The sequence below is a fragment of the Euprymna scolopes genome, chromosome 24 (genome assembly GCF_053919585.1).
Source record: "Euprymna scolopes isolate OS-2025 chromosome 24, ASM5391958v1, whole genome shotgun sequence".
Taxonomy (NCBI): domain Eukaryota; kingdom Metazoa; phylum Mollusca; class Cephalopoda; order Sepiida; family Sepiolidae; genus Euprymna; species Euprymna scolopes.
Genome location: NC_136505.1, coordinates 14669523 through 14813701, shown reverse-complemented (window position 1 = coordinate 14813701; position 144179 = coordinate 14669523). Strand labels below are relative to the sequence as shown.

Here is a 144179-nt window from a genome sequence, read left to right as displayed (position 1 = left end):
AAATATATAACAAATAAATGTTATCAAAGGCAAGATAAGTTATTTTTCTACCTAACTGGATATATTTTTCGGGTTTTTATTCAATGTAACATGTTTATTCAGCTCGAAAAGCATACAGTGTTTACCAATGTATTGGAAAATTCAAAATGGCGCCCGACACTCTTTTTAACACGGTAAGTTCAGGAAAAGATCTTATAAATAATAAACTATACAAAATACTGCTAGAAACTCGCTCAATATATGTTACCGTGACATATTTTGACATATATTCGGTGTTTTTTTAATAGTATTTTGTCTAGTTTATTATTTATAACACCTTTTCCCGAACTTACCATGTTAAAGAGAGTGTCGGGCGCCATTTTGAATTTTCCAATACATCGGTAAACACTGCATGTTTTTCGAGCTGAATAAACATGTTACATTGAATAAAAACAAAATAAATTACCCAGTTTGGTAGAAAAGTAACTTATCTTGCCTTTGATAATATTTGTTTGTTATATATTTGTTTTTTGACAACTTTTTCGAATCTGTGTACAGGAATACAAACCCGAAAATGCATATTTGCATTTCATTTTGTAAACTTTTATACGTTGGTTTCAAAAATTAAATTCTATAAGTTTTTTTTGTTAACTACTGGTTGGTACAATTTACTGCCCCGTCCCTTTATATTTTTTTCTTTTTGTCTTTTTTAGCGGATTATTTTCAATTAATTATCCAAATAAGTGACTAGCTTTAAAACAAAATTTAATAGTAAATTATTTGTTTACAGATAAACTGAATTTTCTAATATGGCCCAAAGTCCAAAAAAAAGTCTTTTTGAAGATGATGAGTTGAAAGCCATTTGCAAAGTCTGTCAAATTAAAATATCGCGAGGAATAAAACCATCTAACATGACCACAACCAACATGTTAAAACATTTAACTATGAAGCATCCAAATAAATTGGAGGAGCAAAATAAAAAAGAAAAGGAACAAAAAATTACCAACTAGTCACTCAGAGCAGTTTTATTAGTGAGGGTCGAAATCGCAGTGTCTTTTTTTTTTTTTTTTTTTTTGCCTACGTCACCATCTAGGTGTCACCATATTTTTTTAACCCTCCTTAACTTCAAAGAGTAAATACAATATATACAACTAAAAAATAATTTAAAAAAATGCTGATTCCATTCATGAAAAATTCTTTTAACTAGAAATTAAAACTTAGGTAAAGATAGCTGACTGACAGCAACAGGAGCACTGGTTAACTGCTGAACCACGTGGAAAGGTGTGGGGGGGAGGAAAAAAAAGGAAATTAAATGATAATAAATTATGATAACCGTCTTTGAAAGGCACTAAACTCCTAAAATTTACTTCTTTAAAATTTTAGGCGGCACTCCCCGGCGATTTTAAAGCACTCTCTCTCTGTCTAAAAAAAAAAAAAGATTTAATTTTTAAGTTTGGGAAAGATATATTTATTATAACCAAATTCCTGTATGAAGACTGGATCTACTTTATTGGACGTTAATTTGTGAGATAAGTAATTTTTCAATGTTTAATATGTTTTTAAAGTTTCAATTATCAATTAAATTTTTTTAATTGCATTTATTTTTCAATTTATTTTAAAAAAAACAGGGTTTTAAATGTATTTTTCAAGGTAACAAGCTTCGAAAGAAGTCTAATAAAAAAAAAAATCACTTAATTTTTAATTTCGACAACCCTGAGAATTTAATTATTAAAAAAATATTGAAATGTGACATTTTTTTATTTAACATTTCTATTAGTTCAATTAATTTTCTTTCAACAATTCATTTCACTCAACAAACTTTACCATTTTTTTTTTTTTTTTTTTTTTTTTTTAGTCTTTTTCTGTAATTTTGGTAATTATGTTTGCTCAATTTTATCTAGTATTTCATTTGTTTTTTATAGTGGTATAATTTTTATGTGTTCCTTTGATTTACCCCATTTCAAAATTAGTTTGGCTAAACTTATTCTTCACGTTGGAAACAACGTGTAAAAGCAATGAAAAAGTAAGAAAAAATAATAGGTGTTAACTACTCCTTGTGAATTATGGAGGTCTGAAGAACTGCCGTCACAAATACAACTATCAATAGCTAAACAAAAAATCGTTTTTGAAATTCCTTTAATTGTAACTTTTCGCTATACCTACATTTTGGTATAAAACACAAAAACTTTCGATTAATGGTATTTCTCATATATGGTCGTTAACTTTGGAAAGGTTATTTTGTATCTACGGCGCCATGTCATGTGGTATATTGTTTTTTTTTTTCATTACGCACGTTCATTTATAAATTATTAAATCAAATATTTATCTTTTTTATATTTAATTAGTATATATTTTCTTTCTCTTCCGCTATATTTTTTTTATTTAATTCATTAAATCTGTTAATTATGAGGACCAAAATAATGAATCGTGTGTATTTATTCTGTAATTTTCTTGTTTTTGTTCTGTTATATAAATTCTATTTTATTTGTTTTTTCTCTGAAGGATAAATTCTATTTTCTTTGAGTTTTTTTTTTCTGTATTCCAATTAAGTAAAATAAATTTTCTCTGAAATAAATTTTGCTAATTTTTCCGTTTAGTTTACTATATAATAATTTTATTTAAACCAAAACACGACGGTGTAGACATAAAATATCTCTTCCAAAGTTAGGGAACATATTTGGGAACTACCGACCATAAGTATAAAACTACCTGGTATATTTCAAAACAATAAATTCCCTAGGAATCGGAATCGTACTTGGTATCGGAATCGTTAATCAATATTTTCCTGGAATCGGAATCGTATAAAAATTAGGAATCGTCCCAACACTAATATATATATATATATATATATATATATATATATATATATATATATATATATGTATGTATACACACACAACACAGGGTGTCCAAAAAGTCACTAAAAGGTTTTGAACTTAAATAGATTCTTTATTTTTGATGATATCTTCCTGTAATTTATACACAATCTGATTAAGACATTGGGAAGTTTTAAAAAAAAAAAAAAAAAATGTCTTTTAAATGTTGCTCATTTTCAGCTTTGCATATTTGTGCTGTTTCCAAAACATTCATGACAGATTGCAGAATCTCTGGATGTTGTTTTAACTCCCTTATTTCATTCCTAGTGTTTTCTTTCAATTCTTGCAGGGTTTAGAGTTTAACATAGACTTTTTCTTTCTTTTAAGATATCCCCACAAAAAAGTCAGGGCCAGTTAAGTTTGGAGAATGTGGTGGCCATTTGACATTACCATAGCTAGAGATAATGTTGTCGCTCTTTGAGTCAAAACAATTGATCCCTGATTTTGGTAAAACAATTTCACAACTTGCGTACATTGTTCCATGCTATAATTATTAATTAATTTCACAAAATATCTGTAAAATATATGAAATAGAGAAAAAATTAATCATTAATTGTAAAATGACAAAGATTTTCAACCGTTCGGTGAGTTTTGGGACAGTGTGTGTGTGTGTGTGTGACTGACTGACTGTGACTGACTTTTTTATAGTAGAGGTAGGGGGTCAGTAAATTATGTCAGTATCTAAGCTGGGTTATTTTTAAAATCAGCTCTGGAATCTGGCATTGGATTCTTTTTCAGTTAAAGATTGCAAAATTTTGCAGGAGTCAGCTTCTTACCCCACTCTAACCCCCAACTGCTGTTTCGAATTGGGTCTAAGTAGAGTGCGTATTAGAATTCGTTCTTGTCACTGAATAAACAATTTATCCTAACATTGCTCACAGTGGCTGAAAGCAAATGTTAATTTCCTCACCGAGTGAATTTTGCGATAACTTACGTTTGTATTAAAACTCAAGTTTTCCTTAATAATTTTAGAAACAAATGCAAAAATTATCATAAAAGATTCTTTGTATTTCATACTTTTATGCTTTGGGACATTTGATTACGATCTTTGTCTTGATGTACAAAACAATATTGACATATTTTTTCTGTTTCGATGCACCTGTTCTAAGATGTTATAGATCTGCTTTCCATTGATTTCTTATTTTTTTTTTGTATTTCAGCAGCTGTTTTGATTTTGTTTGTTTTTTTATATCTGAAATCTAGGTTACAAACTTTTTTATATTGATAAATTGTTTGTTTTTTATTTTTAGTAAAATCTCTAGAGCTTAATGGTTACCATATTTGCTTCATTTAAAATTTTAAAATATGTCGATTTATATAAACTTAGGAGTATATGTTTATAGATTTATATTCAGATGATTCGCTTCTAAATTAACTGATCACTATGAATTTTAGAACACAGCTGCTACATGTAATGGTGGATATTGTAGCCTATGTTTAGTTTAATAGGTTTAAATAATGTGGCCTGTATTCAGGTAGTACAGCATAATCATGTTGACACACCGGTTCTCATTAGATCACCAAAGTTAAGAAACATTGAGCCTGGTCAATCCAAGATGGGTGACCAATTTGGGAATTCCAGACACTGTATGTAGGAGGATGTCAACACCTCCCTGCAAGAATTGCAAAAACCTAACTTCGTCATCTCCTCTAATGGGGATATACATGCGACTGGGGACCGTTTGTGAATTTCATACTACCATGGAAACTTCCTCTTTTGGAGGAAACAGGTTAAACCTGCATAGGATTAATGTCGTTTCTAGATTTTTTTTTTTTTTTTTTTTTTTTTTTTTTTACCCAATATATTTAGTTATATTGGTTTAGGTAAAAAGGTGGTAGAAACCCTTTATAAAAACTTAGTTCATCATTTTTTAAATTTTAAGACTGGGTATTATATATATATATACACACACGGCACAATCACGTTGACACACCGGTGTTTACCAGATCACCAAAGTTAAGTAACGTTGAGCCTGGCCAATACTAGATGGGTGACCGTTTGGAAAGTTGAGGCGATGTATGTACTGCAAGGTAAAATACCAGGTTGAGAAACTGGTGCATTCTATCCTTCTCTCGAGGGTAGATGGGACTCTTAAGATGTGGTAGGCACCCCATCTTGTGATGGCATCACGATAAAAAATACCCTTGATAGCCCTGCCGAAGCGTCAAGTATTCAGCTACCGACAAGATTTGAATTACACTACAAACTCATGTAGTGAGTTCAATTTCAGCTGCGGCCACGTGGGATGGATTAGACATTAATAAATTTCTCCCAAATTTCTGTTTCTCTAAAATATATTAAGGATATTTTAGGGGATTAAAGTCAATATAAGTATTTCACACGTTAGTCTTTATTTTTTTTCTTTCTTTTTCTTCTATTTTGGAAAAATCAAAGTATCCAATTGTAATCTTAAATCGAACCAGCTTTCAAAAAGATTATTAACAATCACAGGTTTTCTGAGAAAGGTGGGGGGGGGATAATTGAACTTTTTTTTACATAATTTATTCCAAGCAAATGTGATTCTCATGAGAAAATAAAGAATTGAAAATAATACAAATAGTAAAAAAAAAATTTACTTTTCTCCCTTTCCCCATTTGCAACGCTTTGTAGCTCCTCTTTGTAATCTTTTATTTATTTATTTATATATATATATATATATATACACACTCGCATACTATATTCAATCTTTGTTTTTTTGTTTTTTTTTTTCTTTCTAGACTGATGGTATTAGTGTTTTGGAAAAAGAACATGACTACAAAGAAGAACATTTTGATTTTATCCAGCAACATTTGAGGAAGTTTTGTCTAAACTGTATCCTTTTTGTTTGATGAAAATAATTTTTCAATTATGTACATCTCCAATCAGATTTAAGATATACTGGAGGGGAGGGGCGCTTTGTTTGGTCGTAAAATATGCTTAAATATAGTATTTTAATTTGTCCAGATTTTGTATATATTATTAGTCATGATGTCAAAAGTAAAAAAAGAATTTGGGTGCCATCAGCTAGAATCGAAACCGAAAACAAAACTGTAGCATTCAAAGCTGGTGATGTACCACTGTACCAATGTGACATGCATATAAACTGATTAAAAATAAACAAAGATGAATGTACAAAATGTATAACTATTTTTAAAATTTTGACCCCTTAAAAACTATTTTAACCGGCTAAAGACCCATAAAAGAACGAACAATAAAAAATCCAGTGATTTGAGGCCCCTAGCGCCACTCTGCGACTTTTAGTTTCAGAAGAGAAAGTTTGAAAATATGGAGACAGTTTTACCAATTAGATTAACAAAATTATCATGGAAGAATTGTCTCAGAATAGGTGCGTACTTTTGAGACGTTTGTCAACAATCAGGTGCAAATGTCAGCAGTCCCAGACTCTGGCATGAATGTCGAGATTGCTGAAAAAAGCTTCAACGTTGGATATCAAAATATTTAACTTCTCTTTTCTCAATACCTTGTAAATTTAATTTGTTTTTGTTTTTTTTACATTAATGGGCCCCATTATAAATCGCTCGATGACCAGACTTTTACTGGTCTAGACTAGAAACAACAATTCCTTCTTTTCAATATCTGAATTTACACATTTAGCAAGTATTAAGCTCTCAGTTTCCTACATCTGAGTACAGAGGAAATAGTCGATAAAATTGTGTTATAGGCAAACCTTTCAACTGGAAAGTCAATTAGCTCAAAGCAATCATCTAATGGTATCATTTATGGACAAAAGAAAAAAAACAAAAAATGCACTATCTTCCGGTATTTTTCACAACATGTACACAAGTGCTCATAATTGTGTTTATGTCCATGGTCACTACAGCAATTAGTTTGGAGTTAGCATTGGGGGTCCATTAGCCCTGTACTCTGCCCACTTCTCTTCATCATTGTTTTGAAGGCATTGTCAAATGAATTTTGCATTGGTGTCTCTTTGGGAGCTTCTGCGTTGGTGTCTCTTTGGGAGCTTCTGCGTTGGTGTCTCTTTGGAGCTATTGTATGCAGACAATCTTCTGGTTATCGTAATTTTCTTGGAGTGCAACATAGAAGACAGGCATTGAGAGCAAAAGACTGAGAGTACATGAAGACACCATTTCTTATTCTCGGTGTTGGTCTCAACTAACAGCAGAATGCTCGTATATTCTCTTGAAAATGTCTGTAGCAAAGGTATAGATGTAAACTTGATTGAATGCTCCCAGTGCAGACTATCGGTCGCAAAATTGTGAGCATGATATATGGCTTGATTTTTTTTTTTTTTTTTTTTTTTTTTTAAATTCCTTCAAGTATTAAACTCTTCATTTATAGAATATCTCTTAATCTCATGGATAAAGTGTTTTTGTTTGGTTGTATTTTTTATTTACTAATTACAATTTATCAAGGTTAAAAAAAATCGCTCAAAAATTAGATTGACGCTTGAGTGATGACAAAAAATTGAATAAGGATAAAAAAATCTCCACATACCACCTTTTAAAACGGCCAATCTAGAAAACGGAAGTTCTTCCTCCTTTGTCAGAAACTTTGTTTATGGAATATGAGGAATAAAATGAAAAAAAATAAGGGTGAAGCATGAGTTACGTAGCTGCCAAAAGTAAGACTATGGTCCACTTTCTGCTCTCAAAATGACTTAGTCAAGGGATATTAGTGAAGTTTATGTAGGGGTTGCGAGATCAATTCTATTTGAATTTTTAAAAAAAAATGGATTGATATGGGAGACACTTGAAAGACACTGGACATGAAATGAGAACAGTGTATTAAATAAAGGATTTAATTAAAAATTTCTACTTAAAAATGGAGAGTAGAGTGGACAAATCGTTCACAATCAAGATGAAGATACCAGTCCAAAACTTGTAATTAAGAATGCATGATCTTGGGAATATTGTCAAATACTCAATATTTTGTGTGGATTATTCTGGAATGTGATTAGTTATGGTCCAAGAGAAATAGTCATTTCAGTTTTACGTATGACATTAGCTTGCTTCATGATTTAATGCAACATAGTAGCCTTCAAATCCAATGTAAACAAGTTCTTGTTGAGCCGTTCCCATAAATAATCAAATTCTACCCAATTTACATCATTATCGATTACTAAACTACTACCTTACATTCATTAATCCTTATCCTCTGGTGGCCTTTGAGCCCTGATAAGTGGTCACTCTCAAGTAAAAAAAAAGGATAAAATAAAATTTAAGATTTCTGACATCATCTTCGGAGAAGCGGGGAGTAATTATCCTAATGGATACCATCACTGCCGTAGAATCAGCTCTGCTGAGTTCAAAACCTGTTCGACCTATCATGGTTCTTTTCCGCACTTATACGGTTCGCAAAAGATATGTATCTGCAAATCCCTTTCTCGGCTGTGTTTAAAATAATCGTATATAATGAATGATTTACAATAGGTTATGCTTCAAGTTAATTTTGTATTTCCTTTGGTCATGCATCAATTTATGGTGAAATATTTACAAAGTTTACGCACCATGATGTTCACTCAATCACGAGAGACCAGTGTACTTCTCCAGAAACTTCTTGATTGTAATATAAGGCTTGTCGCTTCGTAGCAAAACTGTTGATACATAATATAACATCTCACACATATGCAAATAACCAAGCCAGTGCTCGAATTTACATCACAATGATAAGGACAAGAAAAGCTGAGAAAAAAGACACATGGAAAGCAAACGATGGTGAACACACCTGGTGGAATTGATAGAAAAGCACATGTTCAACACTGAAGAGATTTGTCAAACACTTAGCAAACTAAGAGACTTCTAAAACAATATGCAATGTGTTGTGAAAAATACCAGATTTGTTAAAACTTAAAAAATAGTTGAATTACTTCGTTTTGTTTCTTGTCTTGTGACTGTCTCAAACACTTGTTGGATTTGAGTATTTAAATTTTAAAGATTAATGACCATGTTGCAGCTTGACCACTGCAGACCACACAAGTATTTTATTCAGCAGGTACGCGTCAAAATGCAAGCTCAAACAGTGTCAAAAATCAGCATTGAACAACTTCAGATATGCATGGAAGGCTTCAGCATTAAATACCCCCCCTCCCTCAAAAGAGTTAATATTCAATTAAAACGGATGAAAATTGTTTCTGAATTCTTTGAATGAGCGTTGATTATTTGTATCATTTGGATTCTTCAGACTCCTGTTCTGATCTTGAGACCCGTGGCATAGTGGATAAAGTACTTGGTAAAATTCAGTTGTAAAGTTACTCTTCTGGAGGTTAAAGGTTCAATCCCCAGTGCAGGTGATACTCAAAAATACAATTGCAAATTACTTACGATTTCTACTTGGTCATGTTTGGCAGAACAAGAACATGCTACTCCCCTCCCCTCCCCTCCCCGATTAAATAAGGGGTACCATTTGAAAATCTGTGCATATTCCAGAGTTCAACAGAAAGATTTCCAAGTTCAAGATACAAGAAGATCAGCAGCTACATTAACTGAAACATAAAAATAACACTCAGGATGAGAACAGTAGCGTGAAAAGTCCAAATAAGTAGAAAATTAGTCGATTGTTATGTTTCAACAAAATTCAATATATTGATTATAGAATGACATAAGTCAATAACCCCACCCATGTAGTTGGGCACAACTTTGTATTTATTGTAACTTGTTTTCTAAAGTAAGACGAGTATAATTGTTTCTAGGTTTTACTTGGTATGAAATACAAATTACAAGTAATTGTTGAAGAATCTTGGATGCAAACTTTTAACCAGAGTTCTTTTGAAGAGGAGACTTCATTAGTTCATGCACGCTGCAACAGAGTTCATCCACAAAGTAATAACTCCAAAATCACTCGAAGATCGGTGCAGATGCCTAGGAGGCCATTTGACGATGTAAGTACACTCTATCAAAGAAGATATTGAACCTATCTCTAGTCTACAGATTTACACTGTTCACTGCTTGTCCAGGAATTGGCTGCCTGTCTCCATTTTGGCTGCTGCAGACTGTTGTGTGTGTGCTCTGCCTTCATTTAGGACACTGTGTTCTATGAGAGAAATCTCAACTCTTTTAAATTGAATATTGCCAAAGTCAAGATAGAATCTAGCAATGGTTGATGCTTGTATGATCCACACTGTGGGATATTTTCTACTTGCACCTTACAAGAATTGAGCTCACAATCAACAAGTAATGTATATCTTTGGCATGCCTGAAACATCAGGGATTTTTCACTTTCCATCAGATAAACTGAACGTTTTGTTTTCGTCCAATGCTATAAACTTTTATTAGATCATCAATTTATAGTTTGAAGTTGGATTTAGGAGTTGACAATTTTGCTACATTTGGATTTTTGTTTTCAGCAAACTTCCTTCCTCTGAGATAAAAAGTTAGTATTTACTTACCTCTAAGGCATTTATGCACAAGGTCAGTCTTTAATGTAAGGAGAAATCCAGCTTCTCAAAAAGGGGTACTCTGGATTGGGATAAAACTTTAAATTATCTCTGTCTAAAAGGATTTCTGCTTTACTGATTGAGGACAGAAAGGTAGTGTAGTATTCTAGTCAAAAGACTGCATAATCATTTTACAGGAGTTGAGTTGGGTTTTTTTTTTCAAAATCGATTCTGGAGTTGACTATTTTTCATCCTATTCTTTAACCTCTGCTAAGAGTTAGAATTGAACTGTTTAAACCTTTTTTTTTTTTTTTTTTTTTTTTTTGATAGCGTGTATGGATTCATACTTTCTAGTATGTATTAATACAGAAGTAACTTTCACACCAATTTTGCTGTGGATGTAATTTACCTTTTCTGCTATGGATTTGAATTATCTCGATTATCAAATATTTCTCATCTTTTTGTTATTTCATTTACATGTGTATTTTGGAGAAAATTTTACAAAGCGAGAAAAAAGTATTTCATTTGTTTTCTTTGACCACGCAACCTCAGACGGTGCTGCCCTAATATATTCATCCGTGAAAGAGGAAAAGAACTGTGATCTTCTGTTTAAATATTTAGTACACAGGATATATGGATTTTCATTCTCAATGCCGGCATATGTAGTTGAAAAGGATTCTGTGTTTGTGTAAGTATAAAACTTATTCAATTGAATCGGGCGCCTTGTATGGTAGCTTGTTTTGATCAATAATCTATTGACAACTTTAACGTTAATAAATATGTAGTACTTAAGCAGTATAAGAACCGTGCAGTTTACAGAAAATGTTAAAAAGTGCCAAAGTTTTGATTTTTTTTTTTCAATGAAAAATATTTCTGTCTATATGAAGTTAATTCAACAAAATATTAATTGAAAAATGAAAACAATATTCTTGAATAATTATTGGACAATTTTTACGAAACTTTTAGAAAAATAGAATTCAAATCAAAACAAAATACATTCATTGTAAGGTAAGTCTCTAGAATATTATTTTTAATAACAAATAACTGATAGGTAACAAAATTTTTAGAAAAAATGATTTTTTTTTTTTTTTCCAATCAAGATAAATATTTAATTATATATTATAAACCAATGATATAAAATGAATGTCTTTGTACCTAATATAAACTGTTTTAGAGATATGCTTGTATTCTTACTTTTAGTACTGTTTAATATGATTATACACCGTCACATATATATATACACACACACACAGATATATACATACTAGCAGCGAGACCCAACCTTGTCTGAGATTCAATGATGATCAACAAATATTTCACCCTCCCATACTTATATTATCATCGAAATTGGTGAATTCGCCCATTTTTTAATCAAATCAATTGATTGATATAGTTAGGGAACGTTCCCTGCAGTGTACCAGAAGGAAGCTTCACATGCCTCCCCCGCAGTGACTTACTCCACAATACGTTGTAATCTACATTGCACTGTCGAGAATATACTTGTTCTAGATTAATTTGGCTAACCTATTTGTTATTAAAAAAAATGTTTGTTCTTATTTAGAATTGTACTGATTTTAAAAAACAAAAATACAGAAAATCTTTGTACTTGTCACAAATGAAGATGTCATATATCAAAAATTATATAAATTGCTCAAGTAGTTTTTTTTTTGTTTTTTGTTTTGTTTTTTTTTTAACAAATTTATGAGGAAATGAGTAGAGGTGAGTGTTGTTTAAGACTTCAAAGGCAATTATTATTAATCACTAAAAATCATAAAATTTTATTTTCTTAATTGAAAAAATAAAACTTGATCAATTTGTGATTTTTGGAATAGGGCATCTTCGTTTTGTGACAACTATGTTTATTATAAATATTTTTCTGTAGTTTTTTTTTTGTTTTTTTAATAAGTGCAATTCTAAATATGCACCAAAATGTTTTCCTTACTTGTGTCATTAATCCTTTCCTACAAAAAAAGTATGTTATTTGCAAAGCTGCTGTATTTTAGGGTTTATATTATCACCCCTGCTTTTTGGTTACTAATATTTTTTATATATTTACATTAATTATTTATTTATATATCTTTATATTTATTATAGTTTATTTAAAAATATATAAAAGGCCCCATGGAAGTCCTTCTGTGTGAGCGTGCCAATGGCCCTTGTCAGAGCCTCTTTCATCCCCTCAATCGTCTCATCATGACAACATCTAAGGTTTTTCTTGAGCTTCAGAAATAACCAAAAGTCACAGGGAGCAAGATCTGGACTATAGGGAGGGTGAGGAACTGTGTTGATGCCCATCTTAGTCAAATAGTCTGTGACAAGGATGGGATTGTGGACTGGTGTGACCAGACGTGCGCGGCCCCAAAAGATCTCCGACTCCCAACGTCGTGTATCATGGATTTTTCGTTTGACTATTCCTCTGATGGCCGGATCGTCATTTTCTCGCTGGCAACTGTCGATAGGAACACGCACAGTTTCACAAAAGTAGAAATATAATAAATCGTGGAACAAAGAAAGGAAAAACACAAACGCCAATGTTTCACATATAATTGACTGTTGGATTGTGAGTGTGTGTGTGTGTCTTCCCCCTGTTCTTTCGGTGTTACGTTCGTCTCTATTTCTGTTTCACAGTCAGCTCTAAAACTGTCCAACTTCCATCTGCCGCGACAGGCATCTAGTTGTCAACTCTAAAAAGCTCGATCTAAAAATACCTAGAGATTCATTGTTTGCTACTTCCTATCTACTGTTTCCTATTCCTTTGTCTATTGCCCCCCCCCCCAGCACTTAGTGAGTCAAGTCCACCTCAGTCCACTTTATAATATCACACTGGTGCATTCACACAAATCTTCTGCGTCTTCAGTTCTTTGTGAATAATTCTGTGTACAGTTCCCACACTGACATCAAACTCTGCACTTATTGTCTCGATAAACACACAACTGTCCCTATCCATAAAATTCTTTATTTGGCCAATTAACTCTGTTCTGACTTCCTTACTCCTCTAAAACCTCATTATCTCTCACAGACTTCCTGCCTTCCTTAAATCTCTTATGCCACTCAAAATGATGCTCTATTTATACAAGATGGTCCAAAAGCAGTCTGAAACATTCCATGCATTTCTATGGCATTTTTTTCAAATTTAAAACAGAATTTTACTGCATATCGTCCGGATTGCATTTTTGAAATTCACCAGCTGTGACAATCAGGCTTTTGTAGGGTGTATTCTAATTCCTGATGTAGCTGTTCATTTGAGCCTGAAATCATAAAAATTAATCAGTCATGTATAGCAATAACATAGTGAATTTTCAAGAGTCTCCAATAATTTTAAATGCCTGTACAAAAAAGTCTGGAAACTTATTGAAGGCACCTCATATTAAATTTAAAGGTATCCATTTCACGATGGGCTTCCATCCTCTCCTTACTCTATTTGCATATAATCCACATTACCCACCTTTATGCCTAGCAGCTCTGTTAAAAAATTTATAATCAGTTAATTAGTTTAGAAGTCAATCATGTACAAATGTTATAAATATATGTACACATAGTTAACTTTATATAGAGCTATAATCTGCCTTATTTGCTTGCATCTTTTTAGTCCTGCTGGTTGGGATACAGAGAAGAAAATATCGATTCTAAATGAAAACCTGGCAAATGTGAAACCTGAGGACCTTTACGATGACGTTTTGAGTAAACCAGTTGTAAGGAAGGTAAGACAGTTATCGATGTTTCAGTGTGTACCAGTATCTCTTGAAAAGCTCGCTGCTTCTGTCGTGCTCAATTTCCAAAATGTATTTTCATTTCAATTGTAAGAATAGAAGTGATGGCTATCTTTCAGTTTGGTCGTTTAAGGATTGTTCAAGTCGACATGGTCTTTCCAAAAAAAAGCCAAAGATAAAAAATTTGAGTTTAGTCCAGTGGATATAGTGATTATTCTGGAACATGGCATCTGCTGGTCAATCTGCAAAATGATAATCCAACCATTCCATAGTGATCTTAGTTGATTGGGCTATTGTTCCATCTTATTAAAACCATTGCTCATTTTGCCACATGCCACAACAGTACCACGTGTATTTCAGAATCACAGCATCACAGTGTAATGCTCTTATTGACAGTCATTCTCTTCAACATCATTGTCAAATCAAAAATGCTTGGATTATGGTGCCTTTCAAGGTGTAATGACCTCTTGAAATTCCAAGAATACAGTTTAGTGGTAGTATCACTACATCATGTAATACATCTTCTTCATTGTTTGCTCCCTCGTATTGAGAGAGGGCAGGGAGAATTCCAGTTCCTGAAAATGGAGTTACTCTTTTAGGGAGCCGGCTTAGTTTTCATTACAGTAGCAATACACACGGATGATAAAAACGCTTTGGATAATCAGATTTTAAGGGGGTTCTGCTCAAATCGTCATATTTTAAAAAACAAAACGAATTTAAGTCCTCAAAATACCATCGTTTTGTTTGGAAATGAATGTACTTTCAAATGAATTAATAAATAATAATTTACATTATATATTTGAAGAGTTTTAAGCAAATAAAGTGATAAAAATGTTAACATTATAAAACAGCGTTTTCGGTAAGATTTTGTAAAGACCCCCCTCCCCCCCAACTCTCCAATTTGTAAATGGTCGTACTGATTATATTAAGATCTTTGTCTTGAAATTTGGAAACTAACCAGAATAGATGTCACATTAGAAACATAAAATAACAAAATATTTCATTGAATTTTTTTTTATTAATTTTAGGTAAATTTGGTGTGGTAGACCAACACACAACCTAACATTTAAAAAAAATTGTTTTCATGAGGAGTTGGGGGGTGTCTTTTCCGAAAGCCATTTATAACATTTGGGGGTTGGGAGCAGCAGCAGCAACAACAATGGTACTATAATTTTTATCGAGAGGGAACACTTTCACAGGTACTGCAAGTCTACAATAATACTAAAGAAATATTGCAATATATTCGTTTTTAAATAGTCCTCGATTTAGATTTAAGTTTCTTGTATATAAAATGCATTACTTCAACTTTGAGTTCTAACTTTTCTTTTTTATGGATATAAGCTTCTTGTAATTTTTAAGGTATTGTAGCATATTTATGTGAATTTACTGCAGATTATTTGGTAATCATTAATTTCTGGAGATTTTCAAGAGCATATTCTAATTCCTTGCACAAAAATACATTTCTATTGCAAATTTCATTGCTTAATCTTGTGTTTTAACAAAGATATAGCATTTTTACTGAAAAGGTAGTGTAAAAAATGTGACAAAACGCATGTAGTTTTAAAGAGAGAAAAATATCCAAATGTGCAAAGCACAAAAATAGTCATAACTTCCTTAATTTTAATCGGATTTAAAAAGTTTAAAAAGATTCTTAGCTCATCAAGCTGTTTCTATGTATGCCATTATTGAGATATTTTAAGCCATTTAAATTTTTTCATGTGTATTAGTAGTTACACAGATTATCATCACATTGGGTGATACCATCCCTTTTGCATTCACATCTGGCCGAAGGAGCTCTGGCTTTGTCAAGATGGTAGCTTTTATTTTTTCCTCTTTCCATTTCTCCAGTCAGTGAGAAAAGGAAAAATCAGTTTCAACAGGCATTGGAAATTTTTTTTGTACCAAAGAAACCTGCCAAAACCAGAGGGAGATATAAAGAAAACTAAGAATTCAAAAAGTTTTGTCACCCTTTCCCTTATCAAAAATTATAAAAATACTAAAAGACAAATAGATATGACTGCATTTTTAGCAAGGATGGGAAATCAATACAAAAGGCACAGCTTTCCTGCTAGTGTCAGAGAATCGATACTACACTTTGATCCTAGCCTGAAGAGAATGAATATATAATACAGTTTGGATAGTTTTATGCTTACAGGAATTCTTTTGCTGAATTCTTGGATTTGAAAATATTTTAGGTTTTTTTTTTTCATTTATGGAATTTAAACGTTTTCTCAGAAATTAATATTCCGTGCTTTAATTCTGTTGTGTAATATTTGTTTTTCCATATAAAATTTGTAACAAAAAAATTTTTTGATTACAAAAAAAAATATGGCATTTCCTTTTTCAAATATCATCACAGAAATATTGTTACGTTTCGAATTTTTGAGATGAAGATTCATATTATTTGGATTCTTCAATTGCGTGTATACAACACTGGGAATCTGTATGAAATTTTGAATGGAACCGTTTATTTAATTCGTGGGGGTAGCATGTTCTCATTCAATCAACCTTGACTGGGTAGAAATTCAAAGTAATTTGCAATTGTATTTTTGAGTGTCACCCACATTGAGGATTGAACTTTCAACCTCCACAAAGTGTAACTTACAACTGAATTTTACCAAGTATTTTATCCACTATGCCATGAATCCTTGCAATAAAATTCAACTGTAAATACAACTGCAAATTACTTGGAACTTCTACTCTGCAATGGTTGATGAGATGAGAGCATGTTACTCCTGTGGGTTAAACGTTCGATTCAAAATTGGATGCCAATTCCAGAGTTTAAAAAGTCTGAATAAGGTCAGAGGTTACATCGACTGAATCGTTGTGAAAATAACAACTAAAATGAGAACGGTAATCCAAAGAATCAAAATAAAAATGCGCCGTTTAACATATATTCGCCATTTAAGAATCATAAGTTTGGAACAAAATGGTGAATAGTTGTTCAAGAGTAAAAGTCAAAGCTTCTTGAAATTTGTCCATTTTGTTAAGGAATCCTCTAGAAAATAATGAATATTGATCTTAAAAATTTGTTTCTCTTTTTTAAGCCTATTCAAAAAGATGCGGAGGTTATTGCTGAAGATGAACAAGTTTTCTTGATGCGACTTCAAAGTCAGCTTGCAAAACAACCAGCACCAGGCTGCGCATCAGTACGTATATTGCCATCTTTTGTTTTTTTAAATTTTACAGTGCCATTCATTTTGTTTGTTTGTTTTATTTACTTTTGTATACTTTCCATTTTATCTGCTTCCATACCCCATCCTCCTACCTGCGTTAACTAAAAGGAATGGAGTTCAGTTGATTTTCTTTTTTTAATACTGACGGCATGTAACATCTTTTGTTTGAGTCTAACTTGCCAGTCATTGGCTGAAATTGGAATCATTATAAATTGTCCTTAAAATTCAGTTGTGACCTTTTTCTAGCGTTAAAGATTCAATCGTCAATGTGGGTGATACTAAGAATATAATTGCAAATTATTTAGAACTTTTACCAGGTCATAGTTGACAGAACAAAACCCTGCTACCCCTGTGTATTAAATAAAAAGTTCCATTAGCAATTTTGTGCAGATTCCTGAGAGTAATAAAGGTCATATGTTACCAGCCAAAATGTTGCAAAAATAACATTCACAATGAGAACAATAGTCATATTAATCTAAATAATATAATTTGTCTATTGCTATTTTCAATAATTCAATTTTTCTTTTGTTTTTTTAAAGAAAATAATATCTACAAATATATTTTTCCTAGTTAATGGTAGAATTGTTGAAGATGGTTTTATTATTTAATTAATTTGACTTGCTGGATCTCCAACCTTCGGCATTGTCCAAAAAGTAATTAAAAACACTGTACACATCCTCCCAACCCTGAACTAGATATTATCTTACTATATTTTAGAAATTGAAAAATATCATCATTGCTGTTGATGAGTGTTTTATGCAAGCACAGACAATCCTAACTCTTACTCCATCTCCTTCCTCGTATTGTCAGTCATCAATGCAAAATCAATTCCATCATTGTATACTTTGTAAAATTTTATTCATATAATCCTTTTTGATCTTGGCATATGCCTTTGTTTTCAATTGCATCCCTGGTAAAAATCAATAATTGGACCTGAGTGGTCCTCAGATTGAATTAGAGAAAAACTTGAATCACGTTATGAGATTCCTTGCAAAATTTCACTCTTATTGATTTGAATTTTTGGTGTTTGTGTAGATTCCTAATCTTTTAAAGCAACACATTTCAGATGAAAACCTAACGTACTTGCATGTCCTGTAATTATACCAACATACAGAAATTTAAATGCAATGTGAGCAAATATCTCACTGCACAACTCCCCACCCAGGATGCCCCCTATAAATCTGGCCCTTAATTCATAGCCATCTCTTGTCTCAACAGCAATAAGCCTTGTTTTGAGGTGAATCAAAAAAAAAAAAACATTTCCGTTTCTTGTCCAGGATTCCTCCAATATTAAAAAATAAAACTAAAAAAGTCTGTATGATGTACTCGTGACTGAACAAAAATGTCATATTCCAAAAATTACGTGAATTGATTAAGTATTATTTTTTACTAAGAAAGTTAAATTTTATGAGTAAACAAGAAGGGACTGTCTTGCATTACCATTTTGAAAAAGACCTGGGAAGATAACTCAGAAATAATTCAAACTTGCGATATCAGCCTTCTAATGCCTATGATTTCCCATTAACCGCTTAAAATTGTTTAAAATTACTTTCTTTATAAAAATAAAACTATTTGATCAATTTACATAATTTTTGGAATATGATCATTATAGGTACGTACATCAAAGTTTTTCTGTATTTTTGTTTTTTAATATAGGAGGAATTTTGGATAAGCACCACTTATTTTTTATTGGACAAACTACTGTTCTTATTTTAGTCATAAATAAAATAAATAGTGTTATGTCATAAAGCATGAGTAACATTTTTTGAATGACCTGTTGACTGAGGTTAAGGCCGAGTCCTGTGTAGTTCTGAGGTTAAGGCCGAGTCCTGTGTAGCCCCAGCTTTCAGAGATAAGTTTATTGCTTACTGGCTGAGGCGTTCCTACCGGGGAATGCTGATAGGTCTGCCGAAGCAATTTTTGAATGGCCAGATTGTGCCTCCTTTAGGGGCACTGGCTTCACTTTTCCCACCTGTCTGACCTTTTATCACATCTTCCTGTGATGAGAAGGAACAAGTAACATCTTTTTTCTTCATACTTTTCGTTCTAAAGCAGTAGGAGCTAAGTAATGCTGGAAATACTTGGCTGCTGTACCAACACTGTTCAAAGAATGGGTATGAACAAGTTTTGTATTAATTCAAACAATAATGTTAAACTCTATCACCAGCATAATAGTGTTTGCTAATGGACCAGGAGGCCAAGGTTCAATATTCGGTCAAATTCAAAACTCAAAAAAACAATATTTGATGTCTCCCCCTCTCTTGCTAAACGTTGAGTATCATAAGGTGGGGATAGAGAATAAGTGGAGTAATCCATAAAAAGGGAGTTGCACCTGTTTAATGAAGCCTTAAAGTTACCCTTAGTTACAGTCAATTACACCTTTTGTTGTCTACCTTCAAAAATCCTCCTTTTTTACTTTTCGTGGATATTTGAACTCTAGCAAATCTCTTATTGGGTTGCATAATTTTAAAGCTTAATAACTATATCAAATGCACTATTTATCAATTTGTTGCGATTTCTATAATCTAAAATAATTTTCTTGTTAGTACTTACGTTATCACCTCCACCTTTTTTTTTTTTTTTTTTTTTAAGATGGAATCACTTGATTGCCAAAAACTGTCTTTTTTTTTTTTTTTTTCATTTCATTTCATCTGATGTCACTGTTGCTAAGCATCAATCATTCTGATTTCGTATGAATCAGATGATTATTGTTGGCATTCGTTTCCCTGATATCTTTCTAGTTAGAATTCTTTCTAGAGTATGCATACTTACGGGAGGGACCATGTGAAGGTTACCAACATTCCTAAGTGAAAGTGATTTTTGTGACACAAACTGCATTTGAATTTGGCACACCTAGGTCATCAGTCTGTATCATTAACCACTGAGCCACCATCACCTTCCTTCTGTTGCTGCTACCTTCCATTAATCTGGTCACCTCCCCTAGTTGCTGTCGCTATTTTGAACATGAAACTCAAATTAAAATACAGTTTTTTGGCATTCAGGCTAGATTCAAAGTATAGTATCTGTTCTGTCCAAAGATGGGGCATCGATATTGTGGAGTCTGCATTTGTGCCAGAGGTTCATAGAATGGAAATGTCACTAACTCTTACACGTATTACCCCACTCAATAACAAACGCTGATTTAATTCCACCAAAAGCAGACCAGAGAATTTATAACCAAAATGTGGTGAGACAACAACAATTAATATGGAAGGCAGTAATTACTGGGGATACATTTACAAGATTCAGCATTCCTATCCTCTGAGGGACCATTATGAGTCCAAAATATTGCAACAAAAAATTAATCATTTGTATACACTCATGAGCAAAAAAAATGGGCAAAGCGCAAAAGAAGGAAGAAATCGATTTTTCAATATTTTTCCATGAATTTTTGTTAATTTTAACTGAAAATTTCTATTTTGTACATCATTATTATTATAGCATATAATAATAAGTGGAAAAATTAATCCTAAAAATGGTAAGACCGCATCTTGGCTAAGATAGAAAAAAATGAATTGCAGCATTAAGGCAGTCCAAAATGACTTACAAGCTATTTTTTTATATTTTAAGAAAAGAAAATGTGAAAACATCTTTTTCTGTAGTGAAGCGAATTGGTCAAAGGTTTGAAGTCGAATGCTTGGTAAAAGGGAAATCCGGATCTGGTCACCCTAGAGCATCCATTTTCAAGGACGACCACAATCTTAAATTAACTGTTTTGAAGGGGCTGGAAACTCTTTCTAGATATACAATATCTAGACGAATGTATGCAAAGAAGCCATTTTTATCGAAGAACATCAATGAAAGAAAGATTTTTCTCGTGTTATGGCAAGAAAGATACGGACGGGTTCAGGAATGTTTTCCGGATAGATAGAATCAAGATTTTGTCTTAGTGATGCTCCTGAACGGTGCAATCAAAGAACTGAAGCATGATTTTCACCAAGTTGCATAAAAATGACGGTTAAACACATGATAATACCCCTGCACACACTGCTAAAGTCACCAAAAAAATGGTTTTCTGATAATTCAATTGATGTGATATTTTGGTCAGGTCAAAGCTCCGATTTAAACCTAATCGAGAATATTTGGTCCATAATATCTCCTGCATTGGCCAGAAGAACTTTTGAGAACAATGACAAACTGTAGGAAGCTGTGCAAAGCGAACGGAATAGCATCTCCTCTTTACAGTGTTCCACTTGGTTGAGAGCATGTCTAAAAGGATTGATCCTGTAAAGAAATCAAAAGGGAATGTGATTCCATACTAAGCATTTATTAAAGTAAATGTCTTCTGTGTTATTAGTCTCCTTTAAGTTTCCTTGTTCAATTATTCTTTGTTCAATATAGCTTTTAGTGCAATAAAATGTATAAAATTTATTTGGCTTATTATTATGGTTGATTGTTGAAGATTTTTCTTGTACCCATTAAATACTTCAAAGAATATTAAAATTCAATTTTTGTTTGGTAATTTTTGTTTTAATCTTATGAACATTTTTTTTTTTTACTAGTTTGCTTTTTCTCTAACAAAACGTTTTTATATTTCATTAGGAAACTCCACTGCGCTCATCTCCTGGCGTATCCAAGGGAACTCCTTCCCCTCGGGCATCACCTGGAGCCTCTGGCTCCCCTACTCCGGGATCAACTCGAAAAGTACCCGTGAATATACCAATTTTATCTTTTTCGCTATTGCCTTGCAAATTTTTTATTAATTTTTTTTTTATATATATATATCACCCACCAACTAAATGTGTATTGTCCTAACACTGACATCTTGATGTCCTGCTTGGAAATAACGTTTTCTTTATGGCATGCAAGACATGGTTACTGAGTTCATTTTACCTTTTTGAACACGTCACTGAATATCTTATCTATACCAAGGTTTAGCAACCTTTTTGAGGGTGAGGACCCAGAAGCTATGCTAATTATAGTTGGGGCCAAACAACTTTTGTTACATTATCATGAGGACAACAATGTTATTAAATGTGGGGTACTTGTACAGTTTAATCAAGACATTAAAAAATGAAAATATTGAAAAAAAAGTTTAAATTGTACGTATCTGTTATGGAATGAAGTTCTCAGAGAAAAAAAAATTTCACTTAATTTCATCAATTAGTTTTTTTACAGCAAAAGAACAATTTGTTATGATACCGAGCAAAAGGTTCGATTTTTAGGAAGAAAAGCTAGTATTAAAGATGGGGAGGGAATGTCGGCGCTTTACATGGAGTTATCTCCCTGTGGTGTGTTCAGTCCAAAACTGATACATACGATATAACCTTTTTCGATATTTTCATTTTTTAATGTCTTGATTAAACTGTACAAGTGGCAAATATGGAAATAAATTTTCTGTGCATTTGAAGAAAACCAGTATTTGATTAGATTTAAATTATATTGCTTATTTTACTGCAAAAATATTTTTTTTACAATTACAAACATATTCTATAAACAATTCTTTATTTTACTTCAGGAATAAAACATCAACGACAAAAAGTGAACCACAATTAGAAACGGCACGTTTTTTTATATTTGTTGTTTGGTAATGAATATATTTCTTGTAGAAGTCAGACTTGAATTCAATATGAAATTTTGATTTTTAAAAAGTCCTCTTACTGTAAATCTATTCTTGGGTTAGTAGATGTAGTAGAAGAGTTCGAGTAATAGGGTCATTTGGCAAGGTAAGGCAAAGGAAAACAAGAGAAAGTGATAAAAATGGAGGGATAAATAAAGACCTGGGAAGAGATAGGTTAGCTTGGAAGCCAATTTCTAGAAGTTGTCTAACATATAAAACAATATTGAACTATTGATGATTTTTGATTTGTCTGTTTCGTGGCATATCAATCACTTTTTGCGAATATTTAATACTGACACATAACTTATGAAAATGGTGATAGTATACCATCATTTGAACACAAGTTGTTATTTTTCTATAGGCTAAGATGAGTATTCATAATTTTTCTCCATGATATTGCAATATAAGTGAGTCTCCCCACAAGAGCACGGTACAATACAATGTTTATCGTGGGGAAGGGTGCAATGCTTTGACCACGGCTATTCTTGCAGTTGGTTCTCTGAATACCCTGGTTATTCTCTTTCAAAAGTGAAAGTCCCTTTGGACAATGGTCAATAAATCTGTACGTCTTCCTCATTTCGGAAGAAACTGCCTCAAAAGAAAATCTTTGTCAAACGGATAAAAACTCACATCTGTTTTTGTTCTGTTTATATTTATATATTTTATGGTTTTGTTTACTTCTGTTTATTTTGTGTTTCAGTTTTTTAAAAAGTGTGTGTGTGAAAAAACTCCCTGATGAAATATTATAAACTAACAATTTCAGAATTAGTGTTTTACCCTAGAAAGAGACTGAATAAAAATCAAATTTTATCTAAAAGTTGTTTCTATTAGTTAGGCCCAGAACTTATTTAATGTGTTGATATCTGTACGACGCCATTATAAAACAACTCTCATTAGTTCACAGTACATTTTAGTGCCAATAAAAGAATAACCTAATGCAACAATTATCCGTCTTAATTTTTATAGGTTTTATATTGCCCAGGTGTTTGGAAGTGTGTTGAACAAAAAAAAAAATTTTTTTAATGGTAATAGGCAGGTAGGCTGGAACCTGTACAGCAAAGGAGGAAAAGAATGTGAAAAAAAAAAAGTGACGTCTTTGTTGTTGCGCCCATCGCCAAAGCAGAAGTGACGAATGCTTAAATTAAGGCTAAGTCAATCGAAAAGAAGCGATGACTTTCAAAAACATTGACGAAAAATGCGACCCCTCTTTGTAGAAAAGTGCCCAGTTGAAGGTGAAGGAATAAAATGATACCAATCTCGTGAAAATCCGTCGCCTCTGTTGAAAGTTTTAGGCATACATACATACATTTAAACAGGTGAAATTTATATTAAAGATTATGCTTAACAAATCAGTTAAGTGAAGCTACGGTTGCAAATTTTTAAAACAATGGAAAAATCTAGATTTTTTTTATGTTGATAAAGCATTGCTTTCTGATGTAGAAAAATAACATTCAAGCAAAACAATGACTTGATTAGTATTATGCAAACTACTTCATCAAAATCAGTGATGACTTTAAATGTGGCCATACAGACACAAATGATACTGAACATTCAGGACAAAGTTTACAGTTACCCTAGAAAACATGTTTGCATACCTCAAAAGAGAAATGTTTGGCTCTAATGACGAAATCGTATTGGAAACTGAGGTGTATTTTAGAGCTAAAGGCAAATTGTTTTGCAAAACATCAAATTGTTTTGCAATCAGTATATCACCATAGAATGAGGACTATGCTGATGAATAAAGTCAAATTTTGTTTAAAAGTTGTTTCTATTAGTTAGGCCTGGAACTTATTTAATATGTTATGTCTGTACGACGACATTGAAAAACAACTTTCATTAGTTCACAATACAATTTTATTGCCAGTAAAAAATTAACCTGGTGCAGCAATTATCCGTCTTAATTTTTACATTTTTTATATTTCATGATGCTCATTGATTATTGTTTATTTTTACATTAGTTTATTATTTTTGCAGGAATTAAAACTCCCTGCTGAAGTATTAGAAATAAACAGTACAAATTTTTTTTGGTGTTACCGAAAAAACAGGATATCCGTTCTTAGCTATGTTTTTAAGCTTTTTAATATTCATTTAATACTAGCAGGTTCTGTGGAAATTCCACAGCAAACTCTTTCATCTGTAATTTATTGATGTTGGCATTCTGTGGATGTTCAGCATAAATGGAAATGCCCTGATATTATTGTAGCTCTTTTGTTAAAACTGCAAAAGTATTTATCTAAGCTACCCCGGTCACAAATTACACTTAAATATATTTTAATTTATGCAGATTTCGTATATATTATAATCCATTTTCTTTCGATTCTTATATATTATAAAATTGTAATTTCAAAAATAAAAAAAATATATCCATATGACTTGGGTGTATCAGCTTGAATGGAAAACGAAACTTGTAAAGAAAAAAGTGTGTGTGTGTGTGTGTGTGTATATATATATATATATATATATATATATATATATATATATATATATATATATATATATACACACTCGAGTTCCTTCAGCTATAATTGAAACCAAAACTTATGAAGAATTCTTGGTAAAATTATTTATTACAAGAAATTGAAGGTCATAACAATTAAACGACAGTCACTCGGAAGAAAAAAGATGTAAGTGTGACACAAAATAACACGCAATCATATTAATATATAGATTATATTTAATTTCTTTTTATTTTACATCTTAATTTAAATTAAATAGTAATACTACTAGTATCAATAGTAGTAGCTAACTAACAACTAAGTGTAACTGAAAAAATAAACTAAGACACTGGAGTTTCCTTTAATCCTAAGATTCCACAAAATTTTTCTAAGGATAACCTCAGGAACAAGTGTAATATAATTTTCACAGAAATTATATTATTACTAACATTTATTCAGTGATTTAGCGATCTTCCTTTACTGCAGTTACCTCTCCTGATTTCATGCAGTTACCTCCCCTGCTATCATCAGAACTATGGTTTACTATTTAAGTGAAACTTGCAATTAATTTCGAAAGCAGTTTTTATTAATAAATAATACTGTTATTTTAGTGGCAAGTGCTTGACTGAATTTCAATCTATGGTCCCCCCTTGCCAAACTTTCAAAAAAAAAAAAAGGCCGACTAGTTACAACCACTATATATGATTTCCCCTACTATCTGCTTAAATCTAAACGCAAATTCCATAAACAAAGTTTCTTTTATAGTGCTGCTCGTCTGTGGAACTTTATTCTGCTGGCCTATTTCCCAGTTGAATACCACCTAGTAGCCTTCAAATCCAATGTAAACAAGTTCTTGTTGAGCCATCCTAATAAATAATCAAATTCTAGCCAATTTACACCATTAAATATTAGTAACTTACATTACTTACATTCATTAACCCTTATCCTCAAGGGGCCTTTGAGCCTTGATAAGTCGTGACTCCCAAGTAAAAAAAAAAAAAAAAAAAAATCATTTTTCATAATTTTTTAATATGACAAGTAGGTAACATTGGTTTTAGTTAAAATAATACCTTAATACATTGTTGCAGTTTTCAAATTCTTGCATATGCGAATTGTGAGACTTTTCTCTTTTTTTATAAGAGCAAAAACGAAAGTTGTCTCCTCTCTATTGCAAATGCAATCCATGTGTGTTCATATAAAGTTCCACCTTAAATTAAATAACAGACAAGCACCACAAACTTCATATTGTTTCACTTCATGAAATGCTTGTGAACGTAACATTTTTTTATAGTTCATTTATTCGTTGTCATTTGGTTTTTATTTACTTGATGTCTTTTCAATGTTGTCAATAAAGAAACCAATCGATAATCTTATTTTAGCAATTATGTTTTTGTTCTGTGTACATTTATATTGTACGATTTATTTGATATTTATTATATTTTATGTTTGAGTTTAAATTTTTTTTTCTGAGTGAATAAAGCAAGATGCACTTCAATAAAACAAATAATTTTATTTTATCAATTTTTCAACTTTACAAAATGTGTGATTACAGATATCACCACATTTGTGTCGCAATAAAATTATGACAAAACATTCACTGCATTTGATGTTTAGGTTCAAAAACTATCAAAACAAATGTCTGTTCAATATAGGAATTATCCAATTTACGAAACGGATGCCTTTTCCATGACTGCATGATTAAAAAGGACTTGCATTTAATTTCCATCCCATCATCCTAGCCATCTTTTTACTACCTATTTTCTGAGGAATAGTATGGAACTGGCTTTTTTTGTAAGTCGCTTTGTAGCGCTTATTAATGCTTAATATTTTACATCGTTTTCTTTTTGTTTTTTTTTCATCGTGGCTTCCTTTCTTGCATGAAAGCAACTGCGGTTTCCAAACATTTCCTTCATATTATTATTATGAAGAATTTTCTTTTCTAATTGATTTCTTTTTTTTATGTTACTTCTAGCTCGATTCCTGCAAAACGGCCAGCAGTGAAGGAATGTTGGCCAACTTCTTCAACAGTCTCCTCAGCAAGAAAACTGGGACAGGCAATAAAGCAGGTAAAACACATATATAATAGTAACACTAGCAATAGTAGTACCGGTAGTATCAATAACAACTGATAGCAGTAGTAACAATAACGATAGTAACATTAATAATGACAGCAGTAAGAATGATAGTATAATAATAATATTGATAATAATGACAGTGGTAATAGCGACAGTAGTAGCAGTATAGCAATAATGATAGTAATAATAATAGTGGTAGTAGTAGTTGTTGTTGTAGTAGTACAATAATAATATAGCTATGTACATACACTAGCGAGGGGTACCCGGCATTGCCCGGGTGTTTGTAGGTGTGTGTGGTGTTAAATAAAAAAGAAACCGAGGTTAGGATCGAAGCCGAAGCCCTGAGGCGAAGTTTGAAAATAAAATCGGCCAGCCAGAATGAAGCATTGTTATAAGCGAATAAGTGAAAGATGTTTGAAAGTCGTCGAGCGTTACGACGACGATGACGATGTAAGCATTGTTATAAGCGAAGTAAGAAAAGAAAGCAACGTTTTAATTAAGCAGGTGGGGGTAATCAAAACATCGAAAAAAAACACAAAAACTAACGTACGGCAAACGAACGATGAAAACAGAAAAACGAACACATGAAAAATGGCTTAAATAAGCCTGTTTCGATATTAAAATTTAAAAAATCGGTGGGTAGCCGGGTGTTTTGGGGTGTCGCTAAGAATAAGCGAAGTAAAGTAAAAAAAAAAAACAGGAAAACGAACGTTATGTGAAAAATGGCTTAAATAATACAGGGTTCAATATTTAAATTTTAAAAATCGAAAAAAAAAAAAGCATCTCACACCACAATTTGAACCCAAAACGTTTAGATAATGAATCAAGGCCTTAACTACCTGAGCTAAAGCGATGTATATGAAATTTGTTTGGTTTTTCAACTATTTAAAGTAAATCAGGTCATGACGTCATCTGATGCATGCGGTGTTGACCCCCCCCCCCCCCCCCCATCGAAAATTGTCGATATCGGTGTGAAAAAGTTAACGTTTTTCTCTCTCTCTCTGTTTACGTCTCTCTCTCCCTCTCTCTCTCTCTCTCTCTCTCTCACACACTTCATCTTCCTTACTCTAAAGAGTGTTACTAAAAAAGAAAATGGCGTCTGGGTTTGTTTTTTTGTAAGCATTTTTTTTTTTTTTTTTTTTTTACTTCACATTTTTGGCTTGTTATTTTTCATTTAACTATCATATCTAACTATTTTTAACGTGCTAATAACTTTGGTAACGTTGTCATAGCGTAGAAGTTCATAATTTAGCTTGTGTGAGGGTTATTTTTTTTTTTTTTTTACCGATAACAACAATGTTTTTTAAATTCAGACTGCCATTACAGCTTGCTGACGTCAAGATCACGTGACATGACTCAGCGGGTTTTAAATACAAGTTGACCCAAAATAAACGGCCCCGTGTATACTTCATGTTTATGTAGAAGAGTTGGCGCCCGTATTTTTTGGGGCAGTTATTAATCGATTTAAAAATATGTAATGTTTAACATTAAAATGTCACTTTTTTTTTTTTTTTTTTTTGCACCTAAGAAAGATGAGGATAATAGTCCACAATAAATAAATTAATAAATAATACTCATCTCAATAATGAATTCCAATTGAATAATGTATAGGTGCTTTTGATATTGTTAATTGATAATCTGTTTTTTTTTTTTTTTTTTCAAATTTGGTCTGCTTGGGAAGGCAGTATGGCTATTGTCTGAAGTTTTGGGAATGTTTCTATTATTACTAGTAGGGCTACCCAGCATTGCTTGAGACAAAAGTGTAACATCTTTATATCAAAACCTCTTACTGCCTTTCTCTATCTTTATCATTAATGGTGTAAATTAGGTAGAATTTCAATTAAGTGAACGGCTCAATAAGAACTTGTTTACATTGGACTTGAATGTTACCATGTTGTAATCAGCCGGGAAGCAGGTCAATGGAACAGTGTTCCACATGTGGGCAGTTCTAGGAAAGAAACTTTGTTCATGGAATCTGCATTTAGATTTAGGCATAGATTGAGAGTGAGGGAAAATTTGATGATTGTAGCTAGTCGAGTGTTTTTTTTTTTTGTTTTTTTTTTTTGTTTTTTTTGTGATTACTAGGTCCCATTGGTATCTCGAACTGAACTTTTTGGAAATGGCTTCAAGAACAATGATGAATAGGAGTCTGAGAACCAAGTTCTGATGGACGCCAGCTTTTACACTGCATGAATGATCATCTCCCTCACGTTGTTAAAAGCATTTAAAAGAATTTAATGGATTTAAAAGCAAGTTCAAAAATCAGTCAGTACTTTCATTGTGAAAATGACAAAAAAAAAACAGTTGTTGTAGATTAACACATTTGCTCTCCCCCTCTCTAAAAATAATTATGTGGGAACATTGGCAAACTTGGAAGATAAAAAGAAAATTATTGTTGAGTTCGGGATCACATTTGAATTCCATATAAAATTATCTCCTCCTCCTCCTCCCCCCATTCTAGCATTTTAGAGCAAGTTGGGAAATTTGAATATTTTACTTCAGATACCAAATCTCCATTATTGTTGTTTTCAAATGGTGGCTATTTGAAAATAATTCTGACCTGGAAAAACATTTTCTCTCAGGAAGTCAATCTAACAAGTTTATTCTTAACTTACTGCAACGATCTACAAGAAAAACTGGCTAACCTGAATCAAATATCAATTTTGTTAGACGAAAGTTATCATTGACAGAGAAAAGATAACAAGGCTGACTTTACTTAGATTAGACTAGCAGTCACCTGGCATTTCTCAGGGCCATTAAAAAAAAATAAATAGAAAATGTTTGATTGTGTTAATTTTCTCAACCTACTCCTCCCTCTTCTAGAAGAGACATTTCTTTCTTTTATTATTTTATTTTTTAATTTTATTTTCTATATTTATCTATTTTTTTAAGTGAACAATGAAATAAAAAAAACTCTGGATGCCTCTCCAGAGATTTATTTTAAAATGCAAAATAAAATTAAGAATGCCTCCTAAGCACTACTAAAACTAAATTTCTCCTAATAGTTAAAAAAATAATAAATTAAATTTGGAGTTAGCATCTTTCAAATTGAAAGAATGCTGATTCATAACCAGAGCTGTATTATATAACATTAAAAATCGTTTGTATTGCTCGTTTTGATTGGACTATTGTTCCCATTTCGAGTGTTATTTGTGCAATATTTTGGTTGATGTAGCTTTTGACCTTCGTCAGGCACTTGAAAAAGAAAGTTACTGGCTCTGGAGATGGTTTTGTATTCTGGGAGTTATTTGGGGTTTTTTTTTTTTTGTTTTTGTTTTTTGCATATGTAAAAAAAATTTGGTTGATAAAGGGAGGTAACTCTAATAAAGTTTGACAGGGGATTATCTCAAATTATGGTTGAAATTTTAAAGAGGCATTGTACAAATTTTGTTTTTCTTTATACGTAAGTAGTGGTTCCCATATACTGTTGATCTCTATGCTCGGTCAGACATATAAAACCACAGCGGAAAAAAAAAAAAACCCAACTCCAAGAATATGGAACCAATAACTTTTCTCCTTTCTTTTCCAAGACAATAACTAACATGCCTGACGATGGTCAAAGGCTACACTGACCAAAACGTTGCACAAATAACACTCAAAATGAGAACAATAGTCCGATCCAAACAAGTAATACAAACAATCAGCCCTCATCTCAAAAATTCAGATCTGTAATTAAAAATCGTGTTTAGTTCTTGATAAATATTAAATGATATAAATGGCCATTTGACCAAAAAAAAAAAAAAAAATTAATCTTTTTTCAGAAATTTTAGATATTATTTTTCTGGGGTTACATTTGGTTTTTAAAATAAAAAACAATTTTGTAAGTTTTTGTTATGTATTTTGAAATTTTAGTAGGTCATATAAATGTACAAATACAGACAACTGTCCTTCATATAATAGAAGAATAGAAGATTGCAATTCCGAATTCTAGTTTATTATGATTGTTTTATGAATTTGTTTTTTTCCCGCAAAGCTGTAACGTGTTTCTCCATTTTCTTCCAGTTGACAAAGCTGCTGTCACTCGCGATGCTGCTGCAGAGCTTGAGCGATTGAATCGTACAAAGAAAACTGTGAATGCCGACGGTTCCACAGGAGGGTCGAATGAGCCCAGCACACCAACTTAGGAAGTTTTTATTGTTAGTCAGCGTCGTGGCTTTGCCTGGCAGCCTGAAGTTTGCATGACTGAATGAATGTACGAACCAAGAGGACTTGTCTGCTACCGTCAGACTCATTTTTTTTTGTGTCTGTTGCCATCTTTACAGTTGCTAACCACAATCTGTTGACGCATCTGTGCGCTGACCTCCCTCCCCCAATCCCCCTTGTCGGGGAGGGGGGGCACATTTGCTCTTTCTTACATGTTCAAACATGCTCACACACTCACTCATACACAATCCGTTAGCAGAAGATATTAACAGCGGTTTTTGATGACACTGCTCTCCTAGCAGACTTTGTCGATCAATAGATGACCTTGCTTGTATCGTTTTTGAAGTTTTGAACAATTGGTTACGAACGTTACATGGAACCTCTTTAACACCATTTGCTGCCTGTAGCTCCTTTGCCATCCGTCTTAGCTCTGTTTCTTTTGTTTTTATGTAAAGAAATTGTTCCTCCCTCTCTTCTCATTACTTTAATGCGTTTGAGTCAATGGTATATTTTTTTTTTTGTTTAAATACTAACTCGACTTAGCTTAAACCATCGATAGTGATGCAGTCTATCCGGCTTCCCACGTGTATAAATAAAGTGCTATATCTCTTACCTCATTTACAGGCTATATTTTTCAAAATCCTTTCTTAAAGGGATATAAATTGCTAAGATATATTTAATTTGTGCCTATCGTGTGCCTCTTGCCTGCCTCAGTCCATTTTTAGAATTTGTTGGAGTAATGAAATCCCACTCCCTTGCATCCCCAAAAGAATCCTTTTCATTTTTTTTTTTTATCCCTATATCTGATTATTTACACACAACAATATATAAAGCTGTAAACGAGCATGAACTGTTTAATGGCAACAGTTTCTACCTTGACTGGAAGGATCAACATTTGATTCTTCCCGTGAACATCCTCGTTCCCCACCACTTACCAACACCACCCACACATACACGCTCATTCAAATAATGAGGAAAATCCTCTGAGTATGAAATAATTCTTTACTTACCTGCAAACAAAAAACAAAAAAAATATATATATATGTGTATATATATGTTTTCGTCTCTTCCTAACGAACAGAGAAAAATAAATACAAACCAATTATTTTCCAGGATGAAAAATGTTGGTTCCTTTCAAAGGTTTTTCTAAATGTTACTTAGGAAGCCTTATCTTCCTCCTCATTTCCCCCCTCCTCCTCCCCCATAGCAAATTTAGCAGGGTAAGGATAACAACAAACCTCTCCCCTTCTTTCTGTGTCCCTACTTTCTTTAAGATGAAACAAATAATGCATTGATCATGAAGCAAAAACCGAAAGAAGGAAATGATTAAAAGAAAAACCAAAAAGAAAAAAACACGCAGCTGCTCGCCCTCTGTGGATCTAACATTCAGTCTCTCACCTTTTGTTGAGCAGAATGAGGCTTACGCCTCAGCCTTGTAACATAAAACAGCATGTGGATTGGATCATGTAAAGAAAACAACAAAAAAAAAATATGGAGAAAAAAAAAAATAATGAAAAATATAAGAAAATGTTTTTCTTTGTTATGTCATAATTTATTATTATTGTAAATCGATCTTTTTTATTTTTTTTTATTTAAATTTAAGTGAAATTTCCTGTTGCATATTTCATTTAAATATTTCCCACACCATTTGTTTAACTAAAATAATGAATTTTACCTGCATGGAATTTTTAATAGCTATCAAGCATACTAAATCATAGATCAGACAGAATTTTACAGCGTCGCTAGGTGTTGTTTATTAAGATACGTCCTCAACAATCTGCCTGATAGTCAGGGCCATTTTGATATTGGTGGCTTTGTATGGCTGAGATATGGTCCTGTGCAGTCTTAGGTTTTTTTTTTTTTGTTAAGGGGTCAGTTTATTGCTAATCACATGAAGTGTCCCTACTGGGGAATGCTGACAGACCTTGTTTGTATGCCAGTGTACACTTTTCCAATCTTCATCTGACATTGTCTCTCCTCCTGGGGAAGAGGTAAATTATATATAAATTAGACAGAATTATTTAAGCCACTTGAAAATCATTTTGTGGCCCGAAAGAGTCAGATTTCCAAGTTGTCGAAATATAGTGACGCAGCATATCAACCAGTAAGTATAGAAGAAACAGTTTGGAACTTTTTGGTGGTTAAAATATTGATTTCAGCATTTCTGTTTGAAGTAAGACTGATTTTGCATGGATGCTAGCTATTATCATGTCATACAGGTAAAACAAAAAATATTCTTTAAAAAAAAAAAAAAAAAAAAAAAAAGATAATTTATGGGAGACGATTCCATTATGGAGATGTATTGAATATAACCAGATTGAAAGCAAGATAAGATAAATACAAAAAGGAAATTATTTTTATTTTTTTTTTTTTTTTATCCCTTTTATTATTTTATTTATTTTAAGTTCTTATTTTACAAAGCTTAACTTGCCCTCAATGTCACTCTGTTGGGGTCCATCTGTTTTATTACAAAGTATGAAGCCCTTGATTTTGAAAAATCTTCATTGCGTTTTCTCTTAGATTATCTCCCTTTGACTGAGTTCCTTCCCTTGTCTAAACTCATAATCTTCATCGCAACCAACTTACTGCTCTTTTATGAACATATATAAATAATCTCTATCAAAAAGCATGTTTTTTTTTTGTTTTTTTTTTATACAATTAAATAAAATAAACCTTTGTTTTTATTATAAGAAAATAAATAATGCAAACTATTTACCTCTTTTATATACATTTTATTTTAAAAATCAATTAGTTGTGCTGTGCAAAGTTGTGGGTCAGTGTGTTTCTCGTTTCTGGATGCCTTCAACCTTTCCTTTTCCAGAGCAGAACCGTGATTGGACCAATTTGAAAATCTTCATCACATTTTTATTTTGTTTTCTTTGTTTTTAATTTAGAATCAAATAAAAACAGGGCATTTAATTAAAAAATTTCCATTATTTTCTTTTTAAGACACCCAACAGTTGAGCTGTTCGTCTGCTTGAAACTGGTTTTTGGTACTGTTATCTAACGTTTAAATTAACAAGGCTCTCACAATCTTATGCACTCTTTTTCTTGCGCGCTCTCTTTTTCTCGCTCTCGCCCTCTCTCTCTTGTGCTTTCTCTCTTTCGCTTTCTCTTGCACTCTCTCTCTCTCACATATCTATCTCATGCACACATCCTCTCTCTCTCATATCCAACAACATACTTCGTGACTATGTAAGAAATTTTTGCTTTTTAATTTTATTGCCATGAACAAAAGTGTATAAGTTAAAGTAAACCAGTCTTTAAGTTGAATACTGCAATCGGCATAAATTGTGGAATTTCATTAACATTTATTTTTATGATTATGAGTGTGTTTACATCAGTATCAAATATAATTTTTATGGAACAATACTTGGTTATTTGATGATAGGGCTGTGTGTGTGTATATAGTGTGTGTGATTATATATATATATATATCGTGTGTGTGTATATATATATATTTAATTTCTGATCTGAAATTTCTCCTTCCATTTTGCTGTACCAAGAATTTACTTATATATATATATATATATATATATATATATATATATATATATAAAAGCAAATGGTAAAATGATTTGTGGCAAATTCATTTATTTTGGCACCAAGAACTCAACAATAACAACCAATCCGTGTATGATCATTTCTGAGATGATACTTGGTTGAAGTCTCCTCATCTGTATGAGGATTAGACATCAAATCAAAACCTTAAAATATGATCGACATGAAAATATTATGCAGCAAATCAGAGTTAAATGTTATAAAGAGGAAAAAATAATTTACTCAAGAGAAATGCTTTTCTAAGGCTATATCCCGCAATTAAAAATACTACTTAAATACAAGATGAACACTTAAGTGAATGTATCAAAAAATTGTGCAGCAAATCAAGGTCATAGGCTAAAAAGAAGTAAAATAATTTTAGAGAAATGGTTATAAAGGCTGTATCAGCAAGTAGGAATATCATTTAAACAAAGGAATACAGCAATTATTTTTACATTTCAAGTACCAAATACAGAATGGAAAGCGTGATAAGTTGTAGAAATTATTTTAAAAAAGAAATTAATTTAAAAAGAAAATTCCATGAAAATATATAATAGTAAAAAAACGTAAATCAAAAAAATATGAAAATTATTTAAAATAACATAAATAATAGCAGCATAATAATAATTAAAAAAAAAGATTAAATAATTAAAATCGATAATATCAACTCATGTATAATACACCTGTCCTGCACAAGCTTGTATACAGTAATTAAAAAGATGAATACGGGATTAAATTTACAAACCTAGATACAAATATAAGCATTCAAGTTTCACAGTCTTTTAACATAGATAAAAATACATTTATACATAGAGGAAGATACACACACTAGATTATATATATATATATATATATATATATATGTCATCCACATACAGAACTGTTTCGTATTACAACTCATCGGTGCAGCTCAACTAGCACCTTTCCTTATCCGGGGATTGAACCTACAACCATCATGTTGCTAGTCAGTAGTTCTATGGGATCGGTGCTTACAAATGACCTCAACAAAAATGTCCATTAAAATAAACACTCACCCACCGCTTTTACAGTTATCCACAGACATGCATTTTGACATATCATGCTGACTATACTGAGATTCGATCCTATAACCACAGAGCAGATATGGCGAAACACATGTCTAGAGAACTATTTTATCTATAATAATTAAAATATGTCAACAATAAATGTTTATATTTATAAGTAAATATTCATACATATATATATATATTAGTTCCCTGTACATGATAGAGAAAACTTATCTGGAATGACAAAAGATCTATCATCACTATTGATCTCCAAAGTCGGTTTAATAATATAAGGTTTATGTAACACTTTTGGTATCTTAAGATCTCCATCATCTCAGTAATTATAGGAGCAGCCAGGCTTATGTAAAATAATTTTAAAAAAACTATCTGCCAAATATACTCTATGAAGCAAGCGCAAGAGATGCAAACGCTTAAAGGGACAGTTAGAATCTTAAAGATCTCTGGAATGTATGAAATAGCAGGTAACCCATCCCCAGCTAAAACAAAAGAAAATTGGAGGAAAAAAATGACTTTATTACATTTCAATGCTTTGTACATCTAAACATCAAATCGAGCGAGAATTTTCTTCTGCATCGATTGTTTATGCCGACATGAACAACATGGAAGATTTTATATTAACAATTTCAAGTAGAAAAATGAAAAAATGCAATAGACGCCATTTTTAAAAACTATTAGCTAAAAATGTTTACCATAAAAGCTTTCTTTACTGTTATTGGTCCCATAACCTGCCAGGGTCATGAGGACACTGCATGGTGGATCATCTGGTTCTCCCTAATGCGGTTGTAAGCGAGTGCCTAGTTGACATTGAGCCTATCTTTTTTCCCTGGGCTGTTTCTTGCAGGATGGTCTCTGCAATTTTGTGTGCTCATACTGAGTTTCCTCTTTTTCACTGTGGTCAGTAGGTTTTCATAGTGACCTTTTTGCAGATTTCATTATTGGTGATATAGTCCTTGTATGAGATGCCAGGAAGTCTTCTGAAGCATCTTGTTTCTACTGCTTGGATCCTCCTTTGTAATCTTGCGTTCAGTGTCCATACCTCACGTGTGTAAAGTATGATTGAGATGACTAGCACATTTAGTAGTTTCACCTTTGTTCCGAGAGGGATGTTCTTGTCTCTCCAATTTTGTAAATCTAGGCTAAAAAAAGCTTTTGTGTCTGTGTAGAGACAGAAAAGTTTTCTTGGTCTAGATTAGAAAAAAATTGCTGATAACTTCCAGAGAAATAAAAAGTATATTTGGTAATTCAAATTTTGTTAGTGAATTATTTTTCAAAACTTACTTCCATTAATGTAAATATTATGTGTTTTAGTTATTTAGTTTTGTAAAAGGGAAATAACTTATAACATATACATTTCCCTTTTAATATATAAGAAAATTCAATAAGTGAAAAAGTTGCCATTCTAAAATCTTAGTCGGAATAAGTATTTTCAGAAAAACTAGCGAAACAAAATATTCACCCCAATAACATAATGAAAGGGAACAAAATGGAAAAATAGACTCGTATAAATCTACTGATGATGTCAGACAAATTATTATTTTGGTCTGACTTTTAAAATTCGGTAAGATAATTTTATATGTTAGTAGAATTACAATATTTACACAATAATAATCAAAAAAAAATTTTTTTTTAAATTGTGTTTCTGAATTTTGAAGATGATTGATTTTTCGTATTATTTTGATTTTTCAAACTATTGTTCTCATCTTGAATGTTATTTGCACAATGTTTCGGTTGATGTAACCTCTGATCTACTTCACTTCATCTAACTTCTTGTTAAATTTGGGAAGCTGCACAGAATTTCGAACAGAACTCTTTATTCACGAGGGTAGCATGCTCTCGTCCTGTCAGCCATGACTGAATAAAAGTCCTAAGTAATTCACAATTGTATTTTGAGTTTAGCCCACACTGAAGATTGAACCATTAACTTCCAGAAGAGTGTAACTTTAGAACTGAATTTTACCAAGTACTCTATCTACTGTGCCATGAGTCGTGTAGATTCTCAAGTTTGACAACATACACCTGAATAAGGTCGGAGGTTACATCGGCTGAAGATATTATTAATCACCTGAAGTAGGTCAGAGGATGAGTTGGCCGAAATGTGGTGAAACAATAACTATGCATATGACAATAATCCACAAACACGAGACTAGTAGTTTGTAGAATCCAAATAATGTTAACAAAAAAAAATTGGTTTAAAACTTTTTTCATAGCGTGTGACAATCACTTGGAAATCTTTGATATGTACACACACTTTTTCAAATATGAAATAATTTATTTTTCAGATAGTTTAATTACATAAAAATAATCAAAATAACAAAAGTTTAAATTGAAAACCAACATGTTTTATTTTTTATTTATTTCTTTTTTTTTCTTTTTACTTGTTTTGTTAATTTTTAAAAATTAATTGAAATATTCTGACTGCAAAATAAAAATCCAAAGATCTTGTGAAATTCAGTATTGATTATTAGCAACCAAAATGATTTAACATTTCTGAATTTTTGAGATGAGGATTGGTTATTCGTATTTGGATTCATCGGACTACTGTTCTCACCTTGAGTATCATTTTCACGTTTTGGTCGATGTAATCTCCAATTTTATTCATGTGTATGACCATATCTGGAGGCAAAAGAGAAACCATCTACCATTATGTGACAAAGTAAACATTGACTAATGACTCAAAGAAGCAGCACATATGTTGCCAGACAATCGATTAGTAAATAGACCTAGTATAAAATTTAACACTATATGAGAATCATTAATTAGAGATACTATATACAGTAATAAGTAAAAAAAAAAAAAAAAAAACTTTGTATATATAGTAATAATAATAATTAATAATAATAAATAGTGGTATTTACAAGTAGAAATAAAAATAGGTTTAAGGCCCTTAAAATTCGTACTAGAACTGTCCATAAGGATCTGTGGCATAGTAGTTAGAGCACTTGGAAAAATCAATTGTAAAAGTCATATTCTCCTGAAGGTTGATGGTTTGATGAATCCAAATAATACAAAAAATGATTTAAAAGCAAACGTTGCTGCTTTGCTCAATTATTTTCTTACATTGAAAAAAAAAAATGTTTTAAAAGAAGTTTTCAGTGATTTCGTTTGCACTCGGCCACATTGATTATGGATCGAAACCAAATAAGTAGAAAAGGGTAAGCGAATTCTGATCCAGATGTGCACTTCCTGTCCATAATCAAGATGGCTGAACACAGATTATTTTATTCAGTAACGATTTAGAACAAAAAAGAAAAATTGCTTTGAACTCCTTTTTGAATATTTTTTTAAACGTTAACATGAATGCCTGACAAATGAATCGGTAAGACCAAATGAATTGTTCCTTTTACAAATCACCATTGTGGTATTTCTTAAAAATAAAAATGGACAGAATGATTGAGAATTTCTAATATGGTTTTATCAATTATTCTTCCAACATATTCAATTCTCTCTGCCTATATATACTTAGTTATATTTTGGAAAAACAGATTCCAGCAAAGTGCTCTAAAAAATTCCAAAAATAAGAGCATATTATTTATATTGTTATTTTCAGAAAAGTTAGATGAGATAAGTCATCAGTTATGAAGCGGGTCAGTCGAGGGCCTAGTCTCAATAGATCGCAGTGTGGTGGCTGCTCTACTGAGTATGACACCCCTTATCTCACTAAAACTTTCTGAAAATATATATATATAGCCCAGTCGTAAAATACCTTTTAATGATATTTTAATCTATGCAGATTTTGTATTACAGAGTAAATCTTCTATCGATTATCATTTTGCATCCAATATACCGTAGTGATTTCAAAAGTTTAAAAAAAAATGACTTTTGTGAAAAATTTGGATTAAAAAAGACAATCTGACAACCCTGGACATGAATGAGCTCTCTGATGTAGACTTGATTTTTGAATATCATTATAATAATGATCTTCAAAAAAAAGTATTTTTATATTTATCTATAAAAGATGTGGTCAAAAAGTCAGGTAACATTTTAAAGAAAAACGATATTAGCAATACACGTATATTTAAGTACCATACATTGAAATATAAAATGAAACAAACATGAAATATGTTTATTTTGTTAATTGTCGTCTATTTCTCTCTATCAATCGCTGGAAGCGATTAACCACTGATTGTGTAACACGTGTAATCATGTCAGCTGATATCCGCGCAATCTCCTCTTCAATAAATAACTTTAAAGACGCTATTGTATCAGGCTTCTTGCCATAAACGCTATCCTTTACATAGCCCCAAAGCCAGAAATTAGGCGGGGTAGTTTATATATTACACTCAAATATTTAAACAAATAATATTAAACGAATAGAGATTATAATGGATCATATTGTTTTTTCTACCTTTAACATGTTACCTGACTTTTTGACCACCCTGTAGATAAATATCAGCTTTATAAAATTTATGATTAAATATATTTCTCATTCTGATGGATTTACCACGGGTGTTGCTAATATTAGAATACTGTTATAATATAATGACTTACACAGAATGTGTGTTAGTATATATATATATATATATATATATATACACACACACAATCTACTATTATATAAAAGTCACTTTGTGTGTGAGTTCCTTCCTCATAGGTTCCGAAATAGCTGAGCCTGTTTTTTGCAAATTTCACACAAAACTAATTTATATGTCTGGCAGTGTTCTTAGATATGTTTTGTACAGAAATTTATCCGATAAGTATCAAAAATCGAAAAAATCTGATCTTAAAAATAGTCTTTCTTCTCTATAGATAAAAATAATTTTTACAGGGGAATATTTTATATTACACCAGTGTAAACTTGACCGGTGTAAGGTAAAATATTCCCCTGAAAAAAACTTCTCTTTTTTTAATCTGTAAGAGAAGAAAGGTTATTTTTAAGATCATCAAGCCCTAATATTAGTTGACATCATATTGTAAACAAACACAGAATTTGATGAACATTAATTATTTATGAATTAGTCTACCGGGCAAATTATTTATGAATTAGTCTACCGGGCAAATTATTTATGAATTAGTCTACCGGGCAAATTATTTATGAATTAGTCCACCGGGCAAATTATTTATGAATTAGTCTACCGGGCAAATTATTTATGAATTAGTCCACCGGGCAAATTATTTATGAATTAGTCTACCGGGCAAATTATTTATGAATTAGTCCACCGGGCAAATTATTTATGAATTAGTCCACCGGGCAAATTATTTATGAATTAGTCTACCGGGCAAATTATTTATGAATTAGTCTACCGGGCAAATTATTTATGAATTAGTCCACCGGGCAAATTATTTATGAATTAGTCTACCGGGCAAATTATTTATGAATTAGTCCACCGGGCAAATTATTTATGAATTAGTCCACCGGGCAAATTATTTATGAATTAGTCTACCGGGCAAATTATTTATGAATTAGTCCACCGGGCAAATTATTTATGAATTAGTCTACCGGGCAAATTATTTATGAATTAGTCCACCGGGCAAATTATTTATGAATTAGTCTACCGGGCAAATTATTTATGAATTAGTCCACCGGGCAAATTATTTATGAATTAGTCTACCGGGCAAATTATTTATGAATTAGTCTACCGGGCAAATTATTTATGAATTAGTCCACCGGGCAAATTATTCCTCGTAATATATAATAATCAATAGACGATTGATTTTATAATAATGATTACGCAATCTGCATAAATTAAAATATCATGCTTAAGCGTATTGTACGGCTGGGTAACTCCAAGCATCTAGCTAAAATCTGTGTGTGTATGAGATATCTCAAAGAAATGTACTCAAACTTCGATGACAAAATCTTTATGAATGAGCAAAGCAACTTGTAAATAATATACAGGGTGACTCAAAAAAAAATGTATGCATGTACTCTCACTTTGAATGACCATAAAACCTTTATTTAGCTTTGAATAAAGACGAAGGTAATTGTAGAATCAGGTTTGCAAATGTTGAAATTAATTTCCACCAAACAATGCTGACAACAATTGTGAGTACAATTTTTAAAATTTACTTATTTATTTTTTATTATTTTTTTATTGGTTTTTATTGCTGGAATTGAACTAAAACATCTTGATGAGATCAATTAAGAAAATTTAAAAATTAAAAAAGTTCAAGACCATTTTCAATTTTAGGCAAGAGAAAATATATTTTGCAATGACTGGCGTGAAACAAGGTTAAAATTCTTATAAGAATATTTTCGAAACGGTCTGCACATCATAGCAAGATATGACTGTATTTACATAAAGAATAATAAAACACTATAATTTGCTCTCTTTGATTGATTACTATCAACGACTCTTGTTGAAATTCAATTATTCTTAATCTTTGGATACCTTTCAACCTGGAATATATATATATATATATATATATATATATATATATATATATATATATATATGTGTGTGTGTGTTGGCGCAATTATTGGAAAAATCAGAACTTTGAGGGGTATCAAAATCGGAAAATTTTCACCTATTTTCCAATGCCAAAAACGATTCTTTTAATTTTTTTTAAATTATTTTATGTTGTTTAAAGCAACATTTTATACAGCTGGCAGTAATGATAAAATAATAAAGATTTATTGATTACGAAATTACCAATGAAACTAAAATCTATAGATCGTCACCCACACAGGTGTTTTTACGCTTGAGGAAATATCTGCACAGTTAACGTCTTTTACGGTAATCAAGACAAATAACAACTCCAGTTAAATATGTAGAGATTTATAAAGACTAAGAATCGGTAATTGTATTGGAATTGTAAATTTATGGAATCGGGGAAAATATTGGAATCATTCCATCACTAATATATATGTGTGTTTTTGGTAAAATATATTTTTTCAATTATATTTCATTCTTTGTGTATACAAATCTTTTTTTTGTTTAGAAGCTCAATATATGTTAAAAATAACAATAGAGCATATATAAAAGCATATCTAGCTTTACAATATGAACCAAGATGGTTGCCAGAACAAACACACGATGTTGAGTCTTCTATGAATACTTTTTTTTTTTTTTTAATATTATAATGTGATGAATTTTTAAAAAACCTTTCTAAGCAAAGAATTTCTAATTTTTCTGAGGAGTATATGCACGAAAAGAGTTGTTAGTGACCTAATGATAACCGATTGTTTCTTCATAACAAAACGGATCTGTAAAAAATGTATCAAAATTTTAACGTGTTGGAGGAGCTGTTTTACATGAAAAATAAATATTTGGATCTTGGAATGTAATTATACTGTTTTTTTTTGTTTGTTTTTTATATATATGGATTCAACCAAACACTATATAAAAACAATAGTTTGCAAATTACAGACATGTAAGTAGATCCAGTATTAAAAATATTTTTGTTCATGTGTTTTACGGGAGGTGGTGTTTGATCCACACTGCTGGGGACCCGTGATTTAGTATACTGTTTTGTTTTTAATTCCCTAAAACAGTGTTTGATGGTAAACAACTGATAATCCCTTTAAGAACATTGGAACTATTGTTAGTTGATGTAAGTAAAACGATTCAGCGATGCAAGAAATTAATTGAATTACTGACAAAATAATTTTCTAACGAAGGACAATTCCTTTTTAAGGAAGCTTTCAAGACTATATATAATATATATATATATATATAATATATATATATATATATATATAATATATATATAATATATATATATATATATATAATATATATATAATATATAATATATATATATATTTATGTGTGTGTGAAAAATGCCTTAGAGAAACATGTTGATTTAACTCGTTTATCATACAAAGTCGAGGATATATCCTCAACAATCTGAGCCATCTGAGTTAGGTGTTCATTTCTTTCTGTCTGCTTGAAGTATAGTCCTATGCAGTTATAAGACGTCCATCCTCACTAGCTTCACGTTCTCCCTTCAAGAAGGGATTACTTTATTGCAGAATGCCTCAAACCCACCTACCGAAAAATGCTGATAGGGCTACTATCATTTTATTGTAGACCAAAGTGCACTCCCTCACAGGTGCTGGCTTTTCAACCCCCCCACCTTCCAACTTTGTGCAAGATACTCCTGCTGTCAGGGGTGGCGGGTTGGGGGTAAGTACTAAGTTTTAGTGGAATAGTTATATTGGATAATTCTTGAGAGGTCATCTATAAAAGGTTTCATGGTCTTGCGATCTGTAGGTGTTTCCTGTTGCAGTGGCTGGCATAAGGTTGATCCATCTGCCACAATGGGTTTTCTTTTTTTGTTTTTTCAGCTTCCTTATAATTTCTTTAAGGCCAGAATCACGTGATTTTCCAGTATTGCATCCTACCATCCTCTTTCAGCACCAATTTCTTCCTTACCAAAATCCCAACATATTTTGTTTATTTGCTTTTTTACACCTAACTTGGAGTCAGTGAAAGTCAGTCGCCATTGCTGTAATGTATTGTGTGCATATTTTATTTTTGAATATGATGATCTTTTTCTGTTTTAATCGGCAGATTTTTAAATTTTTCTTTCCATTATTTGCACCATGTTGGCCCTCAAAACTCCGCCCTTCTACCAACTGTGATTATTATCCTTTCATGTATTCCTCGCCATGCCGCCGATATTCCCTCCCCCACCAAGTAAAAAAAAACTTCCTTGTGCAATACTTATTACTCTAAAAATAAAAATAAAAAATTTTTTTTGCATTTTCAAAAGAGAAAGAAAAATACTAAATTGTGGGGATTTTTTTTTTTTTTTTTTTTTTTTTAAATAAATTTAATTGAATTAAAAAAAAAAAAATCACCATTTTGGCTTATTTAGTCGTAGGAAATAAAGTTAAATAAAAACGATATCTAATTTATAAAATCACATTTAATAAAATTTGATATTTTGAGTTACTGAGCCAAAAAAGGTGGTTAGGGATTGCGCAACGCTTGCATCACTATTCAGCGATTATTAGATAATCCTTGTTGTTCCGACAGATGAACATCCATCACTGGCCTGATGATGCTAGACCTGATATAAGGTCGTAGCTGAAACATGTATGCACATATGTAGCTGAAATATTGGTATAAAATATTTATATACTGTATGTAAAAAAAAAAAAATTTTTTTTTTTTTTTTTTTTCAATAAAATAAAAAACTTAGTAATTTAGAGCAAATATCACAACCGTAAAAGACATATAGGCTGGCCCGCATGAAAGTAGTCTGATCTCTAAGCTTTCTATTCTAATAGTTTCTTCCCTTTTTGGAATTTCTTCCCTTTTTCGTGCTCCCTTGGCTTGCAAAAGTTTAAATGTCATGTGAACAAACATCTTGCTTATCTTCTTACTCCCAAATAGTAATCCTTATGGCAATATGTCTTGTTTGGAGTGAAAAAAGAGTAAATAATTCTTTTTTGAAAAGTCATGGTACTGTGTTATGTGCTGAATTTGATGCTATTCATATTTCAAGAAAACAGTATATTTAATATAAAAAAAATTGAAAGAGTTTATAACTTGAGAGTTTGGGGGGGGGTCATAGAAACATTTTGGCTACATATTTGCGTACATGTTTCAATTAATGTTCATCAAATTCTGTCTTTCAATTATGACTTTTTTTTTTTTTTTTCATGGCAGGTTTATATTAAAGAAATAACAAAAGTAAAATATTCAAATTATTTATATCTTACTGTTAAACCATTTTATTTCTCTCCTCATTTCTACCTCTTGTTTTTACACACATCTCTGTCTCGGCCCACCGTCTCTTTTTTTTTTTTTTTTGTTCCGGCAGAAAGAAACCTTAAATTATTATTTTAATTTTTAATTAAAGAGTTGTGAGCGATCATACCTTATTTATTTTATTTTATTTATTTTTGCAATGTTTTGTTTGTGCCAGTGTCCACCTTGAACTAATAAAATCCGATGCTATTTCAAATGTTGCTGCTGCGTCGGGTTGTTCCTCTTATTGTATGTATGTGCGTTTTCTTTTTTGTTTGTGGTTTTGTGTGTTTAGAAGAAAAATATGCCAGCTATTTGTTATGTGTCTGTTTCCTCATAAACGAACTCTCTGATGCATTAACATCCAGGATGAGTATATATATATATATTATTTTAATGGAAATTTGTTGTGAATAGCATTACATGTTTGACAACTTATATGGAGTAAGAAGGAGCATAAAAAAAAAAACGATATTCGTATTTACAACTGTGTGATTCATTTAAGCACAAAGAAACAACTATTTATCCGTGCTTAAACCTAAATGTAAAGCTTTTTTCTTAGAAGAGAGTTCCACAGGTGTGCAGTTCTATTTGCCTGCTTTCCGGCTGACTATAATATAATTGTCGTCTTCAAGTCCAATGTAAACAAGTTCTTGATGAGCCGTTCCTCTTAAGTAATCCAATTTACCAAATTTCCACTACTAACAATTACGTCACTGTTCCATTGACCATACACTTATTAACTCTTATCCTCGAGTGGCCTTTGGGCCTTGATACATGGTGACTTCTTTGTAAAAAAAAAAAAAAAAAAAAAAAAAAAAAAAATCTATACAATAATACTTAGTTAGATTGTAAAGGAAGTACCCGGTGTTTATATGGGACCGTGTGTTCATGCAATCGAAACCAAATGTTTCGTATGTACCAATGTAATTCTTGTTTACAATACGTTGATAAGTGCTCGTGTTTTTGATTGGACAAACGTTAGTTTACCTCGATAAGGTTTGGACTTCACATATAAGAAGTATAGTTTCGAATGAGTCATGTTGCCATATTTTTTTTAGGAGCAATGTGTATTGCATACCGTCCGTTGTCGTGTCGAGGAGAAAGAAATAGAATAGATGAAAGAGAAAGGTCAAAAAGAAGTGACCTCGATATCTGTTGTGTTGGATGTCAGAGGTCAACATTGTTTTGTGTGCTGCACGCACATTGCTTAATTTATGTCTGTGTGTTTGGTATGCACAAACTATTCATACTGCCATTTTAAAACGAAAGCATTTCTACAAATTGCTTTAGACAAGGCATGAAGCCACTTGATCTAAGAGTTTAATTAAAAAAAAAAACAATACTTCAAGGTCAAAAACTTGCCAACAATGAATGTGGGATGGATTCTGATCCAGAAAACAGCAATTCTTTCCTTTTATCAGAAACATTGCTCATGGAATGTGAGGACTAAAGGACAAAATAGGGGAAGCGGATGACATCACACTAAGGTCTCAACGTGCTGGCAAACCGAATGCACACATATCCAAAGCTACAGTTGAACCTCGAGATTTGGATTAATCGGACTAACTTTCTCATTTTGATTGTTATTTGCACAACAGGTCAATGAGAACATCAGTCTAATTAATTCATCTCCTCTCAAAAATTCCGAATTCTAATCAAACAAGGTTAAAGGTAGACGGCTGTATGTAATGCGACTTTTGCAAAGGGCTGAAACTTATATTAGACTTTTACCATCGCTCGATATATGTTCCAATATAAGTTTTAGCCAGCCATCGCTTTGTATAGGTACGGCACAACCACGTTGACACACCGGTTCTCGCCAGATCACCGAAGTTAAGCAACGTTGAGCTTGGCCAGTACCAGATGGGTGACTATTTGAGAAGGCTGAGCGCTGTATGTACCTTCTTGTAAGGTTGGGCATGGGGCCAGCACCCTCACCCTGTAAAAAGCATTCCTCCCTACAAAAACATCTACAAAAAGTTGTAGATGACCTATGCCTCTCCAGGGGCTCCAGGGCTATGGATGGATAGATGGATCTCTTTGTATAGTTTGCATTAATATTGTCATCACTCGATATTATATGCAGCATAATCCTGTTAACACATCAGTTTTCATTAGATCACCGAAGTCAAGCAATGTTGAGCCTGGTTAGTACTAGATGAGGGATCAATTTGGGAATACCAGGCACTGTATGTAGGGGGACGTCGACATCTTCCTGCAAGAGTTGCAAAAACCTAACGTCGTCATCTCCTTTAATGGGGATATACATGCAACTGGGGTCCGCTTGTGAATTTCATACTCTCATGGAACTTCCTCTTTCGGAGGAAGCTGGTTAAACCTGCTTTGGGTTAGTGCCATAGTTTCATTTTTCATTGTTAACAAAACATATCAAGCAATGTGAAGCGTTTCGGCTTTTAGATCTGCCAATGATTTGCACTCTTTGATACAAATATGATAAACATGAAGACTGTTGTATTATTAGTGTCGAGTTAATTTAAGCTGAAATACAAAATACTTAACAATTATAAATTATGTACATCAACTAATTAGACTGATTCCGAGTACAAATCTACACATTAAATACGCTGACAAATGCCGACAACATTTTACAATGACAAAAATTATACGAGTGTTCATCAACTCAGGGTTTCCCAAAGTGGGTCCATGAAACCCCAGTGAGTGAGGCTGAGAGGCTCCAAAAGCCCTTTCTTAAATAGGACCAAATGCTTTATATGAAAAAATTAAAATGGCTGCAGACATTTAATTATTGATCTTTTTTACTGGAAAAAAAAAATACGATACATAACTACAGGTGTTAATACAGGGTGGTCGCTAGAAAAGTGTGAAATTTGATTGTGAATAAAATGCGTGATTGCTATTTTTTGATTGGTTCTTTTGTTGTTGAATGGGTGTCGGAAGATTGCCCCTCAAAAAGTCCAGACTTAAATGTCATGGATTGCTGTGCTTGGAGCTTGTTATTAACAGAAACGCAGAATTGTTGATGTGACATACACTCTATTGATGATTTGAAAACGTGCTTGTCAAGAGCTTGGAATGATATCCCACAAGTTACCCTTCAAAACGCCACATGAGCTTAGATTTCTAGGTTAAGACGCTGCAGTGAAGTGCACGGACGATATTTTGAGTATCTATGAGTATAATTTAACATTTGTCTTTGAAAAACTTTGTAAAAATTATTCTTTGTAAAAATAAATCATTGTTTGACAAATTTCCCGCTTTTCTAGCAACCAGCCTGTAGTTTCTTCCCTGCTAGAATAGAAGGCTTTTTTATAAGGATTTCTATTTTGTAAGTATGGGATTTTGTTGCTTGTCTGATTTCCATTGAGGGGGCACAAGGTCTTGTAGTTCTTCAGAGCATCCATCATTAAAATACTTATAAAACAGGCAATGGGATGCAACATTTCATTGATGGGACAGTGGTTGAAGCCTAGCTGATAGTGAGCGACCTATTAGGTTGGCGACTCTTGAACCCTGTCTTGAAATAGAAAATACTTAACAAGCATAAATAATGCATACTGACTAACTTGACTGAGCTCGAGTACAAATATAAACATTTATTAAATACGCCGACAAATGTAAAAGACGTATATTTCACAATGACAAAATAATACAAACGTTTATTAACTCACCACTTGGAATCTCTATCTTAGGACGAGGATATTCCAGCAATGCTGGAATGTGCTCAGCTGCATGATGGATAGATATGTCCCCTCCTTCAACTCTTTCAGTCCACTTTCTAGAAGTCTCTTCCATGTGAGGACGGATCAGAATCTAAGACAGCATCACTTTGCATTTCCCCTATAGGGTTTTGACTCACCCTGGGGGAAGCATGCTTTTGTGTACCACTGTCAGAGATTCACTACCCAAGGGGAAGTAACTCACCGATGTCTTAGCAACCGGTGTTTTTCATTATTCCTCTACAACTCCTTGCAAGGAGAACTGCTTTGTTGTCCAGGAGACCAACATCTGATATTCAAAGCCCCGAATTGAAACGCATTCTTTCCTCACACAAATCTGCACGTAGAAACATCACTAAAACCAGAATACAACACTTTTGTTTATAACTTCCAGGCATAAAAGCGTAACCTATTGCGATTAAAACTCCTCCCATTTTACCTCCACCCAGCCCATTCCTCTCTAACTGAACACACAGAGACAATTCTTTTTTTATATAATAGATTCCTCTAGGAATGAGTCAACATTTTTTTTTTTCCAAATTAGTATATAACAACACTGAAAAACAGACCCCCCCCTTCCTTGATGATACTTGGCCCAGTTAACCCCCAGAGTAATTTTTTTTTTTTTTAAGTCACTACTATATATTAGGTACAATATAATAATCAATAGAGAATTGGTTCTATAAAATAAATACGGAATCTGCATGAATTGAATATATTTAAGCATATTTTATAACCGGGCAATGCTGGACAGCCTGTTAGTATATGTGTGAGATTATATAACCTCAGAAAATATATTTTCCAGAAGTTCTCAATACATATGTAGAGCTATAATAAGTGAAATTATATAACCTCAGAAAAACCCAATGTGGATTAATCTATATTTTGACAATGTTAATCATCTCCTCAAGTGGAGAACATGATTAACATCGTTGAAACGTAGATTAATCTGTATTGGGTTTTTCTGATGTATATATAATTTTACTTATAATGTTATATAGTGTTTTCATTATTATTATTATTCTTTGTTACGTTTTTATTGTTATTGTTCGTTGTTATATTTATTATTAAAAGTGAGTCTTAGAGAGTCTTATTAAGAGAGATGTTGCGTTCTGTGTTCGTGTTATGAAGAGATTCATATATATATAAAATGTTCATACTTAGAAGTGTAATAGATGCTCTTAGAGTGAGGAGACAGTGTTGAGACAGTCTTAGTGTTCACATTGTAGATATGAGATGTAGAGATTGTGTATGTGAAGACATTTTGAAACACAGGATATATAAGACATATAATGACAATTTCACTTTACCTTTTGGTAGAATTACAACACAAAGACAACGTGTATAAAAACACATGACGCGTTTATTTCCGTGGACTGGTTGGTGGTTTTCTTAGTCAGGAATTCAAAGTTTTACATTCTATGTTTCAAAGGTGACCGTCTCGCTTCCAGACATTCGACTGTCCATTTCTTGACTCCAGACTGTCGTCTGTCGTCCTCAGACTCTCTCTGCTTAACTCTCAAGTTTCTAACTATCGAGAACTTCCCATTTTCCATGACGTCATACACATGTTAAAACATGTGTCTTCTTTCACGTGTTCTGGAAATGCGTGTCCAAAACTTTTTCCTTTGTTTACAAAAGGAATTTTAACCTATATTTCCAGTAACCTATATTTCCAATATGTTAAAAACATGTTTATTAAATTATCTTATAGTTGCATTCCTCATTCAATTTCAAGAACGTCTGGAAGCGAGATGGTCACCTTTGAAACATAGAATGTAAAACTTTGAATTCCTGACTAAGAAAACCAACAGCCCTTATCATGTAACAATAATAGCTTTACATATGTATTGAGCACTTCTGAAGATATATTGGCTTTGAGTTCAGTACATTTGAACTTATATATATATATATATATAGCATACATTAGAAGAATGTTTTGTTTAAATAGATTAAAAAAATGTTTAAAAGACAATAAATAAATCTGCTTTTCTCAGTAATTCTAGCTTAACTTGTTTTAAAATAAAACTCGCATATTTTGTTTAAATTTACTAAAACATTCAAAAGTTTGAATCAAATAAAAAATAAAGATTTGTCTAATTTAAAATTTTATTAAAGTTGTTTATCATATTGTACGTCTTTTGTGATAAAATGGTTTTATAAACCAAAAGCTAATTTTTAAATACATGCATTAATTTTACAATCTGAAATACATTTGCATGTGGCATGCAAAACAGCCTTCATAAAATGGTGAAATGTATTCGTTATTATGTTTGTGAGAAAAGTGTCTAGTATTGGGATAGAGTGTACATAGATTTAAGTTTCAAAAGCTTTGACAAATTTTGCCTGTTTTCCAAACACACACACACACACACACACACACAAAAATGCACTTTTTTGAATAACTGATTTCATTCAAAACATATCACTAAAACCAAAACAAAACAACATCTAAGCAAATCCAGACAGTTGGCGAGATGGTCCAGGGGTAAGGGTTTAGGCTCATTACCGTTGGGTCCCGATTTCGAATCTCGCTAGATACAGCCACTCTGATGAGTCGTAGACGACGAAACACGTGTCAGTGGATAATTACATTTTAAAAATAATATATATACCGCTCCCCATGTGGGGGTACCAAATTGGTTAAAAGGGAAAATTATTCCCAACTCGCATTTAGGTAAAAATGCACTTTCGTAAATAATTGAATTCATTCAAAACATATCGCTAAAACCAAAACAAAACAACAATATATATATATATAATTATGTTTAAGTATATTGTTAACATGGAGAAAAAATCAATACTTTTTCAAAAATTAAATAAAATTATATAAACATTTTAATATGCAGATAGATTTGGAGCTCTGACGATGGCATGAAGATGTTGAGCTGTTGTAAAATCTCTGTAGACTTCTTTTTATGTTTTATATAAAAAGAAATTTGTGTGTTTGAGTTCATTCCCACTGGACTAGAAAATGGCTGGGTCGATTTTTATGAAATGCCTGACAGTGTTCTTAAATAGGTTTTGTGTTAGAATGTCTTCGATAAGTATTGATAATCGAAATAATTCAACAAAAGAAGGCGATTTTGACCAAAGTTAACACCTTACATAACCTAACAGCACAAGTGTATTTGATAACCACACAAGCAAGAAACGCTCAACATATAAAATCAACAATAGGTTCTTTGATATGTCAGGGGTGCATTCGAAATGAATGTTTCTGTTTAGAGCACAATTGAAGCATGATACTTGACTTTTGCATTTTAAACTTTAATGCAAGCCATTATATATAAAAAAAAAATCAGCAGTAGGTTCTCTACAGTGAAATTTAGAATATAATGTATTGTGAACTAAATCACTGTGAGAGGCATGTGATGCTCCCTCCAGGTGCACCACACTGGATCCTCAATTCAAATCGGCAGTTAATTGATTTGATTGGAAAACAGGCGATTTCACCAATTTCGATGACTAAAAAATATGGCAGTGTGAAACATTCATTCATCATCATTCAATCCCGGGTAACGTCGGGTAACCCAGCTAGTGTGTGTGTGTGTGTGTATATATATATATATATATATATATTCCCAAGCAAAAACTACTCCCTATTTGGTAGCTTTAATCTAGCTCTAAATAATCTTTTTTTATATCTTTAATATAATATTTTGTGCTTAGAAAACTAATCATTTTATTTTGATTTTTCTCCCTTGAAAATAAATGAATATTCTAAGAAAGGTTTTGGTAAATTTATACGTTTTTTTTCTTTTGTATTTAAACACTATAAATTATTACTGTTAAATCAACAAAACTATTGTACACACACACATATACAGAAAAAATACAAATTTATTATGTATTAATTTATTATAAACATTAATTTATTATAAACTGTAAAAAATAGTTATACAAATAATCAGGCATACAAATGTGTTTGTTTTGTTTACTTTCTACTACATATAGATTTAACTAACAGTTTTGACGATAATATAGGTGTGATAGAAAATTCTTTAAGTATATAATTAGTCACATACTTGTTTAGTTAGGTTATCTCCCTTTCCCATGAAATTTTCTGTATTCTTAAAAATCTTTGTTCTTTTGTCGTTGGCAAATATCATTCAAGGTTTTCAACATTTGGGTCAAAAATTCCGTGGAAGGAGGTCGGAATGACAGTGGAAATAGGAACTTCACATTTGGCAATTTCCTCCAGTGTTTGGGCGTTAAGAATAAGCAAATAACATGGAGACTGGCGGTCTGTACTGATGACTGGCGAAAGCAAAATACCTAGAAAAAAAGAAAATTTATAAAAATTGTTTGTTTTTGTTTTTACTTGGGAGTCAAGATCACTCTAGGATAAGGGTTAATGAATTTAAGGTGGTGATGTAGTAATTGAATTGGATAGAATTTGATTATTTATGAGGATGGCTTAACAGGAATGTTGCGGACCAGGGTATAATAATACCCTAACTCGCTACAAGAAAATAATGAAACAAATGGAATTGAAGGAAACAAAAACTCAGTTGATGGATAAGATAAACGTTGTTTATTTACTGTTGAAAGAATAGAATTTAGATACATGTGTTCATGTTCGCGCGGGTGTAACCATCGTTTGTAGAGGACTGGTATTATAGAAGGAAAAAGGAAATGTGGTTTCAACTCACGTTCGGGTCACTATCGTTTGTTCACGCGTCGGAAAAGAAGTGAGTAATATAGTAGAAATGAGAATGATAGTCCAGCGTGTAGACAAAGACGAAGGTAGTGGGTTAAGCTGTACGCCATGTTAGCAGTCAGCTACGCGAAGGTATTCTCAGGGACAAGTTGTATATGTAGAGAGAGAAAGAGTGTAAAGGTGTACATACGGTCTGTTAGCGTTTTGTCCCTCATAGTAGCAAGTGGTGTGAGGTACGCGGTCGGTCCGTAGACCGACCAGCTCGAAAGCTGGTCCTAAAAAAAAAAGGGTTGAAAACAGCTGTCTCTTCCTTTTATAGGTGTTTCCGGTGTGGATTTCCTTTGAAAGGGGAAGTGACGTTGTCCATGTGTACGTTAGCATGTGTGTATATACCGTGAATGTGAGTGTATGTACGCGAACGTGAATATATGTACGTGTGTGGATGTGGGCGCGTATGTATATGACAAGTAATTTAGTTTGAAATGTGAATGCGTGTGTTTTTGTGTGAGACTAGAAAAGGCTCGCGCAGGAACTTGTTTACATTAGATTTGAAGGCTACCATGTTGTATTCAACCGGGAAGCATGCCAGCAGAACAGTGTTCCAAGGTGGATAGTTCTAGGAATTTCCACATTTAAGATGAAATGTAATTTGGATTTAATTGATGTCCTCCCAGCAGTTTTATATGGCCTTGATTGTATCACATGGACTAAACAATTAGCCAATCACGTTGAGGCGTTTCAAAATCACATATTGCGTTTCATTACAGGACGTCACCTCATTGAAAAAAAACAAAATATCCACCCACTGTCAAACTACTTTCCTTACCCTCTCTATTTAATAAAATCAAAATTAAAACTCTTAAACTTTTTGGCCATGTCAAATAATCAACCACTGACCTGTCAAAGTTATGCCTTGAGAGTATGTTAGAAGGCAAAAAAGTCAGAGGAAAGCCAAGGAAAAGGTGGAGAGAAAATGTTTTTGATTGGACATCTCTCAACAGTTGGGCGTCCATCAACCAACTTACCCTGGATCAGAAGGAATTGCGAAAAATAAGTCATGTGGGTTCACAATCCGCACCAAGCAGAAGATGCGACTCATGATGATGCAGTTTAGATTGATGCTTTGGCAAAGTATTACTATTATTTATTCCAAGAAACATTCAAGAAGAAAAGTATTTTAATATGAAGATAAACCCATGTTTTGTTTTTGTGAATTGCAAAAAAGGATTTTTATAGAGTGGCAAGAGATGTTGCCAAGTGAGATTTGTTTAAATTATGGTTAAGCATTGTCTTGAAATAAATATTGGAAAATCTCTGCTATTATATAAAAGGAACTTTTTCTATGTGTGTGTGTGTTTGTTCCATATGAACTTGAAAACAGCTGGTTTTTATAAAATTTCTTATGTAAGTACTCTGTCCCTGGCAGTGTTCTTAAATATATTTTGTATCGGAATTTTTTGATAAATATTGATAATTGATAACCAAAATAATCAGACAAAAGAATGAACAGGCGATTTTGACCAAAGTTAACAACTTATACAGCCTAACATCACAAGTGCATTTGATAAGTTTTATTACTACACAAGCAAGAAAGGCCTGACATGTAAAATCAACAGTAAGTTCTTTGATATAACAGAGGTGTGTTTGAAATGAATGTTTCTGTTTAGAGCACAATTGAAGCATGATATTGGACTTTTTCATTTTAAGCGTAAATTCAACCTATTATCATAGCACAAACAGAATGGCCAGGCATGTAAAATCAAAAGTAGGTTTTTTGTTATGATGGGGCATGTTCAAAATAAATCTTTTTGTTTAGAGCACAATTGAGGCATGATACTTGACTTTCGCATTTTAAACTTTAATGCAAGCCATTATATATAAAAATAATTTTGTAAAATAAATAGGTTTTCTACAGTGCAATGTAGACTACAATATATTGTGATCTAAGTCACTGCGGGAGGCATGTGAAGCTTCCTTCCAAATCACCCTGATAGCAATCAATGAATTTGATTAAAAAATGGAGGATTTCACCAATTTCGATGACAATAAAAATATGAGAGTGTGAAACATTCATTGATCGTGATTCAATCCCGGACAATGTTGGGTCTCCCTGCTAGTCTACGCATAAGAACGAAACCTCTATCCTCCGCATCTCACCTTTCATTCTATCGATTGTCTTCTCTGAGTCATAAAAAAAACACCCTAACATACGGATTAAAACTTTAGACCTCCGATCAGTAAATTGTATCATTTTCAAAATCTAAAAGAAATCAACAAAAAATATAAACAGATTTGTGTGCTTCTCCTTTCTACCTATTATGACAAAGAAATGTGTCTTCAACTTATCTTTTATATTATTATACTTTATATATTACTAGACTATTCGTGACCCATTTGATAAGCATATGTTATGGCTAACTATGGAATAGTGAGTATATTAATTATGCCAAAAATATGCATGCTTGCGCATACAACAATGGCCACCACTTTTAACATGAGGAATTACATTGCTTAATATCCGGAAAAATTACTTATTTGCAGAAAATTTAAATGCAATATTCGCTTTCAGCATACCCGTAAGCCTTTAAAGTTGTCATTGTAAAGGAAAATGTTAAGGTGAAAACCAAGTAAAAATTTTCCAAAAACTTCTATTTTTATATTAAAGAAAAGCTACAAGGAAACTTATTTTCAACTTTCAGATTTGTGTCCTTCCCACGTTCAAAATTCCCATTTCTAGTGACCCTAGACGTATCTAATGCGTTTGACACAATGGTCTTCTCATGAAATCAAATCCTATAGTATTGCTTAACGTATACTTAACACAATCAAATCCTTCTTAAATAAGAGAAAAATCCAGGGCGTACATCAAAACATGATATAAATGCAAATGTGCTACAAGGGTCAATCCTTGGACATTTATTATTCCTGATAAATTTTTTCTGAAATAAGGATATTTGCCGATGACACTACGCTCTATAACAGACATGAAGGTAAAATTAACGAACACATATCTACAGAAATTGTTAAAACTCTAGAGGAAGCCCTCCAGTCTGTAGTGGAATGGAGCCGTAACTGGTTGTTAATGTTCAACGCTGCCAAGACTAAGCTTATTTCCTTTGATAATTACAAGAAACCTTCTCAACCACTGATTGCCATGGCTAATGATACACTGTCTGAATATACTTCGCCCATGCATGGAATGTTGTTGAATAATCAGGCTGGTTTACTTGCCTTTCTGCAACTAGTACTCCACAAAATGATTTACTTTTATTACAGAAGCTTCAGGACTACCAAGTCATCAACAAGGTTGTTTCTAATATAGCACTGAAAGTATTTACATGCCACTTATGGTATCTTAATGAAAAATTGTTGGCTTAGCATTCTTTGATCATAAAGTTAGCGATGACACAAAGTAGTTGATGGTTGCCAAACTGAGTTACAAAGCTCAGCCCAATCCAGGAAAAAAATTGATGACTGAATCGAACTTGAAACTGTATCGTCAAGAATATGTCATCTGCAACACAAAGGAGTTCTTTGCTGCAGTTGGAATACCACAAGAATTTCTGAAATTTCATCCTGCAACAAAACGGGATTATGCTAATGGTATTAAACAGGTAAAGTCACTCAAGGTGGTCGATAATTCAGCAGAACGTGAACTGGCCCTTATCAAAGATTTCAACTCATCAATTACCTGCCAAGAGGACCAAAAGCATTACTTGTTGCAAGTTGTTGAGAAGCACAGGCAGGAGTTTCCCAATTCCCGAAAATGTACACTGCCTGCTGACTGTTCTGAACATTCTGAATGAAAACATGCTTTCAAATAAAGCAACATTTCTCTTATAATGCAATCGTACTATACATGCCGTTTTATAGTTTTTCATTCTACATTATAAAGAATGATTCTTTCGAATCCCTGTGTTATTTACGCATATATTTCATCATATTTAGTACATTGATACCAAATCCAGAAAATGATTGAGTTGAGCCAGTTGAGAATATAAAACTATTGAAACAATTTTTTCGCTATTAATTCCATACATTAATAGGAAAAATATTAAGGAGTAAGACTTTACAATTTCACAATTTTGTTTTACATTAGCATCCTAATATATATATATATATATATATATAAATCTCACTATGTCTGTGTGTCTGTCGCCAATTTTTCAAAGTTTATCTTCTCCAAGACACATAGCGGAATGAGACAGGTTAAACAGTTACATTTATTGTGAACCGTTGTTTTATTTAAAAGCTAGTAAAAATAGCGGCTAAGGGATCAAAATTGAAAAAAAATGGAACTTGGCAGGCGTAAGTCAACTTAAAGTGCTCTTGTACGCATGCACAAATATACATTTATACATTATAGTAGGTTCATTTTTAACTATTTCTTATCTGTTTGGTGATAGATCAAACAGTTACAACTAAGGTTGGAGCGCTAAATGTTTTGGTTTCAATTCTAACTGATGGCAGCCAAGACATATTTTTTTTTTAGTTTTGAAATCGCTACTATATATTGGGTACAATATAACAATGAATAGAGAATTAATTTTATGATTATATTAATATGAAATCTCCATGAACTGAAATATCATGTTCAAGCCTATTTTACGACTGTCAGTTCTGAGTGGCCTGCTAGTAAAATATATAATAAAATATATAACATACCTTCATCTTCCTCTTTTGCGTCTGGGCTTGGAATAAAGACTGCCTCCCCAACACAGTTTCCTTTAGGATCTTTATAAACCTTCACAGAGCGATTCACAGTGTCAATTTTGAAAATCTAAAAGAAAAAGAAAGAAATATTTCTAGAAACTAGCAGGACCTGTGGAAATACCACAGCAACAGTAAAAATAATTGTTGGCTTTGTTTCAATAATAATTATTGGGAATTAAGGGTATTTTTATAGAATTAAAAGACATTTAACTTACTTTGAATGTATTATATATATATATATATTTTTTTTTTTTTTTTGATAAACCATGACACACTTATGTCTGTTAAAGGTACTAATAATAAATTTTTAAATATTTCACAATCATGTATACATTACAATCTTAACTATTCTTTTCATAGCAAGGGAAACAACTCTATTTTTAAACCTTATTACTTCCCTTACCGTGACACACGGATGGACGTACGTTAAAGGTATTAGGGTAATAATATATAGATAAACAAAAAGTCAGTCATGGCTAACAACCTGAATTTGTCTGTGTTTTTACCCCTTTATTATATATCATATTAAGAATCACCTTGCATGTTTCATCTCCCCTTAATCGTTTATGACCTGGTTAAACTAATTGGTTCAGTTGTAAATAAATGAATATAACGGCATAAATAAAATGGGAATTGATTCAAACACGCCTTGTACGTTTTAGTTGAGTAGCAGGGTAGATGCCAGATAGTTCCAGATTGCAACTGTCCATTGCTTACATTCAGCATGCCACCATCTGTCTCAGGGAGTGGAGGATTTCATTTGTTGTCATAAACACACTTTTTTCAATCATAATTTAATAATAATCAAATATAAATATATTTCAGGTTTGGATCAAAGTGTTGTGGATAAAATAAAACGAAATTATTGTTAATTAAGAAAAGATTTATTTATGTATATAGTTATATTTAAAAAATAAAAATAAATAAATCGTTTTGAGAATTTTAAATAGAACAACCCCTGGAATAAATGTGTTATTATGGTGACTGAGAATTCTAGTTAAGAATAGCACTTTTGAAAATCTCAAGTAAAGTGACAAGAATAACCACAGACCCCATTCCTGCTCCTCATACTTTTAATGGCCATGTGTCTATTTTGGAGAATTGTAAAATTTTTCAATCATAATTTAATAAGGTAAGTTTATGAAATTCAAAAATTCTTAGTTGTAGTTTAACTTTTGAACTTCATATTTTTTCCAGTTTGAAGACAATCATAGTATCATCATCCTTTTAAACCAACTGAAATTAGCAATAAATATCTTTTTAGTCATCTACATCATAATTCAGGTCATAAAAGGTTAAGGGTGATTTATGAAAAAGAATATACTTAATATATATATGTGGGGGCAGTAGAAATAAATATTTGGCATAGACATAATCCTGTGCATGCATTCTATCGATGAGATGGGCCATAGATCTTGTCTTGTTGGACCATGACGACACAAATGTTATGATGCTGCAAATTTAGCTTTTTAAAGTGAAACAACAAATCAACGATTTGCAAATGTACGATTGACAGTGTTAAAACCAATTATGGTTTTAATAATGGTTTTAAAATTAATACAATTTGCACAACATAGCAAATGTACGATTAACAGTGTTAAAACCAAGGTTTTTACCTGACCCCCACTCTTTCATACAAAACGACATTTCCACATGAAATAATTGACGATTTTTTCTAATTTTTCGATATTATATGCCTGAGAGCTTGCTTTTTCTAATGTTCAATGCGGAAGACAAAAGTTTTTAGTGGACATACAAACTCACACACACACACACACACACACACACACACACACACACACACACACACACACACACACAGCTGAGATTTATATAATAGATTCTGAATAGGTATCCTCAACTGAATTTTCCTTTTTTTTATCTTTGTCAATACCGTGACGGATAACTCTTAACAGATCAATCATAATTCAAAATGTCTTTTGGCAAGAACTTTAAGATGCACGAGTTATTTCCCTTTAAATATTATTTCAAGGTGAGAAAAGATATACTAGCTGTACCGACACGGTATTGCCTGGGATCCATTATGTTCAAATATGTTCTGTGACCATTTGTTAGTTATATTCAGGACAAAGTAAGATGTAAAAAACAAAAAAACAAAAAAGAATTCTTCATTAATATGAACCACCGAAAATTAAATTTTAAAAGGAATTGTTTTTGGCATCAGAAAATAGGTACAAATATTTTTTATTCCAATACCTCAAAGTTTTGATATTTTTGATTCTCAATTCTAACATTAATATAGTTATATATAATAACATGGTCAAGCAATAACAAATTTGGTTAGTCAGAATCAAAGGTTGATATTTTTAACTTAAATGTTAATTAGATCTAAACATGATGTGACAACTTTTGAAGACTTCTTCATGTGTAAATAATTGTGAAGACAAGATAGAAAGATTCTTACTTTATCTCGAAGACTACATCCATAGGTATAACGATATTGGCGTCCAACAAGTTTTTCGTAATGGAACGTTGGCAATTCAAATTCAATTTTGGAATTTTCATCTGCAAAGCAAAAATAATAATTAATGACCGATATTGTTATTTTTTATTGTTTTTGAAGTAGTAACGCAAGACAAGTTTACCCACAGAACTTATTGGTAAACTCATCTTGATTGACTACTTTAAAAACAATTTTAAAAAATAGCATGAATTTCCCCCACTCTTTATCTGTGCCTAAACCTAAATGTGGATTCCATGAACAAAGCTTCTTTCTTAGAACTGTGGAACTCTCTCTCATTTCCCTGCTTTCCAGCTGACTACAATATGGTCGTCTTCAAGTCCAAGATAAAAAAAAAGTTCTTGATGAGCCATCCCCTTAAGTAATCCAATTTACCAAATTTTCACTATTAAAAATTACTGCAATATTGTCCCACTGACTACAGTACACTCATTGATACTTATCCTCAAGTGGTCTCCGGGCCTTAATAAGTGGTGGCTTCTATGCAAAAAAAGAATCAGTCTTGTTTGAATAAAGGCTGTAAACAACGAATATAACAATAAAAATGCAATATAAAAAAAAGTCTTTCATGAAATGTCTTTTCAAAAGTTTTTTTTTATTTCAGAGCCCCCCCCCCCCCAATATTTTCTTCTTTTAAATAACTCACTTCTGACTAAATTCTTTGCTTGTATAAAACCTTCAAAAGGTTCAATATTCTTTTTCTTTTAAACAACTTCGAGTTTGACTTTTTCCTCTTAACTTTTCTTTTCTCTTGAAAAGGGATTTTTCTTCAATAAGAAAATTTCCTATTAACTGCCGGCGACTTCTTCTTAAGGCTGGCCGGTTGAAAATTCAAACATTTATATCTTCTAGAAAGGGTTCTCTTGCTTTAATACTTTTTTTTTTATTCTCCCCTTTTAGAGCTTTCTTGCTCTTTACTTAAGCGAGAGTACGTTGATAAATCAAGCAGACTGTTCAATGGAGCTGAAAAAAATAACAAGTCCTATCAGTAAGGACGTTTTTTTCGTATTGATTTTAAAATGAATGCAGTACAGGCACAAAGGAATTCCATCCTCAAATGTTCCTTATTGTTATGTTATCAACTCAATATCGATTTATAATATGTGATACTATTATGTATATTAACGTCTTGAAATATCTATCAATTAAGCTGTCCATTAGATTTGAAATAGAAGGAAACATTAATTTAGCGTGGACAATTTGCTAGGACAGCAAAAGGTAAAGAGTTTGTGAAGCACAAGAGTTCAACGTGTCCAAAGAACCTTCCGAGTGAAAAAGTTGTTTGAGAAGAAATTTAGTAGATATCTTCATTTTTGGTTGCCATTGCATGTGTTTACATGTGTTTAAACAGGTTTGTTAGGAAGATGTGTGCGTGTGTGATATTATAGGCATTTTCCCTCAAAAGAAGAAAAAAAAATGTAACAAAACAAAAAAACGAAACAAATTTATCAGCAGAACAATGGAGAGGAGGTTGTTCATCAATGTACACAAAAGATAACTGTAATAGGATTGTTAATCAAGGTGTGGGAGACAAAAGATTGGACAAAAATGTGGATAAGCACTTTGAGTGACAATGAGTTTTCAGATAGTTTACAACAGTTAGAAATGGTTTACGGACAACCATGGGCTTTCAATGGTTGACAAAAGTTGCAAGTTTGACTCACTTGAGGGCAAGTCAAAGTTTAGACCAGACCAAAAGAATTTTAAGAGCTTGAGATGAGCTGACATCAACTGATGAACACCACTTCGACAGATAACATCAAGTTAACAACAAGACAGTTTTTTCAGTTTTTAACTTTTAAATTCGGATGAACATATCTCGGCTCAAACAAAAATTTATTGATTGAAGTAAACACAATCAGAATCAACACACTTTTTGCCAACGCAAAACAAGTGTATTCATGCCAGTAACGTAATTCTGGTGGCGATGAAATCACTAAAGGCGTTTTTGATACCGTTTAGGTATTTGAAGCACTTCTCATGCAGAAAGTTGTCGAGATGCTTGAAAAAGTGGTAGTTGAAAGGTGAGAGGTCTGGAGAGTATATCAGATGAAGCAGAATTTTGCAACACAATTCGTTCAATTTCTGCAGGGTCAGTTTAGCAATGTGTGATGGGGCATTGTCGTGGAGGATAATTGGGCCTTTTATGTTGACTAATGCTGAGCGTTGTTTCTAATGCATTTCATCCATTTGTTGACAGTACTTCCCCGCAGTAATGGCTTTGCCTACATTCAAAAAACTGTAATGGATGAAACCAGTCACAGACAACCAAACAATCAGTACAGCCTTTTTTTTTTTTTTTTGGTGCAACTCTGGCTGCGGGAAGTGTTGTAGAGCTTCGTCGGTGTCTAACCACTGAGCTGAGCATCACTGGTTGTTGTAAAGAACCCACTTTTCATTTCATCACAAGTCACAACCTGGTCGAGAAACAGGTCGTTCTTTTTGCGTAAAAGAAGGGAAGATGACACTTCATAACGGCATTTCTTTTGGTTGTCATTCAATTCGTAAGGCACCCATTTATCAAGTTTTTTTGTCTTTCCAATCTCTCTCAAGTGGTTGGAAATTGTTGTAAAGTTACGTCTAATTCAGAAGCAAGTTGTTCATGGATTGGCTTCGACTAAGGTTCTTAATTAATCGTTGTCACCATTCAATGGCTGACCACTACACTTATCACCTTTAAGACTGCCACAAAATTCTTAAACCACTATTGTGTTGTGCATTCAGTAGTGGTTTTGGGGTCAAATGCTTCATTGATGTTGCAAACTGTTTTGGGAGCTTTTTGGCCTAGTTTGAATTGAAATACGAAAATTGTGTGAATTTGCTTTTTTTCCATCTTGTATTCAACGTTTTGAAAAGGAGATATAAAACGATTGTGATTTGAATGATTAGGTATTATAATGAAAACTTATTTGAAAATACATTATTTGAAATCAAAATTAAAAATTCTGCAAGAACTTTCTTTTCAACCTATTAGATGTGGATCATCATAAAGGGGGTTGATTGTGTCACACACACACACACACCCAGAGTGCAACTAATATTTGCAGAATGTGTAAGATTTTTTTTGTGTTTTGTTTTATTTTTATACTTGTGAACCACTGCGCAACCTTCGGCAGCCGCAAATTTGAAGATGACACGGCTAGAAGAGAAGATAAAAGAGAAGACCATGAAAATAGCACTGGGTCGATATTTGCTGAGAGCGTATGTATAAAATTGTATAAGAGAGTTTGATTAGAAGTGTGTATATGCTGATGCTATGTCTAATAGTTTATGAAAGTCATGAGCTGAGATTAACTTTTAATCTGCATCAGATAAGGAAGAAATATACCGTACGAAAAAATAGAAAACTGTGTTTGGGTTTTTATTGTACATGCTGGAATTTGGAGGGAATATACTTTTGTCTTTGATTGGCTGAAAGTAACTGCTGATTGTAAATTTTGTCCGATCAAGTGTCAGTATGTGAAAACAACATTCACTGCCGCTGCTTGTCACACTCTTCATATATGAAAAGAAAACAGAAAACAAAAAGTAAATAAAATTTAAAACCAAAAAATTCATACCATCAGTTAAATAATCACAAGTCAAGAAGATGCTACCATCATCCCTTTTGATAGCAGTTGCTTTGCTATCTTTGAGAGTGACCAAATTCTTACCAACTGGAGTCTGTAGAAACAAGAATGAATGACGTTCATCAAAATTATCTTTGTATGTATATTAATGTCATACTATCGACCCCCCCATCACAAAGTGTTAGGAAAAAAAAAAGAATGGAAATAAGTTTATCAGCAAGAACACAAAAGCAGCTAATAACAGGATTGTTAATCAAGATATGGCAATGATACATATGATATATATTTGCAGTTAATTCATAGACAATTTTAGGAGTGGCAATGAGTAGGAACAATTTATGGATAGTCTTGAGTTCATGACAGTTTAGCACAATTAATGGCAGGTTGAGGCTTTGATCAGATTGAAAGAGCTTTGAGAGGCTGAAAGGAGGAAATAAACTGACAAATACAGCCTTAACAGATGTACAGGATGGAACGATAAAATTGTCACCCTAGAAAAGATGACATGATTCCATTTCTGTTTGATGAAACTGGTTTTCTTTTTTCTTTATTTTGTTGAAGATCATCTTCTAGTCGGCCAGTTGTGTACAAATCCCAAGAGCGATAGGAGCCTTCTATCATGTCTGAAAGTGACACAATGTTCAACAAGCAAGATCGGAGATGCACTGCTGTACAACTCATGCTCTCTACCGATCCAAATTATGACAACAGGATCATTGCCAGCACCCTCAAAATGCATTGGTGGATTGTCACGAATAACAGGGATGTGCCCAGGAGGATGAAAACAAAATTTCCAGCCACAGTTATGGTCTTTGGTGCGGTTACGAGTGAGGACCACATCATGCCACCTCACATCTTCAAAGTCAGCTTGAAAGTCAACATCAAAGTGTATCTGAATGTGCTGAAAAAGTGTGGCGATCCCCTGAGGCAATCAGGTGGCCGCTGGCAAATCCTGGGTGTGGCAGCAGGACTCAGTGCCGGCCCACAAGTGCAAAGAGACCCAGGCTTGGTTTTAGAAGGAGTACTATGACTTTGTACCCTTCTCTCACTGGCCCTCCCCCTCTTCTCCCCTGACTTGAACCCACTAGACTACTTCGTTTGGTTATACATCGTGAACATCAACATGACCTCTCACAACACCAAAGCCAGCCTGATCGTCACCATCTGCCGAGTATTCGAGGAGCTCCCACCAGCGCTTGTGTAAAAGGCATGCTCCTAGTTTCAGGCTGTATCGAGGCGGTGATTGAGGCTGAAGGCAGCTACATCGAATAGATGTCAGCGCTACTACATAATCAAGTTACCTGAATTGATTTTTTTTTTTTTAATAAAAGTTTTAAAATAAAACTGTAAGGTTGTTTCCTTTAGAGCAAAATACTTATCATTCCACACTGTATTTGACTGGATGGTAATTGAAAGCCTTAATTGAAGCCGATCCTCATAAAACCACACAAGAAGTTGCTGTTAAACTGGAGGTCAACCACTCAACCGTCGTTCGCTATTTAAAGTAAAATAGGGAAGTCAAAAATGTTGGATAAATGGCTCATGAATCAATAATAAAAAATTATTGTTTTCTATGCTCCTTCTGTACAACAAAAACGACCCATTTCTCGAGCAGATTGTGACATGTGATGAGAAGTGGATTTTCTATGATAACCGGCGATATTTGGCACAGTGGTTAGATGCCAGAGAAGCTCCACAACATTCCCTGAAGCTGAAATTGCACCAAAAAAAGGTTATGGTGATTGTTTGCTGATCTGCGGACGGTCTCATCCATCACAACTTCTTGAATCCGGGTGAAACGATTACGACAGAGAAGTACTGCTGATGAAATGCACCAGAAGCTCCAACATATTTGCCCAAGATTGATCAATATGGAGGGACAATGCTCATTCACATGTTGCTCAACTGACCCTGTAGAAGCTGAACAAATTAGGCTACGAGATTCTGCATCAGCTGCCATTCACTGGACCTCTCACCCACCGGCTATCACTTTTTCAAGCATCTCGACAACTTCCTGCATGAAAAATGCTTCAAAAGCCAAAATGATGCCGCATCGGCCTTCAAGGATTTCTATGCAAATGGGATAAACAAATTTGTTTCTCGTTGGCAAAAATGTGTCGATTCTAAAGGTTTTTTATTTTAAAGTTTAATATGCAAGAAGTTGAATGTTAAAAACGACATTATTTTTGCACCAACCTAATAATATAAACATGGTCTCAGTGTATTTTATTCAGCAATGGATGTTCTTTCTACTTCTAACTTTTTGCAAGTGATTCCAATTTTATTTTTGGTAATCCAACATATTTGTTTGTCTTACAATGAGGTGACCCAACTTTGACCAATGATTATTTTATTTTTGAATATCGATCAGATTATGTTGTTTTCTTCCAGTCATGTGAGTGTCTATATTAATGTTGCATAGCATGTCAGGGATGCCAAATCAAACAATGAAAGAGTCAACCTAGCTACTGAACTCGAGTGATATAATGGTTGAGGAATGGAAGATTGTTTGACAAGTCAAAACAATAGAACAAAGAAAAATATTTCATGAATTGAAAATCACTGGATGAATGAGACAAAGCAGAGCAGGTGCTTGCATTCCAATCAACTAGCCCAGATCTGCCATCCTCACTCTCTCCTACAACAAGCTACATACTGAATATCAAAATAAACTGATTGATTTTGTAACTAAAGTTTGTCATTTTTATTGTTAAACATAGCAGTACATAACATGCAGGATTTGGTGCCGTTACGTATACACTAAAAAAGACACAAAGGTGGTTCGAATAAATATACATCCATATGTAACACCATACTATTAATATAGACATGGCCCTAGTATATTATATTCAGTAATAGGTGTTTCCGTCTACTTCTAACATTTTGCAAGTGGTTCCAATCTCATTTTTAATAATCCAACATATTTATTTTTTCTTCCAGCGAGGTGGCTCAGCTCCAACTAATGATTATTTTATTTTTGACAATCCATCATATAATGTTGTTTTCTTCCAGCCAGGTGCATGTCTATTCCAAGTGCACCTATTTCTGTAAAATCATCTTTTAGTATATGAGGCCTGGATATTTAACAGCCATAGTCTTGAACTTCTGCTTTCTTATGCATGGGTGCGCAGAGTTTTGCCCCTTTTAAGTAGGAGGGAGGTAACAATTTTCATCTTAGTTTGCATGACAAAAATAAACAAATTTTTTTTTTTTTTTTTTTTTTTTTTTTACACAGTGATCACCACTTATCAAGGCCCGGAAGCCACTCAGGGATAAGGGTTATTGTAAGTACATCACGTTAGTGAGGAGATTTTAGGAAGTGTTTAATTAGGGGGGGCGGCTCATTAGGAATTTGTTAACATTAGACTTGAAGACATCCAAGTTGTAGTCCAGAGGGAAGCAGGCAGACGGAACACAGTTCCACAGGCGTGCAGTTCTAAGAAAGAAGCTTTGCTCATGAAATCCGCGTTTTGATTTAGGCACAGATATAGAGTGGGGGAAATTTTTCACAGTGGATTCAGCTAGACGGGTGTTTTTCGTGAAAGATTGGCGAGGGGGGACCAGGGATTGGAGTTCAGACGAGCACCTGCCATGAAAATAACGATAAAACAAGGATAGGCTCGCAACGTCTCTTCTGTGGGAGAGGGGTTGCAGGGTAGAGAAAAGGGCATCCCCCACTAAACCACGAAGTCTATTTTGTACTCTGTCAAGGCATGATAGGCTGTTTTTGGCAGCTCCTGCCCAGATATGGCAACAGTATTCCATCCTTGGCCGTACTTGGCTTTTATATAGATAGAGAATTGCATCAGTAGTGAGATATCTTCTGGAGCGGTAGAAGGATCCCACCATCTTTCCTGCGACCTTGGCAACAGACTTGATGTACGTGTTCCATTTCAGATCAGGAGTAAAGGTCAAACCCAGAAGCTTGTCAAAACACGGGGCCTCACCCAGACGAGAGCCATCCATCACAATTGATGCCAGCTGGGGATCAGAGCGTTGATGATGTAAGGATAGGAGTTTGGTTTTGGATGCATTAAAGGTAACTAGCCACATCTTCCCCCACTGAACCACGCGCTCGAGATCAGAGGAGAGAGAATCCGAGAGAACTTCGTCATTTACAGCCTTTGATGTGTTGCCGTAGATGGTCGTGTCATCAGCATAGATGTCAACGAATGATTTAAGTATGTGTTTAGGGAGGTCATTGATGTAGATCAGGAAGAGAGTTGGGCCCAGGATTGACCCCTGAGGGACTCCAGCATTTATATTGCAGGCCTCCGATTTTTGTCCATCTACCACTACTCTTATGAGCCTATCAGAGAGAAATGATTTAATGATTGAGAAAACATTTCCAGTTATACCGTAGCTGGAAATCTTGTGAAGTAGACCCTTATGCCATACTTTGTCAAAGGCCTTTGATATGTCGAGAGCAATTGCCCTAGAAAGGAAGCCTTTGTCAAGAGATTCACTAATCCTGTGGGATATAACCGTCAGCACATCTGCGGTAGATCTTGCAGAGCGGAAACCATATTGTGTGTCACTAAGAAGGTTATTCCTGCTGAGGTGGTTTACTATTTCTCTATTTAATATTGATTCCAGTAACTTACTCATAACACAGAGAAGACTTATTGGTCTGTATTGAGAGGGAGATGACTTATCACCTGAATTCTTAAATACAGGGCAAACTGAGGAGGTCTTCCAGGGGGTCGGAAAGCACTTCTCCTTAAGGCAGCGCTTAAATAGTTTCGTAAGTATGGGAGCAAGTTCTGGTTGAAGCTTTTTTAACACTATAATTGGGATGCCATCAGGGCCAGTTGCTTTACTGGAATCTAGGTTCTTGATTAGCTTGGCGACCTCATGCACGGATATTTGTATGTTACCTAGCTTGTTCTGTGTTATAGGAGGAAATATGGGGAGTTGATGGCCTTCGTCGCATAGGGTAGAATTAGCTGCAAAGTTCTTTGCAAATAGTTTGGCCTTGTCTGATGCTGACGAGATAACCTCTGGTCCATTGATAATGGTTGGGATAGAACGCACACTTCTGTTCAAGATCCTATTTGTTATTTGCCAAAACTGGTGGGAACCAAGCCGCTGATCAGCTACCTTGGATTTAACAGACTGGGCATATAGCTCTCTTGCATTTTTTATTACTCTTTTACAGTGGTTGCTGGCAGTCCTGAAAGCAGCTTTAGTCTCAGTGCATCTATTACGTTGGTAGTTATGGAAAAAGTGATTTCTGTGCGCGATAGCAGCAGCACATTCTGGGGAGAACCATGGCTGGCTGTTAGGTTTTTGTTGGAATTTTTTAGATGGTATGAATTGGTCTATGCCTACAATTAACCATTCGGTCAGATCTGATACTATAGAGGACACTTCCTTTTTAAACATGGAGTGCAGAGGTAAATCAGATATGAATGTATGGAAGCTATCCCAGTCAGCCATAGAGTATCGGTATACAGTACAGTGGAGGGGTACGTCTGATGGCTTCTTACATTTTGTTTTTATCTTAACTGATACGACGGAGTGGTCGGAGGATCCTAAAGGAGAATGAACGGTACATGAACATAGCTCAGGGGAAGTTGAAAGAAAAAGGTCTAAGAGGCTTGCATATTGATTGGGTGTATCGGGCACACGGGTGGGTTCGCGAACAATCTGAGTGAGGTCATAAGCAATGGCAAAATCATGACAAAACCTCCCCTCATCATCTGTCTTATTTGAATGGGTCAGCCATTCCACGTTATGGACGTTGAAGTCACCACAGATGTGGATGTTAGCCGAGGGATGTGAAGACAGTATGTGGTCTATTTTCTCAGATATGCTCTTAAAGATAGTAACTCCGCTGTTGTGGGGCCTATAGAGGGCAAATATAAATACAGTGGTGTTAGCAAGTGCAACCCTGAAGCACATATAGGGTAAATTAGGATCTTCTCTAGAGATATCCCTGCCACATGGGAAGCCATCCTTAATGTAGGCACATATTCCATGCCCATGGCGATCTTGGGAGTCAGATTTAGCTGTTAAATTGGAGTATCCATTAATTATGAACTCATCTAGGGAAGTGGTCGGCCCTATTCCAGTTTCACATAGAAATAATATGTCCGGTTTCGTCTCCTGTAATTGGGTTTCAACCTCTGGAAGGTTGGAACGTAGACCCCTGATATTGGAGAAGGAGACCTGGTAGTAGGGGTCTACGCTGGAAGATGGGGTTCTAGGTTTAATCGAGTTTTTATTCTGGAGATATTTCATGTTGAGGTTTTGGGATTTGTGGAATAGGTCGGCATACTTGGTTAGAGCAGTACAGAGAGGGAAAGTAAGAGAGAAAAAGACAGGAAAAAATTTTTTTTTTTTATTTGTAGCACACGAAAAGGTAAAGCCGTAACAATTACCCAGTAGTATGGCATCGAGAGGCCCCACCAGAGACTACTGCATGGTCCAGATCCACTCACCAAATGGCAATACAGCAGTCCAAGTACTTTGCGCCTGCTGATAGGACAGCCTCCTTAGTGGTTAATCCAAGGTTCGGGTCCCTGACTATCAGGCGGATAACGTCAGCCCAGACAAAACGTTTACCTTCAGCACCCTTACTAGTGACATGGCAACAAGGACAGACAAAGACAGAAAAATATCCGACATCTCAGACTACTGGTCACCAAGTAGTACCGACCTTTAAGCAGCTTTTTCTTCACCCTTTGTCAGAAACATCACTCATTGAATGAGGACTGAATGACAAAATAGGAGAAGCGAGAGTTACTGGAGCTGCCGATAACACATCCACTGTATTATCTACTCTCCATTTAAAAAAAAAAAAAAAAAAAAAAAAGGGGGGGGGGGAGAAAGGGGAATGGGTACAAGTGACTTATATCTAAGTAGTAAGTCCGGTGCGAACTTAATAATTCATGACACTTTTGGTGATAATCTCCCCTCCCATATTAATGGGTGGAAGTTTGTCGGTTATCTATCTAGTTTGAATCATTAAAGTTTAATCTTATAATTAATTAAAATCCAATAATTAACTATTATCAATTTGTAAAGACTGCTTAATATTAATTTACATTAGAGTTTAAATAATTATTCAAGGGTTTAGTTTAGGAGGTCCGTTTTCATGAGTGACTTTCTTTGCACTGTATTATATTTCGAATGTACTTGAACATAAGGCTAACTATATAAGGTAGGATTCGAAAACAAGAAGAAAGAATTTTCAATACAGGCAAGCTTGCAGTAATAGTATATATTAAGTATACTACTTAAATAAAGTCCTAAGTTTATCTACTCTAGAGAATAATTTCCGGCATTTTTTTTTTTTTTCGTTAGTTGCCGGCATTTTGATTGTTTGTTTTCATCGTTCAGCTTTGTAGCAGGAGGGGGGACGGATAAGACGGAATAAAGACAAAAAGACAGGAGAAATACAGACAAAATACATAAAACACGAAAAGTAAATTTAAAACAATGTAACAAAACATTTAGGATTAGTTTAGAAAAAAAAAAAAAATAAATAAAAATAAAAAATAAAAATACTTAACGTTTTTGCACTAGAGATTCCGCCAGCGGTTTTTTTTATCAACTGTTAGCTAGCATATGGCTTACTAGAGTGACAGGAGATTTCTACTTCCGGATGACTTGGTCGAGTGCCTATCTATAGAATAAAAGTCGTAACGCTTCTATGTGTAAACAATATCTAATTTACATTTTTTTTTTGTTAAAAAAAAAAAAAAAAAAAAAAAAAATTCTAGCTTTTTTTTTCTTATAAGTCCTAAGTTTATCTACTCTAGAGAATAATTTCCGGCATTTTTTTTTTTTCGTTAGTTGCCGGCATTTTGATTGTTTGTTTTCATCGTTCAGCTTTGTAGCAGGAGGGGGGACGGATAAGACGGAATAAAGACAAAAAGACAGGAGAAATACATAGATATATACATAAATATATACATAGCTAAAACAAATAGACAAAATTATAACGAGGCACCATGGTACATTTGTTAGGAGTTAAGATGAGTTTTTAAGAAAAAAAAAATTAGTACTTAGCTCGTTCCGGTTTGCTTGGGCGAATGACAATGCAACCTCATGCAAAACTACCATCTTGTCATAAGAAACACATTTTTAGATGCAATTTTTTGAGGGGGGAGGGCGTTTCATCTTATCTAACAGGAAATGTGGTAAAATTGATAAAATTAATAAAATATAAATATTACACGCACATTATTATCGACATTTAGAGGAAGGACGAGACGAGTGAAATAAGATTGGTTAGATTGCAGTGTTCCATTCCGTATGCTTTCAAGATAGAGAGCGCCGAGAATCTTCGGGTTTTCATGACTGCAAAAGTCAACAACCAAATGTCCATCCTCCTCGTAGGAATTTACATGATGGAAGCAGAACATATTCTTACATCTGTAGACAGTCTTCAGGTGCTGGCCAGTTTTCTTGGAAAGAATGGCAACTTGAACCTAGAAGAGAGAAACAAAAAGTCAGTGAAGTATATTAGGCACACTTTTCAAACAACATCAACATAATTAAATTTTTAATACAAACAATTGTAAGACCTCTCAACAGCAATCGATTATCCCAACATTTTGTGCCGTGGGTTTCTTTTTTATTTATCTTCTGGTTGTAATCATTTTCTTGCACACATTGGCGGCTGTCGAGGGGGCTTGCAGGAGTTCACAAGTACAAAAAAAAAAAATAAGACACAAAATCCAACACATTCTGCAAATACCAGTCACAATATGGGTGCGTATGTGACACCATCGACTCCACATGCTAAGATCCCCATCACTAAACTCAAAAAAATGCTAACAATTACATGTCTCGTTTACCAATGCGTGGCCAAGAAATGGGTGCTCATTTTACGTTAAATTTATATAGGAAAGTGATCCCTCATTCTAAAATGTTAAATTTTATTATTTAAAAAAAAAATTCTCTTTTTATATTATCTTTAAAGCTCGTTGAAACGTATTAGCCAAAAAAGAGTAGATTTTTATTGTTTTTTAGGTCATAAAAACTAGCAAATATTTTTTTTTTTTAAATATTTATATGTTAAATGATCAAGTAGTTTTTTGTTTTGTCTTGTTTTTGTTGTTTTTTACATTAGAAAAACATAGAGTGGTTGTGGGAGTGGTGAAAGTTCAACTTCATGTACACATACACTACAAGAACAAAGGTAAACGCATACACATACACAATGCCATGCTGCCAAATACGCACATATTCATACAATGAACATTTTGATTTGTAACTTCTAATCTCTCAAGCTAAACCTGTGTTAAACTATGAACATTTTCATTACTAATCATTAATTTAATAAGGGAAATACATGAATAAGGGTGGGTAGAAATGCTCTTTATACCTAGGTATTTCAAAGCCCAATGCTTCTCGTCAGAATAAGAGAGGGGTGCTAGGTAACAAAGAAGAAATGTGACGTCTAGTAATTAGTACATTAGGACAGAGGTATAGGGAATCTTGGATAGAGGGTAAATATTTTTGCCGATTCCAATACAATTACTGATTCAATGCTAAATTCCCCGATTCCGATACGATTACCGATTCTGATTCTCTATAAATATCTAATTATTTAACTAGAAGAATGTTAATTTCCCCGATTTTCGTAATAACACATGAAGAAACTACTTATTTGCAGAAAATTTAAATGCGATATTCGTTTTCAGCATACCCAAAAACCTACAAAAGTCATTTTAAAGGAAAATGTTAAGGTGGAAACCAAGTAAAAATTTACCAAAACTATAAGAAGTTTTATATCTGTCTAGGAGGAGTTTAGTAGGCAAAATTGTTTAAGCAAAAATATATGCATAAGAGTTTTGTGTTTACTATAAACTTTTTACACAAATATTGTGCTAGTATAAATCATATAGAATATCTGCATTAATATAATTACATGTAATAGTTAACTATATATATATATATATATATATATATATATACATATTTATTTATTTTGTTCTTCCTTAAAACAATGACTTTTTACTTCAACTCATATTAAATGCTGGTATGATTCTTGGCTTTACACTAAGATGCTTCAAAATGGCCTCTGCCAAGGCCAGAGTTCATGCTACAACTTAACACCTTGTCTGGGGCGATTTCCATAAAAAAAAAATGGGAAAATACTTACCTCTTCTTTATCATAAACGTTGATACACTCAGAATAGGCATAGCCAAGAATTTTAGCAAAAGCCGCTTTGAAAAGGTTAACGCAGACATTCTGCTCGAAAATTATGAAATAATTCTCAGACATTCCGAAACTGTGATTATACGAATAAGATCCACGCCAGCGAGATGGGACACTACCAAGAATTCGGAGATTGTCAAAAGGCTTTGCATCTGCAATTGAACAAATATTCTTTAACAAATTTCAATGTTGAATATATCATCATCAAAAGACTTTAATGTAATAGAAAAATAATTTATAATCTGGAACCGCGACACATGTACATACGTTAAAGGTACTACTGTATTAATATGTAGACTAGTGGAATTACTATTAATACACAGTGTCTACAAAGTCTTTAGACAATAAAAAAAAAATTAATATTACAACTGAAGTTGGAAATAGCTGAAATGTTTAAATAATACTAAGGAACTCTGTTCCGCTGGTCTGCTTTCCAGCTGACTACAATATCGTTGTCTTCAAGTTCGACGTAAATAAATTTTTATTCAACTGTCCTCATAAATAATCAAATTACCACGAAAAACGATTATTGCACAAATGTCCCACTGACTACAATATACACATTAACCCTTATCCTCGAGTGGCCTCCGGGCCTTGATATATGGTAACCCCTTTGTAAAAAAAAGCCTTCAAAAGAAATGATATAAGAATGATATGATAGGTGTTTCAGAATCATCTAATCTATTCCCTGCTTCCTTTGTTTCAGCTCATTTGAATCGTTAGTCTAGTGGTCTTCCTTTAATTCATTGTTTTGATATCTCTTTGTAATGCAGCTTCATATTCCTATAGCTCCTTTCGAAGAATTGAAAGAGAAATGATATGATGATGGTGTAATGTGATTGTTATACACAGCTCAATCATGTTGACATATCGATTCTCATTAGATCGCCAAAGTTAAGCAACATTGAGCTTGGCCAGTATCAGATTGGTTACCATAAAATGCCACTGGTGGGAGAGCTACTGAAACTCACAAGCCCTTTCACAATTCAACCAAATTTGGTATAGATCAAATTCAGTCTATGCTTGACTTGTTCATAATGTTTCAGTCATGAATATTCAATTCAGATCAGCAAAGTTAAGCAACGTTGAGCCTGGTCAGTACTAGGTGGGTGACCATTTGAAAATAGGAGGCACTGTGTTTAGGAGGACCATGACACCTCATTGTAAGAACTTCAAAAACCTAACATCATCATCTCCCCGGACAAAGTTATACATGTGACTGGGGACTGCTTTTGAATTCAATATTTCCTTGACCCTTCTTCCTTTGGAGGAAGCTGGTTCAACCAGTTTAGGGTCAATGCCGTACACAACAAAAACAATATGAGTGGTAAAGACAGGCTTAGATTTGATGACCTCAGAGGAAGAATGGATGAAATTGCTTGGGTTAGTAGATGTAGACCAGCTGGGGTAGCATAGTCATTTGGCAGGGGCAAAAAGAGATGTTGAACTCAAGATGATGATGATGATTTTTTAACTTTCATTCGAAGTAGTTGAGTGGTCTTGGCTATATATTCAAATAGCAATCTAGTGAGTCGCCTTACTGAATGAGGTATTCCTTAACGTGTACCTTTCAGAGTACTTTTCAATGTCTCTCCTAGAGGGCTCTACGTAATGAGGTTTCTTAGTTAATTTAACAAGATTTTTGTGGTCGTTGTCAAAATCCGTTATTAGGTAACAATAAATGAAAAAAAAAAAAATGGGAACAACAAAGAAACAAATAATAACTAGACCCAAAACGTCTAAGTTTATTAAAAAGATATAGAAGCTGTTGCTTTTGTTTCCCAAAACACGGTTAACAAAGTCATTAAGTAATGATTTGCAAACATAGAAACATAAAATGCAAAAACGGAAGTCTTGTATGAATCATTGATACTAGCAAAATAGAAAAAATGAGAATTAATTTCGCTTTTCTACCTCCAAAACAATCTTTTAAAAAAATATCAATCTCACTTGAATTAAGGCAAAAAACGACGAATATAACAAGAAAAATTTAATATTTAGAAAGCCTTTTGTAAAAAATCTTTTCCAAATTTTTTCCTTTCAGTCTTTTTCCCCCTCCAATATTTTCTTCTTTTAAACAAGTCACTTCCAACTAAATTCTTTGCTTATATAAAACCTTCAAAAGGTTAAATATACTTCCTAATAATGTTGAATGAAAAAAACTGTTCTTTTCTTTTCTTGTAAAGGTTATTCTTTCTTTAAACCTTTTCGGGTTTGGCTTTCTCGCATTAACTTTTTCTTTTCTCTTGAAAACGGTTTTCTTTTCTTCAATAGAAAAGCTTCCTTTTATCTGCCAGTGATTTCTTAAGGCTAGCTGGTCGAATCTTTAAATGAACCAGTTCAAGTTAATTCAAAATGCATTAGCGTTTTCTTGCCCCCTTTAAAAAATATTTCTTTTACCAACGTTCACCCTTAACAAGGCATATCGCCACTTGGACGTAAGGGGCTACTATTTGGGACCATGTCTAGGAAAGATTAACAAGATGTTGGTTTACATTACATTTAAACTTCTGCATATCAGTACAGTCAGGGAAGCAGGTAGCAGGAAGGGAATTCAAAATTTTAGCTGTTCAAGAGAAGAAACTATTAGAGCAGAAAACTTTCTGGCATTTAGGGACCTCAACAGTGAAGGGGTAAGATTTTGTTGCTAAGCAGGATTGTCGAGGATATGTACATTGAGTTCATCAAGTGTGATGAGTTCATTTCATTAAAATATTTGTAAAACAGGCACAGCAATGCAACATTTTTTTCTTTTTTTTACATGGAAGTTACCACTTATCAAGACCCGGAGGCCACTCGGGGATAAGGGTTATTGTGTGTACAGTAATCAATGGGATAGTATTGCAGTAATCGTTAGTATTGGAGATTTGATAAAGTGTCTCACTTAAGGGGGCGGTTCATCAGGAATTTGTTTATGTTGGACTTGAAGATATCCAAGTTGTAGTCAGGTGGGAAACAAGCAGACGGAAGAGAGTTCCACTGGCATGCACTTCTAAGAAAAAAGCTTTGTTCATGAAATCTACGTTTTGGTTTTGGCACAGTTAAAGAGTGGGGAAAACATTGTGGCGATGGGATGGGGAGCAAAAGAGAAACGGAGAGAAAGAAGGAGAAAAAGAGAGAGAAAGAGAAAAACTGAGAGAGAGAAACAGAGAGAGAAAAAATATAGCAAGAGAGAAAGAAGAGAGTAGAGTGAAAAAAGAAGGAGTAAAAGAAAAAAAAGAGAGAAAGAGAGAAAGGGAGAAAATGAGAAAATAAAGAAAGAAGGAGGGAGAGAAAGAGTGAGAGAGGAAGAGAGAGGGAGAAAAAAAGAGAGAGAAGGGAAGAGAAAGAGAGCAGGGAAAAGAGAGGAGGAGATTTAAACTGATAAGAAAGTAAAATGAAAAAAAATCCCTCTGAATCAACTTCCCCTAAGAAAACGCAAAACTTCTTCAATCCAGAGATTCCTCAACTTGCCATTTTGTTTTGTGCGTATTGTTATTGCATACATGTGTTCCAATAAATATCCGTTATTGTTCACAAGTTTTTTTGGTTTTTTTTTTACATTTTCACCCCAAACAAGGCACATTGCAGCAACTACTGGGGCACTACGTAGGGATTTGGGCAGCAAGATGTCTGTTCACATTACCCTTGAACTTCTGCATGTCAGTACAGTTGGGGAAGCAGGGACCCGGAAGGGAATTCCAGAGTCTAGCAGTTCTGTGTTATTTTCACCATGTTTCAATCGATGTAACCTCTGACCTTCTTCACGTGTATTGTGTAGCACTTGGGAAACTTTATAAACTAATTTTATTGATTTAAAAAAAAAAAATAAAAACCTGCATCTCGAACTTACTTTTATCCGAATTTGGTTCGCTTGCCGTTATACAATAAGCCGATTTACGATCCTGATAATTAGTGGCCAGGTTGTAAAGGACACCATCGTGGTCTTTGTGTGGATGGGCTGTGGCGCCGTGGATGGAGACCAACTTTTGAAAATCCACCTGCAAAACAAAAAAGAATTTTGTATGAGTCATGAAAAACACACAAGTAGTATTGTGTAAGAACTTTTTTAGTATAGGAATCGGTATCAGAATTTCCAATGCTAAAAATGATTCTTTTTTTTTATTTTGAAACTTAATTTTCTATTGCTGGTAGTAATAATCAAATGATAATTATTTATTGATCTTAAAATACTAGTAAAATAAAATCGATAGTTAATTTCCTATGATTGTATTTTTGCATTACATTTCACTCTATGTTTATAAATAAATGTTTTATTGTCATTCGAAGTGTGAGTACATTTTTTCAAGCCACTCTGTATTTTAATTACACAAAATACATGTTAAAATATTCCTTAGTTTTGTGGTTTGAGGTATGTTTGAAAAAAAAAAAACTTCTATATTAAACAATTCATCAAATGAACCATCTCTTACTAGATTCATATCTATAGCATTCAGGAAGATTTGACACATTTGGAAATTAAAAAAATCATCAAATCTTGGCTAATAATTGTTGTATTCTCAAATTCAAAGAAAATATTTAGCCAAATACAATTCATTCAAAGAAGCAACCATAAATCCCCACCACAACTTCCAGGCGGAACCTGAAGCAAAAGTATGTGCTGATGAAGATCCTCAGAATCATGAATTCGTCCTAAACGCATATTTATGAGGTTTATTACACTGTAAGGTTTCTTCTCCATCATAATAATAAAATCTGATAGTCCAAAAATTAGGCTTTCATTAAAAAACAATGATAACTACTGATTTTTTATGTTAATTTCAACTAAAAGCAATGTTATTTACTTTTTTTTAAATTATATTTTCACCCCAAACAAAGCACAGTGCCACTTTGATGTAGGGGGCTACTATCAAGGACATAAGTTGTAGGGAGTTGAGCAGCAAGATGTCTGTTCACATTACCCTTGAACTTCTGCATGTCAGTACAGTTGGGGAAGCAGGGACCCGGAAGGGAATTCCAGAGTCTAGCAGTTCTGGAGAAGAAACTATTAGAGCAGAAGACTTTCTTATATAATTGTGACAATTAGTTAAATATTACTGGAATATTACATGAAACAAGTTTTTCCATGATTCAACAAAAAAACGATTTTGCCATGTTTGCTGGTAACATGTGATGTAAACACAATGGAAATAAGTCATTTCTCCTGAATTGGCCTAAGTTTTTGAAAGTTTTCAGAAATTAATTACCTCTCCGATTGCTATTGCATGCTATAAAGTTTTTTTTTATCTAAGCAAAACGTGCAAATATCTTTGAAAAAATCTTTCATTAATAATTAATTTTCTACCTTTTCGTTTTTCCAAATTTTTGGATATTTTCATTACTGTGACATGACAACTGAGTAGATACCATTGCTATTACTTAAAATTCAATATTGCGATTTTTGAATTTCGCTATTATAATGAAGAAGCACCAAATATTTTAGAGTATGCTTAAAGGAGGAGGCAATGCATGGGAATGGTATCTATACATGCGAATACATGAAATAATTATTAAATAATTCTTTTTTTGTCTTTTGCAAACTCTTCAGTACAGATTCAAACAATTGACCTACCTACAGGTGGATTTGAACTTATAACCATGTCTTGTAACCTAACATCATTAATTCCTCAATAGCAACAATTGAGACGTGTAAGTAAATTTTTTTTTTAATACAAACTCGTATCGACAATTATATCTAAAGTATTCAATAAAGGAGAGGGAAACTATAGCCAGTGTGATATAATTATTTTGTTCTAATCAAAGTGGCCTTCCTTTACTTAAGGGAATTACATTAATGATTAAATAATATTATTTTTAACTATGCATCAAAATTATGAGTGATATATGGAAAACATATCACTAGTTCAGAATACCTTGTTTCGATCTTTTTCATAGTGTCCTTTGAGAGATGCTTGAATATTAGTTTGATCCTAGCAATCAACTCATTTTTAACATTGCAGGTAGTATGGTTGGTGTCTTTCTCAATTGTGCCCCACACACAATAGTCCATAGTGTTGCGATCAATCAGGTTTATTTGGGGGGGGGCAGAGAGGGCAATATTGAGACTGGTTAAGACGTTGAGGTTCTCAGACATGACATGGTCTTTCTTAAAAACATGATGCACAAAGACTGACACAGTTTGATGAAATTTGAGTTTCATAATTTGCTTCTGTTAAAACTTTGTGCAGACTTTGTATTATTTGCACAACATTTTGGCCGATGTAACCTTCTACCTTCTTTAAACTGTTGAGCTCACGAATCTGTACGGAATTTTGAATGGAATCCTTTATTTAATCCACAAGAGTAGCATGCTCTCATTTCGTTAGCTGTGTCTGGTTAGAAGTTCTCAGTAATTCGCAATTGTATTTGGAGTTTCACTCAAACTGAAGATTCAACCTTCAACCTCCAGAATAGTGTAACTAACAACTGGACCCATTGCATAATGTATAAAGTACTTGGTTACACCTGAAGATGTTGTGAAAATGACACTCGGGATGAGAAGAGTAGTTCAAAGAATCCAAATAATATGAATAATCAATCGTCATCCCCAAAATTCAGAAACAACAATCCTTGTTCAGTGCTTTCTTCATAGTAAACACTGCACCACCACTCCCTCTCACCAAGATTTGTATTGCCGTTCCTGGATCTTGGTACGTCCTTTTCTTTCTTGACAAATTGTGTCAGAATGCCTGCTATCATCCTTCCAGCTACTGTTTTCACATCTCAGTAGCAATTCTCCAACTCACATCGCACAATCTCCAAAACATTCCAGAAGAACTGAGCTGCAATTAAGATTCACAAATTCTTTAATTGGCACAAATGATGACCCCCCTCTTCTAATATTCCAGTGCTTTTCGATTGGTCTCCATTTCCCCATCATCTCTTGTGTGTGGCCATTGATCTGTATCATTGGATCGTCCAGTGGCTGTCAATCTTAACTCAAGATGAAGAAAATTCATGCATGGAAATACAAGGATATTTGTTGGCAATTTTAAGGTTTTATTGGGTGAGAGATTTGTTCACAAAGGGGAGAGACTAAGAATTTTTCCTTATAAATAATAAGCTAATATTAATTTCTGGTGGATAAATAGACAGTCTCAAGGAGATTCACTAAAATCCCTATATTGTCTATAGGTATGGATCAACTGCTTCCTCATCGCAAACTGCTTAAAACTCTGTTCAAATTCTCAAACACGTGATCATTTCTTATGTAATTGACACCTGCTGTTTTGTGTAGGGAGGTGACCTGTGAACCCCTATTGCTTCACACACTAGGTGCACTGAGTCCATCTCCATTTGTCACCAGGTTATTCTGATATGCACTTAATGAAATATGCACGAAATTTCATACTAGCTGACAATCTCTACCTACCGGCATAGGGCCCCAATGTTGAAACTCACTGATAGTTTTATTTTATCGCTATTAAATACTTCAAACATGAAAGACTATAAAAAGATGAGCAAATTTAAACTTCTGAATTTTTAGATGATGGTGATGATGATGATGATGACGGTGGCTTGCTTTGATTCACCATAAGCAATGCTAATTCACCCTTTTTTTCTTCTGCCAAGGAAATTATATTTTCATTTGCGTTTTTGTATAAAGCTTATTGTAAACATCACTTGACCAATCATCACCAAAATCTGTCTCTCCAGAAATAGCGCCTCACACGCTGTATTTCGATTATAAAGAAAATATCAAATTAAAAGTATTCATTTATATTTGTGTTATAGAAGATCAACTTTCCAGGGAGACAGATATAAACAGTCTAAACTTATGCCGAATAAATTGAATTGAATTGTAGTTCCAAAGATCCCAGTTAGCTTAAATTCACCTACATTAATTTAACCACCCAAGACACCCTGCACACCCTCGTTCATCACTCCTCTATACACCAGATACCTTAATATCCCCAATAATCTCCCTAGCTAGATGTCACATTGAAATGTTTGCAACCTAATCCTCTAGCCTCTCTTCTGATGAGAAGCATTAGGCTTCGAAATAACTTGGTAAAAAGCCCATCCTTACATTGTCAGGCAGAGGTATACAGTCTCATGACTGACTTATGTTCTTTGTTTTTATGTACAACTGCATGCACTCAAAAGGGATTATAATTGCATTATTGTTCTTAAAACTTGTTACATTGTCTTTAGCCATCTGTAGTTGTAATATTACTGTAACATTATGTTTTGGTAAACGAGATGTTGGTTTTATTTTACTAGAGAGGATGAAAACTTGGTTCATTAAATTGGATAAGAAGTATTCTAATTAGTCCAAAAATAGCGAATAATGCTTGAGTGCAAACTCTGTGTTTTTATGTCTTCCTTTGTTTGTCCTTTGATTCTTGGTAAACAATGATTATCTCCCCTTCTCAAAAATGTAGCTTATGAAAGCGAAAAAGAAAATGAAGGGAATAAAAAAAAAGAACCCAAAAGAAACGGAAAAGTGGAAGTTTCACATATTAATAATATAAAAGAGAAAAGTAGTTTGCTTGAAGCATTGCTGGTAAACAAATATGTAAGCATATAAGAAGGCTGTTAGCAATGTAGACGTATGAAGAAAAATAAACAAATAAGGTTTTGTTGAGATTATAAATCTTTGTATAAACTATTTTTCTAAACCATTCACAAATAGATATACGAAAATTTATATCAACAAAACCTTGTTCGTTTGTCTGTTTTTGTTCATATGTCACTAGCCCAATATTCTGCATTGCAACCAGCCTTCTTATATATCCACATAAATCAGTAATATATTTAGCTTCTTATCTTACTGCACTTTTGTTAAAAAAATTTTTTAAATTGGAAGGAGAAACAACATCAGAATAAACGAAAAAAATGTGTAATTGTTTTACTTGCCTTATCAACTGGATCTAACGTTTTAGGATCCACTTGTAAAATCTTGTTCGTCTCCGTCATTGTGAAGATAGCATCGCCATGTTTGACAAGATTAACACTTGTGTTATCGGTTGTATTTACTTTGAAGTAGGAGGCAAACCTAGAGAAAGTAAGAAAAAATATATGAGTTTTATTGAAAATTTTCTTTTTAGACATCTATTATATAAAAGCGAAAATGCGTGTGTTTGTGTGTGTGCTTTTTTTGTATCTCCGACAAAGGCTTTTCTTGCGGGGGTGGAGCGCTCAGGAGGGGGTTACCACGTCTTACAACTTTTTATATACTCCCTAGATTATAATATCTCCGATTTATGACAGGAGATCATCTCTATCTTTTATTTGAGCGATTTTTATTTTATAAAATGCATGCTATCCTGTGGTCCCACGTATTTGTTCATAGTTTTTGTATAAAAACGCAAAACTAACAAAAGCGAAAGCAGTTTTTCAGCTTCATGCCGGGATGTCCAGAAAGCAATTAGCTTTGATCTCTGTGTGGAAAACCCCTCATATCAGACAATTGCTATTCATTTGGATACCTGGGAGCTTGGGAATAACCTCGTGGTGAAGAAAATAAATACCACGAGAGAAAGCTGAAAACTTCCTGACCTAATTATCAGTAAGTCAACAACTTTTGATTGACGTTGCTAAATTAAAACGCTTTTCACTTCCTTTGTCATCGTAGCGCAGCGGTAAGATCTCAGGTTTTCCACCTCCACGTCACAGGTTCGACTCTGCCTCCCTACTAACACTTTTTTTTTGTTCTCTTACACCTCCAAACACTCCAGGCAACACCGGGCACCCCGCTTGTCTAATATATAAAGGGCAAAATGAGCGCGCGCATTTGTGTATGTCCACAGGTTTTCTTTCACTTTCTTTTCCGCCTTCGCGTCGCGGGTTCGAGCCTGCCTGCCTACTATCACTTTTTTTTTTTTTTTCTCAACACCTGGATAATGCCGGGCACCCAGGTTAGTTTATTATATAAAAGGGCAGTTGACTGTATGTCTTTATTCCAGCTAAAACTTCAAGAATACGCAACAAACCCCCACAAAGTTAGTATTTTTCTAATCAATGTAACTCTAGAAAAATAATATCTAAAATTTAGAAAAAACGATTCATTCTTTTGAGAGTCAAATGATTATCTGTATCATTTAATGTTATCAAGAATTAAACAATTTTTAATATTATCATGTATGAATACAACTCAGGAAATGAATCAACATTTTTTTTTTTTATTTGAAAGACGTTAACTTCAGATTAAATTTATTTTTTTCTTAACTAGTGTCATTTCCCTACAAAGAAAAGAGCTTGGAAGAAGCTTAGTTTTAGTAGTGCTCTGGAGGGACCCTTAATTTTTTTTATGCTTTCTGTAGGCCTCCTAAATTTTATTTTTCAACTCCTCACTTAAAAAAAAGGAATTTCTTTTCTAGGGCATGCAATGAGAAACTTAACACTATTTAATAGTTTATATTTAGTTGTTTTTTTTTATGGCCGTTTCAGTTCAATCAATTAGATATCATTAAAACGTTGTACCAGCAGCAAACACTAATGCACTATAAGAGGAGCATGTCTGTTCACTCTGGACTTCTTAAGAAAGACCTTTTTTCCTGCTTTGACACCATAAGCCATTTACTGGCCATGTCTTGCTCCAGGCACCTCCGCAAAACATTACAGCACCCTTTCTCCACTATGACGACAATAATCCAACACAAATAATTCTTTGGCATTTCTTTGGCTTTGCTCATCACATCAAAGAAAAATCATTCCTAAAGAGTTATAGCCAGCAACAGAAAATATTTGTGATGTCAACAGGGCAATCTCAGAACTAATCAACTTCTATTTATAGGCATTGTAAACATGCACTGTGCACAGGCTGTGACCATCCGTTTGCTGTGGCAGTTCAAAATTAGTGGCTGATTCCAGTGCCAATCGCAGTGTCAGTCATATGGTCCTGTTCAGTTCTGAAACAGAAGGATTTTCCTTCCAAATAAAATCTTAACTCACATTTAAAACAACAAATGTTTATTCTTTTAAACGTTACAATGAAGCACATTCACTTGAATAACAGATTTGCTAATGAGAATTCTTAACCAACCAAATTAAAATGTAAATCCAAGTGCCCATGTTGATTGAAGAGGCACACAAACCCAACTGACTGTCATACATCAGAAATCCATCTGCTGGAATATATGTATATTCAGCTGGAAATCCTAGACGCCTGGTTTTTTCCCCCCCCATTCAATCATCCATAAACTGGCCACTTAAATAATAATCAGCTTTATCCATAAACATATTGGTTCTGGATATGACCTTAAACTATATCCAGTGGTGAGGCCCCAGCTTGCGGGCTTTGGGGAGTGTGGAGCCACCCTTTAATTGTCATTGCTCCCAGGTCCGCTCTGACCCGGAGTGGTAGTACCTGTTAGGGTCCCAACTATGGGTTAAATAGAAACCGACTTGAAAACAACAAATATATTCTATTAAAAAAATTTTCTTCAAAATCTTTGGGTTCGGCATTAAATAACCTGAAAAGGGTTGATATGCCATAAAACAAAAACAACCAACCAACCAATATAAACGCAGTAAGTTTGGGAAAACGAGTTAAAACTAAAAAACTAAACAAAATACTGTTAGAAACTTGCTCAATATATATTACTGTAACATAAGCTGACATATATTCGGTAGGTTTTTAACAGTATTTTGTATATTTTATATTTTTAACTAATTTTCCCAAACTTACTATGTTCAACAGAGAGTTCCCCGCCATTTGCAATTTTCAAACACATTGGTAAACATTGTATGTTTTTCGAGCCGAATAAACATGTTACATTAAATAAAAACACTAAAAAATTATCCAGTTAGGTAGAAAAGTAACTTATCTTGCCTTTGATAACATTTTTGATGACTTTTTCGAATCTATATGTATAGTCATACAAACCCCACTCTTCCTATCCTGCACAACATCTGAACACCTTGCTGACAGACTGTCCATCAGGTGTGATCGTGTGTGGTTGAAACTTGGCTAAGGAAGTTCCATATGCCAAGAGAAACGATAAATTATTTTCTTGTTGTATTGGAGTGAAAAATTAATGGGGCTGACGGGTTGGAGGCAGAAAGTCTGACAAACGATCTTAGAAATCACTCACATGTTTTAGGTCAGCAAGAAAACCCTCCAAAAGCTTAATGGACCGATTTTCTTGAGAACAAAAGAAAAAGAAAGAAAACAGAAAAGATTTCAAAGGGAGAAGGGAGAGAGAGAAAAAGAAAGAGAAATAAAGAGAGATATAGACGAAGTGGGAGAGAAAGAAAAAAGGATTTTAGAGGAAGAAGGGAAGAAAAAGGAAAAAGAGATTCAAAAGAAGGAAGAGGTAAAAGAGAATAGAGGCAAACATGCTCATCCAAGAGAGATGGGGGCAGAATTAGCGGTTTCATAAAAGCCATTTCTTTTTAGCAGAAGAGGTATTTGCTTGCTGGTCTTGAACAGAATGCACGTTAGCTTTTTGGCTGGCAGTCCAAAAGGCTTGACCCCTCTGCAAAAGAACAAATTGGAAAGAAAGGCTTGTAGAGGACTAGGATATATAAATCCTAATCCCGTTACAAAAGAAAATAATGAAACGAATGGAATGAAGGAAACAAAAACTCAATTGATGGATAAGATAAACGTGTCATTTATTTACTGTTGAAAGAATGAATGTTTTAGATATAACGCGTGTTCATGTCTGCACGGGTGTAACCATCGTTTGTTGCGGGACTGGTGATGTAGAAAGAAAAGGAAATGTGTGTTCATCTCACTATCGTTTGTACGCGCGTGGGAAGAGAGGTAAGTAATATAGTAGAAATGAAAATGATAGTCCAGCCTGTAGACAAAGAAGAGGATAGAGGGTTGAAGGTATTCTCAGGGACAAGTTGTATATATAGAGAGAAAGAGTGAGAATGTCAATCCAGTTCATGGAGAGAGAAAGCATATAAAGTGTATATACTGTCTGTTAGCTCGTGCCCCCTACATAGTAGCAGTGGAAGTGATGCATGCGGGCGCCCCGAAAGGGGGGCGAATAGTCAGACGATCTCTCAGCTCGAGAGCTAAGTCGAAAAGGCTGGAAACAGCTTGTCTCTTGCTTTTATACTTGTTTCCGGTGGTCTTTTGCGCATGTGTGTATTTCCTTTGAAAGGGGAAGTGACGTTGTCCATGTGTGTGTACATGTGCGTACGTTAGCGTGTGTGTATACACGTGAATGTGAGTGTATGTATGCGAACGTGAATATATGTACGTGTGTGGACGTGGGCGCGTATGTTTGTGTGCACGTATGTATATGACAAGTAATATAGCTTGAAATGTGAACGCGTGTTTTTTTGTTAGACTAGAAAAGGCTTGCGCAGGGCTTTTCTAAAGATAAGACTTGTTTGAAACTTTGCAACAAAAATCGGATTAAGTAGAAACCCTGCACCAGAAAATACCCAAATTTAACTTTTCTTTGCACAAAATGTATCTAAAATTATTTTGTGCAATAATTATTTTTGTTTATAAGAAAATGATCTCTGAAGTTTTTATTACAGGGTGGAACGATAAAAGTGTTGCCTTCAAGAAAACAACACTACAGCTTTATTTTAAAACTTTTATTGAAAAAAATCAATTTAAGTAACTTCATTATGTAGTAAAGCTGGCATCTATTCAATGTAGCCGCCTTCAGCCTCAATCACCACCTCGATACGGGTCCAGAACTAGGAGCATGCCTTTTCCACAAGCGCCAGCGTGAACTTGGTGAATACTTGGCAGATAGTGGCGATCAGGCTGGCTTTGGTGTTGTGGGAGGTCATGTTGGTGATATTCTCAACGTATAACCAAATGAAGTAGTCCAGTGGGTCTAGGTTGGAGAGGGAAGGGGGCCCAGTAAGAAAAGGGTACAAAGTCATTGCATTCCTTCTAAAGCCAAGCCTGGGTCTCTTTGGACTTGTGAACCTGTACCAACCCTGCTCACACCCAGGGTCTGCCAGCGATCACCTGATTGCACCAGGGGATCACCACACTCATCAGCACATTCAGGTACACTTTCGTGTTGACTTTAAAATGACTTTGAAGATGTGATGTGGCATGATATAGCCTCCACTTGAAGCCACACCAAAGACCATAACCATGGTCGAAAACTTTGTTTTCATCACCCTGGGCACATCCCTGTTATTCGTGGCAATCCAGCAATGCCTTTTGAGGGTGTTGGCAATAGTCCTGTTATCATAATTTGGATTGGTAGAGAGCATGTGTTGTACAGTGGCACATCTCTGATCTTGCTCGTTGAACATTTTGTTACTTTCAAACATGATAGAAGGCTCCTATCACTCTTGAAATTTTTATACAACTGGCCAACTAGTAGATGGTGTGCAACAAAAAAAGAAAACCGGTTTTCATCAAATGGAAATGGAATCATGTTGTTTTTTTTTTCTAGGGCGCAATTTTATCTTTCCACCCTGAAATTATTGATTGCTTTGATCTTTGGAAAATAGTCCAGTCAATTCCAGATCTATCTTGAAACTTGATGCTCGAACTACAGTCAAAAGGAGCACATATTAGCAATCACCAGTGCACTTATAAAAGGAGAACTCAACCTCGACGTCTGGCAATGAATGGCTAGCGTGTTAAAGGTCCAGCCACAAAGACTTAGGGTCGTGTGCATTTTGTTTCCAGTGACTAGTGAATGTCTGATTACGTTTTGAAAGTGTCCATCACTAAATGAAGTAAAAGTGTAGCCATTAAGACTTAGGGTTAGCACCCACTCATCTGCTCGTGTGCCTGGTCCACCCCTAGCTTAGTTACATATTTGGTCCTGTGACATAAGATTGTGTGACAACCCTTCCAGAAATGGTTATGAGAACAGGGAAACTTTTAATCTGAAAAAGATAACGACCATGATATAGGGAAGCAATCTCAATCTTTATAGTGGTGGTAAAAAGACGAGTTCATAAACAAAAAAGAGAGAAAGATAAAAAAAAAAACTCATATGAAATTCTATATTGAGTTTCTTGGCTTACCTTGAAAATATACTTTTGCATGGATCCGGAAATTCCATCATTCCAAATTGGCTGTAGACAAGGCGATTAGCTTTAATCGATTCATTCCAGGTGTCCGAACGTAGGATTCGATTCTTATAAAAAACCTTGCCATCTTTAATGTCGTAACGGGAGATGACTGCAAAGCCATCAAATAGATGTTTCATTTTGATGTCTCCAACCTCAAAGATCCCGCTGCCATTTCGATAAAGACTTCCATTTAACCAAGAAGGAACCGTACCTAATAAGTGGGAAAAATATTTGGTAATAGTCAGCAAACGTATTTTCTAACTTCCGGTGTGTCTGCTATCGGAAGCTGTAACAAGGCAAATCAGTTCCTTCGTTTTTTTTTCTCTCATGCCTATCTTTCTCTTGTGCAAGTGTTATTTTTTTTTATTACGTTTTTCTGATCATTCTTTTTTTATTGGATAATTGTTGAAAAGTTTTTTTGGTCTTATTTTAATTGAGAATAATTGAAATTTGTTTTATTTTTTAAAGAATTATTGAAATTTGTTTTATTTTAATTGAGAATTATTGAAATTTGTTTTATTTTTTAAAGAATTATTGAAATTTGTTTTATTTTTCAAGAATTATTGAAATTTGTTTTATTTTTTAAGAATTATTGAAAACACTTTTTGGGTTCTTTTTTTTTTATTGAAAACCTGTTGAAAAATTTTAATTAAGAATAACTAAAATTAGTTTTATTTTTTTAAAAAGAATTATTGAAAACACCTTTTGTATTCTTTTTAAACTATTTTGGGAATAGTATGTATTGGATATGACTTTTTTATGAAGCTTGATAGGTTCGGGCAAAAATGTTGGAAAAAAAGATAGGGGAATATAGGTTTTAAAAGCCAGTTTATCATAATTCTTTTGTAGGTTTCAATTACTTTATATTTGAAGGATTAAAGACTAAATTTCCAAAAAGAAAATAATATTTGTACACATGAAAAAAAAAGTAATAATAAAAACTGTTTTCACGGCTGACAATTTCAACTAAATTTTGAAGTTAAATAAATTAATTGTAAAAATCCTTTGAAAGATAAAGATTAGTTTACTGTGTTTATTTCAAAGATAATTAGTAAAGTCCTAAGATATTGAATTAAATTTTAAAAAACACCTTGTTGGTACAAAAAATAGCTTTATTAACCCCCAAAAGTGAGAATCACGAATCATGACAAACGGAAGTTTTGTAAACAAGTATTATACAGAAGCCCAATTGTCACACAGTCTAAAAGCTGTCTGACCTGTAACCCCAACTTCTCTCTTGGAACTGAACAAGTCAACACCTGGCCTACGGGCTCGGGTTTGACTACGACGGAATACAAACAAGCCAATATGGCTACCTCCACATGTGGTTATCACACGAACTCATCCTACAGTACTGTATCTAATCTACCATGACGTGAGCTTCTACTACTAACTTTCAGGAAACAAATAATCCATCATGGCTACAAACTATATTAAATGTTCATGTGTGCGTGAATGTGTTTCAACAGGTCTGTATAATCATCAATTTTTTTAACGACTAAGCCATTTCTCTCTACACGCTACTAGCTTAGGGCTCGACTATGATGGAAAACAAACAATCCAACATGGCTATCTCTATATGCGATACACACACGTGTTCTCTTTTTACCACAGAACTCTCTAATCTTTTGCCCCCATCCATACATGGACACACGCTTCAACTACCAACTTCAATGCGTATCCACTGGACACACGTTTCTCTTTTAACAGCAAACCTGTATAGAGAGATTTCTTGTCTTCATTCTTACAAAACTAATTGCGTTATTTTTATCTGTATAATTTTGTTCATCTTTTTTATTGTATAATTTTGTTCATCTTTTATTGTATAATTTTTGTTCATCTTTTATTGTATAATTTTGTTAATTTTTTATTGTATAATTTTGTTCATCTTTTTTATTGTATAATTTTTGTTCATCTTTTATTGTATAATTTTGTTAATTTTTTTTTGTATAATTTTGTTAATTTTTTTATTGTATAATTTTGTTAATTTTTTTATTGTATAATTTTGTTCATCTTTTTTATTGTATAATTTTGTTCATCTTTTATTGTATAATTTTTGTTCATCTTTCATTGTATAATTTTGTTAATTTTTTATTGTATAATTTTGTTCATCTTTTTTATTGTATAATTTTTGTTCATCTTTTATTGTATAATTTTGTTAATTTTTTTTTTGTATAATTTTGTTAATTTTTTTATTGTATAATTTTGTTAATTTTTTTATTGTATAATTTTGTTAATTTTTTTATTGTATAATTTTGTTAATTTTTTTATTGTATAATTTTGTTAATTTTTTTATTGTATAATTTTGTTAATTTTTTTATTGTATAATTTTGTTCATCTTTTTATTGTATATTTTTGTTAATTTTTTTATTGTATAATTTTGTTCATCTTTTGTATTGTATAATTTTGTTAATTTTTTTATTGTATAATTTTGTTAATTTTTTTATTGTATAATTTTGTTAATTTTTTTATTGTATAATTTTGTTAATTTTTTTATTGTATAATTTTGTTCATCTTTTGTATTGTATAATTTTGTTAATTTTTTTATTGTATAATTTTGTTAATTTTTTTTTGTATAATTTTGTTAATTTTTTTATTGTATAATTTTGTTAATTTTTTTATTGTATAATTTTGTTAATTTTTTTATTGTATAATTTTGTTAATTTTTTTATTGTATAATTTTGTTAATTTTTTATTGTATAATTTTGTTAATTTTTTTATTGTATAATTTTGTTAATTTTTTTATTGTATAATTTTGTTAATTTTTTTATTTGTATAATTTTGTTAATTTTTTTATTGTATAATTTTGTTAATTTTTTTATTGTATAATCTTGTTGATTTTTTTATTGTATATTTTTCAATAACGTCCTTTTCTCTTTCAACAGGCCTGTCTAGTCATCAATGTTTCCACACAAAAACTCTTTTAATGACTAACCCGTTTCCCTATTCTTATTAATGAAGATAACAAATAAAGCTATTTATTAAATGTTAGAATGAGATTTCTTCATTCTTACAAGACTACTTGTGTTACTTTTATCTTTTAATAATTTTGTTACTTTTTTATTGTATACTTTTTAATGACGTCTTTTCTTTATATTTTAGTTCATGAAATCGCTTCACAATAGAAATACTGAAGAACAATAAAAGTAAAGGAACTGCATTTGCCTTGTCACCACTTCCGGTAGCAGACACACTGGAAGTTAGGAAGTACGTTAGCTGGCTATAACCAAGAATGTATTTGTTAAACTTTGTAAATTAAAATATAATTAACAAAAGCTATGCATGAACACCAAGTGAAATTTTCGCCATTACTCAACTCTGCATATTTTTAAATGTTTTGCAGCATATCAACCGTTTTGCGTTATTCGCACTACTTTGTTCACATTACGTGTTTTATCACCATTTTGACCCTTGTGATCTCATCGAACTCGGGAATTTATATGGAGTTTTGATAAGTTCTGCAAAAGATGTAATGTAATGGGGTTTTATATATATACACGTATATATATATATATATATATATATATATATATATATATATATATATATATATATATATATCCTGGCTTGAGGTAGTAGCTTGTCTAGCCGCACTGATAGGCTGTGAAACAGCGAAACAGTACTGTATGTGGATGACTACAATGCTCCCTATCTTGGTTGAGCATATTGGGAAGTGATATACAAACTATGATTAGCGTATTAAGCGATGCTCTTTGTGTAAACAAATTCAGCTTAGGTATTTGGACAATGTCAAAACATTATTAATTCACTGCCTGCATAGCAGCAGCTGAATAGCGCAATGGTTAGAAGCTCCGACTGTCATTTGGGCGGTTAGGTTTCAATCCTGGCTTGAGGTAATTTCTTGTCTAGCTGCATTGATGAGCTGTATGTGGATGACTATATATATATATATATATATATATATATATATATATATATATATATATTCCAGGTAGAATGATATCCAAAAATTAAGAATAATTGAATTTAACAAGGGTCGTTGATAGTGCTCAATCAAGGAGAGTAAATTCTATTTTTTATTATTCTTTATGTAAATACAGTCATATCTTGCTATGATGTACAGACCGTTTCAATCATATTTGATCTCATCAAGCAAGAAGAATTAAGATACAAAAATTAAAAAGGTTTATGACCATTTTCAAATTTTGAGGAGAGAAAATATGCCATGCCTGGTGTAAAGCAAAATTAAAGTTCTTATAGATTTAAATTAATTACAAAAATCAAATTTCCGTTAGAGAAATAATGATCAGAGCTTGGGTATTAACTTTATTGAGGGTGTTCTAGTAATATTAGTTAGCTTGGTATAATTATGGAAAATTGGCATTTTAGGCTTATTTAGTTCTTAGTGGTAGATTTAAACAAATGGGATACTTAATTATATGAGTGTATTAGGCATATTCATACATATGCAAATATACATGCAGCATACATATAGAAACATACAAAGAAATATTGACACAATATCAATACTTATACAATATATATATATATATATATATATATATATATATATATATATATATATATATATATATATATATATATAAGTTTAAAAGCATTTCATCCAAGGCATGAAAATTGTTAAACAAAATGTTTTTACTATAGGCTTTAAAAATAAAGGTACATGATTCAAATTGAAATTTATTGATCTTCAAAGTGCACTTTTATACATTTTACAAAGTAAGGTATTAAATTTTTATACCTTACTTTGTAAAATGTATAAAAGTACACTTTGAAGATAAATAAATTTCAAATTTAATCTTGTACCTTTATTTTTAAAGCTTATAGTAAAAACATTTTGTTTAGCAATTTTCATGTCTTGGATTAAATGCTTTTCTAACTTTTATCGTATCGTTTTAAGATTATATTTTATTTAATTTATTAATTTGGATTTTAAAAAAAAATGTGGTTTTGCATGTATTAATAAAACCGCTCCTACTCTCTATTTCAGTTTGTATTTCTCCTCACACCACAACTCATTTTTGCAACCCCCTCTTTGTATTATTACAGGTCTGGATATTCTCTCTGTTTCAGTTTGTATTTCTCCTCACACCACAACTCATGTTTGCAACTCCCTCTTTGTCATACATGTTTGAATAATGAAAAAAATTTGAATTTTTTAACAAAAACTTTAAAATAACTTTTTTAGATTGAATTTTTTAAAACTTCTTTCAGAATAGAAAATCTTTACAATTTAATAAGGAACATATTTCATATAGGTTTCATTAAAAATATTCAGTAGATAACGAGAAAAATAGAGATGAAAATTTCAAAAGGACTGTATAACTGGTTATGCTCAATAGTAGTCCTCGCCAGCGAAAGTCTTTGTTATTGTTATTCTATTATTATTATTATTTAAAACATTTTGTGCCCTGCTCTTTCACATGAGGACTAATATTGTCTAAGTATTGATATTGCGTCAATATTTCTACGTATGTTTCTATGTGTACGCTGTGTGTATATTTGCATATGTATGAATATGCCTAATTCTAGAAGTGTAAGCCATCTTGAGTTTCAGAACAGTTTCAGATGGTTCGCTGTTACACACAAGTCCTGGTAGGTGACTTGTTTGTAGTAGACAGTTCCACAGAACAAAATATTCTTACCGTGTCGAAACCCGGGAAAGAACATGTGAAATTGCTCCAGAAAAGGTTTAATATTTATGAAGCAATTCTGGTTTCTGATTGGTTTGTAGCAGAACGTGAATTAATTTGATTCGTCAGTTCTTAGCAGCATCGTTTATAAATAGAATCGTCCGACTGTGTGGGATCATACCCCCTTATCACTCCAAAATATTGCAACACTAATACACTCATATAATTAAGTATCCCATTTATTTAAATCTACCACTAAGAACTAAATAAGCCTAAAATGCCAATTTTCCATAATTATACCAGCTAGCTAATATTACTAGAACAACCTCAATAAAGTTTATACCCCAGCTCTGATCATTATTTCTCTAATATACTTTCTGCAATAATACATTCATACTTAATATATCGGCTTAAATAGTTTCACTGTACCTATTCCCTAACATATATTGGAAATTATCCAACCAAAGAGTCCCAATAATATAATCTAAGTTACACACTTTCAAAGATATATAAAATACTAAGAAGAAATGGCGTTTTTATAAGGATAAATTAAGTTCCTAAAAAATACACTATATAATTTTGGAAAAGACTATCAAACTGTAGAAATTAAAGGTGATCGTAGGTGAATTTTAAAATTATTTGGAAAATCCTTCGAAAATTATTTTGATTAAAATGCACTCTTTATATATTAAAACTTAAATAAAAAAAATTAATAAGTTTTAATAAAAGAAAATAAAAGAAATAAGTAAATAATAATAATTATGAATCACAATAAAAAACTAATATAGAAAAAATATAATAATAATAATAATAATAATAATAATAATAATAATAAATGCATTAATACTTATCTGGATTAATTAAAATTTAAAGTACAATCTATACATGTACATATGCCTATATGCATGTGTCTGTGCGGGTATATGTGTACACATGTGCATTTGTGTGCATGTCTATACGCGTGTGTGTTTGTATGCATATATATATGTGTATATGTGGAAACAAAATAAAAGCTTAAATAACTACTATTTGATGAGCTTAAATATTCTAACTTATTAAGATATAAATTAAATAAATAAATATCCAATTCGATACAAATAGAAAAAAGTCAACGTTAATTTCAAAACAAAAGATATAATTAAAAAAAAAAAATAAATAAATAATTGAACGAAAAATGTGTCTTATTGATAGACAATATGACCCAATTTAGTTAAACTTTTTTTTCTATAGTTGAAACACTTTGAAATGACTTGAATTATAATATTGTTAATATCGTTGTCTGACATCTTCGTTAGTTACATGTCAAATGTTTTCAACCCCTCCCTTCTCCTTTTCTTCATCTTAGTGTATTCATACCACCGTCTATATCTTTATATTACCTCTCCCTTCTTATCACTCTGTCTAACTTTTTCCTGTAACTATCCTTTTAACCCCCCACCCCCAGATTCTTTAACGGAAATTTGATTTTTGTAATTAATTTAAACCCATAAGAACTTTAACTTTGTTTCACGCCAGTCATAGCATATTTTCTCTCCTCAAATTTTGAAAATAGTCTTGAACTTTTTTAATTTTTGTATCTTAATTCTTCTTGCCTGATAAGATCAACTATGATTGAAACGGTCTGCGCATCATAGCAAGATATGACTGTATTTACTTGAATAATATATATATATATATATATATATATATATATATTAGTCTAAAGAAGCTTTGAATAAAAAAAATGCAAAAATAAAAATAAACAATGCAGTTTAAATTCCCGGAAGGAAAAAAAAAATTAACTTTAACATATCGCAAACTTAGCACCTACGAGGGGCGTGCAATAAGTAATGCCCCTGACCAACTTCCCATAGTAGTAGAGCAACGAAACTTGGCACAGTTATTAGTCTTTCTCTACATAGGAACCACCCAGAGGTATGCATTTCTTCCATCGTTTGGTGCAGCTCTGGAGACCGTTTTTGTAGAACACCCCAGGTTGGTCCTCCAACCACAACGTGACTTCAGAAATCAAGGCTGCATCATGTGGGAAACGCTTTCCTTTCAAAAACTACTTCATAGCTGGGAAGAGGTGAAAGTCAGAGGGTGCAAGGTCAGGAGAGTAGGGAGGATGAGGAAGGATTTCATAACCACACACCTGTGCTTCTGATCTGGCGACATGCAAATTGTGGACCGGAGCATTGTCTTGCAGGAGGAGGGTACCTTTGCTGATCTTGCCCCGCCTCTTGATTTTGATAGCTTCCCTTAATTTCCTCAAAAGTGAAGCATAATAGGCTCTTGTAATTGTGGTACCCTTTGCCAGGAAATCTGCCATCACTACTCTGTCCTGGTCTCAGGAGACTGTGAGCATGATCTTGCCAGCGGAGGGCTGCACTCTTGCCTTCTTTGGAGCTGGTGAGTCCAAGTGCTTCCACTGAATTGACTGGGCTTTGGTCTCTGGATCATAGTGATGGACCCAGGTTTCATCCTGTGTAATCAGTCTTTAGAAAAACTTTGATTCATCTTCTTGGCACATCTCCAAATTCATCCTCGAGCATTTGACGCATTCTCGCTTTTGGAATGGTGTGAGCAACCTGGGAATCCATCTGGCAGACGCCATATGCATATGCAAATGGTCATGAATGATAGTTTCCACAGACCCTGTACTAATCTTGACATCTTGGGCTATTTGTCGAATAGTAATGCGCCGATCTTCCAAAATGGCAGCCTCAACTTGAGGGACAGATGCCTCATCAATGGCAGAAGGGGGGGGGCGACCAGGTCTGGGAGCTGTTTTCACAGACTTCCGGCCATGTTTGAATTCACGATGCCAGCATTTTACAAGGACATATGATGGGGCATTATCGCCAAAAGTTTCTTTCATTTCATCAAAAGTTTCCTGTGGTGTGCGTCCTTTCAAATACAAAAACCGGATCACTGCTCGACATTCAACAGGCTCCATTTCACACCTGACTCAGTTCAAACACCTGTAAAACAGAAACCACAATTGGTTCAGAGCTGTAATTTGCCACATAACCTATATAGATATAAATCATTGCACATGCAAAATTTCAGCTAGATCAGACAACTGGAAGTGGGTCAGGGGCATTACTTATTGTACGCCCCTCGTACATAATCCGACTTCTAAAAAGTTTATAATGACAAAAGAGAATTCATTTATATAAGGATGAGAAAAAAAAGGGGGCATTAAATAAAGTTGTTAAATAGAAATAGACTTAGCACTTGCATAAGCCGATTTCGCAAAAGTCTTCAATTTTAAAACAGAATTTAACTACATAAGGATGAAAAGAGAAAATCTTAACTAAAATTTTGTAAATAGAAAACGGGGATCATATATATATATATATATATATATATATAAAGGGCGTGTTAGTTGTGTATATATTTATAAGTTTATATTATTGTCTAGTGCAGGACTGCCCATTATGTCAATCGTGATTGACTGGTCGATCGCAGAGATACTGTGGGTAGATCGCATGGTATTAAAAACAAAAAAACGTTGGTGCTGGCAAACTTTCAGAACCTTGCGAAGGCGCTGGAGACTTGCGCAGTCATGTACATAGTTTGACAGTGCATGCTACATAAAGAAAATTGGTAATTGTTTGTTAGTTTGGCATTTTCAAGACTCGAGCCAATCGCTATATTCATGTACTACTTTTTCCAGGAAGATGCTGAGGGTGTTTTTCTCACATCGAAAATTGCAACACTGTTTCAGCTGAATTCTTCTGGAGTGATTCTAACATTATAAGCCGACATTCAGCTGATGAAGAGCTTATGGATAATTCTGGAACTCATGCAGCCTTCCAGTGCCTGCTGCATCCTTCTGCACCCTTTCAGTGCCTGCCACACCTTCCTACACCCTTCCAGCACCTGCCACATCTTCCTACAGCCTTCCAGCACCACTTGCAGCCCTCAGCAGCTTACCCTTCTTGCTTTTTTTCCCTTTCATAAATAAAAGGCGATTTGTCGTCTTTGAATGGACTTCAGTCTTTGTGTCATTCTTTCTTTTGTTATGCTGTTTTTCTTTTTTCCTTTGTGTCTATTATTTGAGTTGTACGGTCAGCTGGTTTTTATAACTGGCTGTTAAACCCTCTGCAACAATATATAAAAAAATAATTGGTATTTTTTTAAACACCTATCCCAGCGTAGTATAAACACCCCTAACATCCCCATGTTAAGAACGGCTTTCGAAATAAACACTCCCAACCTTGAAAGGCGTTCTTAACATGGGGATGCTGGGGGTGTTTATACTACACTAGATTAGGTCGTAAAAAAATACCAAATGATTTCAAATAAAAATTGTTTAAAAATTTGTTTAAATAATTTGTCATTTTTTTCTTGCATTTCATTCCGTTTCACTCGATCTTGGTTTTTGATCGCAAGGTCAAGGCTGCTTCATGCTTACAAAATTGCGAGTGTTTACACATTTTAATTGTGCATTTTGTTGAGGAGTCGCATAAGTCCCCTAAAACAAATAACTAAAAAGAAATACACTACCAAATAATGTAAAATAACCTTTTGTTTATTTTCATTAAAGGAAAAGAAATTACTTTTTAGTATGCACAAAGGTGGCAGTCTGTATGAAAGAAGAAAGGGAGGAAGGAGGTGAAGACTTGAGAGCTTGAGAGAAAGAGTCCAATTACGTGTTGTGGCAAAGTGAGAGAAAGAGAAAGTCAAACAATGTTCTTTGATGTGTGAGAAAAGCTGTCATTTCAGCTACTGAATTCACTCGGCGAGTGTTCGACTTGCGATTTGTCTTTCTGCTGATGTTTGTACGAGAGAAGTTCTTCTTGCCTTTTATATTTCTTTAGAGGCTCCCAGAGGCTTACAAAATTTTTTTTTAAATCGAGCCCTAATTGGTCAAAAATTTATATTTTTGCTGGAAAAAAAGTGCTTTCAACTATGTTGGCCATTTCTCAAGTGTCCTGCTTTTTGACCCAAGAGGTTTGGTGTAGGTGAATGCTGCAATTCCCACGCAAATGAATTTATAAATTTTAATGTGTGTATGTGTCTTAGAAAAATAAAATAAGAAACACCACAATGTCTCTAGTTTATATGGTTAAAATAAATTAAATTTTTACTCGAAATGACTCGAGTGTAAACATTTTGAATGCCTTATTTTTTTCATATCACCCACAAACCTTATTTAGCGACATTACCAACTAAATAAATAATTATTCTCGTACTTGTTTAATTTAATCAAGACATCAAAAAATGAAAATAGTTAAAAAAAATTTTTTTTAAGTTATAGTATACATACTCGTTATGGAATGAAGTTCTCCGAAAAAAAAAAAAAGTCAAATTTTAATGAGATCGATCATATCCGGGGACGAGATGGGGGGGGGGGGGTCTTTAAACGAAAAAATGATTAACAAGGACAAAATGAAAAAGGAATTAAAAAAAAAAAGACATAGAAACTGTAAAATAAGTGAAAAAAAAAATAAAATATTTATCTAGGTATTTTTTTCTGCTCATGTTTCAAAATAATCTCATCAAATTTTGACAAACTTTAAACAGTGATTAGAGTTATCTCCCCTGGCGTCCCACTCCATATCCATGAAAAGCAAGATGGCCACGACACGAACAATCTTATTAAAGTTTAATTTTCCTCTGTAAGAAAAAAAATCTCTACTTGATCAAATTAAGTTTTTTTTTGTATAAAACTTTTATTCCATAACAAGTACAATATAGCTTCAATATTTTCAATATTTCTTTTTTCAATATTTTCAATATATTTTTCAATATTTTCAATATTTTTTTCAATATTTTCATTTTTTTAATGTCTTCATTACAAGTACCATTTCATCAAGTAGTTTTTTTTGTTTTTTTTTTACAGAGGAAAATCAAATTTTAATGAGATCGATGCGAGCGCCTTCTAGCGATATGTTTGAAAGTTAAGCTACCGTGTTATGCTCAATTACCAGTTTTGTTTAAATAATTGATACTTGTACAGTTTAATCAAGACATTAAAAAGTGAAAATATCGGAAAAAAGTTATATTGTACGCATCCGTTTTGGACTGAAGTTCTCCGAAAAAACAATTTCACTTAATTTGATCGAGTAGTTTTTATTTTATTTTTTTATTTTTTTACAGCGGAAAAACACGTTTTTATAACAGCGCGCTCAAGGTGGCCATGTTTGGATTTTTAGAACACGCCAAAAAAAAAAAAAACGCCGGGAAAAAACTATACAAAATACTGTTAGAAACTCGCTCAATATATGTTACCGTGACATAGGCTGACGTATATTCTGAGGGTTTTTAACAGTAGTTTGTATATATATATATATATATATATATATATATATATATATATAAAATAAAAATTACAATTAAATTTACCAAAATGATCCAAGATGGTAAAATTAAAGTATATTATAAATATTAAAGAATTAATATTTATAAAATTATCTCAGCCAGATGTAAAAGCTCGATAAAACCAAATAGGAAATAGAGCTTATAATATGAGCAAACAGTTAATAAAATCTATTTATTTATTTTCCATTTAGTTTCATCTAACAACTCTTGCTGACATTTTTTTAAGTGATGACCTGTACATTTCAGTTCAACATTTTATTTTATATTTTATTTTTTATTTATTTTATTTTATTTATTTATCAACTGAAATGTACAGGTCATCACTTAAAAAAATTTCAGCAAGAGTTGTTAGACGAAACTAAATGGAAAATAAATAAATAGAAAATAAAGAATAAATAAAGAATAAATAAATAAATAAATAAATAAATAAATAAAAAATAAAATATAAAATAAAATAAAATAAAAATATACTAATCGCAATGCCTCTAACCCACCTAGTCGCATCAGGAGTAAGAAAAATATTTGATTTAATCCTCCATTTAGCCTAAATGTCAAAATTAATATACATAAGGAATTCTTCAACATTGTACAAAACTCTTTCAAATACCCACACAGATATAGTTCTATTTTCAATAAAAATCCAATCAGGATTTCTTATTCAACAATGCCTAATATAGCACAAAGAATCTTAACATCTAATAACAAAAAAAAATTAAATCAGCCCAAAAAATCCCTTTCCCAATTAAACCAAAAACTAACTGCAATTGTAATAACAAACATCTTTGCCCACTCAATAATGATTGCATCCATAAAGATGTTATATATTCTTGCACTATTACTGAGCTCCCACGCAATCCTCCCATAACAGACACTAATATTTCGTCTTCAAGTTATTCTTCTTCCCATCCTCCATCTGATATAGTTACTAATCCAATACACCACTCGAGCAGCCCTTCCATCTACAATCATACAACTAGTAATAATAATAATAATAATAATAATAATAATAATAATAATAATATTAATGAGAATAATAATATTTCTCCTAACAGCCATCCTAACACTAACAACACTCATTATCCCCTCCAAAATAGTTCTCATACAGTCATTGTCCCACCATTTGTTGAACACTATGAACAAAATTCAAACTATTTAACTAATATAAATTAGCAAATTAATATTAATACCAGACCTCGAGCTTTTAATAAAGTACATACATATATCGGCGCTACTTCAACATTAATTAAGAAAAGAATATCAAACCACATTTCTTCTTTTAACAACGATAATTCTAATAATAACCAAGGAACTTCTCTAACCACTTTAATTAAAAAACTTAACTCTAACAATACCCCCTTCTCAATCAAATGGACTATCATAAAAAAAGTTAAGTCTTATACTCCAGGCTCTAAGTCATGTCGCCTCTGCACAACCGAAGCTATAACTATAATTACTTCCCCTTAAAGTAACAATATAATAAATTCTAAAAATGAACTAATCTCTTTCTTTAAATATAAGTCCAAATTTAAATATGGCAATTTTGAAATTACATAGTTATTACTTTTACCCTTTATATAGATATAAAAAATTTTTTCTTTAACTTTATCGTTTTTCTACATACTTCTTAATACTTTATAATTTAATAATCCTTTATTTTAATTCTTTATCTCTTCTTTGCATGGCCGGTTATTTATCTGCATTTTCTGCTTTATTCTTTAAACTTTCCTATCTATCTGATATATCAATCTACCCACACTTTCATATCTTGTATGTATATTTACTTATATTTTACTATATGCATTTACTTACTTTTTTTTTCTTGCCTTTTCTTGCTTTTTCTTGAATTTGCAGATACCGGCCATCCTCTCCCCTTAAATAACTTTTATTTAGTTTTTTATTTTTATTTTATTTTATATTTTATTTTTTATTATTTATTTATTTACTTATTCTTTATTTATTATTTATTTTCTATTTATTTATTTTCCATTTAGTTTCGTCTAACAACTCTTGCTGACATTTTTTTAAGTGATGACCTGTACATTTCAGTTGACCTATATTATTTTGCCCTATATATTTTTTTCGCGCCTTTAAAATTTCCTGTCTGGGTTATGTTGACTTTTGTTTCCCTTTATTTTATATTTTATATTTAACTTTATCATCATTTTTTTTCTTCTTTCTCTTCCCTGATCTTTCTTATTTATATTTATGTCTCGGAAGTAGAGTGAAAAGCATATCCTATTTTTCTTTTATTTATATTATTGGAATCTTTTCTTTTTTCCTTGTACACATTTTTGTGAATTATTCCATGGATTTCTGCCTTTGAATTATTATGGACCATCTTCTTCCAATTACGGGATTTCCTTGGATTTTACTTGTACAAATGGAAATTCTTTTAACTTTCTTGAAGTTTTACATTTGGATTTTACCATCACTGGATTTTTTATTTTCCACCAGACTATCCATTCATGTGTAATCACCTTTTTCTTCACTATATTCCCTCTGCTTCACTTTTTTTGTTTTCAAGTAAGATCTTTGACTTACTTGTTGTTTCATCAAATACTTCTGCATGCAAAATCCGATCCCGCATTTTGCTAATTCCTACCCTCTGATGAGAAGGAAAGTATTTCTTCGAAACTCCGCGGATTAAGGACTATCCATTTATCTAGTGTTTTCTTTTCAGATTAAATATGTTTTTAACTCATTTCAGAGTGTTTTTTAACATATTTTATTAACTGTTTGCTCATATATATATATATATATATATATATATATATATATATATATATATATATATATATATATATATATATGTGTATATTTTCCCAAACTTGCAGTGTTCAATAGAGTCCGGCGCCATTTTAAATTTTCCAATACACCGGTAAACACTGTATGTTTTTCGAGCTGAATAAACATGTCATATTAAATAAAAACACACAAAAAAATATCCAGTTAGGTAGAAAAGTAAATTATCTTGCCTTTGATAACATTTATTTGTTATATATTTGTTTGTTTGTTTTTTTGACAACTTTTTCGAATCTATGTGTACAGTAATACAAATCCAAAAGCACCCTACATAAAAAAAAATAAATCTTGTTTTTTTATGTTTATTTACAGAATGTCATATGCATGCGCGAAAGTGAAGGTCAACTCGATTACTTTTTGTCCTTGTCTACGTTCTTCTAAAAATAACTTTTTCTTTTTATGTCGTCTTATTTAAAACAGCATGATGTTAATGTTGTAATATTGTTTTTGTTTTAAGAAACTTCAAATAAATTATCGACCCAATAGTGTGTGGCGGGGGGGGGGATATTAACTTTTATTTAGTTTTCAACGTTTAATGCACAAACAAGTTTTTCTTGGCATGTTTATACGCAGTTTTAATGCTCTAATTAAGAAAATTAATGTTGTAATACATTTTTATTTATTTAACGTTATTTATCTATTTTTAAATTTTAGTTGACAAACCAGAAGAGTAACCGACCACGACCGCCGTCGTGACCTGACTCAAACTTAACTGCTGTATAATGCTAGAAATGGGGGTATCTTTTAATAGGTGTACCATTTCAAAATAATATTTTGCTTGCTTGCTTTTTGGCACTTGTGTAGTGTGCGCCGGTACAACTTTTTGGTTTTCAATTGGAACATAGGGAAAGTGCAGAGCAGGGGAAGACAAATGCAAACCGAAAAGATATTTTTTCGTAACAAAAACAAAATTCTAAAATTTTTGAATGCGTGTTTTAAAAAAAAAATTTTTTTAGAAAGTTTTCTTTTAAATAAATATAAAATATTTTATAATTCAGAAATATGTTACTTTATGTACATGTTTTATAAAAAATGAAAGACTGTCTATTTTGTATAACATAAAACGTGCTATTATAATATTATATATTTCTTATATTTATTAAAAATATAAACTTTATAAAAATATATATATATATAAATAAAATTAAAAAATAACACACATTAAAAATTTCAGAATTCTGTTTTTGTTACGAAAAAAATTTTTTTTTCGATTTTCAATTCGGTCTTGAAAATGCATTTGTCTGCCCCTCCTATGCACTCTCCATATATCCCAACTGAAAAAAACAAAAAATGTTATCCCAACACACAACTGCACAAGTGCCTATTTTTCTTTTCCATTTTCTAACATAATCGCATAAAACGTTGCCCCTACGCTAAAAAAAAAAAAAAAAAAAAAAAATTAAAATAAAATAAACGTACTGGATATATATTTTTTCTTTTATTCTTTCCAGTTTCATACGTAATCGCCTATAAAAAGCTGCCACGTCACCACAAAAAACATACTATTTATCTCCCCGAGCCATAAAAGTTAACTGTCCTAAAACGCTAGAATGACCCAGAAAGGGTGCTATACTTTTAATGAGGTTATCATCGAAAAATAATTTTTGTTTGTTCGTTTGTTTTTTTTTTTTTTTTTTTATAGTATTTGTAGTTTCCCACGTAATCGCCTAAAAAAGTAATTTCATTAATAGCGAAGGGTATTAATTTACAATAATGCCTTCGATTTAATTTAATTCTTTGACTTTATTTGGGTCTAACCGTTTTTATTTGATTCTGTTCTTTAAGGAAAAAAAAAAAAAGATTAAAAAAAAAAGAAAAAAAGAAAGGGCAAACCTGTTGTTTTCGTCTCAAGGGGTTCGGCTGTTTCTTCCTCGGGTAACATCGACCGAGCGATTACGTCAAATCGTTGTCCACTCATCTTCATAGACGTTTCTTTCCTTGCAATTCAGTTGTCTATTTTCCGAAAAAAGAAAACCAAACTTAAAGCAAAGCAACTACAACCCCGGAAATGTCAGTAATTAAACTTTTCAGAAACCGCCCATCCACTATCTTGCTGATATCTGAACAATGTTTTTTTTTTATCGCAACGTGACGTCATTTCGTACACATTATATAACATCTAACAGGGATTACCCTCCGTTGCCTGGGTATTTAGTAAACGATGAAAATAAACGTTCCTGTGTAGATTAGTGATGTTTTAAACCAACGCATCTCAGGTGAAAACATTATTATGCAATTACGTTATATGGTGAAAAAGTAATATACTTTCCAAAGATAATCCAGTAGAAGAATAATTAGAAGTAGAAATAGAATTTATCGCATTATGGAGTATGTTTTAATGTGCGACCTATTCATTCAGTATGACAAACTGAATTATCTCCCTTGACTTAAATTAATGGTCAGCCATTTCGAAATACAAAATGTCAGAACGTAATTGTGGATGCGTTTTGTTAAAAAAAAATACATCTAGCACATCTTTTTAGGGGATTGCTTGTTAACACCCTTAATAAAATAATTGATATTTGTTGAACACGTAACGCAAAATCACCACCAACACCACCACCAACAACACCAACAACAACAACAACAACGATGACGACAATTTTTTTTTTTTTTTTAAATAAAACAAAATAAAAAGGTTTATTTGAACGGCAGAAAGTTGAATGTTGGACTGTGCCTGAGGTAAAAAAAAAAAAAATGAAATAACAGGGTGTTCTTTTGTGGAGTCTGAGGTTGGCCAGCAGTTACCTTCAGTAAAAATCGTCGATGCTAGAATGTCTAGTGGAAAGGGGCGAGAGGAGAAGGGAGTGAGTCTGTCTTTGGTGCTTGCCGGGCTCTCACTGCTGGCTGACCATCATTTCCAAAGGGGCTAAAAAAGTTCCTTAGGGGACAGATGAATTAATGCGCTCTGCTTGCTGATTGACCAGCAGGTGACCGAATCACACACAGGTGGTGGTGAGGCGGGGCATCAATTCACAAAAAAAAAAATATTTTTTGTGATTCTTCTACTGGATCACTTTCCAATAAGTTTCCAGGCTTTTTTTTTTTGTGCAAGCATTTATAATTGTCGTATGTTATTGCTATACATCTTATGAGATGACTGATCAACTTTTATGATTTCAGGTTAAAATGAACAGCTACAGCAAAAATTGGAATACACCCTACTAAAGCCTGATTGTCACAGCTGATGAATTAAAAAAAAAATGCAATCTAGACGTGAGGACACTTTAGAAGAACGATATGCAATAAATTCTGTTTTAAACTTGGAAAAAATGCAACAGAAACATATGGAATGCTTTAAACTGTTTTTAGACCATCTTGCATGAATCGAGCATCAGTTTTTGAGTGGCATAAGAGATTCAAGGAAGGCAAGAAATCTGTGAGGGATGATGAGAGGTGTGGGAGAAGTAAAACAATTAGAACACTAGAGTTGATTGACCAAATAAAGAATTTCATGGACGAGGACTGTCGTGTGTCTATAGAGACAATAAGTGCACAGTTTGATGTCAGTGTGAGAACTGTAGACAATTATTCACGAGGAATTGGATGCGGAAGACTTGCACAACGTTTGTTCCAAGAGTGCTCTATTCTTGTCACAGACTATTTAACCAAGATGGGCATCAAGACCCTCACTATCACTTTCCAATAAGTTTCCAGACTTTTTTGTACAGGCATTTAAAATTGTCATATGTTATTGCTATACATCTTATGAGATGATTGACCAATTTTTATGATTTCAGTTTAAAATTAACAGCTTCAGCAGAAATTGAATACACCCTACTAAAGCCTGATTGTCACAACTGGTGAATTTAAAAAAATGCAATCTGGACGTGAGGACCCTTTAGAAGAATTTGCTCCCTGTGACTTTTTGTTATCCCTAAGTTCAAGGAAAACCTTAGAGGTTGTCATTATGAGACAATTAAGGAGATGAAAGAGGCTGCAACGAGGGTTATTGACATGCTCACACAAGAGGACTTCGATGGGGCCTTCCAGAAATTGTTGGAATGGTACAACCAGTGCATTGCAGCTAGAGGAGATTACTTTGAAGAGGAGTAGAGTTTCATGTGTGTATTATTAATAAAAGTGTCCATACGAAATAAAAGTCTGGAAACTTATTGAAGGCACCATGTAATATGTATAATTTATACTAATTTCAACATGACATGTAAATGTGTAATAATGTTTTCACCTGAAATGAGTTGGTTTAAAACATCACTGATACGCACAAGCACCAAAATAAAAAATAATTGCATTAAAATAAACAGTGCAAATCGAAAGTTCAACCTAAAAAAAAATACAGAAAATTTTTTATGATGCACGTAACTGTCCAGGAAAAAAAAAAATGTTCTAGATGTTGTAGAGGACTAGGATATATATAAATCCTAATGTTCCAGATGTTGTAGAGGTCTAGGATATATATAAATCCTAATCCCGTTACAAAAGAAAATAATGAAACGAATGGAATTGAAGGAAACAAAAACTCAATGGATGGATAAGATAAACGTGTCGTTTATTTACTGTTAAAAGAATGAATGTTTTAAATATAACATGTGCTCATGTCAGCGTGGGTGTAACCATCGTTTGCTGCGGGACTGGTGGTGTAGAAAGAAAAAGGAAATGTGTGTTCATCTCACGTTCGGGTCACTATCGTTTGTTCGCGCGTGGGAAGAGAAGTGAGTAATGTAATGGAATGAGAAATGGCAGTCCATCGTGTAGACAAAGAAAAGAATAGAGGGTTGACATCAGTTAAACTGTGCGCCCTGTTAGAAGTCAGCTACGCAGTGGTGTTCTCTGGGACAAGTTGTATATATATAGAGAGAAAGAGTGAGAATGTCAATCCAGTTCATGGAGAGAGAAAGCGTATAAAGTGTACGTACGGTCTATTAGCTTTTTGTCCCACATAGTAGCAAGTGGTGTGAAGCATGCGCGTGTGCGCACATGCCGAAAAGGCACACTGTCGGTCCGTAGACCGCCCAGCTCGGAAGCTGGTCTGAAAAAGGGCTGGAAACAGCTTGTCTCTTGCTTTTATAGTTGTTTCCAGTGGTCTTTTGCGCATGTGTGGATTTCCTTTGAAAGGGGGAAGTGACGTTGCCCCTGTGTGCGTACGTGTAGGGGAAGTCGGGGTAAGTTGAGCATAGGGGTAAGTTGAGCCACCCCCTTTTAACCACAATCGACTAAGCCAATCCAAGTTTGTATGCAATCTATAAACAACTGATCACGTGACTTTAACCTCCACCATTTTGTTTTGCTGAACCAATATCGGAGGTTGATGCAGTGAAAGAAAATCAGATTTCGTGCCAAAAAAGTAAAATAAAGCGTTACAGAGGTGAGTGCATGTTTCTTATGTGTAGTAATAGTTTGATTAGATATAATATGTGGTAGTTGTTTGTTCAATTACTTGCCTTCATACCTGTAAAAGATTTTTACATTCACCACACATGAGATGCATGCATTTGAACAGACAATTCAATGAGGTCAGACTGGGGTAAGTTGAGCCAATGCTAATGGGGTAAGTTGTGCCACTGGCTCAACTTGCCCCATATGTCCTTTTACACGTTTTCAAGAAACAGATGAATGTGCAACCACATCAGTAGAACTGTTATAGAGTGAATTCAAAATGCATGTTGTATAAGTTACATGCTCTACTTGTATAAGAATTAGATCTATGGGTTACCTAAATGTTTAAGATGTGTAAGCCGTGCTTGGATAGGAATTTGCATGCTGTACAGGCGCTTTGTTATTCTAATAATAATAATTATTTTTATTATTACTATTATCATTATTATTTTTAACATTATTATTATAATCATTGTAGAATCAAGAATGCACTTACCTCCCCTCTCCACCATTATGGACTAGCCTACAAATAGTCAGGCATGGTGGGTTATTCCATTTGGAGGCGCTTGATTGGCTAAACATGCTAGGAGAGGCAGGTGCCTCTCTGCAAATGCCAGCTGTTCTGGCATTCATTGTTCAATGTTCCAGACTTATGCCAGGAACTCCACTGAATCAACTAGTTCACTCTAGTAATATTCTACATCATTATCGGATTTATTGTGTTAACTTCATTTTTCTTTTTTGTGTGTTTCACAGAAAAAAAATCCACCAGACATGCGCCACTACGTGCGAAAGACAAATCGTGGACAAACTCCTACATACGTTATGGAACAGGCTGCTGCCGTTGTTACTGGAGGTCAGAGTGTGAGGAGTGCTGCAAAGGACTTTAACATTGATCGAATGACACTGAAGCGGTACATGGACAAACAAGACAGTCAACCAGCAAGGACTGCTTACACACCTGTTTCCTTATGGCAATTGGTTTTTAGTCCTGAAATGGAAATGGATTTGGCTGACCACGTGAAACAATTGTCAGACATGTTTCATGGTTTGTCATTGAGAAGATGTCGCCCACTGGCATATGAGTTTGCTAAAAAAAACTGTCTCAATCTGCCACCAAGTTGGGATCGTGAGAAAAAAGCAGGACATGATTGATGGTTAGGCTTCAAGAAGCGCCGGAACCTGGCAATTAGAGTGACAGAAGCAACATCTTTTAGGCGTGCCACAGCCTTCAACCGCCCAGTTGTTGATAAATTTGTCAACAACTTGAGTCAGATAATGGACAAGTACAAGTTCTCACCAAGTGACATTTACAACACTGATGAGACTGGGTGCACCACCGTTAAAAACCCTGGAGCCGTTGTCACAGAAAAAGGAAAGAAACAAGTTGGTTCAATCACCTCCGCTGAACGCGGGGAATTGATAACGGTGGTGTACACTGTGAGTGCAATTGGATCAGTCATGCCTCCTCTGTTCATCTTTTCCAGAGTCCACTACAGAGATCACTTCATCAGAGGGGGACCAACACAGTGCATAGGGAGGGCAACACGAAGTGGCTGGATGAATGAAGAGGTGTTTGTGGAATATTTAAATCACATCATCAAGCACACCAGATGCTCACCAGGAAAGAAAATCCTCTTAATCCTCGACAACCATGACACACACATTTCTTTGAATGTTGTGAACACAGCAAGATCTCACTGACCATTCCACCACACACTTCCCATCGTCTCCAGCCGCTCGACCGGTCAGTGTATGCACCCTTCAAAACAGCGTACAACAGAGCCATGGATGGGTGGCTACAATCCAATCCAGGGAAAACAGTAACAATATATGAAATCCCAGCTCAAGTGAACCAAGCCCAGATGATTGCCATGACACCATTTACCATTGCTCGTGGATTCCAAGCCTCGGGCATTCATCCATTTAACCGGGACATCTTCAGTGAAATTGACTTTTCCCCTTCTCTTCCAACTGACCGTGAGCAAAATGTGGCTGCAGAAAGCCTTGAGGAAAATTCTACTGTGGAAGATGCAGGACCATCAGGTGAGGTTCCTGGAGCAGTCTTGCCCGTGCACAGTGATGATGTCCGATCACAAAAACAGCAAGAAGATGATCTTATGTTGTTTACAAGCTGCCACGGCCAAACAGTGTTGGCAGTTCTGTCCGTTGTTCTAGCCAGCTCGTTTTCAGCTGTGACTTGTCACAGTGGCAACTTCATTAACTTACTTTCAGATATGTTTCAAATTTTGTGCTGGTTCATTCGCTGTAATTAACATTTCTACTTCATTATTATAATTTGTTTTATAACCACAGCAACAATTTTGGGCTTGTTCTTTCTTTATTTGCAACACATTTTTGCGTGGCACAACTTACTCCTGTGTGGCACAACTTACCCCAGAGGTTGGATCAACTTGCCCCATGGTCGGGGCAAGTTGAGCCATTTGATATGCATTTTTGTAAAGCACATGGTCGGTTTAGGTGTACTAGCAGAAAACTGCAACTTGTTTCAAAATGTTCCCAAATAAAAGAATTTTATAATAATACACTCATCTTTGCAAAATAATTAGTCGTTTGGGTTCTGAAGAGCCAAAATGGAAAATTGGCTCAACTTACCCCGACTTCCCCTACACGTATATGTGAAGTACATGTGTGTGCATTAGCGTGTGTGTGTATACACGTGAATATGATATGATATACACGTGAATACACGTTAATATATCTACTTGTGTGTACATGTGTGCATATGTTTGTGTGTGCGTATGTATATGACAAGTAATATAGCTTGAGATGTGAACTTGTGTTTTTGTGTGAGACTAGAAAAGGCTCACGCAATGTAAAACTCCATTGTATAATCTCATTGCTTTCCACTGCCTCCAACTGTACCCCTCATGAATGCATGTTTAACTTTCAAAGAGAATCCTCCTCAGGAGAATCCATACGAACATGGTTAACTAAATCTAAATCTGCACTCCTGAAGCGACATGTACATGGTAGCAAATATAAGCCTTTAGTGGAAACAGTTGAGATTCTTGATGTGAATCCAAACTATGCTCACACATGGCTGAATAATGGAAGAGAAACGACTGTGTCTCTTTTCCATATTGCACCCCTAGGTGAAGAAGCAGACTGCCCACAGCTACATCTGGAACTAGATTCTACAGATGTTGCTGTCTGGTCAGACCCTCCACTTGCTTTGCAGAATGCTCCTCTACATTTCGATGAAAACTCAGCACCTAATAGAAAATTACCAACTTTGAACACTTTCTTCTTCTTTCTCTATTTTCAATTTGAGCAGACGCACCTATAGCAACCTGGTCTCTTGAAAGCTAATAGACCTAGACTTTCCTGAGTGGCAGAGAATGTAGTAAATCAGTGGAACTCTCTGGTCACTTCCTCTTGTTGTTCGGCGTGCAGTTGCGCCCCTTTGATTTTACATTTTGAAAGTCATCATATTAGTTAACGGATGCTGATGGTTGTAAATATGGATGTAGATTTGTTAACAGAATAAAGTTTACTTAAACTATTCTTGTCTTCCTTTTGTCTGTCCGCTCATTACTCGATTCTCTTCCTTTAATATTTCATAGCAATTTTATTATTTTATATTAATATCAACAAGCTACAAGTGATTTTGGAGAACTTTTATTCCCTTCACTATGAAGCTGAGCAGAGGTGGACTGAGGTCAACATGTTGCCACTGTCAGGATTAGCTATCCGGACTTTGTATATTTTCTTGTGAAAGAATGTGGGGGCTTTGACGATAATGTACACAAGAGACCTGTGCATGCCCACTTCTTCCCTTTCCTCATACCCTTCTTCCAATTCCTGCTACCACAATTTCTTCAGCCCCTAGAATGATAGCTTTGCCGATCAGACGTGACGTTGTGTGCTCCGTTGAAATTTCAATACATCAGTCTCCTTTAATTAAAAGGCAACAAGCCTTATCCAAAGGGGGAATTAAAATAGAGTCAGAGAAACTATCCTTCAAAAGCAGACCTTCAATTAAATAGCAAGAAGGTTATACAGAAGGTGAATTCATTTGTTAAAATACCTTTTTAAAGGCCATTTTATTCCAAAAGAAAGCTCTAGAAGATTGTGAGGAATCCTTTTTAAAGAATAGAAGAAGTTGAAGAACAAGAAAGACTTTGGGCAGAGAGAACGAAAGGGAAACTCTCAAAGAAAGGTGTGAAGAAGAAGAAAAGAAATGTTTGTTAACGACCACAAAATTTCAGCAGATTCAAACTGTTCAACAGAAACTGTAGATATATTTAGAACCAGCAGGATAAGTATGTTTTACAAAATAATAACACTATAAACATTTTTGTATTGGAGCATATAAACACCCCATGGGAGTAACCATGTTTGGAACATTCAGGTGACTAACATAGGATTAAGCAGAATCAGGGTGGTGAGGAGATCATCCTTTCTTGTCTGACATGGGGCTTGGCTGTCCTCATCATCATCATCGTCATCATTCTCATCACCGATTTGGCTTACTCTGGGGCTACTGTAGCAGTCGGCCAAGGGAAGGAAAAAAGTTGAGTGCTGATTGTAAGTCATACAAGTCTTTTTTCTGTTCTCTATTTGTAAGAATACAAACCGGCCAGCCTGAAGAAAAAGTTCTTGGTAGTTAATTTGAAACTTTCCTATTGAAGGAAAGGTAAGAATTCCTCTTTCAAGAAGAAAAGTTTATCATTAAGAAGAGAAAATCAAACCCTGAAGTGGTTTAAAAAGAGAATAATCTCCTTTTCACAGAAAAAGAAAAATTAATTATAAAAAATGAGCAGTTTTTTCATTTAACGTTTTGGGGAAGAAAACCCAAGAACATTTAACCTTTTTGAAAGTTCTTGTGTAGAGACGTATGCTAAAATTTGTTCTTTGTTGTGTTTTGGGGGTTTCTTAGTTGGTCTACTGGCAGAAAAAAATTCCAGTAGACCAGCTAAGAAACACACACACACACACACACACACACACACACACACACACACACACACACACACACACACACACACACACACATACTTGGTCAAATGAGTGAGTAGGGGAGGGTGTGCGTGCGCACGTGTGTGTGTGTGTGTGTGTGTGTGTGTGTGTGTGTGTGTGTGTTTCTTAGTTGGTCTTCTGGAATTTTTCTGCCAGTAGACCAACTAAGAAACCCCCAAAACGAACAAATTTTAGCATAGTCTCTACAACACAAACAACCCAGAACTATTCACACAGATAACAAAAAAATCTTATTCTTCTCAGTTAGAACGATAAACTAAACAAAATACTAAAAAAAAAAAAAAAATGATAAAAAGCAAACACCAACCCAAAAACTTAAAACACATCCTAACCTCCTCTAAACTCGATCAACACACTACAAAAGGGGTTACATAATGCAATAAACAGTGATGTGGAGTTTGTGACATAATAATAGAAGGAAACACATACGCATTCAAAAACCCAACACAAACATTCAGAATAAAAAAGATCTAAATTGCACCTCCAGAAATGTAGTATATGCACTAAGATGCACAGCATGCGACAAATCTTCTATTTCAATTGAAAAAGTGTAGTCGAATTTCTTTCCTGTTTTTGTTCCTTTGCGACTGTCTCAGATATTTGAGGATCTAAGTGTTAAAATGTAACAACACCGTTTAAGAAGATTAACAACCAAGTTACAGCATCTCTCTGTTGCAGATATTGACAGTGTGAGACTAAGAAAACAATCCCTAGCATGGACGTGTGTCAGAAGTGGAAATGCAACATTAAATTCCTGACAAAAGTGCATAAGAATGATGGTGACTATGTAGAAAAATAAATTCTGGAGTATAAACGGTCCCATATTTTAATGGTATTGTGTCCGTTTTCGTAGTTCTTCATCTTTTTGAGTTAAAAAAAAACAAATATGAGGCTTTACTTGTGGAATGACCTTCACAGATTAAAATTTTGTCTAGGTATCTATATATTAACACGATAGCGTGTGTGTTATTTTGTGGGTCACACTTACATTTTTTTTCTTCCGAGTGACTGTCGTTTAATTGTTATGACCTTCCATTTCTTGTAATAAATAATTTTACCAAGAATTCTTCATAAGTTTTGGTTTCGATTTTGATTATAGCTGAAGGAACTCAAGTTATATATATATATATATATATATATATATATATATATATATATATATATATATATACTCGGGGTTTTTTCTATATTCAAAAGTAATGGACTAATGAATTCAACGAGGTTGTTAAATAGTGCTCAATAAAAAGAGCTGACAATACTTGTTTATTGTTATATAAACATGCTCACATCCCGCTGCTACAAATAGCCACTTGTTTCAATCAAACAACAGATATCATCAGGCAGCCACTTGACTATTCAAAAGTTCAATGAATAATGGATTTTTATTTTAGGTAGGAACTCTTTAGAAGTTGGAGTTAAAAAAACTTAAAACACAGGACTTTAATTAAATAAAAAAGTAAAAAGGGAGAGGCAATTTAAATAAAGTTAAAAAATTACAATGGGGAGAGAGTGATTGAGAAGAGAAAAAAGGAATAGAGACAGAAATAGAGAAAGAAAATATAGAGAAAACAAAATAGAGAGAAAAAGAAGAGAGAAAAAAAAATATATATATATACATATATACACACATACATACATACATATATATATATACATATATATATATATATATATATATATACATATACATATATATACACATACATATACATATATATATATGATATGGAGAAGAAAAGAAAAAAGAAATAAATGGTTATAATAAAGAGAATAAGAACTAGAAGGAAAAGGAAAGAATAATGAGATCTAGTTAAATAGGGAAAGAGAGAAAGTAAGAATTTGACAGTGTATAGAAAAAGAAAAAGAAAAAGAAAAAAACCTGCGTGTCAACCAATTTATGAACAATTATACAATTCAGTAATGAAACATATTATTACAAATACAAACAGAAGATACAATCCAAGCGTCAGAAATGAACGTGTCAAAAAAGGCAGTGAATGTATTCGGCTAGCATATTTATCCTCTTACATACGTCCACAAGTAAAATCAACGCAATTCAAACATACGTCTACCATTAATTAGGCCCTTTATGCTAAATGATATAGGTTTAAAGTTTTCGCGTTTTTATTAGATAAATATATGAATAAAAGAAGAAAATAATGATAAAACAATATTAAAATTATTATTAATAACAATAAACATAATAGTGATAATAATAATAATAATAATAATAATAATAATTATAATAATAATAATAATAATAATAATAATAATAATAATAATAATAATAACAGAATAAAATTAATATTTATTATCTTTTTAATATAACATATTTAGCCATAAGAGGGGATTAAATAAATTAAATAGGTCCAATAATTATAAATAAAAAACTACTAATATTTTCTTTTATTTCCCAACATTTGGGGGGGGGGGCGTCCATAGTATCACACTAGTTTGAAGTTAAAAGTTGAGAAAAGGTTTCAGTAGCACACACTGCATATCTACTCGACTTGACATCATCAATCCAGCTGCTTAAAAAGTGTTAAAACTTATTTAAATTTTTATTTTTATTCAATCTTGACCCCAAACAAGGCAAGTGCCACTTTGAAGTAGGGGGCTACTATTGGGGACAATTTGTGGGGGCATTATGAAGGAAGATGAGTAGAAAGATGTTTGTTCACATTACACTTGAACTTCTCCATATCAGTACAGTTGGGAAAGCAGTATCCCGGAAGGAAGTTCCAAAGACTTGCATTTCTGCGGAAGAAACTATTGGAGTAAAAGGCTTTCTTACACCTAGGGATCTCTACTGTAAAGGGGTGGGACTTAGCTGCTTGTTGGGTCCGTCGGGGGTAGTCACGTCGAGGAGGTATAAGTGTTTGCAGTTCGTCAGAGCAGCCACCATTAAAGTATTTGTAGATCAGGCAGAGGGATGCAACATTTCGTTGATGGGACAGAGGCTGAAGCTTAGATGACAGTTCAAGACCGATCAGGTTGGCGACTCTCTTTTGAACCCTGTCCAGGAGTGAGAGACAAGCAGCAGATGCACCAGCCCAAATGTGACAGCAATACTCCATACATGGGCGAATGGTGGCTTTATAGAGGTTCAGGATACTTTCAGGCTTAAGTAATTTTCTGGCACGGTAGAGAGAGCCCTTCTTTTTTGCAGCAGCCTTGGCAATGCTCTCAATGTATATATTCCAGTTCATATTCCCTGTAAACATTAGGCCGAGGAGTTTAAAGGAAGTACTTTCAGGCAGTGTATTCTTAGCCATTTCTATTGATGGTAGAAAAGGTTTCTTGTAGTTATTGAAAGAAATAAGCTTAGTCTTGGCAGCATTGAATGTGACCATCCATTTTTGTCCCCCATTCCACTACAGATTGGAAGTCATCCTCTAATGATTCTGCCATTTCCTTAGATATGTGTTCATTTGTTTTCCCCTCATGCCTGTTATAGATGGTGGTGTCATTGACAAATATTCCCATCTCCGAAACAATTTTATCAGGGAGGTCATTTATGAATATCAAGGACAATAAAGGTCCAAGGATAGACCCCTGGGGTACTCCCACATTTATATCATATTGTTTAGATGCATGACCATTGAGGACAACTTGGATTTTTCTCTTACTTAAGAAGGATTTAATTATATTGTGTATTCTTCCAGTGATACCAAGTACATCCTATACAAAGTACTTTAGTTCAATAATGGATCAGTCAGTTTACGCAAAAACATAAGCTTACGCAAAGAAAATAGTTCATCAACATGAAACTACTACACATGAAAAAAAAAACAAGAGTTTTGAAATTTGTTTCAGATTTTATTTCATGGAAATCGCTCCAGACAAGGCATGAAGTCACTTGATGCAAGGAGTTAGAAAAATGTAGTGAAGTAGAAAAAAAAGAAATTTAAAAAATATATATAAGACACAGCTGTTCCTTCCAAAAGGTCGAGCTCTTCAACGTCCAAAAAGAATTCGCCGTCACTTCTTCCAACCGTCGTTTCACTCTCTGCGCTCTTCACGCTGCTTAAAAAAAAAAAAAGTACCGTTTATATGCTGCCCATTTCTCCATTTATGCAAATTGACTATCAACCAGAGCCATCTAGTTTTCCATTTCTCCAAACAGCCAAATTGCAAAGGGGGACAACTCAAACCACACAGAGCCATCTAGTTTTCCATTTCTCCAAACAGCCAATTTGCAAAGGGGGGACAACTCAAACCACACGCCCCCTTGATCTACACGATCATCACATGTCAACCCATCACGTAGTCGCTCGACCAACATGGCGGCCGTCTCTCTTGCTGCGATCTCCGCAGAGCCTCTTTTTGAACGTCGCTACTTGGCTCGACGTCGCTGTCTTCCTCTGATGACACCACTACCGGCCGCACATCAAGGATGTGTCGAGGGATGTCGTCGATAGATACATTGTTCGGGGACTGGACACTTGTCACAATGCCCCTCCCCCAGCGTGTGGTACAGCGAGCATCAGGCGGTTTGATCCACACTTCCTCTCCCACTCGCACAGTCGCTCGCTTCTCGCTTTCCTCCGCGGGTACCTGTGCAGTTCGGGGATGCCGCCACTCGTACTTGAAGACTGCCCTTTGTGGCACTGACTCCACTTTTTGCCCTGACTTTGGAGCCATATTATACCAGAAGACAGCTTCTGGCGGTGAAATCTGGCCCCTTTCAGCTATAGCCTTAATGGCCCTGTGATGCCGCTCCACAATTCCGTTTCCGCCTGGTCTATATGCAGCCCTGAAATAGCGCCGCACTCCCCACTTATCCAACACATTCCCCATGGCAGCTGAGCGAAAGGCAGTTCCATTATCCATTAGCTCTTCCGTCACTGGACCCCTCTCCAAAAACACCTCTTCCAAGACCTTTGCAATTTCACCTGCATTTTCCGCCTTGATTTCCCTCCAAATGGCTACTCTTCCTGGTCCACAGTCGACCATTGACAGATACGGCCTCTGTCGATAGTGCGTCATGTCTATCGCCAACCTGCTCCAGTTCTCTGCCACCTGAACCTCACCAGCTTCGTGTCTACTCGGCGCAGGGTCGATTGATTGACACCGGCTGCATCTCTCGACCACTGTCCTAACGGCCTCCTTTGTGATTCTGGGGTCCACCTTCCTGGCCAAGAACAAGGTTCTATCCACTCCAAAATGGTGCATGTCATGCAAATCCTTCAGAGTGCCTTCATTCAAACAACATATTGCAACAGCCGCCTCATTCGGCGCCTTTAGCTAGGTCTTCCGCCCCCTCGTCATCACATATGTTCTGTTCTTCGCTGAAGGAACGATAGTGACCCTAAGTTGAAGATCAAATTCCCTAATCAGCTCCCTTAACATCATCAACAGACGCTTTACTAGCATCTCGGCAGCGCCTTTCGTCTTCACCCTCCTTTCTCCTGTAACTTCGGACTGGATCCAAGAGAACACAGTGGCTGAGTCGGTCCTCACCTCAACATTCTGTAGCCCCCATTTCAAGGCTAAGTTGATGCCCTTCATAACTGTATCCAGTTCCGCCACATTTATGTGAGCTATGTCGTCCTTCTTCCGCAACCAAGCAGCATCTTCTGCAGTAACACCACCTATCTCCAAGGTTACCCCCACTGCTATACAGCTTGCATCACACCACACAACACCTTCTGCACTGTTGGGTACATGCCAAACACCTCTCACTGGATCCTCCCTCTTCACCTCTTCAATAATCTCTCTCATAATGTCCACAGTCTCTTTATCAACTCCATCCTCCCACTTCGCTCCACTAGCTAGCCTTTTGATATAACTACATGCAGTCTGTAGCCATCCTGCAATAGGGTAATGGCCCACTAGTCTTCCGCATATTGAGAAGAGTTCTCGCCTGCTCAATTTTTCCGACACCTCTGGGATCTCATTTCCCCTCCAGAACACTAACCGTCCTATCTGGTCCTTTCTTAGTTGGAGCCCTAACACAGCTCCTCCCTCCAACGATTCCGGGCGTTTTGCAATTAGCCCAAAGCTGTTGAGGTGTTTTACTACGTCCTCTGCAGTTGCTACCATCTCATTCACCAAAATATCATCAATGTAGGAACTGGTGGCTCTTCTGACTGCGTCCTCCTTGCTTAGCACCGTTTTGAGGATCGCTACCATGATTTTTGGTGCAGAATTCAGGCCAAAACCCAACCTAGTCAGGCAGTACGTTCGGCCCTTGTATCTGACCAGCTGGTATTTCCAGAATTCCTGTGAAATGTGGATCTGTAGGTATGCAGATTTTAAATCCACAATCGTCGCAGCCTTCTGAATCTGCCTTCACTCTCGCATGGTCTCTCTGCACACGTCCATCACATCGCCTCCCGTGTGACACGCAACATGTACGTTCAGCTCCCTGAAGTCCAGTACTGGCTGAACAGCCACCATTAACGGCAACACACCTTCCACCTTCTCCATCCATGGTCTTAAAATCTCCTCTGAGATCCATCGGTCCACCTCCTTCTCAAATTCAACTCTTGTGCCTCCTCACAACGTATGCTCGTAGCATTCCACTCTGTTGTTCAATATGGGAGGTTCTCCCTTCCATGCCCACTTGACTGTCCATTTCTCACCATCAAAGTGTGCAGAGAAATCTTGGTCCTCTATCGTGCAACTTTTGTCTAACCCGGCCGTTCCTGTGACACCTTTTTCGAATTGCACACCTGCAGCCCCTTGATATCCTCCAAATCTCACGGAGTTCCTATATACCGTAATGCCCCTTAGTCAATCAATTGCGTCCATCCCTAGCACCACATCGACACCTGTAACAATTTTGTTAATAACAATCGCCTGGATTGTTAGTGACATCCCACGTACCATCAACCGAACGATACTTGTGTCATTGCACTTCACCTCTCTGCCGTCAACTGCCGTAATGCTTCTGGTTCCATTGCATGTGTCAACCATGTCTTTGGTGACAATTGTTGAAGTACAGCCCGTGTCGACAAGGGCTTTTGCACTTCATCCATTTAGGGTCACCTCTACTTGTGGTGACATAGCCTGAAGTGCCTTCATCGAATAAGTGGGGTAGCCACCAGTGCAGTGGCTTCCCCCTGTTCGTTTCCCTGCCTGGGAACAGAATCTGCTGATGTGGCCGACTTCCCCACAGCGGTAACACGTGACTTCTGGCTTTGGCTCCCTGCACTCCCTCGCCATATGGGGGCCTTGGCATCGGTAACATCTGCCGAGAACCTAGGTCTCTGCCACAGTCCTCTCTGCTTTTCGTCCTTCACAATTTCCTGCTGCAGTTTGCTTCGTTGAGCGACAGCTACGATTCTCTGCTCACTCTCTTTTTTCCTGGCCAGCACCCTAGCCTGTGTAATCAACTCCGCCACCTCCATAGTATTTACACCGGGCAGTTGCTGCAGAGCTATAGAAATATGATCCGGGAAGCCATTGATAAAGGCCATCTTAACCATCTGTCGACGGCCTCCTCCATTGAATCCTGCTAGTCCCGTCAACCTCCTGATATTGTTGGCGTAAACATCGACAGGCTCTCCGGTCCACACCATACGGCTTAGTTTGCCATATGCCACAAACGGTCCTTCGGTAAATGCTTCTTTAAACTTTTCCTCAATGGCGTCAACAGACAGTCGATCCTCCTCTCGCATCTCCAGATATAGGGCCAGAGCATCACCATCAAGATACAGCGGTATCAAGCTGGCTACATCCGCGATGTCCCGCAACTTAGCGACAAGTTTAACCTTGGTCAGCCAGGTTATAACATCTCCCTCTCCAGAGAACATCTTAAGCATTTCACTGCTGATCCTCTTTGCTTCCATAGTTCCCGCCGAAATAGCTTGTAGTGAAGTAGAAAAAAAAGTAATTTAAAAAATATATATAAGACACAGCTGTTCCTTCCAAAAGGTCGAGCTCTTCAACGTCCAAAAATAATTCGCCGTCACTTCTTCCAACCGTCGTTTCACTCTCTGCGCTCTTCACGCTGCTTAAAAAAAAGTACCGTTTATATGCTGCCCATTTCTCCACTTATGCAAATTGATTATCAACCAGAGCCATCTAGTTTTCCATTTCTCCAAACAGCCAAATTGCAAAGGGGGACAACTCAAACCACAAAAAAACAAACTAGAAAATAAAAAAACTAGTGAACAATACATGTTAGATGGATAGATTCTGACCCAGAAAACAGCAGTTCTCCCTCCTTTGTCAGAAATATTACTCATGGAATGTGAGGACTAAAGGACAAAATAAGGGAAACGAGAGTTATTATGATTATTGTTTATATGAGATTTCTTTTGTTGGGGTTTATGATTTAACAGAGGTCTGTGTAAAATGTTGTTGCGAGAGTTGTGAGATGGGCTGCTTCTTTACGTTGAGTTTTTCTCTCAATCTTATCTCTACTATTGTATAAAAAGACTTTGTGTGTATCTCTGTGTTTATTCCCTATGGACTTGAAAACGGTTGGGCCGATTTTTATGATATTTCACACAGGGGTACTTTATGTGCCTGGCAGTGTTCTTAGATAGGTTTTGTATCGGAATGTCTTCGGTAAGTATTGAGAATCAATAATCAAAATAATCCGATGAAAGAAGGAACAGGCGATTTTGACCAGAGCTTACACCTTACACAGCCTAACATCACAAGTGCATTTGAGAAGTTTTATCACCACACAAGCAGTAATGCCAGGCATATAAAATCAACAGTAGGTTCTTTGACATGGCAGAGGCGCATTCGAAAAGGATGTTTCTGGTTAGAGCTAGTATGTAATGACTGAGATTTATGAAAAAAACTTTTAATTCATCTTTTTGTAAAACTGGCAAAACAGTAGGGAAAATCTGATGACCCATGGTCCTGGATATGACCTTAAACTATATTCGATGGTGGTGAGGCCCCAGCTTGCGGGCTTTGGGGAGTGTGGAGCCACCCTTTAATTGCCATTGCTCCCAAGTCCACTCTGACCCGAACTGGTAGTACCTGTTAAGGTCCCAACTATGGATTAAATAGAAACCGACTTAAAAAAAACAAAAACAAATATACTCTATTATAAAATTGTTCTTCAAAATCACTGGATTCGGCATTAAATAACCTGAAAAGGGTTGATATGCCGATGACCCATGGAAAGTTATTTTTATTGAAAGATACTTTCCAGAGTTTATCGATTAAAAATCTAATTATTGAGAGATTAAAAACACTTTTCAAATTTGTAAAATGTAAACTAGAATTGAAAACTTTGAGCATTTCAAGAAGAGATCAGGAAAGCGACTCTAGATTAATCAATTTGCTAATGTGATATGCGCCTCCAGCAGAAAATCCTGCTGTTTTAATAACAAGAGGTATTATTCTTTCAAAATTCTATTCCTAAGATCTAGTCAACTTTGGATAATCCCCCAAACAAGATTTTAATTACAAACCAGAGAAGCTATGTCTTTGGTCGAAAGGTTCTACAAACCTTTACATTTACAAAGCTATCATTGGTCCATGCAGGGAATATTGTTTCCCTATCTGGGCTGATACATCCACTACTAGTCTCTTCCTATTGAACGGGATCCCAAAAAAGAATTTCTAATCTAATAAGTTCCACACCGTCAACTAAACTCTAACCCCTGTCCCATCACCGCAATGTGGCATCTCTAAGCCTATTTTATAAATGCTTTAATGGAATGTGCTCTGATGAACTCGTTGCACTTGTGCCTGCTCGATGTACATACATCTGACAATGTAACCCGATGGGAACTGGGCGATAAATCCCACCTCTTTGATGTAGAGGGTTTTAGATGCCAGAAAGCCTTCTACTCTGATAGTTTCCTTCTCCAGACTGCTAGACTTTGGAATCCCCCCCTCCCTATTACACGCTTCCTTGACAGTATTGATATGTAGAAGTTTAAATGTAATGTAAACCAACATTCCGTTCATTTTCTCTAAACATGGTCCCAAATAGTAGCCCCCTTTTGTCCACCAAGCAGTGACCTGCCTTGGTAGAGGTGAGCATGACTTAAAAAACATTTCTCCTTCACGAGAAATAAAAATTGTATATTATTAAATGCTTTCTGGCAGATAACACAAGATCAAACCTAGATTTTTTTCAAAGCATTAACGGATTTAAACGCGAGAGTAAAAACTTTTAATAGTTTTGGTAAAGAAGAAAATTCTCTTATGTCTAACAGAAACAATATCTGAAATAATTGCCAGATTAGACAATTCTTGACTATCGGGATTAAGTCAGTTCAAATTACTGGTAGGCCATTGTATAACTTCACCAGATAACACCAACTGTTAGATATTAGCAGGCAACACCGGAAAGAAAAACACATGCAAATGGATTCCATGTGAAGAATGCAGAACTTTCCACCACTGTCTAATGGAATGCATAATTTGATCCAGAAATATGTGAGAGGATATCGGTCAAAGGATTTAAACAACAGACAATAGGAAATGTTAAACATTTCAATAGAAAATCTTGCTTTTGGAATGTGTGTTGGCACATATCCAACAGCAACGCTGATACAGACTCGAGCAATAATATCGATAACCACTCAATCAGGAACGCTAATGCCAACTCAAACAACAACCTCGACACTGATTCAACCAATAATGCCAATATAAAATCAAACAATAATATTGACACAGACTAAAAACGACCTATGAAGTCACTGACAAATGATTCAAGTGTTGTCTTTATATCATTCCTCGGCAGGTACATTCTCAAATCTCAAGGGATGTCCAGTTGGAAGAGCATGTATACACCGTTCTCGAATGCTTACGCGCATACCTGTCACAAACTGTCTCTCAATGATTCTAAGGCAATAGAGAGTGAGATAAATTCATAGTCTTGCATAAGTTTTGTTCATTCGTTGTAGGGATGAGGATGAACTGCAATTTGCAAATAGCAAATTCTGGAGGTGACAGATTCAAATCAAATGTAAGCAAACCCCTCATTGGCTGATTGGTCACCCACTGTCTTTGTTTAGACCAATCAGATTGGTCGAGATTTTAACTGCCGAGTGATGGGCTGGGTGGGTTTTTGAATGCCTTTCCTTCTTAGTTCCAGTTACAGCAGCCATGGAAGAAACATGGAACTCAACTCTCTTTGGATATGAGGCATTTGGCACCTCTACCCTTCATCTCGCTGAGACTTTATTTTTAAGATTACACTAAGTTATTATTATATATGTTTCACAGAGACATTTGAGGATCAGAATTATTGACCTGTCTTTAATGACAATTCCTTCCAATGAACATGGTTTATGAACTTCTCTGATGTCGACTCTAGTCAAGAATTGAATCTATTATCAGAAGGCATCATGTTAACCCTTCAAACAACTGTTATTAATCCGATCTTCGAACAGTGCTGAGCCTGAATTCCAGTTCTTGCTGAAGATAAAAGCACTTTTACCTTTTGAGGTGTGACCAGCTCTACTCAGAGACAAAATAGAAATTTCCTTTTATTTTTGCAACAAAGAACAAATAAAATTTGTGACAAATTTTAGAGGTATGCTTTGTTGTAATTGTTGTTAATTTTTTGCCATTTTTGTCTTGAAGCTAAAATAGGTGAAAAGATAATTCTTACAACCTAAAAACATATTTTTTAAAAATAAATAAAATTTTCAAATACAACATTGTTGATTTACTACTGTTTAAATTAATTCAAATTCATCATTTACTAGTTAAAAATATTTCGATTAGAAAATAAACCAGAGTTATCGTTCTTTCTTAGCTGGTCTTTCTGAAAATTGTAACCTTTTCTGTTCACCCGAGCAACGCCGGGTACCCCCGCTAGTTTATTATATAAATCTCAACTGTCTGTTTGCGTCTGTGTGCATATGTCTGCTAAAAACTTTTAACAGAGATATCAAACAATGACAAAATCAGTATCATTGGAAAGATCGGTCTCTCACTTGACATATATACAAAAACTGGGCAAAAACATTCATTCTTTGACCATCAAATGGGCCGTTTTTGCAAGGACTAGCCTTATTTCGAATGCCGCCAATTTTGTTTATTGCGGTGGATGCGGCGACTAAACCGTTCGTTTTTTTTTCACTTTTCTTTCGTCTTAGTGTTACAGGTTCGAGCCTGCCTTCTTATTACTTTTTCTTTGCGCTCGCATGGGTACTCGTTGCTAGTTTCATATTTTTTAGGAGGTTGGTTAACTTTTTTATTCCAAGTATTATTATGTACATCTATATCAAAAACACTTGTAAACGTTTTTTTGTAATTTTAAAATTTTTTATTTCCATACTTTGTGGACCAGGCGCATACGCAGACCCCACAATTTTAATGAATCATCATTATGCCAGATCAAACATATCCATTCCTGTGTCTCGATACATCTTCTATCATTATATGTGATCAGTTTTCTATAATAGTCAACCATATAGGAGCCTATTCGTGACCAGACACACACACAGACATTCAGCTTTATATTATAGATATATATATATAATAAACAGATTCTAAACTATAAGTTACTTCTCTTGTTGCATTCTAAAATAATGGTGGATCAATGAATCGTGAAAGTAAATATTTTATGTAATGTAATAATAACTGCCACATAGATCGGGGATGTCCAAAAGCGCAAAAATTTGGCTCACCGTTTGAATGGCGTTATACCAAATTCTCTAAACAAGCTTTTCACCGCTTTTCGGACAACAGTCTGCAATCATAAAAATGGATATACACAATATATTTGTATTCTTTTTTTTAATGATTTTTTTATTTTACAAAAGATAAAAGTACAAGCAATAAATAAGAAATTAAAATTTTTTTAAATATTTTTTTCAATGAACTAAAAAAATTGTTTTACAAGTAAATCCTTTTTTTCAATGACTTTTTTAAAAGATATTTTTTCAATGAACTAAAAAAATTGTTTTACAAGTAAATCCTTTTTTTCAATGACTTTTTTAAAAGATATTTTTTCAATGAACTAAAAAAATTGTTTTACAAATAAATCCTTTTTTCAATGACTTTTTTAAAAGATATTTTTTCAATGAACTAAAAAAATTGTTTAACAAATAAATCCTTTTTTTTTAAAAGATATTTTTTCAATGAACTAAAAAAATTGTTTTACAAATAAATCCTTTTTTCAATGACTTTTTTAAAAGATATTTTTTCAATGAACTAAAAAAATTGTTTTACAAATAAATCCTTTTTTCAATGACTTTTTTAAAAGATATTTTTTCAATGAACTAAAAACGATATATTCAATTATTGTTTTCAACAAATATCTATTTTTTTTTTTTTTTACATGGAGGTCACCACTTATCAAGGCTCAGAAGCCACTTGGGAATAAGGGTTATTGCGTTTACAGTAATCAATGGGATAGTATCGTAGTAATAATAATATCGTATTGGAGATTTGATAAAATGTCATTACTTAAGGGGGCGGTTTATCAGGTATTTGTTTATGTTGGACTTGAAGACATCCAAGTTGAAGTCGGGAGGGAAACAGGTAAGCGGCAGAAAGTTCCACAGGCGTGCAGTTCTAAGAAAGAAGCTTTGTTCATGGAATCTACGTTTTGATTTAGGCACAGATAAAGAGTGGGGAAAATTATTGACAGTGGTTTCAGCTAATCGGGTGTTTTCCGTGAAAGATTGGCGAGGGAGGACCAGAGAATGGAGCTCAGACGAGCACTTGACATGGAAATAACGATAAAACAAAGACAGGCTCACAACGTCTCTTCTGTGGGAGACAAGTTGCCGGAAAGAGAAAAGGGCATCTCCCACCAAGCCACAAAGTCTATTTTGTACTCTGTCAAGGCAGGATAGGCTGTTTTTAGCAGCTCCTGACCAGATGTGGCAGCAATACTCCATCCTTGGACATACTTGGCTTTTATAAAGATATCTAAAGACATCCTTTTGTTAAGCAGAACAAATTTGAGGGAAAATCTTTTCTAGAAAAGTCATTTTTTCTATACACCGGTCGGGCGGTGTGACTGTGCTTGTTATTTTTGCGCTTTTTTGAAACCCCCCGATCTATGGGGTTGGGGTACTAAAATACAAATCTGCCATAATAAAATGCACTCATTTTGACATGACAATTAAGTAGACAATATTGCTTTTTAGTTAAAACTGACAGCGTTCATCAAGTTCCGTTCATGTTTGTTACATCAGCGGTACTACTACAGTTTATCGCCAAAAATGTAGACGCCATTTTTTCAGACACCTGTCGTTAGAAGCAGAGGGAGAAATCAGTATTTTTAACTATGACCCAAACATGAAATACATAACAAAAAAATTAAACTAGATATTAATTACTTCCAGAAAGAACTATTAACGATGTGCCCCAACATAGTATAAACCCCCCCATGTTAAGAATGGCTTTCCAAATACCCCCCCCCAACCTCGAAAACCGTTCTTAACATGGGGAGGTTGGGGATGTTTTATACTATGCTGGGGCATGTAGTACTTAGTTCTGTCCAGAAGTAAACATTATCTAGTTTAATTTTTTTGTTATTTATTTCATGCTTTTGTATCACTATGCACAGATTCGAAAAAGTTGTCAAAAAAACAAATATATAACAAATAAGTGTTATCAAAGGCAAGATAAGTAACTTTTCTACCTAACTGGATAATTGTTTTGTGTTTTTATTTAATATAACGTGTTTATTCAGCTCGAAAAATAGTGTTTACCAATATATTTGAAAATTTAAAATGGCGCCAAACTCTCTCTTGAACACGGTAAGTTTGGGAAAATGAGTTAAAAATACGAAACTATACAAAATACTGTTAGAAACCCACCAAATATGTCAGCCCATGTCACAGTAACATTAAGCAAGTTTCTAACAGTTTTTTGTATAGTACTTTTTATTTTTAACTCAATTTCCCAAATTTAGCGCGTTCAAGAGAGAGTTAGGCATCATCTTAAATTTTCGGTAAATATGAAGAATTACTCTACTCTCGAAAATTCTTTAAAATTACCACTCTTAACTGTTTTCGGGGTCACTGAAAACGAAAATAACATTTAAAATTACGGTAAACGAGTAGTTTCCAAGATATGAAGAAATGTTAGTTTAAAAAAGTGGAGGATCACTTTTCTATAATTTAACGTAAAATGAGTACCCACTTTGTGGCCACTATTATTTTTTTTGGGGGGGGGGGCTTTTCTTCCACTCTCGGAAAATCCTTTAAAATTACCATACACGTCTAAAATTCCAGGAAACAATTCAATCTTTTTTTTTTGAGGGAGGGGAGGGAGGACTGCCGATTTGTTTTTCGTTCTTTCTTTGGAGGGGGATATTCAATTATAGAACTTGTATAGTTTTTTAACAGGTGCTTATGCAGTTTAATTAACCGTTTTAATGTAAGTAACGCGCCGACATTAACCGAGCAGAAGAACAAAAAGAAAAGAAAAAAAAGGTGGCCATAAAGTGAGTGCATTTTTTCATATCTTGGAAACTACTTTTTTTTTTTTTTGCTTTTTTACATGGAGATCACCACTTATCAAGGCCCAGAGGCCACTCAGGGATAAGGGTTATTGCGTGTACAGTAATCAATGATATAGTATTGTAGTAACCATTAGTATTGGAGATTTGATAGAATGTCTTACTTAAGGGAGCGGTTTGTCAGGAATTTGTTTATGTTGGACTTGAAGACATCCAAGTCGTAGTCACATGGGGAACAGGCAAACGGAGGAGAGTTCAACAGTCGTGCACTTCTGAGTTGGATTTCGGCACAGATAAAGAGTGGGGAAAATTATTAACAGTAGTTTCAGCCAGACGGGTGTTTCTCGTGAAAGATTGGCAGGGGGGGGGGGCAAGAGATTAGAGCTCAGACGAGCACTTGCCATGGAAATAACGATAAAACAAAGACAGGCTCGCAACGTCTCTTCTGTGGGAGAGAGGCTGCAGGGAAGAGAAAAGGGCATCCCCCACTAAGCTACGAAGTCTATTTTGTACTCTGTCAAGGCAGGATAGGCTGTTTTTAGCAGCTCCTGCCCAGATGTGGCAGCAATACTCCATCCTTGGACATACTTGGCTTTTATACAGATAGAGAATTGCATCAGTAGTGAGATATCTTCTGGAGCGGTAGAAGGATGCCACCATTTTCCTCGCATCCTTGGCAACAGACCTGATGTACGTGTTCCATTTCAGATCAGGACTAAAGGTCAAACCCAGAAGCTTGTCAAAACATGGAGCCTCCCTAAGACGAGAGCCATCCATTTCAATTGATGCCAGATAGGAATCAGAGCGTTGATGATGTAAAGATAGAAGCTTGGTTTTGGACGCATTAAAAGTGACCAGCCACCTCTTCCCCACTGTACCACGCGCTCAAGATCAGAGGAGAGGGAGTTGAGAGAACTTTGTCATTTATGGCCGTTGATGTGTTGCCATAGATGGTCATGTCATCAGCATAGATGTCAATGAATGATTTAAGTATGTGTTTTCGGAGATCATTGATGTAGATCAGGAAGAGAGTTGGGCCCAGGATGGACTCCTGAGGGACTCCAGCATTAATACTGTGGGCCTCTGATTTCTGTCCATCAACCACTACTCTTATGAACCTATCAGAGAGAAATGATTTAATGATCGAGAAAACATTTCCAGTGATACTGTAGCTGGAAATCTTATGAAGTAGGCCCTTATGCCATACCTTATCGAAGACCTTTGATATGTCCAGAGCAATTGCCCTGGAAAGGAAGCCTTTGTCAAGAGATTCACTAATCTTGTGAGATATAACTGTTAGCACATCTGCTGTAGATCTTGCGGAGTGGAAACCATATTGCATGTCACTAAGAAGGTTGTTTCTGCTGAGGTGATTGACTACTTCTTTATTTAATATGGATTCCAGCAACTTACTCATGACACACAGGAGACTTATTAGTCTGTACTGAGAGGGAGATGACTTTTCACCTGAATTCTTAAATACAGGGCATACTGATGAGGTTTTCCGGGGTGTTGGAAAGTATTTCTCCTTAAGGCAACGTTTAAACAGTTTTGTAAGTATGAAGGCAAGTTCTGGTTGGAGTTTTTTCAGCACTATAATTGGAATGCCGTCAGGGCCAGTTGCTTTACTGGAATCAAAGTTCTTGATTAGATTGGCGACCTCACGCACAGATATTTTTGTATGTTGCATAGCGTGTTGTCTGTTATAGGAGGAAATACAGTGAGTTCATGGCCTTCGTCACATAGGGTAGAATTAGCTGCAAAGTTCTGGGCAAATAGTCTGGCCTTGTCTGATGCTGACGAGATGATCTAAGGTCCATTGATGATGGTTGAGATAGAACACATGCTTCTGTTCAGGATCCTGTTTGCTATTTGCCAAAACTGGTGGGAACCAAGCCGCTGATCAGCTTCTTTGGATTTAACGGACTGAGCATATAGCTTATATATGCATTTTTTATTACTCTTTTACAGTGGTTGCTGGCAGTCCTGAAAGCAGCTTTAGTCTCAGTACATCTATTACGTTGGTAGCTATGGAAAAAGTGATTTCTGTGCGCGATGGCAGCAGCACATTCTGGGGGAGAACCATGGCTGGCTGTTAGGTTTTTGTTGGAATTTTTTGGATGGTATGAATCGGTCTATGCCTACAATTAACCATTCGGTCAGGTCTGATACTATAGAGGACACATCCTTTTTAAACATGGAATGCAGAGGTAGATCAGATATGAATGTACGGAAACTATCCCAGTCAGCCATAGAGTATTGATATACAATACGGTGGAGAGATACATCTGCAGACTTATTACATTTCATTTTTATCTCTACTGCTACAACGGAGTGGTCGGAGGATCCCAGAGGAGAAAGAACGGAACATGAACATAGCTCAGGGGAAGTTGTGAGGAAAAGGTCTAGAAGGCTTGCATACTGACTGGTAGTATCAGGCACACGGGTGGGTTCGTGAACGATCTGGGTGAGGCCATAGGCAGTGGCAAAATCATGACAGAACCTCCCCTCGTCATCAGTCTTATTTGAGTGGGTCAGCCATTCCGCATTATGGACATTGAAGTCACCGCAAATGTGAATGTTAGGATGCGGTCAATTTTCTCAGATATGCTCTTAGAGATAGTAACCCCACTGTTGTGGGGGCGATAGAGGGCAAATATAAATGCAGTGGTGTAAGCTAGTGCAACCCGGAAGCACATATAAGGTAAATTAGGGTCTTCTTTGGAGATATCCCTACCACATGGAAAGCCATCTTTAATGTAGGCACATATTCCATTGTTTCCTGGAATTTTAAACGTTAGTGGTAATTTTAAAGGAATTTTTTAGGGTGGAGTAATTTTTCATATTTACCAAATTTTCCAATACATCGGTACACACTGTATTTTTTCGAGCTGAATAAACATGTTACATTAAATAAAAACACTAAAAAGTATACAGTAAGGTAGAAAAGTAACTTATCTTGCCTTTGATAACATTTATTTGTTATATATTTGTTTGGTAAATATCCAGATACGCTACTACAAAACGCCGACCACTCTAATTTGTTTTTTTATAGGTAATTGAGGTCGCTGACAACGAATCTGATAGTCAAACTTGGGGCAAATTTACCGTTTGCATAGTATTAACCCCTGAACCCACGAACTACTGTCCACCATTTTGCAGCTTCCGTTTATGCTACGCGCATGCACGCTGTAGCATAAACGACGGCTTCACCAAGCAAACTACGTTGGGGGTGAGGGGATTTTTTTTTTTTCCAGGACATAGAATTTTCTAATTTTCAAAAATACATTATAGCACTTTTTGGGTGGAAAATTTAAAATTAGCTGAAAAAGAAATAAAACAAGAAAAGGAAAGCACTCCAAGTTGGAGTAGGAGGGGGGGTGTTAATTTATCTGTTTTTTTTTGTTTTTTTTACCTGGAACATAGAATTTTCAAAAAGTAACGCACCGACATACCAATTAGAACACCATTTAACATTTTCCGAAGATTTTACTGTGTACATTGGGGGCATGAGCGGGGGGGGGGATGTGATGTTGGGGCGCGCGCGCCCCAACATCACATCCCCCCCCCCCGCTCATGCCCCCAATGTACACAGTAAAATCTTCGGAAAATGTTAAATGGTGTTCTAATTGGTATGTCGGTGCGTTGAAAAATGTTTAACTAAACTGCAAAAGCACCTATTAAGCCACATAAGTTCTGTAATTGAATCCCCCTCCCGCAAAAAAGAATGAAAAACAAAGATGTTTGGTGCTTATGTTTTTGTAAACCACATTAAAAACTACGCGAGACAAAAAAAAAAAAAAAGTCCAATTTGTTGTACTTTTCTTTAACTGTAAGTCATTAAAAAAATGTCAGTCCGTAAGTTTTTGGTACGCCATGTGAGAAGGCAGTTTGCTAGGTGAAGCAAGCCGTCGTTCATGCTGCAGCGCACGCGCGTAGCGTAAACGGAAGCTGCAAAATGGTGGAAAGTTATTCGTGGGTTCGGGGGTTAATACCATGCAAACGGTAAATTTGCCCCAAGTTTGACTATCAAATTCGTTGTCAGCGACCTCAATTACCTATAAAAAAGCAAATTAGAGTGGTCGGTGTTCTGTAGTAGCGTATCTGGATATTTACCATTTGTTTTGTTTTTTGTTTGTTTTTTTGACAACTTTTTCGAATCTATGTGTATAGTAATAAAAACCGGTGATATCTCCTTCCGATTCTGACGACAGGTGTCCGAAAAAAATGGCGTCTTCATTTTCGGCGATAAACTACAGTCGTCGTGACGTATCACATCAGTTGATTATTCTGCTTGACGTTGAATACCCTGGAAAAGCCATTTTTTAATGTTTACCAGTTTAAAAATATTTTGTTATTCTGGGAAACAGGCAAGTTCGTGTGCATATTTTAAAACTGGTAAACATTAATTAGAAGTGACATTAAGCATTGCTCGGTGGCCGTATTGTTTTTTTTTTTTTTTTTTTTCCAAGTTCCATAATTTTTAGTAAGACACCATGAAAAAGTATTTGAAAAGCGGAAGTTGATTTAGCGCCACCCGTGGTTTTTTTGTTTACAACAAGGGCAGATAACTCTATGACCGGAAGTTGAGAAGAAAACAAAGAAACATCTCACAATTCTAGTCAACGTTAGAGGAACGCACGTTCCATTTCGAAGCAGAACATTATCAGACCGGAAAAAAAGAGAAGAAAAATATGGCTACTAGCGGTTCTGTACCTCAACCTCAACAGGGACCCCCTCAGCAGCCTCAAGGCCAGGTCGGACCTCCTCAGGGAGACATCGATCCAGTATCCAAGTTTCGAATGATGCTCCCTCGTCTTCGGGAGTCTCTCATCACCCTCATCAAAGTATCTGCCCAGGCCTTTCGGCAGAATGCTAACGTCGACATTGGAAGCAAGGTGTCCGGTGAAAATAGTATGATGATGCAGGCGAGATTCGAGAGGAACCTGGAAGAATTGTTCGCCCTCTGCGACCAGATGGAAGTGAACTTACGACTCGCCTTGGAGACGGGATCCCAGGTCCTCGACGGCGCCAGATTCACCCCCATCCCCATGATCACCAACAAAACGGACAGTCATGACGGCCAAAGTCAATCTTACCTTCAATACCAAGCGACGGTTCGAGCCCAGATCGCTACTGCCAAAGAAATACATGATATCCTCAAAAGACCTGAGAAATCTTGATTTAAAAAAAGAAATATATATTATTTGTAAATTATTATTTATCTTCAAATTGTGCAAAAGAAAATGGGGGGGGGGTGAAAAGTACTGAAAAACGAATTGACAATTTTTTGTTTAACTACTGAACTAAAAATTGTCACCTAAAATGTTATATTGGGCCAATCCGGACTTTTGAAAAATATTCCAAGAAACCATCCAGCAATTTCGAAAACAATTTTTTTTTTTTTTTAAGTAAAAATATCACTTTTTGAAAATAATTTTGTTTCCTATTCGCATATCAAGGAATTTACATTTTTTTTTTTCAATTATTTACTGATAAACGTTTCTATTGGCGACATCATTTTTCTTTATTTTTTGTTTTTTTTTTGTGATTTTGCAGTATATTCAACAACATGAAAAAGTGGTAAAGAAACAAAGATGTTTGTTAAAATAGTCGCGAATCGATTTTTTTTATGTTGATTTAAGCAAAACCAACAGTACTTGTCCCGTCGAAAGTAGTAATATATTAAAAAATTATGAAAATTTACCTAGTAAAAAATTATAGTTAAAAGTATTTTTTACGGAAAATTGGGAAATGGCATTTTCCCTAGATGTAAGCACCTGGAAGATTGCGAATAAAAGGATATACTTATCTCCCTTTTCGCGACTGTTGGCTGACGTTTTGTTTTAGCCGATAGCGATTTTTTTTCCTTTTTTTTACTAAAATACAATTGCAGTTTTACTCGATTAATTTTCGTAATTTTTGGATATATTACTATTTTCGACATAGCAAGTAAGTTCTGTTGTCTTTGCTTAAAACCACATACTTAAAAAATCGATCTGTCGACATTATCTTAATAAGCACCGAAACAAATACATAACAAATGTTGTTCTAACTTACCAACTGTGCACTCACTGCCCACTGCAGCCACTGACTGCACAGTGCACTGCACTGCACTACTTGTTTCGAATTAAATAGACGCTTTAAAATATGTTCAACCACACAAAACTTAAGTTACTCTTCTACTTTCCTGGTTATCTTGCTTTTGGTAACATTTCTTTATCTATTTGAATTTTGACCACGTGTTCGTTTTGTTGTATTTACTGTGAAATCTTGTTTTTGTTTTTTGTTTTTTAAATTTAGGTTGAATTCTGAACAAGCACTGCATTTAAAAAGGAATCACAGTTAGGAAATTAGTCAAAAACAATTTGTGACGGATTTACGTTAAAAAAAATTATAAGAATTGAAAATTTCATGATTATTAATTGTGAATGAATAAGGTGTCCGCGGGCCGGTACATTTACTTCCTGTCCATCAAGATGACTGACTCTGAAATTGTGACCAACAATTACAGAACTTAAAATGTTTATAACTATGTTTTTTAACGCAAAGAGCTCACAAATTAATAAGCAAACTCAAATAATTTGTACTAAGGCGCACGTATGGAAGCGGTACTCCCCCCCCCCCCCTGTATTTTTTTTCCAGCGGATTGTTATCGAATGGAAACTAGTCTACAAGATAATCAAAATAATATATTTTTTTTTAATATTCTGGTACACTAGTGTCCATTCGATAATAATCCGCGCGGGGGGCGGGGGTTGAGACAAAAAATATGTTGGGGGGGGGGGCGGTTTCCATACGTGTGTCTGTACTAATTTTTCCCAACTGTATTTTCTTTAAAATAATTGGTGCTTATGCACTTATTGTACCATGCTGATTCTTTAAATAGTATTTGGAAGTTTTACAATAGCTTTTTTTTTTTAAGTTGTTAGGTGAAAGTACAGAAGTTACGAAACACCCTGCCCATGTTAAGAATGGCTTTCTAAAAGTTATTTTAGCATGGTACAATAAGTACTAAGTAATTGGCCCTCTAACAGTTTAGATAAACCAAAATATGAGAAAAATACTGGGATATATTTTGGGGTACACCGGCGGTAAGAATGTCATTTAATTGGCTAATGAAAATGACGTAATTATTGTAAAAGAATTTAAAAATTAAAATGAAACAATATTGAAATTGACGTATTAAATTGAAACAATATTAGAAAACTGAATATTTTTTATTAAATGCTGATTAAATACAGAATTTTTTATTAAATGTTTTTTTTGGTAAATACAGAAACAAACATAATTACAAATGATATACGAGGAAATACCCGACTCGATTTTTGCTTCTCCACCACACAAATTCCAACGAATGTAGATTGAGCATAATTATCTTGTTATAATAACATTTTTCATTTTTTTTACTTTTTTAAAATTTAATAAAAAAAAGTAATTAATCAAATAATAATTAAATTCTTTAACAATAATTTAATATAAAAAAAATTCTTTTACACTAATTATGTCAATTTCAATGTTGAAATCAAATGACATTCTTGCACGTGGTGTACCTCTAAATATGTCCCAGTACTTTTCTCATATTTTGGTTTATTTAAACTGCAAGAGGGTCAAGTAATTTATGTTGACAATAGCTTTTATCATATATACTTATAAAATCTCCAGTGCTTTTTTTTCTCTTATGAAAAAAATGTTCAAAATGAGTGCAATGCTTCTTTCATATGAACGCATATTCTTCCCGAGGAATATGATTGCATAGTCAAAAAAAAACATGTTACCAAAGGCAAGATAAGTTGATCTTCGGCATATATGCAGTTTAGGTTGTAAAAATAACCTAACCTTTGCATGAGACTAAAAGGGACAGCTTTTTAGATTAGTTACATTATATATCAACATGTGGTTAAAATTTAAATGGCATTCCGGCGTATTCCTCAAGACATTTCCTGTTTTCTAGATGCTGATAGATGATTCGGCATACCCCAATAAAACATTTTCCAACAGATTATGTATTATAATATGTAATATAAGTTTTTATTATTTTATATGAAAATAAATTGAACAATGGGAGCAATTCTTACTTTTATTTAATAAATGTGGTAAAGTATTTCTTATGACTATTAACTTTTTTATGCAAAACATAGAAAAGTATTATTCTTATGCCAAACTAATAATACAAATACTATTGAATACTAATAATTTGTCTAAGAATGTGATGAATTTCTTCAGTTTAAATATATGTTGAAAGATGTTTCTTCAGGGATGCCGAATCATCTACAGTAGAATCCCAGGATAATTTGGGGGTCCTAGAATACTTTTTTTTCAGGTTATGATGTAGAATGCAATGTTTTTCCGGCCTGTGGTTGCGGTATTTGCTCTTCCTTACGGAGTTATCTGATTATATACATGTGTATTATATACTATACTGTATTTTGTTACTAATTTTTAATATGTACTGTATAAAATTTTGTTTTGGCCCAACCATACAGCGATTCCACCTTATGATCCCCTGGAACAGATTAATGCAGTATCCTGAGGTTCGACTGTATCACCATCTAGGAAACTGGAAGTAATGCAATTATGAAATGTCTCCACGAATATGCCGGAATTCCATTTAAATTGGTGAATTAAACTGCACATCTGCTTTACACTTCTACCTACCTGAATATGCTTTTTTTGTGGTTTAACTTATTTTAAAGCATTTACTTTGAAATGCAAGGGGACATTTATTCAGTAGGTTTCTACCAGTTTTATTTATTTTTATTTTAGTTATTTTATTTAATTTTTGATTTTTGAGCAGTTATCGAAACTCCATTGATAACTGCCTCTTTTGTTGTTCTAACTTTACAATCTGCACTACTTGTCTGTCAGAGTAAATAAACGTTTTAAGTTAAACCACAAAAAAAACTTATCCAGGTAAGTAGAAGTAACTTATCAGCATTCATAAATTTCCATCTGTGTTCACTTATGCTATCACGTCAACTGATATTTGGGCTCGACGATGAATGTCCTGGAAAAGTCACTTCTGATTAACGTTTATCAATTTTAAAATATGTAAACGAACTTGGCTGCTTTTTTTCACAATATTTTAAAACTGGTAAACATAAATCAAAAGTTACTTTTCCAGGGTATACATCATCAAGCCAAGTATTAGCTGATGTGATATTGTAAACTAATACAGACGCAACTTGATGAATGCCAACTTATCTTGCCTTTGGTAACATTTGTTATATATTGTAAAAAGTGGTTAATTTTAATACATCCAAAACCAAACTTATGTTTTCACCATAAACACACTGATCCCCACTTGACCCCAATCGATATGAATGGCTTTTGTCTAAAGAGGCTCCTTGTCTGACTTTTTGTTGTCTATATTACTAAATGTCCGGATTTTGTTAGTAGCAAGGGCACATTTCATATAAATATGGTGCTTATTTATAAATTCTTTTTACAAAGGAGTCACTACTTATCAAGGCCCGGGGGCCACTCAAGGATAAGGGTTAATGAGTGTATATTACACTTATTTGAAAAAAATAATAATCTTTATGATGTACATACTCGTCATGGAACGAAGATATCATATTCCAAAAATCATATAAATTGATCAGGTAGTTTTTTACAATTGTTAGCGATTAATTGTTTTTGACTTCTGGAGAGGTTGAAAAATAGTCGATTTGAGTTATCTGCCCTTGTGAGTTGTCTACATCCTAAATACATATGGTAGCTAGCAGCTCTCCCATTCAGCTCGTTGTAAAAGTTGATTTTCTTAAATAAAAAAATTTAAAAAAACTACTTCATCAATTGATATGATTTTTAGAGTATGACATCTTCGTTGCATGACAAGTACGTACATCATAAAGATTTTTCTTTTTTTTCTAAGTAAGTGTAATTCTGAATAAGCTACATATATTTGCCATTATTCTTTTGGGTACTTATGCACTTATGTTACCGTGCTGAAATGTTATTTAGAAAGCCATTCTTAACATGGGTGAGGAGAGTTCTGTACTTTCACTTAACAATTTAATAAAATAGGTAAAACTTGAATTTAACTAGAAAATACTATTAAAAAAATAGCATGGTAACATAAGCATCTTTTGTTTGAATTGATAATTGTGTTTAAGAATTAAATTTAAGTTTCCTTTCTCTGATATTAACTGATTCCAATTAAAAAAAATTTTTTAATGCTTTTAAATTTTAAATCCTATATCCATTGCATTCACGATTAAAAAAAAAAAAAAAAAAAAAAAAAAAAAACTATGGCGATTTATCTAAAAGGGTCATTTCTCCGGAATGATGTCTGTTTGCTTAATGAATATCACTACTCTCACGACCACAATAATTAACTTTTGATAAATGATGAGTGCGAAGGGTTAAACATAATGTGTTAAAAAAATTGTGGACGTTTAGGAAATTAACCCACACCTCTAAATTCCACAATTTGCACTTTTTTTTTTTTTAAGTTAATTTCATCGATTACAAAGTTAACTTTCAGATTAAAAAATTTGAAAAAAAAACAAAACATTTGACTTTTGTCGGCGGGGATCAGTTTTCAATTGTAACGTTCTAATAAATTGGACATGTACTTTGTGACCATCACCAAAAAACATATTGCAACTCTCTCACACGACCGGTGATTATTTCTATATACTATTTATAAAAAGGGGATATGATAATTTTTTTACTTTCTTTCCAACTCGATGACTTTTACAGATTTTTGAGTTGGTTGTAAATGAATATTACAGTGATGCCCTATTTTAGAGTCGGAAAAAAAAATTTCCAAAAATATTCAATTGAAACAAAATTGAATACAAAGTTTGATTGTATAAAAAAAAAAATACACGTTTTTGGGTTATAAGTAAAAACAGCATCTCCAACAGGCCTTGTCATTTTTGAAAGATGAACATGTCTGTATAGATATGGCATTATCCACAAGAACGCAACTTGTTGCCTGCAACAAGATATTTTGCTTGTGCATATTGTAACACATATTTTTCTGTAAAATTATACAAAAGGTCCATTCTTAGATAAGTAGCCATTTTTTTTTTTTTTTTTTTTTTTATATACTAGTTGGAATTCTTTTAAGCAAGGCGACGTGGATGAAATAGATGAGGGAGTGGGGGGGTGTTAAGAAAGTTCCCTTCCTAACCCCTTTTTTAGACAAGAATATCCACCGGTTACATGAGATAGTCGCAATAATTTTCGCTGTGATGGTCACAAAGTACATGTTCAATTTAGTAAAACGTTATAATTGGAAACTGACCCCTGACAATAAGTTATAAAAAATATTTCTTTTAAGTTTCTTTTAATCTGAAAGTTAAGTTTCTAATTGATGAAATTAATGTGGAAAAAAAAAAGTGTAAATTGTAAAATTTAGAAGTGGGGGTCAATTTCCTAAACATTCGCCAAAAATTGTGTATAGATGATAAAAATTTGGATTTTAATAATATTGATTTTCAAGTTGCACATGTATTTTTGTTTTTGTTTAATTTTTCTTTTAGTTCCTGTTTCTACTGACTATTCGGCTTCATGGTGAATACCCTGGAAAAGTCCCTTCTGATTACTGTTTTCCAGTTTTAAAATAAGAAAACAAACTTTGCTGTTTTTCAGAATGGTTTTATCTTTTAATAAAATATGCTATTATAAAAATATGAAGATTTAGAACAGAAAACAACAAACAAAAAAGGGGGGGGGGTCAAAAATTCAACTATATAAAAAATAAATGTTACTAAAGGTCAGATAAATTACTGTTGTATCTTCTTGGATAAATTGGGTTTCAATGTATTTTAAAGCTTTTATTCGGTTCAGAAAACAAGTAGTGCCAAGTTGGTAAGTGAAACCGACAACAGCATGGACTGTCTTTGGAGTGTCAGTAATGGCTCAAAATTCGAAAAAAAACAACCCCAAAATACTCATAGAAATCCACCTAATAATTGTCATCGTGACATTCATTGAGTGAATTTCTATCAGTATTTTGTTTTGTTTTTATGACTTAAAGTGATTATCGAGACTTCCTAGCTGAATGTTGGATGTCAGCCATTTTGTCATTTTAACTTACCAACTCAGCACTACTTGTGTTTGAAATTAAATAGACACTTTAAAATAAGTTAAAACATTAACTTAACCAGGTAGAAAGAAGAGTAACATCTTACCTTTGGTAACATTTATTTGTTTTATTTTTGAATTGTTGGCTCTTACAAGAAAAAGTGGTCAAAAAATAAATATATGACAAATAAATGTTACCAAAGGCAAGATAAGTTACTCTTCTATCTAATCTGGATAAGCTTTTTGTATTTTAACTCATTTTAAAGTGTTTATTTACATTGAAACACAACTAGTGTTGAGTCTTATATTAGAACAAGAAAAAATGAGTGACATTTATTGGATGGGTTTCTTTTTTTTTTTTTTTTTTACTTGGGAGTCACCACTTATCAAGGTCTGAAAGCCACTCAAGAGTAAGGGCTGATGAATGTAAGGTGGTAGTGTTGTAATCGTTAATGGTGTAAATTGGGTAGAATTTGATTATTTATGGGGATGTCTCAACAAGAACTTGTTTACATTGGATTTGAAGGTTACCATGTTGTATTCAACTGGGAAGTAGGCCAGCAGAACTGTGTTCCACAGGAAGGCAGTTCTGCGAAAGAAGCTTTTTTCATGGAATCTGTGTTTAGATTTAGGCACAGAGTGGAGGAAAATCTTATATAGTGGTTGTAGATAGTCGAGTGTTCCTTATGAAAGTTTTGCAAGGGGGGAACCATAGATAGGAGCTCAGCCGAGCACTTGCCATTAAAATAACCATAGTATTTTATATGTTCATGAACAATTTGTACATACTAAGAATTAAGATCGAAATTATAATTACCTCCCTTATTTTTTATAAACAAATAATTCATCAGCCCATTTTGAAGTTGCCAAGAAATCTCGTGTGAAAAGCCTTTGATATATACAATGAACATATTTGAAGAAAGCTTTATATAATGCGTACAAAAACGTCTCTCTTTCTTTTATTTATATATATATATATATATATATATATATATATATATATAAATTTGCAAACAACATATATCTATGAAAGTGTATGGGTGGGTGAGGACATTTCTCAACCTCTATACTCAATGAATTTTTGGTCTAAAGACATTAAATTTGGTATATAGGATATTCAGACATGTGGAAAACTTTTTAATAGGTTTTCATCCAGAGAAAAGGGCTGCTAAAGAGTCAAAATTAGTACATGGAGGCTGTCGGATTTTTATCTGTTTGTCAACTGTTTATGACTGCACATGCAGGGTTGAGAAACATGACAGCTTCTTTATGTTAAGAATAAGATTGTTTTAAAACGCTTTGTAAATGCGTGTCAAGCTGGTGTAATGGTTATCGTACTTCACTTCATGTCTTTAGGTTTTGGTTTTGCTCTCAGCTCTAGTATTTTTTTTTTATTTACAAGAAGTGAACTGTTTAGAAAAAAACCCCATAATACTCGCAAGCCATGCCTCAGTTTTTGTATTAATTAAAATATAATATTTATGCATATTTTATGACCGGGCAATACCAGACGGCCTACTAGTACACACACACACACACACATAGATAGGGAGAAAGAGAGAGAGACATATAATAAAGTGATAAAAATAATCTTTATACAATAACCTATCAAGATACAGAAAGCTCTATATAGATAAGTGGAGTAAATATACAAGACCATTGATGACAGTTGAACATTAAATGAAAACTTTATTTGATCATCAAATCAAAAAGGAGAAAACATGTAAAATATAAAGAAAACGCTTTAGTTGATCTCAAAATTGATTTGGGTTCTATTGTAGATTGCGGTAAGAAATTTAATCCTGTTAAGACTCAACTATTGTCCTTTTATCGCAGGTGTGTCCCTTGTCTTCCTGAGATTCTTATGGATGGTTCTGCTCTCAATGAGAAATCAACTCTAAAACTTGGCCTTTTTTTTTCTCATCAAATCTTTCTTGGAGTTCATCTATTAAATCCATTGCTCT

General features: G+C 33.9%; 3 protein-coding genes across 4 annotated transcripts in view; 2 read left to right on the top strand and 1 right to left on the bottom strand.

Moving 5' to 3' along the window:
* Window positions 1-32820, top strand: part of LOC145246603 (cytoplasmic dynein 1 light intermediate chain 2-like) — a 151341-nt gene extending 118521 nt beyond the window's left edge. The window contains exons 6-12 of one of the 2 annotated variants that reach the window (XM_080108264.1): window positions 5574-5667; window positions 10742-10877; window positions 13779-13890; window positions 16947-17048; window positions 21618-21725; window positions 27043-27136; window positions 31148-32820. In XM_080108264.1, coding sequence (XP_079964390.1) covers window positions 5574-5667; window positions 10742-10877; window positions 13779-13890; window positions 16947-17048; window positions 21618-21725; window positions 27043-27136; window positions 31148-31269 — 768 coding nt within the window. In that variant the 3' untranslated portion in view covers window positions 31270-32820. The remainder of the gene's footprint in view (window positions 1-5573; window positions 5668-10741; window positions 10878-13778; window positions 13891-16946; window positions 17049-21617; window positions 21726-27042; window positions 27137-31147) is intronic. The other variant, XM_080108265.1, reaches the window with a different exon arrangement.
* A 20216-nt stretch (window positions 32821-53036) lies between these two features.
* On the bottom strand, window positions 53037-106825 carry LOC145246600 (carotenoid-cleaving dioxygenase, mitochondrial-like). Its single transcript, XM_080108259.1, has 10 exons — window positions 106317-106825; window positions 89707-89965; window positions 83653-83791; window positions 78647-78794; window positions 74758-74966; window positions 72830-73078; window positions 64632-64734; window positions 61015-61115; window positions 58542-58656; window positions 53037-53491 (listed from the first exon to the last, which is right to left on the bottom strand). Exons 1-10 carry the CDS (start codon window positions 106405-106407, stop codon window positions 53322-53324), a joined length of 1584 nt encoding a protein of 527 aa, XP_079964385.1. The 5' UTR covers window positions 106408-106825; the 3' UTR covers window positions 53037-53321.
* Window positions 106826-134749: 27924 nt separating this feature from the next.
* LOC145246598 (mediator of RNA polymerase II transcription subunit 29-like) lies at window positions 134750-135696 on the top strand. The gene has a single exon (XM_080108258.1). It carries the CDS (start codon window positions 134871-134873, stop codon window positions 135357-135359), a length of 489 nt encoding a protein of 162 aa, XP_079964384.1. The 5' UTR covers window positions 134750-134870; the 3' UTR covers window positions 135360-135696.
* The last annotated feature ends 8483 nt before the right edge of the window (window positions 135697-144179 follow it).

Coding starts and splice junctions, on each gene's coding strand:
- LOC145246598 (XM_080108258.1), top strand. CDS start 134,871: ATGGCTACTAGCGGTTCTGTACCTCAACCTCAACAGGGACCCCCTCAG.
- LOC145246600 (XM_080108259.1), bottom strand. CDS start 106,407: ATGAAGATGAGTGGACAACGATTTGACGTAATCGCTCGGTCGATGTTA. Junction 89,966..106,316: donor CCTTGAGACGAAAACAACAG/GTTTGCCCTTTC, acceptor CCCACTTATTAG/GTACGGTTCCTTCTTGGTTA. Junction 58,657..61,014: donor GATGTAGTCTTCGAGATAAA/GTAAGAATCTTT, acceptor TTTTTCTTTTAG/ATTTTCAAAATTGACACTGT.